The following is a 144179-nucleotide window of genomic DNA, read 5'->3' on the forward strand; positions in this document are numbered from 1 at the left end:
CGCACTTTCATGGGCTTTTAATTTTCGCCTAAAAATGTTGGCAGAATGTACCAACATGGTGGATGAAAAGGGAGCATAGTTTCTAGAGTTGAGACCATGCGATCCATCTTGTCTACCACAGTCTAGGGCATACACTGCCTTATTTTCTTCACAAGTCATGGTGAAAAGCGTCAGAGGTCACGGTGATTAAGACACAAGGAGTATACTTCTTGCTATGCATCACCCTGTTTCTGTCTCTGACAGTGACAGGTGGGGGCCGCATCAGCGTCACCACTTCAGTACTTCACAGCAAACAGTGCATGTGATCTTTAGCCTTTAGATCTTGTTTGTTTCATTGGCAATTTCGGTCTTTTTTTTCTTCCACTTTCAGTTTATTTGGCACTTTCACTCTTCGTTGCAAGTAACATTGGCAATGCAGAGTGGCTCAAGATTGGCACAAGCAAAAGATTCAAAGACCAAGTTCTTTGAATTTCTATGTTCCAAGGAAAGAATGGACATGGATCAAGACATTTAGCACCACCAGTTGTGATTCAAACATTCAGCATGGTAACATCAAAATTCTTGCATGACAATCTTCTGTACATCAAGTTCAAAGGTCCTGAATCGCTACCTTAATGTGACGAAGCCTTCTCGGAAGAGGATCAGTGAACTTGCTATCAAATAGATATGGAGAAAGAAATAGAATGTTGCTTTCTCAAAAGATTGATCCAAATACCCATTTTTCCAAACAGGACCTCGATGGAGAAAAAAAAAGGGTAAAGTGGTCAACATGCCATTATATCCATAAGAAATTTAAGTGCTCATTGGTTGCCAAATAGGTCTCATAAATTAGAATAGACGCAAGAGGTGTACGTATGTTCATCTAAAATTTCTAGAGAATGAACTAAATGGTTGAGCTTAAATTTTACAGCAGCAAGCTAACATGAACAAAACTGCAGGACAAATAAGAATCAAAGTTTATCGAACCACCTGATTTACAAACCAAACCATACATCACCCACCCAAACAAAACTTTTTCTCAGGCTTGGGATATGACCACCACTGTAAGGAACGGTGACGTCCTAAGAGGGGGTGAATTAGGACACTTAGACACTAATGGCTTCAAAAACTTTACAAGATAAACTTTTTTAATTTCTATCTAAATATGCTCTATATTTATCTAATATTTCTACTCTACTGCTCAAGAGGATTGCAACCTACTACAGTAGGGTAAATTACAAGAATGTAAATGTGGAAACGTAAATAAAGTAGAGTGATAAACTCGGCATAAGAAAATTTTATCCCGTGGTATCGGTGGCACACAAGCCATCATTAGTTCACGTTAGAGCTCTACTCCACAAAAGATATACTCCCGATCACCAAGTCTCTTTCGGTCACAGCTCTTGAGCTACTAAGTCATCAAGACAAGGTCTCAAACACGATGAGCCACCAAACCACCAAGGCGAGGTCTTACTGCTAATCTTTTTTTTTCTAGTCACTTGTACGCCGTTTTCACTTCGGAGCTCTAGTCATAAAGATAAGAACCTCAGCATCCCTACACAATTTTCTTGCCGTCGCTCCACACCAAGTTAGAGGGTCAACAAGTTACCAACGAGTCACAAAAACTCCAAGACACCGACGTACCTCTCGGTACATGGTTGGATTATTCCTTGATCCTCTCTCTAGGTTGCATCACCTAGCAATACTTCTCTCTAGGTCTAATAGCACTAATCACTCTCTAATGGTGTACTAAGTTGTCTAATAGCACTAATCACTTTAAGTACTTTGGCGGTTTGAATGTCTTCTGAAGTGTATATAAGATTCTCTAGGCTCTAGCACCTTCAAATGGCCGAGTGGATAAGTATTTATAGCCTTAAACTCGCCAACTAGCCGTTACTCCAACGGCTTAATTTTACTGTGAACACCGGATGATCCGGTGACAATAATAGTACAAGCACCGAATCACCCGGTGTGTACATCAGTGAATACTAGCCGTTGGAACTCCACTCACACTTCTTTTGAACACCGGACTGTTCGATGTATATTTTATTTCTATCACTGAACTATCCAGTGTGTATACTTAAGTCAAACCGAGCTAACTTCTTCACTGTTCAACTGTCAGGGCACCGGACCTTCCGATGTGTATAGCTTTATCTTCTCAGAATTTTTCACACACTCTGTTAAATACTCAGGTTTGAGCCTTTGGTGCACACAATATTGATCATCAGACCATCCAATGCCTTGATCTTCACTCTTCAACTCTCAAAACGCCTCTGCAATATATAGTTCAATGTATATTCTCCGATGTGTTCAACTCAAAAGCAAAACGCTGTCGAAACTCCAGGGTGTTAGCTCTTCTTCTACTCAAAAGCAAAACACTCTGGTGTTGCTCAATGCTTAGCAGCGAACCATCCAATGATGTCTTTCTCCTCCATTGAAGATACTCCGACGAGTATAGCCTTCAATACACCAAACTATCCGGTGAGAACAAATTTCCTAAAATTTCTCTAATTCAACCAAACCTTATCCCCGTTGCGGTAGCTTCTTCATGTATTACAATCATAAAACCTAATAACATATATTATTGATAAACATATTAGTCTTAATAATTATATTATCATTAATCACTAAAACTACAATCATAAGCTAATATGCTATTTTCGCTACACACCACATAGAGATTTATTCTTAGTTTCTTATTCACATATGCATATACATGGCTATAAAATGCATATACATGGCTATGCGGCATCTCAGATCAGGAGATAACCTGCGACATCACTACCAAAGTTGTGGTGACCAAGAAATAGCCGTAAAAGGAACATGTTACACAGAATTCGTGAAACTGCGAATTCCTGTGAAAAATAAACAGGAAAATTTGCATAGTTACAGCTAGGCTTCCTTCCCACCATAAGAACTGACTTCAGTTCATCGGAGAACTTGACAGTCAGCTGATTGCTTTTGGGCCACCAATGTACTCAGTGTATCGTCGACGGCCCTTTATTTCTTCATTCTTAGCCTTCTGATGAGCCAAGATGTGTGATCCTTCCGTGCATATTAGTTGTATATATAAGCATTGCAAAATTGTGTATTCCGCTGGAAATTCACGCTTTCGAGTGTTTCAAGTAAACCATCAAAGCAACGCCTGTTAGAGCAATCGCACAAGCCATCAGTCCATAATGAACATGCGTCAATTGACTTCCGTGGGACGATGCCAGCTCTGGCAATGGTTTTGTCACTTCATTGCTGGAACCTGAGTCATCGATATGCAACCTCAAGGCCTGAAATTGCAAATATTACTCCAGCAGTGAGGCAATGGGGGTAAGTAAATGCCAACTAGACTGTTTCATGGCAACCTGGCTCGACATTTCTATACTCAGACCAGGTTAAATAATAGTTAATCTGTTTATACATACATGGCATTTAAACATTCTATGCGGAAAATGAATAAAATATTACTACTCTATTCTGAAAATAAATGGTTAATATTTTCAGGCTCCGGCCTGGCATTTCAGACCTAGCTTTTTCCAGGCCCAGCACAGCAAGATCAATTTGCAAAAATGTAGAACCAACATACAGTACTGATCATAGCACATCCAAAACGGTATTTAAAGCAGACCAAAAAGCATCGAGAGAAAAGGAAGACCTTCAATCCAGATGTTTTGGCATAAAGCACAGCACCAGAAAGATCAGAATCCGTCATGAGCAGCACCCTGTCACCTTCATCATCTTCGTACTGAACAGTAACAACAGTATCTAGTTGGTAAAAGTGTTGTGCATATATAGCCTCACAGGTTCAATTCAACAGTGCTTGACAACAACAGGAATGCAGGATACTCGATAAAATACAGAAATGCTCCATAAATGATAGAGTACTGAATCTTAAATATCTCGAATTTGAAGATAAGATACATATCACCTAATTCTTCCCTTCAATATGCCTACTAAAGTCGAAAACAAAGAGATGTCAAAGTAGTCATGCTTACCAAAAGCTGAACTGTGCCCTTTTCACCACCAATGCCTAACCTTTGCATTACAGAAGACATCAACTCATCTAAACTTTCTGATCCTGTGGAAATGGAACAAAACAGACTGTTAATTGAAGCAGTGCAGCCACAACTACCTCCCAACCAACTTCCAAGTCAGTCAGTACCTACCACATGTAAATCTATGCATACGTCCCTTCTGGTCCTGGAGCTTGAAGGCACAAGAATTACCAACAGCAGGAGGATAAATACTACTACTGCCACCCCCAACCTCTGATGGCATCACTAAAGATAATTCACTGCACAATGCAATAATTCTGATAAGCGGTATTTGAGGGGAAAATTAAAAAAAAATCATGAAGGAAACATCAACTAAACCTGTGACTATCAAATTCCTCTTCTGGAGGTTCCAGAGCAAGAGCGGAGTCCCAGAACTTTTGCATTATTGTGCTCGCCACATCACTTGCAGTTCCAGGACCTCCTTCAACCTTCAGACACCAAAAATGTTAGATGGGCCAATATTACTACGAAAATTCACAGAGAGAGGGAAGGAGGGGAGAGGGCAAGACCATTGAAATGGTCGCATGGGTAAGTTGCAGAACATCCAAGCAAGCAGCTACTCGCCCATCTGTTCATGGAAAATTGAATAACTATACTCAATATAAGTACCAAAGCAGGCAACCTTAGGCTGAGAAGAATCAGGTTTACCTCCATCAAGAACAGGAATATGCAAGAATTTGCCATCATGCATAATATGTAGTGCGTCAAGGATTGTCGTGTCTAATGTAGCACAATCGGGGTGTGCAGTCATTACCTTGAGCAAAATGAAAACTGACGCTGTGAGTCTAGACTCTAGAGTGAAATACAATAAACCTCAGCTCCTACGAAATAAAGAATCAGAAATCTGGAGAACAAACCTTTTCAACTGGAGTTAACTCAGGAGAAAGATTTTGTGCGACAACACGCATAAGCACATCTTTTGAGCTGAGATTTACAATCATATATCAATTAAAAACTTAAAAGTAAACTAAAAAAATGGTAACATCGAACTAAAGTTCCATACAAGAATTGGAATGCTTACGTAAAGATCCCTTGCAGTGAATTTCCAGCAGTTATAATCACTGAGTTGACTCGTAATTCACGCATTTTTTGGGTTGCTACATAAACAGGATCTGAAGGTGTAACAGTTGCTACTCTGCAAGTAAACTTTGATGTAAGTCCCCCTTATCCAGATCAGTTGTGCTAAAAATTAACAAAAATTAACAGAAAAGTGATCATGTACTTTGTATTCTCTGTGATAATGGTTGACAAAGAAGGTTTAAACATCCGTTCTCTTAGAGTCTCTATAAGAGTGTGAGGAGCTGCATCCAAAAACAGTTAATTTGTCAACTTGAACTGCTAGACAAGTCCACAAAAAAGCTAGTTTAGAACAACAAATTAGAAGAAAACATAAATATACAATGAAACATCTTCATGACAAAAGTCTTGGTTTCAGGTTGCTACAAAGAGACAAACATTTTCCTTTGGATAAACCAGATACTATTAACTATTGATGAAATGTAGTGAACATAGCTATATAGTATAAACGTTCTCATGTTCTGTTAATTCTTACTTGTGCAGTTATGAAACAAGAAAATCGAAATAAAGTGATAACTGAGACGACAATACATATACCTGAGAAGTTTCCTCCTACTTGTCGCTCAACCCCTTCCACAGCAGCTGCTAGTGCAACTCCTTGTTCTGCTGCCTTTTCCAGTCTTGAAATTGCATCATAGAGGCATTTTGCAATGTCCAGCATAGCAATAACCTCTCCATTTTCCACAACTGGAAGGTGTCTAAATTTGCCTAAAACAAGAAAAGGCCATTAACTTCAATAAGAGGAAGCAACATCTCTCAACGTAGTTTATATTAAGAATATGCATCATTTAAAAGTCAGGATGCCGTCACCACACCAAAGAAATTTAGATATTGAGCCATACTGAAAACACTGATTTTCCTTTCCATCAGAAAAAAAAACAAGAGCAAAGAAAGTTCTATCATTATCCACCCTTTTCAGACTAATATGGTAACTAAACTATCGAAAGATATGTTAAAGCGAGTCGCAAGTTGTTCCAATAAGTAGGCACCAATATCTACTCTCCAAGAAAATACTACCCCCACCCCCACACACACACGCGCGCGCACGAGCGTGCGGGGGCGTACACATGCACAATAAAACATGGGAACATGTAAATTATTTCTGTTTTCACTTGTGAAGCAATATTCCTGGTAGTTGTTATATACAGATAAGATCGTTTGGGTTCTTTATTGTCCATACTTATTCTTAATTTCTTTTAAGTATCAATCCAAACAGACATATCACCGGCAGCCATTACTGTGACTCAAAAAGCAAGGGGACATATACCTTGGACCATTTTCTGCAATGCCTCGATAGCAAGTGTGTCAGCCATGACATATACAGGGTTCCTTGTCATGATCTTGGAGATGATTGTTTGCTCAACCCGCAGCCCCTCAGCGATCACCCTCGTAGCTATGTCCTATATCCCAATTCACAAGAAAAGAATGAAAAGAGAACGTGTATCCCTCTAGCAGCAGTTACAGATACTGCTGAAAAAGGGTCGGATTTGTCCAAAAGAAACACAGATGAACACATAGAAAGCCAAAAAAGGCAATGATATTCGAAGTATACACGAGATTACGACATTTATCACAACTATTCAAAGCTTCATCTCCAAAACAATAAGAACAAGCATACTGGCATCAGTGTCAAATTTCAAGCATCATAATTTATACATGATAAATGGAACAAAAATGAGTAGCCTCATAAGCTTAAAGTTACAATGGCACATAGCGTCCAACCTAAAGAAATGCATTCTCTCCAGGCACTTGATTGAGACACAAGCAAGCTTTACGGAACCAAGTGGAGTACAATTCAAAAGCAGCTACTACTATACTGTGCCATTTTTACCTAAAAAGTTCCAACCTTTTAAGCTCCAACCCGCTTACCAGCCAATCATAACCCCTCAAGCACCAGAAATTCAAAACTGAAGGAACACCCTACCTTGTCGGTGACGATGCCGGAGAGCAGGCCGTTGGCGTCAGTGAGCAGCACGGCGTCGACCCGCCTCGCCACCATCCTCCGGCACGCCTCCGAGACCGCTGTCCCCTCCGGGATCGTCAGCGCCTTCGACAGCCGCAGCTTCTGGACCGTCCTCTCCCCTCTGACGCAAGAGAACCCAATATCTTAGCGACAGCTGAGGCGGAGACCGGAGAGAGGAGAAAGAAGAAAGCTTTGGGAGAGCTGCAGTAGCTTACGCGGCGTGGTTGGGGGAGGCGGGCTTGGAGGAGACCCCGCCGTTTCCGTTGGCGGCGGCGGCGGCGGCGGCGGCGGAGGGGTCATCGGACCTGCGGGAGGACGCGGCCGATGGCGGCCGGCTCCGCGTGCGGCGGTTCGGAGCCACAGCAGCGGTGACGCTCATGACCGGCGGCGGCGCAGGTGGCTGTGGAAGCTCGACCGGGTCAGTAGGCGGCGGCGTCGGCGCCGGCCGGGAATGTTGGAGGGGAGCCGATCGCTTGTTCTTTTGGGCTTCCTTGCTCGCGGGGTCCCTTTTGCATTTCGGTCCCTTTCATACTAATAAATGCAAATGACTCCCCACCTCCCGTTGCGAAATTTGGTTTGTCTCGAATGCAGTTTCGTTTATCGGAAACTGTTCGAATTCCAACCTGTTAGCAGACGAGATTCCTTTCTCTTTTGAGAGAAAGGAAATGATCTTTTCTTCGGTACTGACGATTCTGCTCGTCTATCTAAGAGTGAGATTAGGCAGGAGGCCATTGAACATGCTTGAAGCTTAACGAAGAACAGTTGGTGATAACACTATGATCTGTGAGCCTGACGGTAGATTGATTGATATGTTTTTTTCATGATACTGCAAATCAATCTCACCACGGGATGAGAGGGTGGAATAATCATAACTTTTAGATGATTTAGATGAAGATCGGATAGACGATATTTGTTATTTACACATCTACACAAATTTATTTGTTTGTATTACAGATTTTCCCGAGAAGATATTACAACCAGAGATTTTCTCGTGACCATGAAAGAGGGACTTCCTCGGAATAACTCACATGCCAATGGTTCCAGCGAAATGTTCTACGTGCGTTCTCCTTGTTTCCTCACCGTGTGGATCGTGTGGAGTTCACGCCACTGGCAGGTGGACCGGCCTCTGCTAACTTTTTGACGAGCCTGTGGCCTGTGGGGGCCTCTGGTTGGCTGGAGGCGCCTGACCATTTGTGCGCTCTTCTCCAAGAGACGCGGATTCTGTTTTACCGCCGCGGAAATGTTCAGCCAACCCCTCCACATGTGCAGCTTAGTCCTTTGTAAGTTATTCGCGTTGAGTGGGTTTGGTTGGACGAAACATATTACTCTGATGGATTCAGCGTAAAAATTATAGGAATGATTTTTTTTCCTTTTTCTTCTCCTCTTTTTCTTTTCTTTTTCCACTTACATATCCAAAAAATGTAGAGGAGTTTAAAGGCTGTCAAGTGTGCCGAGGATTGTAGAGGGTTTAGTGGATCTCTCGTGATGTTGAATGATGTAGAATTTATGGAATGGAATAGGATGGAACCATTTAAGGTTAAATGTTTAGTTTGATGGGTGAGATTTTGTGCGATTTTGTTTGAATGGTTGTATGAGATTATGTGAAACATTTAATCTAAGGGGCAATTTGCTGGTTATCAACGTAAAAGTTGTAAAAGTTGAAAAATACTATCGGTGTGAGAATGATATGTTGATCCTGAGCCCATATGTCATCTCACACCTGATGATATTTTCCAATATAAACACTATTGTATCTACCTAATTTTGCATTAATTTAATGTTTGGTTAATATGCTCCCAAGATACGGTGATAATATATTTTTTTCTATTTCTATATAATTCATTTATTTCATTTTCACTTCTTACCTTAATTTTTTTTTCTTCTTGCTCTATTTAATTGTTATTTCCTTCCCTTCTCTCTCTTCCTAATTTGCGGTTGCCTTCCACGCGTGCAAGTCTGCAACCACATAGCTCACATGGAGAAGACGAGGTCCATGCACGAGGAGCCAGGAGCTTTGCTTGTGCACATTACCCCCAGTTGGAATGCAGGAGAGCACAAGTATTAGACCATCTCAACTATTTCTCTTTCTTGTTCCTATTCTTTTTATTTCTTTCATTTCTAACAGTTTTCTTTTGAAGAGATTCGTAAAGGGAAAAAAAGAATCTCGTCGTAAAGAGAATAATATTAAGAATACCTTCGTAAAGAGAACCGTGAAGAGAAACCGTTGAACCACTGACTGGAACGAGAATCCCTCCGTGAAGGGATTTTGGATCGCGAAGGGAATCCGTTCGACATGATCTTACCTTGAGTTGTGAGACGAATTCATAAACCAGGTCTGGCCATTGCTTTGGCACTGTGGCATAGAGAAGAGTAGCATGTGGCATGAGCAGAGTTCCAAAATTCGATGGTTATCGTTCGAAATTCATGATAACTGATCTTATCACTCCAAACTGATTTTGAAATGAGAACGGTTATCGAATTTGAATTCAAAAAATTCAAATTGGATTTGAAAAAAATATAAAAATTCTAGAAAAAATTCCATAAAAAACTAGATGCAATTCTAAGACTATCTGTGGAAACAAATTTTTTAAAAAATAACATTTGCATCAAGAAATATGTGCGCAAGTATTGTAACATTGGAAAAAGGCTGAAAAAACAAAAAGGCCGAAATGGGCCGAATGCACAGTGCAAACGGCCCGTTTCGACCCTACTCAATGGGATAAGACTTCCTGGCTTATCCCCTTCGGCCACAGCAAAAAACCTTTGTTCATCGCTTTGGCCATAGCAAAAACATCACCTCTGCCACGAGCTCCGCCAGATCCGCCGCGAGCCGAGGCAATCCAGAGGAGAAAGATCAGAAATCGATCAGGAGAAGGCGGTAACCGAGCGCATCGTGGGGAAGTTCGCGCGGCTGGCGACCGAGCACATCGCTACGGTAACCGAGGCTGTGCGGGCGGTAAGTTGCTACATCCGAGTGATTTTTTGCTTAAATAGGTCGGTTACCACTAGTAGGAGCTCGCCAGTGCGGTTCGGCATCGATACGGTCAATTTATTGTGCGATTCGCTCGGTTATCGGTTAGATGCAGTTGGTTTTAAACGATGTGCGCTCGGTTGCTATGTGTTATGCTTGGTTAGGGTTAGTTCAAAGTGGTTAGTGTCGATTAGGGTTCATTTTTAGGTTGTTAGGGTTGGTTAGTGTCCGATACATTGGTAGCGCCTAGTACTTAATTTGGTTTAATGTTTACTCGCTGTTGAAATTTGTGGAGTGCTAATAGGATGATATATGTTGTTATGCAGTAATCGATGGAGGATACAGATGTGGTGTGGCAGCACAGGGACAATTTGGTCATGGGGTTTAGGTGCAATAAATAAAAGAAAGGTGATGGTGCCACAAGGTTAAAAGAACATTTGGCAGGGCTCGGATCGAATGTTATGCATTGTGATAGGGTGCCTCCAGATATGAGTGATTACTTTAGGCATGAGCTGTACAGGGCAAGTGATAAGAGAAAGGAAATGTCTGAGGAGAGGCTTCGGAGGCAAGAGTCAACAAGAGTTCAGGTAGATTTAACAAGCGATAATGAGTAGATGAAAGAGCAACAGATGCAGCGTGCCATAGCTTAGTCTAGAGAGGAGGAAGAGTTCAGGATGAGGACAAATGAGTCATACGAGCATGGAGGTGGTAGTGGAAGTGACAGAGAAAGCAATGTGTTAAAGATGATGCTTAGGAGGGCATCTTCAACCAGGGAGCCATCACCAAGTGTTAGAGATTACAATGTTGTTGTAGCAAAAGCTCCTGTGCAGCAGAGGATTGACACCGGATCATGGAGTGCGAAGGGAAAGAATGTAAAGGCAGCTATTGGTTTGGTATGGTCCAAATTTTTTCACACTTCAGATATTCCTAGTAGAAGGGCGGACAACGTATTCTTTGTGGCTGCAATGAAAGAAACACAGAAATAGGGTGAGTGATAAAGTTTGTAATGAAATTTATTGTTGCATATTTCTTTCTTTTTGAATTATGACCATATGTTGTATAACAGGAGAGGGTGTCCCATCTCTAACTGGTCAGGATATAGATGGTAAGTACCTAGATGAGAACAAGAGTGCATTGAAGAAGATATTTGACAAGTGGAAGCTATAATGGCCAGAGTATTGTGTGACCATTATGTGTGATTCTTGGACTGGACCGGCGCACATGAGTATTATTAATTTCCTTTTATATTGCAATGCTCGTATGTTTTTTCACAAGTCCGTAGACGCGACTGGCTACAGCCAAGATGCTAAGTATTTGGACAACATACATTGTTGTGCTACGTTGTTAACTTAGTATTGCAATTGTTGCATATTTATTTGGTTGATTTGTTTATGCAGGAGATAAGATCAGTGGTAAATGATGTGGGGCCATAAAATATTGTGCAGATCGTGATTGATAACGGGTTCAACTATAAGAAGACATGCCAGGTTCTCAGAAGGGAGTATCCTGCTATCGCGTGGTAGCCTTGTGTGGCGCATACGATAAATTGTTGAAATCAATTGGTGAATTTAGAGATCACAGCATTATCATTCAAAGTGCAAGGTCCATATCACTATGGATGTATAATCATTCAAAGATCCATGAAATGATGATGGCCACAATTGGTGGAGAGTTGGTGAGATGGAATGCCACACGATTTGGCACAAACTATCTATTTCTTGAAATATTTCTACGCCAAAAGGATAGGTTCATACAATGAATGGCATCTAGTGACCTGTAACAGTCTCGCTATATGGGTTCTGACATTGAGAGATACACACATGGTTTCCTATCTAGTTTAACATGGTGGGACAACCTTAAAATAGTTGTCGATTCCGTTCAGTTGTTGTATGCCTTCCTGCGATCTGCTGATCAAGATAAGGTGCCGACATTGAGTGAGGTGCTCCTGAGATATAACATTGTCAAGCAGGAGTACGATTCATTGTATCACAATGATAGGGATACCTTTGAAAAGTTTATGGCAGTTATCGATCGTAGAATATATGATCTAATGAATGGGGCCTACTTGAATGCCAATGATACACTCTTACCAATTGCATTCTTATCGTATTAATGCTTATGGTACTAATGCTTTAATTATCAATTTGCAGCGGACGCATTGAATCTTCGGACGCACTACACGTATGACATGGGTCCAACCTTGTTAGAAGATCTCTGGGAGGCATTCGAGAGGATGACCGATGTTAGTACTACTACGGAAGCACTTAATGAGGTTGAAATATATCGGACAAAGTCTTAGTCATTCGCTGGTCCGCTCGCTTCACGGTGGCATGTGATGGTAGGACTCCACCTGATACAAATTGCGTTGACATATCTAACTGTTACATCTATTTATCTACTTTTCTAAATATTAGATCACTTTAACTACTTGCAGCACAATGGTGGTCTATGTTCGGTTCATCTGCACCTACACTAACGATACTTGTCAGACGTCTAGTGTCTCAGTGCGCTTTATCTAGTGGGTGTGAGAGGAACTGGAGTACATTTGCATTTATCCACATGAAAATTCGCAACCGGTTAAGCTACAAGAAGCTTCATAAGTTGGTATATATAAACTACAACTTAAAAATACAGAATAATTTAGATGCAGGCATCAGGCAACTGTTGATGATGATCCATTTCAGCGGCTTATGGAGTTCACATTGAATAAGGAGAACAATCCGATCTAGGACTGGATGGAGATCGATAGATCAAATGTTGTTCCAGAGCTTAATGAGAAGGACACAGACAGTGACATACTTTTGCTAACTCACATGGTGACAAATATAGTGAACCCACATGATTTGCAACATATATTATCACAATGGGTTGCTAAAGTGGTAGGTGACACACGTAGATGTTCAGCATCCATGATCACATTGTGTCCAATTTTGGTAAGTTGTCCAAGGCTGATGATGTTGCTGCACAATCTTGGAATATAGTAGACTTCCTGTAACAGCCACTGGTCACCGTTCTTGCAGCTGAACACAACATACCCTAAGTCCATGATCTATACCATGGAGCCATCCCCAAACTTCACCTTGCCAGTGACACCTTCGTTCAGCTCTCTGAACTTCTCTTTGTCACCGGTCATGTGATTACTGGCCTCATTGTCCAGACCTCAGAGTTGGAGCCTCCCTCCGTTGTGTCGCGCAGTTCCGGCTTCACTTTCTCCTCATTCAACAGCACGGTTCCCCACTGGTGCTACTGTTCTTGTGCTGGCTCTTCTGACGCCACGAGTAGCAGGGTCGGGTCGGTGTCGTCAACACAAGTGAGATGAGTCTCCTCTTCCTTCTTCTTTGGTGCCTTACACTCTTTTGCGTAGTGCCCCATCTTGTGGGAGTTGAAACACTTGATTTGGCTCTTGTTGCGGCGACCACCGCCCAAGCCGCTCTCCTCGTCATTGCGCGACATCCCGCCGCGACCACTTTTGCCACGGCCTCTGTCGCGTCCATGACCACCCCGGTCGCGGTTGCTGCTTTCTACAGCAAGGTGGGATTTGCCCTTGTTGCTTGATGAAGAGTTACCACCATCCTTCTTCTGTCGCGCCTGCCACTCGGCCTGAGTGAACAGAAGTTGGCTGCCATCGATGCTATTGCCACCGGATGCACGCGAGCGATTACGTTCTTCAAACGCCTTAAGCCGCCCCACGGCTTCCTCGAATGTCATCTTGTCGAGGTCGTAAAACTGCTCGATCTCGGCGATCACACTCAAGAATCGATCTGGCACGGTGTCGAATAGCTTTTTGACTAATGCAGCATCGTTGAGCATCTCCCCTAGGCTTGCGTACCTGACGGACATGCTGTTGAGCCTTCCGGCATACTGGTCTAGGCTCTCTCCCTCCTGCATGCGCATGGCATTGAAGTCGCTCTTCAACGGTAGAAGCCCCACGTTCTTGACGCAATCCGCGCCGACGAACCTTGTCTTGAGACAATCCCAGACCTTCTTCACAGTTTTCTTCCTTGCTACCTGCATCAGGAGATCATCCGGGAGCTTTTGGAAGAGATGCGACCTCGCCTTCTTGTCCTTCTTCTCGTCGATGACCTCACCAACCGCTGGCTCGACTGCCTCCCAGATGCCTTGATCTTTCATCATCGCCTGCACGCGAATCAACCAGCTCGTGTAGTTTGTCGTCGTCAACTGAGGGTACAGGAACAGCCCACCGCCGCTCTCCCGCGCCACCTCGCCCTGAGGTACGATCGACATCTTCACGAGTTAGTGCTACGCACTACGAGCTCTAATACCAGATGTTGGGTCCGACCACTGGATCACGTGCACGACCACTCCGGATTCGCGACAACGCAAGTGACCAGACTTCTCGACCACCAGAGCGACCAAAGTATGGAGCACGCCAACTCACGATCAGCTTGAGCGACCAATCGTACGTGCTTGACCATGTCTAGTTTGGCTATCCGCCGTGTACATGTTGCTCTCGATCATGCCGATCGACCAGCAACGTCCAGCTACTCCTGAGTCATGTACTACTCGGTGAGAACGAAGTCACGTATCTCGACGAGAACAATAGAACAAGGCAAAAACTCTCTGAAGAAAATTTTAGACTCTATTCAACTCGTGACTTGCACGACTCTGTGTCTTGCTTACAAATTAGATATTACAACTCATATTTATAGCGACCTGCTAACTCTGAATCTTAACACGAATCGTGTCATCCCACGATCCGATTCTGACTCGAACTCTGTACACATACAAACGACGCTATAGTCGTATATGAACCCCTTCCTTCCGGACTATCATGAAACGAGTCTCTAAGACCTACAATAAAAAACTAAGTCCAACAGGATCCACTGAAGATAGTAGCCCAGAAACACCTTCAGCCGCTGCAATCGATGAAGACAATGACTTGGAAACAAAATTCTCAAAGGGGAACAATAAAAACTCTCTCCTATTCGCAAACAAGAAAAGAAAAACTAAAGATCTTAGCCCAATGACAAATGAGCCAATAAACGACATATCTCGTCCTTCTTTTACGTGTCCTCTCTTGTATCACTACTGCGTAACCCCCAAATAGTATCGGATCTAAAGACCTCGTCAATATCGGTTTTTGGAACCCAGAATGATAATGGAGAGTATCAATAGTAGTTATTGCCTGGTGATCCCGCGGCTAGACCAATGCACGGCAACCTTGTGATCTCTGCCACTGGAGCCATCAACAGGAGGAAGGAGATGCTGCTCAGCAGAGCGGCCATCTGTCTGATCGAGGACAGGCGTCTTCATGGGAGAATTCGGCGTGAGAGAATCTGAATGTCAGATTGTGAAGCACAGTCCTGAAGATTTCCTCGCGATTTTTTCTGACCAAGCCAAAGGGACACGGTGACCGGCTGCCGCTGGGTGCCGTACCGGTGAAGGACATTCGTCTTCAAGAACTGGGATGAAAGGCGCTATGCTGATTATGTGCCGTTTGAGTTTAGGATTCGGATCTGCATTGAAGGCTTGCCGGCGCATGTGTGGTTTGAGGAGGTGGCCGCGCAGGTGATTGGGAGGTCTTGCGCTGTGCACTACGTGGAGGAGTACACCAGACACGGAGAACGTACTCGCACATATGACCTCTGGGCGTGGACAAACGCGCCAAATGATCTCCCGAAGGTGCTCTGGCTCTCCATTGTTGAACCTGATGCTGAACAACACCCATCTCCATCCCCCTGCATCAGGTCATCCTGCATCACGAAGAGCCGAGGGACGTCAAGCATGGTCTAGTCTACTGCCTGCTGGTTCATTTGGATGAGGTCAGGGACCTCATCTTCCTCACGAGGAACCTGGCAAGCAACCGGGACCCCAACCAGCGTTGGTGTCGGGAGTTTGCCTGGCACAGTCCGCCATAGGTTCAAATCATCTCGTACTTTGTCACGGACCTCACCGTCGCTCACACTCAATTGTCACCGGAGAAGAGAAGAGAGGTTTCGGTCCGGTGAAGCCAACGTGGCTGTCACCTTGTTCCTTCAGTTCATTCTCGTGTTCTGTTCAGAATACAACTCGAACTCACCTTCTCCTTTTAACAGCCGTTGCCCGCTGTACCCGGGCCCACACACCCAAGACTCACGCCTATAGCTCCTCAACGATATCCGTCAGTGGCTCTCACGCCGTTGCTCCCAATTCCCGCGCCCATACGCGCCAGACCGCCTCCAGGCTTCAGGCCGTCTCCGGGTTGTGCTGCCGGCGCCCTTCAGTCGTGACAATCTCCTCCCCTTGAAAACCGGCTTGCCCCCAAGCCGGTGAGTCTGGAAAACGATGGCGGAGCTGCTGAAGGTCCTCCCAGGTGGCCAAGTTGTCGTCCAAGCCAAGCCATTTGACCAGCACTCGGGCGACAGTGGATTTGCCGCGCTTGACGAGCTTCCTGTCGATGAAATATTCAGGCTCCTTTGGTTCCTGCAAAACTGAAGGTACTGGCGGCAGATTGGGACTGACCACCGTATTAGCATTGACAGCCTTTTTCAGTTGGGAAACATGAATCACAGGATGGATTTGGCTGGAGCTCGGCAGACGAAGTTTGTAAGCAACAGACCCCACTTTAGCTTCAATTGGGAACGGACCATAGTATCGAAAGGATAATTTCTGATTTGGGCGGTGTGCAACAGATGACTGAATATGAGGCTGCAGTTTGAGATATACCTGATCTCCAACGTCAAAATGGCGGTCAGTGCGATGTTTATCAGCATGGTGTTTCATCCTGTGCTGAGCACGCTCCAAGTGTTGGTGAAGAAGCTGTGTCATTATTGCACGCTCCTTCATCCAGGTTGCCAAATCAGAGACAGTGCATTCATCCAAATTAGGAGTACCGAAATCCCTTGGTTTGTGCCCATATAGAACTTCAAAAGGAGTGAGACCAAGTGATGTATGGTAAGATGTATTGTACCAATACTCGGCAAGAGCAAGCCAATGGTACCAATTCTTGGGGCAAGCATGAACAGCACAGCGCAAATAGGTCTCAAGGCACTGATTGACACGCTCGGTTTGTCCATCCGTTTGTGGATGATATGAGGAACTCAAGCGAAGAGTAGTCTGAGAGAGCTTGAACAATTCTTGCCACAGGGAGCTTGTGAAAATTCGGTCCCGATCAGAAATAATGGCTTGTGGCAAGCCATGTAATTTGAACACGTGAGACATATAGAGCTTGGCCACTTGGAGAGCTGTAAAAGGATGTTTGAGTGGCAAGAAGTGTGCATACTTACTAAATTTATCCACTACCACCAATATAGTGTCATAAGTTGCTGATTTTGGCAAGCCTTCAATGAAGTCCATAGTCACTATGGTCCATGCTTGGTCAGGAACACTCAAGGGCTGCAGCAAGCCAGGTGGGGGTACCCTTTCAGACTTGGCTTGTTGACAGATTGTGCAAGCTTGCACATAGGCTTTGACCATGCTCTTCTGATTACTCCAAGCAAAGAGCCGTTTGATTCGGTGATATGTAGCAAAAAATCCAGAGTGACCACCCAATGCACTATCATGAAGTGCTGAAATGATGTGCTGCTGGATTGTCGGATTATTACCTATCCATATACGACCTTTGAAACGCAAGATTCCATCTTTCAACGTATAGTTGGAGTGGCTATGTCCAGGTAAAGAGAGCTCCGTAAGGAGTTGCTTAGTGAAAGGATCATCACTGTAAGTCTGCACTATACTCTCCATCCATGCTGGTCGGCAGACCGTGATGGCTGCAAGTTCATCAGTGAATTGTTGAGGACGCCGAGATAGTGCATCTGCCACCTTGTTGTAAGAGCCTTGTTTATACTGTATGCGAAAATCCAAACCCATGAGTTTGGTAAGCGCCCTTTGTTGGATAGGTGTATGAATCCGCTGCTCTATTAAGTGAGTTAAACTGCGGTGATCAGTGCGAATTGTGAAGGCAGCATGTTGAAGGTATGCTCTCCAATGGTCTATAGCTAAAATCATTGCCAAACACTCCTTCTCATAAGTGGCCAGTCCTTGATTCCTTGGGCATAATGCTTTGCTCAAAAAGGCAATAGGATGTTCATCTTGCATAAGGACCGCCCCAATTCCTCGATCACTAGCATCAGTTTCGACGACAAAACATTTGCTGAAATCTGGCAAGGCTAAAACCGGAGTATTGGTTAATCGTACCTTCAGTTCATGAAAAGCCTGCTCTGCAGTAGGGGTCCAGATAAAGACTGAGTGTTTCTTGAGCATATCTGTCAACGGTTTGCTAATGAGACCAAAATCTTTGACAAATTTTCTATAGTACCCGGCCAAACCTAAAAAGCTGCGCAATTCTTTGACATTGGCTGGCAGTGGCCAGGTCTGAATGTCCTGAATTTTATCCCCAGGAGCTACTCCTTGAGCAGAAATGGTATGACCAAGATATGAGATGGTTTGTTGAGCGAAGGTGCACTTTGATAGTTTGACCTTGAGCCCATGAGCCCTCAGGATATGGAAGACTTGCTGCAAGTGTTGCTGATGATCGTCCAAGCTACGGCTGTAAATGAGTATATCATCAATGAACACAAGAACGCACCTTCTCAGCAATGGAGCAAGTATTTCATTCATCGCGTTTTGGAAGGTTGCAGGAGCGTTACAGAGGCCATAAGGCATAACCCGAAACTCAAAATGCCCATGATGAGTTTGGAAAGCCGTTTTTGCTTCATCATCTTCACAGAGCCGGAACTGATGATACCCTGCACGTAAATCCAGCTTTGAAAACCAGGCTGCTCCCGACAATTCGTCCAATAGTTCATCAATAACTGGCAAGGGATATTTGTTCTTCACAGTTATAGCATTCAGGTGCCTGAAATCAATGCAGAATCGCCAAGAGCCTTCCTTCTTTCGAACCAACAGAACCGGAGAAGAGAAGGGACTGGTGCTTGGTTTGATCAGACCTGATCTTAACATTTCTTGAACTTGACTCTCAATCTCGGCCTTCTGCTCAGGAGTGTATCTGTAAGGTCTAATGCTCACAGGCTTGGTACCAGGAATGAGAGGAATGTGGTGGTCCCAAGACCTGTGAGGTGGTAAAGCCTTTGGTTCCTCAAAAATATCCACAAAACTATCCACCAATTGCCGCACTGTATCAGGAACGACAATTTCAACCGATGGTGTGGCATCCTCAGTCAGGTACACAATATGCTCTACTGAATTGCTCTTCAGGAGTTGGTTTAACTGAAATGCTGAGAGAGATGGGCAAGTATCCAGTTTAGGAACCACTCCTTGCAAGGTAATCATCTTGCCCTTGTGCTGGAATGATAGGCGTTTCAGGTCCCACTGGCTAACCATAGGACTGCTAGCCTCCAACCAATCCATCCCCAATATAATGTCATAGCAGCCTAAAGGCAAAATGCGCAAATCAGTATGGAACGAGTAACCCTGGGTCCACCACTCACATCTGGGTATCATGCGATTGAAATGCATATATCCTCCATCAGCAATTTTCACCTTTTTCTCAGGGACCATTAGCTGCTTCCTAGAGAGTTTAGCTGCAGTATGGGAATTGAGGAAGCTGTGTGAACTACCTGAGTCTACCAAGATCAAGACCTCCTGGGTGTCGATCATGCCCAGTAACCTGACAGTGTGAGCACTCCTTTCCCCCGAGACAGCAACTCTGGAAATAGCCATCAGACTATCCCCTTCTAACTCCTCCTCTTGAGTGGGCTGCTCGGGCTCATCCTTCCTTGCCTCTACTGCATTACTCTGATCTTGTAAGAGCTCCAATAATTCTTCAACAACATGAATCTGTACTGTTGATGCACACCGATGCTGTGGTCCCCATTTCTCTCCACACTTGAAACATAATCCCCGAGCTCTGCGATATGATCGCAGTGCTAGCAATTTGTCCTCCGGTTGGTGCCGATCAATGGCACGGGCGTTCTCAACTCCACGCCGATCCATTGCGGGTCCTTCTGGGGCTGCTCGAGGTATGGGAATGGCACGGGCAATTCCTCGAACACCCAGCGTGGTGTCGGCCACCCGGTCACTCCGAGATCGTTGCGGTGTGCAAATGCTCTCCTGCAAGGAAGCCAAAGAATAGGCAGTATCCAAATCCTTTGGCCGATGCAACACGATCATGGTGCGGATATCAGCACGTAAGCCATCAACAAACCTGGTTGTGAAGAACACGGGATCGAAGGCTGGGTTGTGCGCCAAAATGGAATGCATAATGGGCTCAAATTTCACCATGTATTCTTCCACGGAACCTGTCTGCCTCGCGTCAAACAGCTGACGTATCAGCTCTTGGTATTGCTCTCGACCGAATCGATTGCACAACTTCGAACAGAATTCCTCCCAATTTGCACTGTTCTTCTGCGCTTGCAACCAGATAGCAGCGTTGCCCGTGAAGTGGTAGGAGGCCACTCTCACCCAAATTTCTGGAGGCACAGCATAGACTTCAAAATAATCTTCGCATCTCCTTCGCCAGAATTGAGGATTCTCGCCATCAAAACACGGAAAATCCATTTTAAAATGGGTGCTGAGATGGGACATGGAACTGAAGTGCGATTCGGATCGATGAAATCGCTCCGAAGGAAGGTTAGGTGTGGAGAACAAAGCACTCGGAAGATTTTGCGCACCTGTGACCGGGGTTGGCGCGAGAGTGGTGACACTCCCAAACGCCGATCCCCGGTGCTCGTGTGACTCGCCGTGGCCATACGGCCCGGGACGCGGATCCATGGCAATCGCTCCCAATAACTCTTCCTGGTGCGCGTTCTCCGCGGAATGGATGTCGATGTTCCTCGCCGGTGAGAGAATCGAGGGATGATTCTCGATCTTCTGCACATGTTGTCGAAGATCGTCGACGGCGTGGTGCAGATCGGTCACTCGGGCCTCCAACCCTGGCCTCCAATCCTCGAGCGATTTCTGCCACGCTTCCAGCCGCTCTTGCAGGATCCGGTTGTCCTGCCGCTGCTGAAGACGATCTTCGTTGTAGGACTTGAGAAACGCCGCGAATTGCTCCTCCATCGCTTGTGCCTTCTGCTGCTGCCGAGATTGGTACCGCGGTCGCTGGTAGGGGTCCTCCACGGTGTCGCCGCCGAGAAGCTTCCGTCGTCGGGGTGATTGGCTCTGATACCAAATGTCACGGACCTCACCGTCGCTCACACTCAATCGTCACCGGAGAAGAGAAGAGAGGTTTCGGTCCGGTGAAGCCAACGTGGCTGTCACCTTGTTCCTTCAGTTCATTCTCGTGTTCTGTTCAGAATACAACTCGAACTCACCTTCTCCTTTTAACAGCCGTTGCCCGCTGTACCCGGGCCCACACACCCAAGACTCACGCCTATAGCTCCTCAACGATATCCGTCAGTGGCTCTCACGCCGTTGCTCCCAATTCCCGCGCCCATACGCGCCAGACCGCCTCCAGGCTTCAGGCCGTCTCCGGGTTGTGCTGCCGGCGCCCTTCAGTCGTGACATACTTTAGCTTTTTTACCTGTAACTTTGCCAATGGAGTCATATGTACTAACAGATACTCCATTTGTCATAGAGTTTGGGGTCAAAACGGAAACTTATTGAATCTTGTAGATAGTGCTTCATGTTCACTTTATGAGAGTCATGACATGAGACGATACGAGTATATTTCTTGAGTGATAATGCCACATCACTTTCATTTGAATAATTCCGTTCTTCCTTTTTTTTCCCGATGTTATTTGAACGGATGTAAACAATACGGAATACTAACTATATATATGTGTTGTCAGCTTTGTATTAGTTGATTTGCTAGACGTGGGAAAGGATTTTTGATGTCTTTTGAGATGCGCCGGCATACGTGAAAAACCGACAAAAAAAATACGAAATTAGTGACGGGTCGTAATATGATCCGTCACATATATTAAAAGTGACGGGTCATCCTAATTCAGTTATAAGTGACGGGTCAAATTGTGACCTAACACTTTTTTAATTCTTCATTAGTGATGGGTCATCCTAGATCAAATTATAAGTGACGAGTCATCAGTAACGGGTCATCTAAGAGAGTCATTAGTGACAGGCCAAATTTTGACCTGTCACGAATGACAAGTTTTGACCTATAAGAACAGATAAAGGAATCTTAATTAATCAATCATTAGATGTATTAGCCAATTAGTTTGATGAAATATTAGATGTATTAGCGCATCAATTCTTCAACTTTTTTCAAAAAGTTGTGACATATCTTATATATCCTTCGTAATGTATCAATTATAAATCTAGCTAGTATTAATTAAAAATAATAACTATATAATTTCCTGTATCCAATAATAAAATTTGGATTAGTTGGTAAACCATAAAATATGTAGTAAAATGGTAAAAGCAAATATCATTTTTCTAAAGCAATTTAATTTATAGTAGTGTATTCACAAATATTTTTATTTTTATTTTATTTTTCTCTTATTTTTTCTCACCTCACAAACACTAGAATAGAAACCATTATATATTTTTGCTCAAATTTGATGGAAGGGATGGCGGCTACGGACATAAACGTGTGTTCCGAAAATGGTGGAGAAACATTCAGAGGTGAGAATTCAATCTTTCAAGGTGTTTTTAGCATCGAAAAAAATCACCAAACCCAACAAAGTTAGGGAGAAACAGATGCAATTTTTTCTGTAGATGTCTGTAGAATCAAAAAAACGTCGAAATTGGAGTTCGTATACAAAAGTTATGCTCGTTTAATCGAAGACACTCTGAATCAGTTAGTTTGTGTGTCTAGTGTACAAAGTTTAAAAATAACGGGTCATAACTATGACCTGTCACTTATTACACCCGTCACTTATGACTTTGGATAAAAAGATTAAAATAATAAAATATCATGCTCCCTTTAGAACGCAAGTGAGGGTGAAGTGATAAGATGTAGACACGCATGAGGATAGGTCGTGAGTTCGATTCCCGCGGTACGTACATTATGAAAACAGCTTGAAAATAGCAATGGACACGTGGCGAGTGGTGATAACTCTGAGTTAGGTTGGCTCGGGTGAATTTTTGTTTTACTTTTCTCGTATTCAAAAAGCATAAAAACCGTTTATCAGTTATAAGTGACAAGTCATAATTATGATGCGTCACTCATGACTTATAATAAATGATAGATCACAGTTATGACATGTCACTTATAAAGGTTATAAGTGACATATTAAGTTTTGATCCATCATTAATAATTTTATTAGTGATAGGTCATTATCCGTTACTTATAACGGGTTATCAGTAACGTGTTCGGATGACAGATACAGGACTTGTCACCCATATCAATTATAATTCGACACTTTTGAGTTTTTTTTGACGTAGTGTGCCACTCTACGAGTTTAATTATGACCTCAACCTCCGACATACAGATACGGTGGATTCCATCATTACATTGCTCAGAAGCTCTGATCAAACACGCATCACGAATGTCCAAATTGCGTACATATTAATATTCAAAACTTTGCAGTAAACAAATCCACAGGCCACATAAACATTCGTCTACTCAAGTTCGTCGGTAAAATACAGAGGTGAACCAGGTCACAGTGCTCTAGAAATCATGTGAATACAGTAACCATTTCAAGTTTTCACTTAAGGTAGTAAGAACGCAGTGTATGCATTTTTGTTTTCCATCTTCTGAACCTGTAATGGCACACTGCCTACGGTGCCCTCCTCAAGGTTGCTAGCAGCGAGTATCTTAGTAACTGTAGTTCTTGACGAACATGCCCTCCTTGGCCTCGGCGGCCTCGCCGTCGCTGGTGTACTTGCCGAGCTGCGCCAGGGAGTTGGCCTTGGCGCGCAGCAGCAGCGCGTCCTGCGCCGCCTTCACGTTCTCGGGCCGGCCGCCCCACGTCTTGAGGCAGGTGTTCTGCAGCGCCCTGGCGTAGGAGAAAGACACATGCCACGGGTTGGCGCCCTGGTTCATGGCGTTCAGGTTCTGGGTCGCCTCCACCTCAGACTGCCCACCAGACAGGAACTGCAAAAAAAATTTAAAAAAATCACCACAGGAAGACGATCTCAGGTCAGAACATGGTTTGCATTTCTTGGCCAACATGTACAAGAAGAGAGAGAAATTTTAGGAATAAGAGAGAGAGAGCTGACCATGATGCCAGGGACAGCAGGAGGGATCCTTCTGTGAAGGAGCTTGAGGGTGTAGTCAGCCACTTGATCAGGGGTGGCCCTGTCCTTGCACTCAGCACCAGGGGTAACCATGCTGGGCTTGAGGAGGATGCCCTCAAACAGGACATTGTTCTGGGCCATGTAGTAGAACGTCTCCGCCCACACTTTCTGCGCGACCTCGAAGGTCCTGTCGATGCCGTGCTCACCATCAAGAAGGATCTCAGGCTCAACAATTGGCACCAGACCGTTGTCCTATCATAAGAACAAACCAGAGGTTTATATACATATTGCATGTTGGAAGGGCTTCAATGGTCCTTTCTACTCTTGAGAGTTTGTCCGTTGAAAATGGTGGAGTACCTGAGAAATGGCGGCATAACGAGCAAGACCCCAGGCAGCTTCCTTCACGGCAAGTTCAGATGGGCCGTTGGGGATGCTGACAACAGTGCGCCTGCAACAGAACTTCATGTCAGACATGAGAGTATAGGTCTATGCGGCATAACGAAAATGAACTGTGATTGTAGGAGTAAATGTCTCACCACTTGGCAAAGCGGGCGCCTTGCTGGTAGTAGGCTGCTTCACGTGAGGCGAGGCCATCAAGACCTTGGCACCATGACTCGTTGTTGGAGCCAGTAAGTGGCACAAGACCCTGTGATTGAGCACAAATTTAGAGCTTTATACGTTTGGAATTCAGTTTTGTAAAATCTTTATCAGCCCACAATGATTTGCTTAAAGTTTATCATGTCTTCAAAATATTCAGTTTTAACTTCTAAGAGCTTTATCAGTTTGGATGTCATGAGTCAGTTTGGAGTGGACCGCATACCTTGTCGACCTTGATCCCTGGCACGATTCCCTGCTCAACAAGGATGTCAACAATCTTCTTGCCATCTACAGTTGACTGGTAAAGAGTCTCCTCAAAGAGGATAGCACCAGAGATGTACTGTCCCAGGCCTGGGGCAGTGACAAGGAGGGTCCTGTAAGCCTGGCGGTTGGCCTCGGTGTTCTCAAGGCCAATTGAGGCGAGCCTCTTGCCGCAGGTAGCATTTGACTCATCCATGGCAAGGATACCCCTTCCTGGTGACGCAACGGTTTTCTACAGCAAGAACAATAAAGCTTGTCACCTTCTGAACTGAACCATGGTTGAATGGCTCATCTTAACTTTCCTTTCTCATTGGAAAAATAATATTTACTTTTCTAAGTTTATGAAATATGCTTTTAAAAGTTTGATACCGTAACAAGTTGTGGTTTTCTTATAAATTACGCCCCTTCAGACCGATCATTGAACTTAAGCAGGGCACCTGGGTTCAAATAATCTAAAATGCCATTGACATGCTTTGAGTCGCACAAATTCGATGTACCATAGTACTTCTTGGCCTACAATTACAGCTACTGGTGTTGACATGTGTCATGTCTTGATGCAGATGTCTAATTTATAAATTCGGTATGTTGTGAGTTTCCCAAGTTCTTTCTGGTAAGGCAATCATATCTTTTGTTTTTGGCAGATGTGGAAAAAGATAAAAAAGTTGCTATAACAATACAATATAGAATTGCACAATGTGAAAATGTAGATTTGAGCTAGCGTGTCAGTATAATCAAGAAGACATGTGTCATGTCTTGATGCAGATGTCTAATTTATAAATTCCGTATGTAGTGAGTTTCCCAATTTCTTTCTGGTAAGGCAATCATATCTTTTGTTTTTGGCAGATGTGGAAAAAGATAGAAAAGTTGCTATAACAATGCAATATAGAATTGCACAAAGTGAAACTGTAGATTTGAGCTAGCGTGTCAGTATAATCAAGAAATATTGGGATCAACCGATCAAAACAGCCAAACGAGTTACCTTTCAATGAATCCTAAACTTGCGTTCACTGAATTATGATAAACAAAACTTTAGGATGCTTTCTCATCCTGATAAGGATCTACATGCGTTATTTTCAGTGCTTATATCTACCTTGACACTACAGCTGCTTCTTCATTTTCCACTGATGCCAACAAGATTCTAGAAATTTATGATCATAAAACTAACACACGCACCTGCGTGCATGGTAAAAAGTGCAGAATTATACAGCAGGTGTCCAGAAATCATACCGCGGTTTGGACAAGCTCATCGGCGTACGCGCTGGCGCGGACAACCATGGAGACGGTCACCGGCTTGGGAGCGGCAGCCTGGCGCGTGGCGCCCCATTCGGCCTTCTTGGGAAGGAAAGATGACTTGAGGAGAGTAGCAGACGCCATTGCTTCTGGTTCTGAAGCTGAAGGCCAACAAGGAGATCAAGTGCTACCCTCTCTTTGACACACAGCGCTTTCCTTAGGGGGCTGAGAAGTGCAGCAGCAGCTGACATATAAGGGTGTGCACCTGGGGCACACAAGGGAGGGATATGAGTTGTGAGGTGGAGACTGCCTTTCTGATATGAATGGCTGTGCTTTGGTTGCTCCAATCCTCTTGCCACCCTCTCCTTTGTCCTGGCTCTAGCACATATTTTCTTTTCTCTTTTCTGTGTACCATGTAAAACCGGCAAAAGAAAAGGTTTCTTCTTTGCGTTTCCCGGTCCATAAATATTGTCTGCCTCACATTCTTGGCCTTAAGATGGATCCTGGCTGATGAGGAGCTCTGCGTGTTCTGTGGGTGGATTTCACTAAGAACTGTTGCCCATAGGTGTCTGCCAACGGTAGAGATGTCCTGATATATTATATCCATGATCTTGCCCAGTTGTCATTTATTCCACGAAATACACCAGATTTTCCAGTGAGTCTTTTGGGATGACAACTCTAGCTGTGAGTTGTTTGTTGCATGCAGGGTAGGGTAGGGTCCCTTCTTGGACACACATCCTTCTGGTTCTAGTTCCTGAGGCAGAATGCTGCTGCTGCTGCTGCTTGTGCCTAGCTGCTGAAGGCCCATTCACCAAAAATCTGAACAACTCCCTGCCATAGACACCATCGAGAGGATCCCAACCATGTAGCATTATAGCATTCTCGAGGATCATCTCTGATGACACCTGATATATTAGATGATGACACCTGATATATTATGATTTCTAGGGAAAAGCTGTCCTTTTCTCCTGGCCTTACAAAGAAATCTGACATTACCTAACTCCATACCGCAAGAATTAACAATACATTAAGTCGGAGGTGTCACAAACCAGCTGGGTGAAAATAGAGAAAGAGGGTAAAAATATGAAACTTTGCATAGTGAAATGCGTTTAAAAAATACTGAAGAGTAAAAGGAAAATACAATTAGGAAGTATTGTTCTACCACTTGCGAAAAACATTGGTACCAGAGAGCAAATTGGACGTATGGCACCTACTGCTCCCAATGAAAAGGAAAGAAACAAAGTACAGTGAAAGGGATTTTACTATTCAATCACAAAAGCTGGATAGCTACGAAATGTTTACAAGCACATAATTTTGTCTGAAAGGGATTTTAGAGTACAATCGGATGGACTGCTATAATTCCGGAGTTCCGGCGAAATACATCCATACAAACGCCTGGTGTGTATAGAACATTTTTGTAAAAATGAAGATAATATACAAAAAATTCCACTATCACAAAGATGCTGTGTGTGTTTTCTAACACATGCAAACGTTGGATCTTGAAACATCTCTGTAAGCATCTGTTATATTGGCCATCTTGGACTTGTAGCATCCAAAAGCTCATCACGGTTCTTTAACCAATCCGACAGATAATAACTTTGTATAAAGACCTATTTCTCTGTTGTACTTTGAATCACAACATTTGGAACTATTGTGAATCGAATCACAAGAAGCACAAAATTTGAACCTTGAAATAATGTAATATTTCCTTCAGTTGAACATAGAACCAGTGAACTGATCCCACGGTGCTGCACCCAATATGTATATCTTCGGCAATTCAGTCGCACATCAGTTGAAGATACCACAGCTTGAGGAAAGTAAACTCTTCATAATTTTGAACCAGCAGAAATAAAAAGATCAAGCAGCAAGTTCATGATCTCCAAATATTGTGACTATATCGCCATTAGTTGAATGTGAACAAGGTTGGCTTCTGATTAGTTGAACTGGTAGTATCAGGCTTAGTTGGAACTCCTCTGCAGATGCCAGTGGGGAAATGGCATGCTGGTTATAGGGCCAGCTTTTGATGAGCAACACTCCGTAATCCGTAATCCCTTTGCTCCTGATTCCAAAGATTTATTCGCCTCTCTCCTCTCCTTGTTAAACCCAAACCTTCCGAGCCCTCTTTCCAGGTCATCTCAAAGCTTCCAAAAGGAGCAATTGCTGGTGAACCAGTGCTAAATTCATTCCTGAGACAGAGGGTCGTGACACAGCCATAAAGAGGTTTAGTTTGAGCAAACTCTCTTCTTCAATTCTGTTTCTTTAGAAACCTCGTCTATTGGTTTCCCGCAAGCTTCTTCAGCTGCTCCAGGACTGGTATTTGATAAAAAAGCCACAAGCTTCTGCCTCAGCAACGGTGATAGCTTCTCACAACATGTCAATGGCTCCAATGACAGGACCACTCCTTTTTTCACCAATACCCCAAACCCCTTCCTCACACACTGAGCTATTACCTCCTTCCTCCTCACATCATAGTTGTCAATCAGAAGAAACAAGAACTCAAGCAGCATGTTTGTGATATCTGTATACTGAGATACCGAGTTCACCATCAGGAGCATTGCAGGCTCAATATTCATGACACTATCCCTACCCTCCTCAAAGAACAACCAGTCATAGAACAGTGCCAGTTTTGCGTTCGCCTGGATGTAGCCCTTGCTGCAACTCGTCAGCAGCCATCCTATGACCGCCCAGCGGGCAATGACACCGGACTGCATGATCTCATTGGTCGGGTGGTATCCGCAACATATGAACCGAACAATGTCAGGGATCCTCTCCTCCCCTCCGGGCACCACCAGGTGCTTTCTGGCGAACCACAGCTGGTACCTCTTCTGATCCCCCCACTTCACGTTGTTCATCATGAACAAGAGCTGCGTCTCTATCTCAGGTGAGATAGCAACGGTGGTGCACCAACCGGGTGTGCCGATCCGGCAGATGTCAGTGGCACGGTCCAGCATCGAGTCTCTCCACAGAGCCTGAAACTCCGGTACGAGGACCAGCTCGTGGAGCGACCTCACGAGGTCCCTTCCGATCAGTGCACACACTTGGAAGTGATCCTGCAACGTGGAGACGCAGAAAGACACCAGCTTTTCCCTGCATTCTGCGAGATTCTTTGCGCTCTTGCACTCCACGCAATCCTTGCACTCAACACTGCTCGGGGCCGGAGAGAGGCGGTTCTTAGCGAGGAGACGGAGGAAGGTGAAGACGGCGGAGGCCAGAAGCTGCGGCTCCTCGTCAGCGAGAAACGAGGCGTGCTCGGCTAGGATATCAAGCAGGCGGGCGTCGCCGTGGAAGGGCACGCGGCGGAGGAGGGAGCGGAGGAGCGGCGCGAACCCCGGCGCGGCCGCGCGGGCGAGCTCGGAAGCGGCGAGGAGGAGGCGGGAGCGGGGGTGGGGGAGGAGGAGGGGGAAGGGGAGGGAGAGGAGGGCGGAGGTGAAGGCCGGGTAGAAGGCGGAGAAGCGGGCGCCGGCGGCGTGGAGGAGGATGAGGAGATGGCGAGGGAGAGGGGAAGGGTGGGCGAGGAAGGAGAAGGCGAGGGAGAGGGGGAGGTGCGGGGAGGAAAGGTCGGTCGGGGACAGGGACGGCGAGGGGAGGAGGAGGTGGGCGGAGAGGAAGGGGTGCTCCGGCGAGGAGGCGGATGTGGGGGGCGGGTGGTGATCGCCGCTGGCGAGGAGTCGCGGCGGCGGCATTGGGGAGGGAGAAGATTGCCAGGAGGAGGTTTAGATTTTTATTTTTATTTAGAGGAGAAAATTTCATAATGGGCTTTTAGGAAGGCCCATAATGGCATGACAATTGATAAACCACATATCCCGTTCGTCTTCTATTACCAACTGTTTTTTTTTTTTTTACTTTTTAGGCTCTCAGGAAAAACAAATGCTCATCTCTTTTTTTCAATAAAGAGGGTGATTTATTAATTACTCAAAGTTGGATTATAATTATGAGCAACTAGTTGCTCAACGCACGTCGGCGATCGGTCACGCCATACTGCACTATGATATAGACATTTCGCTAGCTAGGCGAGCTCGTACGCTATCAAATTTTGCTCTCTCTTTATATGCTTCACAATGATCTTAGGAAGTCGTCTTGTTGCTTTCAATGCCTATTGGACGATAAAGAAGAAAGATTGTCTCATCTCAAAAAAAGGAAAAACAAAAACTCTAATCTTGCTCAGACTAAAAGTAATACCTCTAGGGTAAATGATGCACATGGAAATAAAGATGTGAGCACATGTGAATGCATAAGATGACGATGATCTCGAAAAAAGCTTCCAAAGAGATGATTGTAAAATATTTGAACATACCATTACCATATGCTCTTTGTCGAACGAACTGAACTCGTTATGGAACTGGCCAAATCAGAATTTAAAAGATGGTATATTTATAAGAATATATTTTCAGTTATATTTAAATTATCTGAAAAGAGTTTAGTTAATTTTATGATAAGTAGTCAACATGTAAATAACATCAGAAACAATGTTTATATTATGTACACTCATGCATGATATTATAAACTGTAGTAAATTATAAAGCTCGGGGTGGAAGTGACACATAAACACATCTTGACCTAAATGTTTTACAAACACTCATGTTGAGCCTCCGTTGACTAGTTTGAGTCCAAAATCTATCACTGATGTACTTTGTACAACTAGTAAGATGGATCATGCAATTGTGCGCTATATTTCATTATATGATTGTTGCGTTATACAATTCTAATATAATTAAAATTGTAAGTATATTATTTTTAAGTCAAGTGTAGTTATATTTGCTATAACATTTAACTGAAAGTATGATTGTATGCCCATGTTTTGAAGAAAATTGGAGAGTAAAAGTAAACACTAACCATGTGTGGCACCCAATCATTAGTAGTCATAGTCATGGTGTATCGGCAACAACTTTGATACGACTTATGTTGCTTCCAATGATCTTAGCCCTCACATTGAGTTTGTATACACACGATTGAGGCGTGGAGAAGCGACACGGGGATGATTGCGGAGACACGATTGCAACATGGTACGATCCACACACATCCCATGGGACACACATGGGAGTTCACCGCTGGGAGAGCCCCTCAAAATGTGGTGGCGTGGGAGGCTGGCGGCAACACAAATGTGAGGAGATGCGATGCAGGAGTTAATATGTCTTCAGGAGCCTCCTTGGAACCGAAGTGATGGGGATGCCGACAGTGGTCATGAGGAGGCGATGGAGAATGGTGGCAGCATGGATGCGGCAGTGCGCAGGAGTTCGCCTCGTGTCGAACAGGAGTTTGCCTCGTGTCGAACAGGAGTTTGCTGCTTTTGGAAGTCCCTCGGAATTGTTGTAGCGCGTAAGTGAGAATGCAACGGAGGTTGATACGAGGTGCGTGAAGCTGGCGTAGGCACGTACATGTGGAGGCGAGGTAGGAGAATCAAGGTGTGTGGGAAATAATCATGGGAGGATGGGTTTTAAGTTTTTGATAGTGACTAATTGATTGGAGTGGCATTTTAGGAGTTAGTGATGCATGACTAATTAATTGGAGGTTTCCAAACCGATCGGGACTATTGATTGAGGCGGTATTTTAAAAGGAGATGGTGCAGGACTAATTGATCGGAGGTTTTCAAATTGATATGAGATGATAGTTTGGAAGGAAGAGAGATAACATTGGAGCAATGTAAACCTTTGGATCAAGTGTTGGGTTGTACCGTAGATATCCTGAGGATCACCCCTAACTTGTGTTTTTTATATTAGTACAGATGTGTACACCATAACACAATATATAATGAACTAAAGAATTGTAACTTGCAAGTAAAAATAAAGAATAACAATATCACAAACGGTTGATTATTCTTTCAAGGCAACTTAATACCCTCCAAACTCTGTACTATCCGTTATTAACATTTGAAAAACAAATGGAGATCTCAGTTTCTACATTCCTTCCACTTATTTCCTGACGACGATAGATGGCTATTTATCGCATTCTAAAAATAAGTGTATCAAGCAGTTAGTTGTAAGGAATTCAGGACTATAAAGTGCCATTTAACATCAACCTACACTGACAATTGACAAGCAACAGAAGCAGCGTACGTACTTTCCAACAATATTCAACCTACATCGATGACATCGACAGGAATACAAAGCTGTTGATCATATTATCATCCCCAGCATCTCAAATTGGCTACAAGATGGTATTGCCATTTCTCTATGCACTAGCTGAAAGCACAGTATACCACAGCACTACGAAAATTCTCCAGCATCTCAGTAACAGTCACTCGACAATGTGCCCTTTTAGATCAGTCCAGCAGATGAGGTACGCAAAACTTCAGTCGATGACAATCTACCAGGGAAGGCCTCTCGATACACATTAGCTTTTGTTAGGATTCAAGAGTTCACCAAGATTCAGATGCAAGCTGTTCCTCATGGTTCTCCTTCCTGCTGCACCAGCATTGCCCTTCCTCATCATTGCCGTAAACTCGCTGTAATCAATTTGCCCATCCTGAAAACCATATAGAAATAAATTGGTGAACAGCATGACCAAGGTTGAAGAATGCAACTAAAATACGGAGATGGAGAGAGAAGATAAAAAAAAATAAAGTAGCCCTAGACCGACATTGTTTTGATCAATATCTTTAATCATATCCTCAAGGTGAACATCCTCAAGACCAAATTCACTGCATGCTTGTGACAGCTCATCAATGGTTATGAAACCACTCCCATCTTTGTCAAAAAATGAGAATGCTGACACCAGGTTTTCCTCCCTCTCCAGTTTATTCATGTGCAATGTAGCTGCAATGAATTCACCATAGTCGATGGTTCCACTGTTGTCAATATCAGCCTGAAACAAATGGACACAAGACAAAATAATATGGCAAAAGTATATACACGGAATGTAATATTAATTACATTTTCAACGAGGGAAATATGATTCAACTAGTAAATAAACACTTACTGCATCCATTAAAGCCTGGATTTCATTCTCTGTCAATTCTGAGCCTACTCTTTTCAAGCCATCTTTCAGCTCATCAAATGTTATAGTTCCACTGTTGTCAGTATCAATCATTTTGAACAGCTCCTTCAGGCCCCCAATCTCTTCCTCAGACAAGCTTTCAGCAATAACCTGCAAATTGAAAAGATGCATACAGTGTGTCAAATGTTTAAGATGGCCTTTGCAAGTTGCATGGTATGTATTGACCATTAGAGACATTCTGCAATCTCCATGATGCATCAAGGTTCCAAATTAACAAGTTTCCTGTTGTTAGTTCACAATGGTTCTGATTTGATAAAAAGCACAAGACAATCCACAACATCATATCTGATATCTAATGTTCTGATTTGATTACAGGGATCCGAACAAAACCATTACTGACTGGAAAAAAAACCTGGATGAAACTCAATGAACATTCTGGCAAATGAGAGAGAAGAAAGCATGGGTGTCATGGGGTTAGAGCTATAAATATTCCCTCTACTTGAATTGCATATGATTACAGAATAAAGCACCAACATAATACTCATCGTAATTGAGGAACTACTGCAGTTAACAGTAAGATTCCTTCAGACAGCGAGAAATAGGCATGTGGACTGTGGAGTTGGCTTTGGTATATAAAGCAATTAAGTCAATGTTAGCAGTAATTTATATGAAGCATTAACCATTAAGGTATTAATGTAGCAATGAACAAACCATGAAACCTAAGAGTGCAGGATCAGCTATTGCATCATAACGGGATAAGTAAAGATCCATACCCTCAATGCCATCTTCTTTAGCTTGTTCATTGCTGAGAAATGCTTCAGCCTTGACAAAACAGCAGAATCAATAGGCTTATCAGGTGCCACAGCATCATCAACAATCCATGGGTGACCTGACAAAGACAATGCCATTAAGGGGGAATCACACATATCCTATGCGGCCTGCAGGCAGACATACCTACACAGCTACACCCAAGTACACGAGAGGGATGAGGGGAGGGAGTTTGGACTTACAGAGAACCTCATGAGCACTGAATCTCTTTGTAGGATCCCGAGTAAGCATATTAAGGACCAGATCCTTAGCACTATCAGAGATACTAGGCCAGGGTTCAGATTCAAAATCAAGTTTGCCTCGTAGAATCTGCCTGAAGATTCCTGCTTCAGTCTCTGAGAGGAGAAAAGCATATGCGGAAATGGAAAACATGTGAATTTGCAGAGACGTTTTACTTTGATGGTTTGAATGACGAATACTTTACCTGCCCAAAATGGGGGGACGCCACAAAGCAAAATGTACAGAATCACCCCTGCGCTCCACACATCAGCTTCGGGACCATAGCATTTCTGAAGCACTTCTGGTGCAACATAATACGGGCTCCCAACGACATCAGAGAATTTATCACCTGAGGAAATAGAAAGGAACGGCTTGCATCATTAATAAATTTAGTGCAAGATTCACTGAGAACATCCTAGCAAATTAAGAGTCAAACTGAGTACAATTTAGCATGCAAGTACCATTGTACCAAACACCACATCAAAATAAGAGCTTAAATAACTACACACTACATTAGGAAGAATACAGCAACCAGATCAGTTATAGTGGTGGTAGTATATAGTATACAGTATGACACGTTTTACGTTATCTATGAACCAAAATTGGCATCTTGTAACCTTTTGTTAACAATTTCAGTAACTCACTCCCATTCCGAAATGAAATTAGGAGCTTCAATATGGTTCTGATCTATTCTCCTACCATTCTCGTCAAACAATCATAGCAATGCATTATCATGAACATGGTATGTAGCATTCTCGTCCTGTCAAAAAAGAACAATGTGCGGAAAGTACCACTACCAAGTCCAACGAACTTGATCATGGCATGATATCAAGTATCATTGTATCAACGATTGATAGTTTTCAATTTAATGTAAAATTTTGGCTAATAATGTGCATCAGAACTGCAAGCAGCAGCAATTAATGGAAGCAGTTTACCTACCAAGTTGAGCAATGTAAAGCAAAGAAACGCACATACCAGGCTTATAGAACATGGACAGTCCAAAGTCAGTGGCCTTGAGCGGGGCATCCTCGGCGGTGCTGGCAAAGAGGAAGTTCTCCGGCTTGAGGTCCCGGTGCATGACGCCGAGCGAGTGGCACCCCTCCACGACCCCGACGATCGTCTTGATGAGCTTCGCGGCCGCGCGCTCGCTGTAGTGGCCCTTGGCCACGATGCGGTCGAAGAGCTCCCCGCCGGCGCAGAGCTCCATGACGATGTGCACGAAGAGCGCGTCCTCGTAGGCGCCGCGGATGCGGACGACGTTGGGGTGCTCGGAGAGGTGGTGCATGATCTGGATCTCGCGGTAGACGTCCTCGTAGTCCTCGCGGCACAGCAGCTTGCGCTTGGGGATGGACTTGCACGCGTACTCGGCGCCGTCGGCCTTGCCCACGCACTGGTACGTGGTGCCGAACTGCCCCTGCCCCAGTTTCTTGCCGATGCGGTAGTGGTCGCGCACGTTCGCCGTCTTGTACGGCAGCACGGACGCCGGCCGTCCCGACGACGGCGCCGGCGCCGTCACCGGCTGCGGCAGCTTCGCCTTCGCATTGGCGTTCCCGCTCGGGTCCGGCTGCATTGGCGCGCCCCCGGCGTGCTCCCCGGATCAAGAACCGTACGGACGCCCGCTGCACCAGGGAAGGGAGCTTGTCCTGTACCAAGAAACCGAAAAAGATGAGAAATTTGGGGCCACGGCGATCAAGAACCGGTCAAAAACGGAAGGAAACTCACCTCAGAAAATCTCTCGCTACAATGTTCTGCGCCTCCTCCAGGAATTTCAGCGGATTGGCGATGGAAGAACACGGGAAGCTAGGGATCTTGGAGCAGGAAAACGAATGAGGCCTGCGGACGAGATCAAGAGCCAAGACACGAAGCTTTATGAGAGGTTTATGACGGAACCACGAACAGGAAGAAACCAAAATGAAACAACAACGAGAAAAAGAGGAAGAAATCTGTGCTCTCACTTTCTCTGGTGTCACATGGGGGAGAAACAATCTTGCCAAAAGAAAATGGGGGCGAGCAAAGGAAAAGACTGGCCTCTTTATCTCGCGTGGAGCTACGAGCTGGCCGCGCAAGAGGACAGGATCTTGGCGGCGTGGGTGATGGCTCCAGCCAGGATTTTCGTGGAGGCGGCTTCCAATGGGGTGAGGAGATGATGATGATGCGAGCTGAAATATCTGCTCTTCGATATGTAATTCCGGGGGGGGGGGGGGGGGGGAGGAGAAGACTGGGGGAAGGGGAGTGCCGGGGTGGGAAGCTAGGTCGTACCTAGGGAATTGTCCATGGTGACCAGGAAGGAGGGAGACCAGGAAGGAGGGAGGAAGGAGACGACGACGATGTGGGGTAGTTTCTGTTTCTCCATTTTATTCCTTTTACTTTTATCCTTCCCTCCACGGTAAATTGGCAAATTTCAGACAGGTACACATCCAATAAAAGTATACAAACTATTGAAAATATACTAGGATAAGTTTCCAAATACTTTTCATAATATTTATCCGCCACAGGTTCCTATTGAAAGGGAAATAGTACAATATTACCTCCGCTTCTAAATAAATGAAATTTCTATTTCTTTTTCTAAATAGTAACTACTACCACCATTTCAAAATGATTGACACTTATAACTTTGAATTTCAAATTCTAGGCAATAGTTAAATTTCAAATTCCCGTGTATTTTCTATACAGGTATGGGGATCCGTTGGATGTTTGATTGAGTAATATTATTTTTTTATTGACCTCGTCGATGAGAGAGGAGGTTAAATTGAAGTTGCAATTTGACTTTGTTTTTCTGAATGGCCCTCAAGAAATGTCCCTCTCTTACTTGTTTTTTTACCGTATGGCACTCCACCACTAATACGTCCTATGGCAGTCTATAGCATATTTCAAGTATTTTAATGTACTACCCTAGTGAGAGAAAAAAAGGCATTGGATTCACGAGAATATGTTGCTTCGTAAGTACCAGGGGATGACAAGAACATCACTGGGAATCACTGAAAGATGCATCCAAACGTCTCGTTGAAACAATCAAATACTTTGTTTTCTGCAACTCCCCACGTGACATTGTTTATTCCTAACATCCCATTGCATCTTGACTCATTCCTTTGGACAGAGTGGAACGCATCTTCCTTGGAATTTGCGTCTTTTGGATATTTTTTTCCTCCCATTTTTGTATTAGTTAGTGGGCCATGAGCATTTATCTGCATGACTAGGATTTTAGTCTCCTTTTTTAAAGTACTAGAATTACCTGTTGATAGTTATGGAGAGATTAAGCAATGTAATATAGATCAAAATATGTTAGCACAAGAGCTTGTAGGCTTTTTTTTTTATGACGCTGGTAAGCTTTGTTAAACCTTATCCGTATCAATGGAAAACCGGATTCATCTATTTTTTTTTTCCAAAAGACGTCACTAGCTTTGCGATTTTATCGTAGAAGAATAGAGTTGGTCCAGCTTATAAGCAAAGTCAGATTCAAAAACCTTACTAAATCGTACGGTTTATTAGAAGTATAAGTGGGAAACCAAGTTGAAATATATCTTGGTTTATATATGATAAGTGATTGACAAGGTTGTCGATTTGGTTTATCAAGTTTTGGATTACTTAAGCTTAGTTTAAGTATTTTGATTATAGACTAATTGGAGTTGGAGTTGCATAAATGTGTTTGCATATCTTATAGTGTGCAAGTGGCGGATGCAACTTGGCGATTGACGACAGGTGATCGGGACTAAGTAGGTGCTTGGTACCGGACGATCAAGGAGGCCGGACAGAGTCAAGGGTGATCCTAGTTGCACACGTGGAGGTCAAGCAGAGCATAAAACGAATGATAAAGACGGCGTGTTGATAAAGTCAAGAGAAAGATATGTCGGTGCAAGTGACAAGGCGGCTCGAGGGATTAGCAACGGGAGAGACTTGTCGGCGGTCAGGATCGTAAGACGTAGTACACATGTCAACATCAGAGCGCTTGCTTAAGGTGTAAGCAAGCTGCGAGTCACGCTTTGAGAAGCGTGCAGAGAGTTTCACGGTTGGGCCTCAAAACCGTGGGAGGACTGGAGGAGTATGTGGCGTCATCGCGAAGCTTGTGTTGAGGCGAAGCTAAGTCATAAAGGCGTCGCGGCCGTTCGATGGATGGAGCAAAAAATGGATTAAAATACCCTCGATGGTAGGTAGAAGTGTACTACAAGAGAAAGATATTTTGGTAACATGCTATGAAACTTAGGGATTAAGTTTTTTAGCCTATAAATAGAGGGATATGGCTATGAGAGAGTTTAAATCAGCCACTTGAGCCCCTTGTGCCACCCATTTGAGAGCCTAGTGCTAGAGTTTTAGAGGAGAGTAAGATGAGTGTTTGGCCTATGTAATATGTGAGAGTTTTTTAGAGAAAAATTCTTACAATCCGTCTAAAATAGGGCCGACATATTTGAGTAATGAAGTTTATATTTTTACATATGCTTGAATTCCCTTCCTTCTAATCTCTCTCTATTGGTTCCCTTGCAAGTTTTCCTTTTTCAGTTGTGATTTTCTTGTTGATTTTTATTCTTGCTTTTGAGCCACAATTTTTCAACATTGAGAAGTTGTTCTTCTTGTTTCTAGAGGCATAAACCTTCATATACTCATGTATTTGAGAGGGTCTTGAATCTCCTTGTCTCTAGACTATCAACTTGGAGAGTTGTTTCTTTCGGTAACTGTCTTTTTTCTTTGTTCTTCGTTCAAGTTTCAAACTTTTATACTCAAAGATATATAGAATGGTCTTGAATTGAGCATATGATTCATATTCCATCTGTGAAGTCATGTTGCATTGGAACTTTCTTTCTCGCTTTGTCTCTCTAAAGTTTATGCTTCTGTTTGTGCGTTTTTGAGGAGCGTTGGGTGAACAAGGAGTAGGCTATCTATTTTATAAGAAATTTATAAGGCACCTATTCACTCCCCTTTAGTCACCGTTTTCGGTCCTACAATTAGTATCAGAGCCGATTTGATCACTTATTGATCTTAACCGGCTTTTTGATCCATAGACAATATGGAGAGAAGTGAGAAAGATCATGTTGTTTGATGGAAGAGACTTTTCGTAATGGAAGGTGCATATGGAGGCTTATCTTCTAAGCCAAGGAAGTGCAATATAGGAAGTAGTTAATTCCAACTACGAGATTCCTGCTGCTCGCACGACTCAAGTTCAAATCGGACAGTATGAGGCCAACAACAAGGCCAAAAATATTTTGTTCACTAGCCTGAGTCGAAATGAGCTTGACAGGGTTCAACATCTCCGTACTGCTTAGGAGATCTAGACTGCTCTGAGTGTCTTTCATGAAGGCACTAATCAGATTAAGGCTAGACGCCAAAACACTTACAACTAAGAATACCAAATATTTGTGCAAGGGCCCGATGAATATTTGGATGCTATGTTTGCTCGCTTTGATGGAATTATGAGAAACCTTAGATCCATTAGTGTTTTGCCCTACTCTAATCATGAGGGGGTGATTAAGCTTCTCTATCCTCTTGACCGTAGCATATGAGAAGTGAAGATCTCGAGTATTGAAGAGTCACCAAGTTACGACATGTTAATTTCTGATCGAGGCACTCAGTTCACTTCTCATTTATGGAGGAGCCTTCATGAAGCTATGGAGACCGAGTTCTTCCATAGCACCGCGTATCATCCTCAAACCGACAGTCAAACTGAGAGGGTGAATTAGATTCTGGAGGACATGCTCCAGGCTTGTGTTCTCACTTATGGGAAAAGGTGGGACATTTGCTTGCCATTTTCCGAGTTCTCTTATAACAATAGCTTCCAAACGAGCATTGAAATGTTGCCATTTGAAGCTCTATATGGCCGACGATGCCGAACGCCGTTGAATTGGTCTGAATCCGGCGAAAGGGCTTTTCTAGGTCCGGATTTGGTCAAATAGGCCGAAGAGCATGTTCTAACTATTCGAAAGTGTATTCTCATAGCACAATCATGGCAGAAGAGCTATGCGGATCGCCGCCGTCGAGACCTCGAGTTCGCAATTGGAGATTATGTGTATCTCAAGGTTTCACCTCTCAAAGGCGTCTGACGTTTCCAAGTTTGAGGCAAGCTAGCGCCTCACTATGTAGGGCCTTTTCAAATTGTTGGCCGGTGTGGAGAGGTAGCCTATCAATTGGACTTGCCGCCATCTCTTTCTGCCGTGCACGACATGTTTCACGCCTCGCAGTTGAAGAAGTGCCTCCGAGTCCCAACCGAGGTAATCGAAGTTGCAAACCAAGAGTTGCAGCTGGATCTTACATATTGTGAGTGACCGATCCGGATATTGGATGTAGCGGAACGCAAAACTCGGCGTCATTCCATAAAGTTCGTCAAAGTCCAATGGAGCAACCATTCGGAAGCTGAAGCGACGTGGGAGCGTGAGGATAAAATCCACTCTGAGTATCCCGAACTCTTTGAGGATTTGTAAATACCATTGTAACATGTGTACATTTGGAACCTCTCGCATGTATATATTCATCGCCATGTTGAATGGAAATCACATCTCAAAGGAGTTATGTTTGGAAGAATCCTTCCTGCATTGTTGCCGTCAACTTCACCTTAACTTTACTGAATCTCGGGACGAGATTCTTTTTAAGGGGGCAGGTTTGTCACGTCCCAAATCTTTAATCACATAATTAAGCATAATTATGCTTCTTAAGCATTATGTTTAATTTTGTGTGATTTTATTTTGTAACTCTAGAGCAATTCGTTTAAAGTCATTCGGATGAGAGAAACTAATCTGAGAGAGAAAAGAATAGAAATCGCATTGGAAATACCTCCTTTCTCTAGCACGTGGGGCCCACATGTGGGCCAACCACCCTCACTCACTCCCTTGGAACAGTCCCCACCTGCTCTCTCTCTCTCCTCCTCCTCACTCCTCCCGTGCCCCACCCGAGCAGCACAGTAGGGAGCTCCCTCTCCCTCTCTCTCTCAAGCTCTCTCCATTCCTCCCTCAAATCCGCCCACAAGAGAAGGCTTTAAGGTATGCATGTGACACCATTGCATTCTCTAGCTCATGAGCTTCTCATCTATCCAATTCATTTTCTTTTTCGTGGAAGAATCAAGTAGTTCTTGAAGTTCTTGGTGTTCTTGAGCTTTCTGGAGCAAAAATGGAGTTTTGGGCGAAAATGAGTTCTAGAGTCGTGTTGCTAGTTGATGAGTAAGTTTTAGGACCCTTGGACTATCCCTAACATGTTGCCTTTAGGCTTGGAAAAGATCGCAACTCAAATCGCCCCAAAAATCCACTCGAGAGCAGTTTTCTGGGCTGACCCGGATATTTCGGCCTCATCAGGATACTCCAGGTTCAGCAGAAATCGTCCGTCGAATTGTGTTCAAAATTGGTTGGGGTTTAGAGTGCAAGATGGGTTTAGAATCCTTTGGATAGGGCATATACACGTTTGTGTGGCACAGATTTGTAAAGTGAGTCGAATCACTAGGGGGAAAAGTTGTGGAAGAACCCAAGTCTGTATCACCCAGATAATCCGGGTAAGCCCGGAGACTCCAGGTAGCTGCGTTAACGAATAACCGAGAGCCTCTCCCGGAGCCTCACCCGGAGTGTCCGGCACAACCCGGATAGTCCGGACCAACCCGGAGGTTTCGGGTTAAGTTAGAATGGTGGCTAACCGAGAGCCTTCACCGGAGGATGGCCCCGAGACTCCGGAACCCAGATATTCCGGATTCACCCAGATACTTCGGGTCAGAAAAGCAAAAGGCTGTAACAGAGCGCCTCTTCCGAAGGTTCACCCGGAGGGTCCGAACTCCTACTCCGAACCAATCCGGATACTACAGTTAGCTGTTATTTTTCAGGTTTCATTTAGATCATTTAGTATTGCATTGATTCGCATGTCTTATACTTCCAGCATGTTATTAAGCGTTGTGGCATACCTTGTTGCATTCATTCATACTCATCATTGCACGCGTTCTTGTTTAGCGAACAAGGAGCAGAAGCGGGAGACGACCGTGGTCGAAGACGACTCCAATCTTCTGGATTTCTGCGAGTGTTGCGTGGGTAACTATAGGCAGCTACCTGAGTAGCGAGGCAAGCAACTAAGCATATTGCACCCTTGTTCAATTGAATGAAGTTTAAAATTGATAAATTATGCTTATGTATGTTTGCATGTATCGAGTCAAGATCGGGTATAAGTGGGTAGATCCTATGTTGAATGCATTACTTATACCTTGAATTGTTGTTCATCCTTTCCTTGTCGCCTTGAGTATGTTGTTGGTGTCTAGATCACAAGTTAAATTGAAATGCTTAGCAATGCATAGGTCATTCGGTAGAAGTCGAGCGGTGAATTGTTTCATCATTCGCGAGCATAGGCGTTATTTACTTTTATAATGATCACAATGTTGGATATGGGATGGTGTTATCTACTCCGGAGGAAAGTCCTGGGGCAGGCCGAGAGAGGATCCTAGATACCATAGATCGCTTGCATCGTTTAAGCACCGATCATCAGTGTAGTCGACTTTAGCACTTACCTTACTCACCACATACCGATCTAATGGTAAGGCGAGCCGAATACCTCTGTAGCTATGATCATTTGGGCATGAACATCAACGGTGTGAGCGGACGGACTTGTAAGAGGTGCTAGTTTGCTTCGGGAGTAGTTCTAGTACCTTCGCGCCGAGAGATGCATGATCCAAATGGTTGGGGTTTATTGGGAAAGGTTGACATGAGTACCCCTTGTATGAATCTGTATGGTCATGCAAGCCATATGGTCCTAAGTCGTGTGGGTCCAGGAGTATGCCCCTGCAGGGTGTAAAAATATTTCAAAATGCCGCGCTCTCGGTCATGAGCATGCTTCTATCCATCTGCATGTGGGAGATGTATGAGTTGATCTTTGTTACTCATATGTTCTTATGGTTCCAGATATTTATGTTTAGTTGGTTATGGCAGGGTAGAATTATGTTTTGTTGGTTAAGTTAGTTGCTCACACACAAATGTCTAGATTGCTTACCGCTTATGTTTAACTTAACCATGTGGTTTTTCTTTGCTAATGGCTCAATGCATAATTCTTGGAGTCGAGCTATGTATATATGCTCTATATGGTTTAAGTCTTGCGAGTACCTTCGTACTCATGCCTGCGTTTCTGATGCTGCTGGTGAGGAGGAGCCGATGTTTGGCTACTTCGTGCTTGCCGATCAGGGTGGCGGGCAAGTGTTGTGCATCCTACTCTCGGAGGTCGTACTTTTGGGTGGAGCCTAAGGGCATTTTGCTCCATTCTCTTTTGTTGTATAGGTTTATGTTTCCTCTGCGTAGTTGTTGTTATCTTTTAATATAAATTGTTGGAAATGGTTGCATGCTAAAAATTTATAATATAAATGTTAATTAATTGCTCTTTCTTAAGCTATGTTGTGATGCTAATTGTTGGAAGGCATGTGTTCCGATCTTGGGCACAAAACACGTACTAGGACTATCGGGATGACATTCTGTTTAATCATCGAGATTGTGATTATGAATAATGATCCTCCTGGTGATTAATTAGAATATTATTTAGACGGTTCTCCACACCAGGATAAGTTACTTTGATGGTATTTTCTTTGGTTATTCTCTTTATAGTCATATTTATAGGGTTTATAATCTTGACACTAACACCATCATGGAATCCCGTGACGTGACTTTTGATGAAACAACTCTCTGTGCTAGTTCTGCCTTTGAGTGTGCAGGAGATCAGGAGATGAGAGAGAGCATCTTTGTAGATAGTGACCTTTCAGCTCTCGGTGATAACAAGGATGATCCACTACTTCTCTCGACCACACCTGCTGCAGAGTTGATTCCTACTTCTTCTACTCTAGCAGAGGGACTGCAGCTTCTACTCTAGCAGAGGGTCCTTCAGTCTCTACTTTTACTTCAGCTGCTCTCGAGCCTGCACGAGCTGTGTTTGAGGGGGAGGTTCTCTCAAGGCGTGAGGCCCCTCAACACATTCAGCGGTGACACCCTCCATAGACGATGATCAGTGACATTAATGAGAGGGTAACGAGATCTAAATCTGCTTCTCATGCTTATTTTACTGATTTTGCATTTATTACTTCCTTTGAGCCTTATGATGTTGGACATGTTTTATCTGATTTAAATTGGGTTAATACCATACATGAAGAGCTTAAATTTTTTGAGAGAAACCAAACTTGGATCCTTGTAGAGCCACCCCTAATGTTCACACCATACGCACAAAATGAGTTTTCAAAAACAAATAGGGGAGGATGGGTCTGTAGTGAGAAACAAGGCTAGACTAGTGGCTCAGGGTTTCACTCAAATTGAGGGGATATACTTTGGAGAGACCTTTGCACCAGTACCTAGGTTAGAAGCCATTAGGATCCTCTTAGCATTTGCAGCATCTCAGGGTTTCAAGTTGTATGAAATGAAAGTCAAGAGTGCTTTCCTAAATGGTTTCATACATGAAGAGGTCTATATCAAGTAAGCCATAGGCTTTGAGCACCCGAAGTACCCTCACAGAGTATACAAGCTTCAGAAAGTTTTGTATGGGCTTAATCAAGCACCTAGAGCTTGGTATGATAGATTTAGGTCTTTCTTGTTAGAGCATAGGTATATCATGGGGTCGATTGATAAAACTTTATTCATTCTCAGGTATTGCAAAGATTTCCTATTTGTTCAGATTTACGTGGGTGATATTATTTTTGGTGGCTCTTCTCATGCATTTGTCGCTAAGTTTGAAGAAACTATGAGTAGGGAGTTTGAGATGTCGATGATGGGCGAGCTCAACTTCTTCCTTAGATTTCAAATCAAACAATGCAAGCAGGATACATTCGTCCACCAGACGAAGTACACCAAGAAGCTGCTGAAGAAGTTCGACATGAGCGACGGGAAGCCTTTGGCAACACTGATGGCTACGTCGACTGTGCTTGATCCGGATGAAGATGGTGAAGCGGTGGACCAGCGGGAGTTTAGGAGCATGATTGGCTCCCTCCTATACCTGATGGTGACAAGACTGAAAATCCACTTTGCTGTCTGCCTCTGCGCATGCTTTCAAGCTTCACCAAGGACGTCTCACCGCCAAGCGGTGAAACACATTCTGAGGTACCTCAAGCACACTCTTGAATATGGACTTTGGTTTTATGCCGCCTCTTCGCTTTCTCTTCGAGGTTTTTCCGATGCGGATTTTACTGGTTGTAGAATTGACAGGAAGAGTACCTCTGGTACTTGTATTTTTTTGGGTATTTCTCTTGTATGTTGGTCTTCTCACAAACAATCTAGTATTGCGCGATCTACTGTTGAAGCTGAATATGTAGCTGTTGCTAGCTGTTGCTCACAAATTTTATGAATGGTTGCTACCTTGAGGGACTTTGGGTTAGATTTTAAGAGTGTGTCACTTTTGTGTGACAACACTAGTGTCATAAGCCTAGCCAATAATCTAGTCCAGCACTCAAAAACCAATCACATAGATGTGAAATTCTACTTTCTGAGAGACCACAATGAGAATGAGAATATAGACTTGAAATACATTGATACCTAACACCAGCTAGCCGATATCTTCACCAAGCCTCTAGATGCTACTAGATTTGCCTATTTGAGGGGAGAGCTTGGTATGTGCCATACCTATGGTATTGTGTGAGGGGAAGTTGTCCTTTGTACATACTCTATCTTACTTATGTTGCATTTGCATTACATCGCATCATGTAAGATAATCATAATAGTTGAGCTTTGCCTTGTATATCTTTAGCATTTTTGTTTGTTAGAATTGAATTTGGACTAAGTTGAGTAGTTATGTGGAGCAAACTTTTAATCTTAGACTTCTCTTCATGTTTTGACATGAAATATTTCAAGCAAGCTAGTTTTCCTTAAGATAAAATTTAGCAATTTTATGAATCATGTAGACTATGAAATGCTACATTCTTGATCACTATATTCGTAATTACTTTGGCTTAGTCAATGCTTGTGTTAAGACTAGTTTGATGAATATCTTGCTCTAAAATTTTTGGTTCAAGTCAGTGGATTGGGGAACATTACACTACATTTTCTACCATTGTCAAATGTTTAGCTCATGATAGAATCTCAGGTGAACATGTGTTTCTTGTGTCGTAAAGACACTACTTAACTTGATCTTGTGAATTTTGAATAATCTTGTGAAAATCAAGTTTCTTGGGGAAAAATATGATCCAATACGGTTATCTTGAAGCCTCGAGGTGTTTGTCATACCCAATCGTGTGACACTTCGCTCGGATAAAAGGCAACTTGAGGATAAAAATGAAAGAAATGTGCCTAAAAGATCAATTTTATTTTAATCACTTGATCTAACTAAGTCTTTGTTTCATACGTGAGCGTTTGCAAAGCCTACTGTCATGAATGCTTGTTTGCCTAGTTTGAGATTGAAGTTGGCTAGTTTATAATGCTTGTATTGCCTCGGCACAAGTGGATGCTTATGTGGTGGTCCCTTTGAACATGATTCGGCTATGTGAAATTAAGTGCGCCAACCAATTCTTCAGGTTGAGCTTGTAAAGCTTCATGTTTTTATATCATTGTCTCTTTTTGAGCCTTTGTGCAATTGTGAGTTCCATCTTCTACTTTTCGTAGCCCTTTGACGTTTCTAGCATTTGTAAATTCTTTGTGGTATACTTATGAAAGCTTATTGGGTTTGCTTGTTCATGCATTGCATAATGTTTTGTTCTTGATGTTTGCATTACCAAAGATGAGAAATGAATGAAAAATAGGAGCAATGAAAAATATGTACTAAATCATAAAAAAGAATCTTGCATAAATGAAAAATGTACATTCATCAAGGGGAAGCATTCGATTTTGTGTTTTTGAGCTTTTATTGTTCTTTTGAGATTTTTGGATTGTCTTTGCCTTTATGCAATCTTTCTTATGTCAAGTGACATGTTTTTGCTCTTTCTTGAGTTTTTGGTCACTTGGATGAGTCTATCTTCTTCAAACCAAATTTTTTGTGCTTTGAGGTATTGTCAATGCACTCATCAAAGGGGGAGATTAAAAAACCAAGTTGAAATGTACTTTGGTTTATATGTGATGAGTGATTGACAAGATTGTTGATTTGGTTTGTCAAGTTTTGGATTGTTTGAGCTTAGTTTGAGCATTTTGATTATGGACTAACTCGAGTTGGAGTTGGAGAAATATGTTTGCTTGTCTCATGGTGTGTAAGTGATGGATGCAACTTGGCGGTTGACGACAGGTGATTAGGGCTAAGCGGGTGCTTGGTGTCGGACCATCAAGGAAACCGAGCGGACTCAAGGGTGGTACTAGTTGTACACGTGGAGGTCAAGCAAATCATGAAACGGAGGATGAAGATAATTGCTAGTGGTAGGGTTTTAGAGGAGAGCAAGATGAGTGCTTAGCCAATGTAATAGGTGAGAGTTTTTGAGTGAAAAATCCTTATAATCCACCTAAAATAGGGCTGATCTGTTTGACTAATGAAGTTTATATTTTTGCATATGTTTGAATTCCTCTCCTTCTAGTTTTTCTCTGTTGGTTCCCTTGCAAGTTTGCAAGTTTTTCTTTTTCGGTTATGATTTTCTAGTTAATTTTCGTTTTGCCTTTGAGCTGCGATTTTTTAACCTTGGAAAGTTAATTTTTTTGTTGCTAGAGGCATAAATATTCATATACTCATATATTTGAGAGGGTCTTAACTATCAACTTAGAGAGTTGATTCTTTCAGTAACTGTCTTTTTGCTTTGTTCTTCGTTCAAGTTTCAAGCTTTTGTGCTCAAAGATGCATGAAATAGTCTTGAATAGAGCACATAGTTTATATTTCATCTGTGGAGTCATGTTACCTTGAAACTTTCTTTTTCACTTTATCTCTTTAAAGTTTATATTTCTGTTTGTGCGTTTTTAGGAGCATTGGGTGAACAAGGAGTAAGTCATCTATTTTGCAAGAAATTTATAAGGCGCTTATCCACCCCCTCTAGTCGTTGTTCTCAGTCCTATAATTGGTATCAGAGCTGGTTTAATCACTTGTTGATTTTAACCGTCTTTGTGATCCGTAGACGATATAGAGAGAAGTAAAAATATTCCGTTGTTTAATGGAAGAGAATTTTGTACTGAAGGGTGCGTATAAAGGCTTATCTTCTAAATCAAAGAAGTGCAATATGAGAAGTAGTTGATTCTAACTACGAGGTCCCTGCTACTCGCATGATTCAGCTTCAAATTGAACAGTATGAGGCCAACAACAAGACTAGAAATATTTTGTTCACTAGTATGAGTCAGAATGAGTTTGACTGGATTCAGCACCTCCGTACTGCCCGAGAAATTCGGACTACTCTGAGTGTCTTCCATGAAAACATTAATCAGATTAAGGCCAGATGCCAAAGCACTTACAATCAAGAATACAAAATATTTGTGCAAGGACCCGGTGAATATTTGGATGCTATGTTTGCTCATTTTGATGGTATTGTGAGGAACCTTAAATCCACTGATGTTTTGCTCTACTCTGATCATGAGAGGGCGATCAAGCTTATCTATGCTTTTGACCATAGCATATGGGAAGTGAAGATCTCGAGCATTTAAGAGTCACCAAGTTACAACACGTTAGTTTGTGATGAACTCTTTAATAAGCTTAAGTCCATCGAGATAGCCAAGGCGGCTCGGATTGGCCTCGAAAACCCCCTGTCTCAGAATATGGTGTTGGTTTTTGTACCAAATGGTGCCAATCAGGCTAGAGCTAGCTTTTCTTGTGCTAACACTTCACCGAGTGATTTCACTTTGTCTTCCTTGGTTCTATCACAGAGGAGCAGGTGGATGCACTAGATGATGAGGACCTTGCTCTCATCGTGAAGAAGTTCACCCGATTCTATAACAACAGGAGAGACCGGAGGAGAGAGGACTTCCGTGCTTGTTTTGAGTGTGGTGATACTACTCACTTTAAGGCGGACTGCCCTAAGCTCAAGAAGAGGGGGGACAACGACCGCAACTACAACAAGCACAAGAAGAAGAAGAAGCCTTCTTCAAGAAGAACCTTGATAAGAAGACGTCCACTGCGAAGCATGAGGCGGATCTGAGGGGGTAGAAGCCTTGCTGAATGTCCCAGCCCTGTGACTGATCGGGCACCACAAGCAGTGCGGGACCTCCAAGGCGACACCTTCAAGAAGGAAGCAACGCCAGGGACGCCATTGTCGCCTATCCAGGAATTGGATAGGGTTTTCACTTAGAGAGTCCTGTAGGGTGAGCGGGGAAGGCACCACGATTGCGCCCCCATGGGGGAGAACGGCACCCAATAGCGTCGCTTTTGTCGGCACTGGCGAACTGTCGGGCGATGCTTTCACTCAGAGCCTCCCCACCCTTTATACTAGGAAGATCCGTGGCCTGCCGCTGCTGGCACGTCGTCCACCATAGCCTCCATCTCGAATGCAAGAGGCCACCACTATCACCGTCGTTCTCACACGTGGCCTCGCTGCCGTTGGCACTGGGTGCCTACAGCCGCTCGCCGACGCTGCGCCCAGATGTGACCTCCGCCGTCGCCTCTCAAGCCACCATGCGCGGCCTCTGCCGGTGCCATCGTCGCTTGGCCACCACACGTGGCCACCATAGCCGAGACCTCCCCGTCGTCGACCTGGTGTCCCCTGCTGCCTCATCACGGGTGCCTCGCCGTCGTCCCACTGCCATAGCCTGGTACAACCACGTCCTGGGAGCAGGCGCCTGACATCACGCCGCCACGCGTGCAGTCATCTATTTGAAATACACTTTTGAACTGTTCCTTAGTTTTCGAGTAACCCTTTGATTTTGATATGGATATTTTGGGCCCGAATGGAGGACCAACCAGTGGTCCTAGCAATTATCTTATTATAGCACTCGTCCCTCTCAATACCTCCCACTTTGTAGCTACTACTGTACTAATCAGGACTAATTAATCACAAGATTTGCTGGGTTGGTAGGTAGTAACACCGGCCATGACCTACAAGATAAGTAGATGATTACACCTATGCAACACCGATACAGATACGAGTATCGGTATCGGCTCAATACAAATATAGGGATACACCGTTTTTTGAAAAAACCCCGATACACAGATACGTTTACATTAAAACAAAACATAAATAAATTACTCACATATTATACTTAAATTCTATTACATAACACACTTGAAAGTCTCAATTTAGAACATATTAAAGGGCATAAAAAATTAACAAGAAGACGGTTGCATATACAAATAAGTGAATATATCATAATATTACAATATGCACTGGCGTACTGCTCAACAAACAAAAATCATTTTTCTACCTGCTCACTCAACTGAACTGAATGACAGAATGAGCTAAAGAACAAAAAGAACACATGACAAGCATCGTTTTATATTGTGAGAAGAAGTGAAGAACCAGTTCTACATAGGTGTTCACATGTGGCTTACTGACAAATAAGAAAATAACAACACATAACACAAGTATGTAGATTACTACAGGTAGCAAAAAAGAAAATAACGAGTTCTCACATAGCCCACAACTGCTGCTAGCCTGCTACTTTGCTCAAAAACACAATGCTAATGAGGTCCAAATTCAGCATGTAGATAAGTAGATTAATTGATTAAGTAGCAAAAATCGACTAAAGAAACAAACACTACTGTGTACTGTCACATGACCCTTTCATTAGTAGTGCACATAGCAGATAAAAAATCGCACATCTTTGGTCTTTTCATTATGTCTGATGTGAGTCACACTTTGGCATTATTGGTTAGAGAGTGGAGGCGCATGGCTACTCACTAGAACACCTTGTGCACTACTAGCTGGAGAGTGGAGGACTATGGAGGCACAGGCGGGCGGTGATCTGCTGGTTGGAGGTGGCGTCGATGTGAGGTGTAGCTGAGCGAGCTGGTGGAGAAGCTTCCGTGCAGCCGAGCGGTCTTAGTGGCTTCCATGCGGTGGCTACGGCCGGGCGGGTGGGCTTCTGGGCGGAGTGTTTGCCGACTAGAGTCACGCCCTCAGATGGTCGCCGGCAGTCGAGAGTAGCGAGACGGCTTGCGTTTTCATGGCGGGCGAGACACGAAACACGAGAGGGAGAGTGCAGATTAGGGATTTGAGTGGGCCAAGTCGTATTCGCGAGTATCCAATTTTCTCCTAATTATTTTCGGCCAGATAATCCTCAGATACGTATCGAACCGTATCCGAGATGGATACGGTGTCCAACTCAGATACTCGAATATGGTGTCTGACTCGGATACGCACCCGCTTGGGAGTATCCGTGTTTCATAAGATGATACCATCCAAATCCAAAAATCTATTTCTACAAGATAAGTAGATAACACCATCCAAATCCAAAACTCTACTCTTAAAAGGAGATTAAAATCTATCAAGGTTCTCACAAAGCCCAGACTCATTTGATGTGGACATGTATATATTGATCCGAATCTGTACAAAAACATTTATTTAGCTCAATGACTCAAGACAAATTTTAGTTGTGATTTTACTAAATAATTTGATTGGCAAGCTACCAACTTTACATGTCATGTGAGAGCAATCGCTGCTAAATCCTGATACTTGGTGGGATTCAGAGACCGAACTGTTCAAGGATGTATCTATGATGCATCTTTACCGTCCTTTTTTGCTGAAAAGAAAGAACCTAATTATAGCTGTGAAGAAAGTGGCAGCTGATGAATCATGACACCCATAAATGGGTGTGGTGTAAGGGTGTTAATAGATCGGATACAAATTGAATAGTCTATTTTTTATATTGCTATTTTTATTTTTAATACGAATATGAATATGAGTATTCTCAAATACAAGTACATACTATATTCAGTTGTTTACGAATATCGTACAGCTTTAACAATAAATTATGAAATAATAAATTTATTTGACACAAGTATGATGACAATTCAACATAATGAACTTCATTTTTAGTAGATTGATCCTCTACTTTAAGGCAAAGTGCCCCTTTTAATACAATATAATGGCTTTAAATAATTTTGAACCGTTGGATGGGAGATGAAAATGTCAGATTTATCACCACAATATACGTTGTATAATACTAAATAATAAAATAATACGTAGGATCAAAAAATTAAGTAAGATAACAAGATAAAAAAATATAACTTTATGTTACTTATATTTATATTCCACATAAGTATTTCTACGTATTCGGATATTATCCATATCCATATTTATTTATGGGAAAACGGATACGGATATACCCATATTCATATATTAGAAACGAATTCGAATATATCCATATTCGTATTCGTCTGTCAATCGAATATAGATTTTTCTTACCATATTTATATTTGACCGAATACGAATATCGGATAATACGAATATCTGCTATACATTTTCTACTTCTAGTGTGCTGTTTGCACAGACACGGTGGAGATATGGATTGTGTGGGGAAGAGTAAAGTGCTGGATGCACTATCACCTTTGTGAGTTGTGACAATCAACAGCCACCTAACCTTCCAAGGATAAGAATTAGAAGCATGTGTTAGTCATGTCATCTTTGTTAGTAATCTGAGAAGTTGCAGGATGTGTGCTCATGTGAAAATAAGATCTAAATTCTTAAATTCCCTAAGAAACCGACAACAAGCAGCAAAAATAAACAGGTTCATTTTAGAACTGAAGAAAAATTGGCGACAATAATCTATGCGTTGTGGTACATAGTGATCTATGTGTTTGGGGCTTAGTTTTTATAGTTCCGACGAGGTTCTTGCCGTCTTTGGCGTTGTAATAATTTCTTTTTTTCTCTTGCTTTATTAACATAATAAGTAGTTCTGCTAAGAAAAAATGACGATAAAAGAGATCCTATGCAGAAAAAAAAAAGAGAGAGAGAAGGCTCGAATTATTGCAGTTATTACCTTTCGGGTCTGATACGTTGTTTGACCCTGTGATTTCAGCCACGCAGAATGGGGCACTTCCATGATGATTTGAGCGTTACGGCTTTGAAGTGGCCATATCAAACAGTTGGGAATAGGAACAGAAAACCTTTGAAGTCAGAAGTCGTCTGTCGACGAGAAAGTCTCCGTTCTTGATGACAGTAAAACCGTGTCTGCACAACAGTCAAGTGGCCACACTGGAAACTTTCGCCTGCAGCAGCACCACAGTTTGCGTGAAAACTTGCGTGGTGAGCAAAAATGATAGCGCAAGATGATGCATGTAATGGACATGCAGTAGAAAAAATGCAACACAAGTGACAAACGCAAAGCATAAACCAGATTTGAACAGACAAGAGGTGATGGGCCAAGACCACACTATACGTGAGTAACTTGTTATCATCTGCCTAAAACTGAAATGTGTGGCGTGCCGTAACCACGTCAAGGACCAGGACAAAAATGCCGACTCAGCAGCCGTTCGTCAGTTTCTTGACGAGAGGAGAGGGATGGCACAGCAAAGGCTTCGTAGTTCGTTCTGTCGGGATACTAGAATATGCCGGCCAGCACATAGCCGGCGGTCTGCTCCTCTCTTTAATCCGATAGAATTTGTTATATAGATTGATTTGACTTAGAGACAGAAATCAATTTGACTTAGAGATTAAACAATATTTGCACATTGCACTATATATATATAGCCCTCTAGGGCTCCTTAAATAATCCAAGCTTGAGACTATTCTTTCACTTCCAGTCTTTCATGGTATTAGAGTGTCAACACACAGTGTCTCGGTCCAATACTGAGGCTAAGTATCGGGCTATCGCTAACGTCATTGTCGAAGCTAGCTGGTTGCGCCAGCTCCTTGTCGAGCTCCGACGCCTCCTGATCAAGGCCACCGTCGTCTACTGCGACAATATCAGCGCAATCTACCTCTCCACCAACTTAGTTCAGCATCAACAAACCAAACATATGGAGATGGACTTGTATTTCTTTTGCGAATGGGTGGCACTAGGAGACGTCCGGGTTCACCATGTTCCAACGACACTTCAGTACACAGACATTTTCACCAAAGGTCTACCGACTACGATGTTTTAAGATTTTCGCTTCAGTTTCAACATCCACAAGGCTCCTAATTGACATTGCGGGAGGGTATTAGGATACTAGAATATGCTGGCCAGCATGGTCGCCCAACCCTACTGCAGCTGTGCGGCACATAGCTAGCGGCCTGCCCCTCTCTCTTATCTGATAGAGTTTGTTATATAGATTGACTTGACTTAGAAATTAATCAATATACATTGTACTATATAGAGTTCCCAAAACTCCCTGAATAATTCAAGCCTGAGATTATTCCCTCGCTTCTAGTCTTCCACGTTCTCCCCAAAACTCAAAAGCATGCTCAGAAACTTGCAAGGGATTCGAAGAGTACCCCAGATTCTCTACAAAACTTCTTTTGCAAGGGCTCATCACGGCCATCCATCAATTCTTGCTTATTCCTATGTGCACATGGCAGAACAGTCTGATGAACATTTTTAAAAGTAACAAGAATAGTATAATAGAAGCAAGCTTTTGTGCCCAAGAAAAGGTGAGCACGACGGAGCAAACTAGGAAAAGACAACTCCGTATCGATGTGTACCTATAGGTCATGTCTTCTATCTAGTCCTTCTATCTAATATCCATCTATTTATTGATTCTCTTATCTATATTTTGATTTTTTAAACTTCTCTCTATAATATGAATTTTAATATAAATGGATAGTCTTAATAGTCTATATATCCGTAAAGGCTACTGGAATTTTCGCTTCCAGCAAACTGGAGAACCAGGGAGAACAGAAGGGTCAAGCAAGCCGACCGGGTCCGCATCACGTTTACACTCGCGTGGTGGGGTTCGCTAATCGACCTGCATTGCATTGCACCTTGTGTTGTGACCCATTCAACACGGCCACTTCGCTAGTGATGAAAGGTACTGCTGCGCCCTGGACGCTGGAGCTTCCTGGTTCGTGGTCGTCCAACACCATCTCCTTTTTTTTAGATGCTGCTCCTTGTTCTCTTTATTTTTCATTCTTTGGAAGAATTTCGGGCAGATTTGCTTTAAGCTCGCCGTGCTAATCATGTGGATGTGAAGAGTGCTTCATGGAAGAAAAAATTATCACATGCTAAACAATCCTAAAGTGATGGTATTATGATATTCAAACACATTCCTGAGCAGTAAGATTTTGGCAAAAGGATATCCTGACAACCATTCTACTGCTGTCCTAGCAAAAGAATTCATGGCAGCCCACAATCACGTGCGCTGCTGCAGGCTTTAGCTGTTTAACACCAGTTACCAATTCATTCACGGGATGGATGACCATTTCTTGCTCAACGTTTTCAGCCCACAATTTTACACTTTTACTCGGCATGGAAATCATACCAACAAAGAAATTCACCTGAAAAATCCAGCAGCCATATGCTATACACCCACAGTAAGAAACCCATATCTGCAACGCTGTAAACCACCTTTACCTTCTTACCATCTTCACGAGGTTCCAACCATGAAACTACTCGAGGTCACACCGACGCCAACGGCGTCGTCTTCCTGTCGGGGTTCGTCGCCTGCGCGTACAGAGAGTTGTGCCGCAGGATCAGCTTCAGACCCTTGGCAGCCTCGACGGGCCTTGGAATCCTCTTCCTTGCATGGTAATGGTGGTGGCTGTTGTAGTAGTTCTCAGCCAGGGCAGCCTCGTCCAGGCACGACCACGCCGATCCTCTCGGCACGCTGGCTGCCCACATGAACCTGCTGGAGCACGGGTTCATCAGGCTTTCGCGGAACTCCTTTGCTCCCTCGCAAAGCAAGCCCTGCAAGGAAATAGAAATCGAAAATGCCACCAGTTCAATTCGAATGCGACAAAATGGTTACATTGAATAATCTTCGGCACAGCTGCAAACAAGAAAAATATGTTACCTCTGCCATAGCTTTGATCTTGAGTGTTATGCTGTTGGACAGAATGATGATGTTTTCGTTGCTTCTTAGTTTGTTGAAGAGGAGTGCGCATTCAAGGACGCGATCTTCAGGTTTTGGAGAGATGATATCGGCGAAACTTCTTGGTGAGAAGAAGGCCATTGGGTTGAAGGAGCCGGAGCCGATCTCTATTTCTTCGTCGATGCATTGCGTCGAAGGAGTTGCAGGCGGAGTTGGTGCTACTGGGAACATATCAGATGAACTCTGGACATGAATCCACCAGCTCTCGTTTTCCATGCACTCTTCGATCCACTGGAGTATGGAGGTAGCCTTTGAGGACATTCTGAACAAACCCTCCCGCTGCTTCATGGAATCTAACTCCCTGATCACTGTGAAGAGAATAAAACAAGCTTAGCACCTTACCAGGGCAGATTCAAGCGATTCATTCAGTTAACAGCAACATGTAGGATGACAAATACACCAGTACATACTTGCACAGTGAGTACAAGCAAATGGGGGTACATTGCACACAGCACAAGCAAATATGGATTAATTCACTTATTAGAATGCAAAAATTAGCATTCAAGTCTACAGGCATGAAGCATCAATTAACAACCAAACCAGACAGTTAAAATGTAACAGTTATCACAGAAGCAAGCAGTCCTTCAGTTCATAACATTATAACATAGGACGACTGCTCTGTTGGATTGTACGGAGTAAAGAAAGGTACTCCTTAGGGTTATAGCAGCACAAGTGCACAGCATAATGGCATATGCAAGAATCATCTATTTAGATACTAACGGCACGGCACATCAGGATGATGCGATTGAGTATATAGTAGGCAACAGTAGGCAAGCGAATAACAACATCACAGGATCATACACTAACGATGTATACAAGCAAACATTTGTTTAAACATTCGGTGAAAGACAACATAATAGAATGACAGTTCAAACATTTACTACCGATATATTTGCTCTTAACTTACCAATCCTTGGTATGATCAAATGAGTTCCTTTTATGCCTTTTAACAGCATAATAGACTTCCTAGATTCCTCATCAAGAAGACAGTTGGTATCAGTCACCATGGTCCAGGCTTTCATCCCTTGTCCAGCCCTACCTGAATCTTGGTTATTTCGCTGTTCAGCATAAAGAATGGCTCATGTCAGATTCTATATTTGAAGATATAAAAATAGAGAATATAAATATATTTGTTGCAAAAACTTACTGGAAGATTGTTCAGCTCATCTTCCAACCTGATCCCCAAGTTCCCAGCAGCAAAGTCAGCTGCCCTAGCAACAGCACAGTTACAATCAAGCGAGCTAGTGGGTCTCAAAGGAGAATTCGACATAAGAGTCTGAAAGGGGAGCCTATCAACAACCCTTTTCTTTGTGATCACACTTTCAATTCGTGCACGGTTTTCAGACATATCCCTTGTTTTCCGAGCTGCAGAAGATAGTGGTGTCAAATTCTCCTTGTCAGAGCAGAATGTTTCCTGATCTTGATCTGCATCAACTGTGAGGTTCTTTGGAAGACACTTCCTTGCTTTCATGCCTCCTGAAGATATAGGTGTCAAATTCTCCTTATCTGAATAGAAAACATCATCATCTACTGTGTGGAAATCTTTGGACTTTGTTGATAACTCATTGCATTCCCACTTATGGATTCCCTTATTTGAAGTGTTCTTTACTGACACTGAATTATTCATCCTTGACCCAAGAACTCTCCTAACAATAGGCTTTAGACCCCTAGAGGTAGGTGTCACATTCTCCTTGTCTGAGAACAGATCTTCCTGCCTCACAGGGGAGATAGCATCATACTTTCTGGGAGCCAGCACTGAGTTTTCCCTGTCCGGAAGGAGGTCATCTTTGAATTCCAGATGTGAAATGGGCATAAACTCCGTTTGGCTCTTCTGCGACTTCGTGCCGGCTGAAATTAGAGGGCCAAGATTCTCGGAGATAGGTTCATTTGATTTCATCTCATTTCCAATGTTCAGCATGGAGTTTTCATTTTCTGAAAAGCTATCATCTTCTAAATGGAGAGGGGAAATGGAATCCATCAACTCTTGGGAAATGGTAGGCTTCAGACCTCTATGGCTCCTCTCCATTATTATGTTGCCTGAGACAATGGGGGTGATATTCTCCTTGTCCAGTGGACTGATCTCTTCATTTTCTTCAAATCCTTCAGTATCCAAATTGCCAAATAGATTCCTACAAAATGTTCCTTCAAGCTGACAGTCTTCAGGACCCTCAGCAATCTTACTTGGGGCCATGGTCTCGTTGTTTGAGAGACTTCCCTCCAAGTTAAGAGTAGTCAAACCATTGCACCTCACTTCTGGCACTGAAGGATTTTCTGAAACAGGCTTAGATGATTCCATATTAAGAGTAGCAGCACTCCACTGTGGGATTTCATTGTATGTGAAGGGGTCATCTTTGAAATGCAAAGGGGGAACAGAATCCAACAAGCCTAGTCTCTTCTGTGACTTTGCATCAACTGAATCTTGTGCGACATAATTCTCAGGGTTTGGTTCTTTCTTATTTCCCTCCATGGTAATGCTGGCTGGGGGATTCATGTGGCCCTTATATTCTGCAATCATCTCTTCCTTTTCTTCAGCTCCTTCAAATTCAGAAATACCAAATACAGCTATGCAGGCTGCACATTCTGTCCCGCAGTTCTCAGCACATACAAGAGTCTCACTTTGGTCTCCTTTCTGAAAGCTATAGCTCAGAGCGCTGCTTATATCCCTGCTCCTGCCTGTGTCAATACGAAGGGATTTGACTGACTTTAACTTGGCCCTCTTGGGCACTTGGTTTGAGGCATCACACTTGACTGACTGCACTGGTCTTCCACTATTTGTCACTGAGGCTGGCATTTCCTGTACGATCAAAGAGCCAAAAGATTCTGAAACTGGATTCCTGTCGACCAAATGTTCTTCTGTCACTCCCTCTCTGTTCTCATGAAACTGAGAAAGTGGAGATTCTTCCAGAGAAAAGGAATGAGCAAACTCAGGCAATGGTGGTGCTGAGGGGATCACTTTAGCTGGAAAAGCAATTTCTTCTGACACAATTTGTTGGCTTGTGTCCTGTATATTAGATCAGGGTGTTAGCAAGCAGTCCAGAAAATGGTCTCAAAGTTGGAAATCCCTACAATCAATCAAAAAAGGAAAAAAATCGAACAATAGAACTCAAGTAAACAGTTAAAGACCTTAAAACAAAAGAATTAGTTACACCCAAAGAGATTAAAAACCAGAGAATTGACGTATAAGTAATTTGAGAATAAAAATGAGTTTGAAATTTATAGTAGTTTGATTTATTGAGAGTGTCATTGCTGTTAACAACTAAGGAAGATAATGTTAATTGATAATAAATAGAACAGAGCGTAATTCAAGTGGTAAGTAGGAAAACCTGTATCGCAGATTGGGATCTGAACATAGGACACTGCGCGATCATAGAACAATAAGCATACAGGAATTGCTATAATGGAAGAAGTAGTCATCACATCAAATATTGGAAATAATGAAAGTAACCGACATTAACCAAATATATCACATTTTTTAACATAATGAATGTTATGGCTTTGTCAAACAGAGGCAGCTGACCAAACCAACTTAGCATCTCTTGCTTCATATGAATTTCTACTCCAGGTTTATTACTTTGATGCAAAAAAACTCCTACAAAACATACTAACCAAAAAATGCATCAGTTGGCACTAGGCGGTGAAAGGCTACCAAACAAATCAACATGAAATGCAGCTCTAAAGATACCAATAAGCATATCATCAAATGTTTTCGGTATTCAGTAATACTAATTTGCTGGGAACAAACCTGGCATATGTCCACTGGATCCCCCTGCCCAGGCACCAACTGGCGGCTTGCCTCCTGCTCATTTCATCAAACACTTAGACCACAACAAACAGTACCAACACAATGATAAGCTTTTCCTACGAGCATAAAGGAGAATTTGCCAGTTGCTACCTGATAAGCACGGGACTCCTCTTTGTCCTCTTCAGGTAGCGATGGCATATGCCGCGGATCCTCCATCTGAAATGCCTCATGCAGCGATAGCCAGAGCAGACTATACTCCCTCTTTGAGACCCCGAGCCGCAGCGTGTCACCGGCAGCCAGATCCACCGGTGTGTGTGGTGGGATCCGTCGCCCGGACACCCATGTCCCGTGCACTGCATCGAATCACACCACAGTCATGGGGCAATGTCGTCTTAACCTCCACACCATTTCAATCGAAATTAGAAGACTAAACACGAGTATCGCTGGAGCTAGTGACATGAGGAAATTTCAATGGGGAAATCTCCGTCCAAACCTTAAACTAACTAGGTAGAGTTTTTTTTTTTTTGAAGGAACTTATTGGGTATAGTTAATCCCATGCCGAGATAATCCAAGCGAAATGAGGTGGTCAAATCCTAACAAAAAAATCCCCAATACCCCACGATACATGAACACGAATCGATCGACCAAAACACACACAGATGAAAACGCAAGGCCAGGGTAAATCCAGCCACGCGCGGCGATCAAGAGTACAGCACGCTCACGCAGGGAGGGGGATCCAGCGCGGCGTCTAACCTGAGCAGAGGTCTGTGACGGTGATCCGTCGCTGCCGGCGTCGGGACCGGAGCTCGAGGTGGAAGCGGCTGACGCTGGGGTGGTCGACGAGCACGTGGCAGTCGGGGTGCCGCCCCATCATCACCGGAGGGTCCTCCTCCTCCTCGTCGCCTTTTGCCCCCTCCCCGCGCATCCCCGGCGGCGGCGCGTTGAGGAAGATGTGCTTGAGTACGATCCCGCCCTTGGCCACCGCGAACGCCGCGATCGGGGCGTCCCCGTCGCCCTCCGCCGCTGCCATCTACGGTCGCTGTGCGTGCGCGCGCGCTGGTGAGGGCGAGGATTCGAGCGGGATCTGCGTTTGAAGCCCCGGAGCGGGGGGATTCGATTCGAAATGTGGAGAGGAGGAGCAGAGGCGGCGGGCGGGGGTTTGGATTTTGGAAGCTCCGGGGTCGCAACGGCTAGAATCGGAAGGTTCAGGAATTTTTTAATTTCTATATTTTTTATTTTCGATGCAAATCGGAAGGGACAGGTTTAAAACTCCAAAAATATTTCATTCCAATACCCTCAAAATTTAAAATACTATTAAAATAGTTATGATTTTTTTAAAAATGTGCAAGATATTATCATCTAACTTTTAAATTTTTTTAATAAAAATATGATTTGTAAGATGAGAAAAAAGGATAAGTAATTGTTTGAGTTGAATTTTTTTAACGCTAGGTTATCCTAATAAAAAGAGCTATGATCTTTATGACCTGGTCAACGTGGGCTGTGAGCTTTGGGCTGACGTGTCTCCTCAATTAAGCCACCAGTCGAATCACATTTATAAGGGCGACATGTGAATGGTATCTGATGTATAGAAATTACAAGATTTGAAAACAAACATATATATTTATAATTTTCGGATTTGAAAAATATAAAAAATAAAAAATCCATGGGCTGTGAGCTTTGGCTGACGTGTCTCCCTCAACTGGGCCACCAGTCGCGAATTGGGCCAACCATGGCCTGCCACGAGTCGAGTGCCTTCCTGTTTCGGAATGGATGAAGCTTACATGCGACTGGTTGCTTTCCTTGCTGGACAACACGTGTCACGGGACGATGCTTGTAGTCGCACGCTCAGTCGCTCACCGCGCATGCATGCAATCTGTGTTACTGGCCAATTCCGGCAAGCAACGAGCGACACCTCTCCTCTCTCCTGAAGCGACCATGTCCGATCCTCACGCCAATGCAACCTGTGCTAGCTGCTGTTCTACAGATCACTGCACTATAACATGAGCTTCGAACGCCATGGACGTCGCCATGACCCGACCTTGAATTACCTCACTCTACGACGCCGAAGGGAGATGGACCTCATCAGGAGATCCAAGTCGTTTCCTGCCGCGTACATCCTCTGCGTTACTCTCCACGTCATCCTCCCACGCGCCGTCCCCGCCGTCGACCTCGGCTCAGACGCCCGGCAGAGGTGGTGCGACGACGCCACGCCGTACCCGAGCACGTGCGCCCACTACATGGGCTCCGACGCTCTCGGCGACGCCGAGGCCGAGCGCTTGCACGCAACGTCGCTTCGTGTGGCCGCGGACCAGGCCGCGCTCGCGCTGGCCGATGTCCAGACGCGCCGGTTGGAGAGGAGCGGCCGTGCCGGGCAGGCCTGGTCCGACTGCCGGCAGCTCGTGGCCTCCGCCGTGGGACACCTCAACCGGACGGCGGCCATCGCGTCGGGCTCGGACATGCTTGCGTGGCTCAGCGCGGCGCGCACCTGCCTCGACACGTGCCTGACGGGCTTTGCCGAGCTCGGCGCGTCGCCCGGGCCGGACTTCCAAGGTGTGCTGGCGAACACGTCGAGGCTCGTCACCAACGCGCTCGCGGTCACCGCGCTCCGGGACGAGACGACGTTGAAAGACAAAGAGCATGCCGGAGCAGACGTGGCCTCAGGTCAGGGCTGGCTCCGACCTGACAACGACGACGGCCGCGTCTTCCTGCAAGGTCGTCTTGTCAGTCCGGGTGACGCCGACTTGGTCGTGGCGAAGGACGGGACGGGCCATTTCTGTACTGTCGGGGAGGCTGTCGAGGCGGCGGCGAAGCGGGGCAATGGTGGAAAGGTTGTGGTTTATGTCAAGGCCGGGGTTTACAACGAGTACATTGAGGTGTGGACGAGCAACTTGGTGCTTGTCGGCGATGGCATCGGCAGGACGGTGATCACCGGAAACAGGAGCGTCCGGGACGGATACACCACCTTCAGCTCCGCCACATTTGGTATACGTAGCTGCTCAGCTAATATATATGTGAATGACATACATGTAAACATGCAACGCTGACATGTATGCGTTTGAATGGACAAGCTGTGAACGCGGACGGCTTCGTCGCACGCGGCGTCACGTTCCGGAACACGGCGGGCTGCGGCGCGCAGCAGGCGGTGGCGCTGCGCGCAAGCGCCGACCGGCTCGCCTTCTACCGGTGCAGCTTCGAGGGCCACCAGGACACGCTCTACGCGCACACGCTTCGCCAGTTCTACCGGGAGTGCGTGGTGGCCGGCACCGTGGACTTCGTCTTCGGCAACGCGGCGGCCGTGCTCCAGCACTGCAGCCTCCGCGTGCGCCGCCCGCTCCCCGGCCAGCCGGCCGTGGTCACGGCGCAGGGCCGCGTGGACCAGTACGAGCGCACGGGGTTCGGCGTCCACGGCGGGGTGGTGAGCGCAGCCGCCAAGTTCGGCCCCGGCGGTGCGCACGCCCCGTTCAGGGCGTACCTCGGCCGGCCGTGGAAGGAGTTCTCTCGCGTTGTGTACATGGAGGCGTACATGGACAGCACGGTGGACGCGGCGGGGTGGCTGCAGTGGGGTGGCACGGAGTTCGCGCAGGGCACGGCGTTCTACGGGGAGTACAGGAACACCGGACCCGGGTCCAACACGTCGGGGAGGGTGAGGTGGGGAGGCTACCACGTGATCACCGACCCCGGCGAGGCGTCGGAGTTCACAGCCGCTGGATTGCTTGACGCCGGCTCATGGTTGGGTTCTACCGGCGTCCCTTGTACTCCTGGACTTTAACTCTTTATCAAGTCCCGTTTGGTTGCTGACCATGGGAGCTTATGTGGAACTGTTACCTAGGCCCTGTTTAGAACAAATTTTACTTCTGTACAATTCAGCTATGGGAGAAGCTGGTGGTAGAAACTTATGCTTCCAAGTTCCATTTCTCCTACTACTGACACCTCAACATTTGACATCTCTTAGTTCTTTTTTTACGGAGAAACTAAAGTAGAAAGCTATGCCAAAGGTGCGCGAGAAGGCAGTTCGAATGGGCGCCGGCGATCCGGGCTCCTTGCCGGCGGCCTGTATATACGGATGCCATGGGAGGGTGACGCAAGAGAGAGAGGTGGAAAGAAATGCGAACGCGCGCGCCGCCATGTCTTTGATCATTGATGAGGTGGTGGTGGTGATGAGGGTGCAAAAGGTTCCGAGGGCGGCAATGGCCTGGCCGGTGGTCTACACTTCCAATTCCATAGCCTTTCGACCAGGGGGGGGGGGGGGCGATTTTTGGTTTCTAGTGATGATTCCGATGAGGAAGACAAGTCGTCTGCATCGCAACTCATCGGAGATGCGATCATGGCAGGATACTTGGGCAAGGACCTGACGGGAGCTGCCGGTGCGTTGGTGCCGATGAATGACATGGCACCAACCGAGGTAAGGCCACCTCGAACGGAGGAGGTATCGGCCGGCTGCATTCCTGTGGCAGTACTTTTTGCCGATCGTTTGCCCGCACGAGCGCTCCAACAGCGTCTACAGGACGTGTATAGGGATATGGACGGCAGCAGCCGGCTTCAAATTTGTGGATGGAAACCAGGAGCTGCATCACTGTTTATATAGTATGTATGTGGGTCTGAGGAGAGGAGGAGAGTAATGAAAGGTAGAAAATAGGGTAGCTTCTGAAGATGGAAAAAAATAGGGGATACTGTAATAGTATTAGGGGATACTATAATAGTGTTATAAGGGACGAAATTTTAGAGTATCTGCTGGAGATGGCCTAAGGCTATTGTTGATTTGTGCTGGTTCATTGGTGACCTCGTCGGCAGAGCGAATCATTTGAAAGGGGGTGGCATGCCGGGATAATGATCGAGCCTGGAGTTTGTCGAATCAACCATGGAGGGGTGCGCTCCAAAAAGCATGGGTGTCACTCTGGGTGACACAGTGGAGCAGGCAGCCAGACAGAGATGGCTCATGATCGTCTCAAGCGGGGATCGGCCGGCTCCGGGCAACGGCATACGACGATGCAGCTTTCGGGAGCCGACGAGGGACCGACAATCAATCATGGTTTGCTGCATGAAAAAGATATATAATTATATATTTTATAAATACTATATATCTATAAGAAGTAAATGGTAGTTCTGCCTATCTTACTCGAATCGGTGTATAACATGACAATCATAAAAAAAGTATATAGATAAAATACAAGGAAGTCAATCGTAACGAATAGGAAAGCTATCCCCTATTCGGGAGAGATTTCCTAGATATTTGGAAAACCACAGTTCAGAAAGATTATGCTCGGAAGAGTCACGATATGATACACTCGAGTTCCCTAACTATAAAAAAGGGGAGGGGTTACATCCAAAACAAGATGAGAAGTCAAGTCAAGTTATAGAAGAAGAAACCTTTCTACAAGCACAAACCTCTTTATAATTTGCACCTTCAGATCTATAAAGTCATGATACCTTCATAGCAAGTTTAGTTAGGTAGAACACCAACACCCATCGAAGATCCATGGCAGAAACTATTCTCATCCGACTTAGACTTTAGCAGTAGTAACACGGAAAAATGTGACTAATTTCTTAAGATTAGATCCATATACACCCCTTTGAACTTTATGATCCTGAGATTAATTAAGATAAGACCAGATGTAGGGCTATTATCCACTCTGAGGCCTAAATCTGTATAAATTCATGTCCCCCTTTGTGATACTCTTCGACGACCAAGCATGTGATGATGACTAGTGGGTAACTACCATATCCGGATACCCTAGGGTTTCTCGTTATTCTTGAGGCATATCTCTATCTCTGGGAAGAAAATTCTTGGATGAATGGAAACTACCCGTAAGCACCCAGGATATCTTGTAAATAGAGAAATTTATCTCTAACAATAGAAAGGAAGGCTCCAGAGGACATACGACATCCTCCTATATATATGAAGCTTAGGGATCCTGCAGAGGACAAATCTCTACAAGTCATTAGAAGCCAACACACGTCTGTGAAAGCTTTGAATCCATCAAGCCTTTCACAGCTACATCTTCTTCGACTACACGTAAGGAAGCCACCCAACTAGGTTAGATCTATCTAGACTAGCCATGAACCCCCTTGTAATAGTCCTAGAGATCAATACAAGACAAACGAGACATAAGGTTATTATCCTAAGGAAGACCCAAACCTGTATAAAAATCCCTCTATGTCTTCCTTTGATTTGTCTACCCGAAGCATCCTCATCTTTTCTACAAGTTCATAAGATCGGCAGTTTACCAATCGTCGATAGCTAGCATCGTCCGTCAGGATCATGACAATAGGTGTTGAAGATTCTACACACAACATGCCGTCGACTTCGCCCAAGCCCGCAACAAGGACCGGTTTCTCAGATGAGGGGTTCTACAACAACTTCACCCATCCCACCGACGAACCAACGATCGATCGGGTGAACTTCAAGAAAGAACTTTTCAACAATGATTCTAGCGATGAGATAAGTCGCTTCATGGATCAATGCCCCAAGGACTACGGCATCGAGTTCGAACCGCTCAGCTACCAAGACAACCGTGAATACCCTATTCACCACAAGTCGGGATCTTTCCCCGTAGCTTCCGACAACATGGATTGTCAGGATACCTATCCAAAGCAATCCGATAAAAAAATCAAAGATGGATCTGGACTCCTCCTCTAATGGAGGTTACCCCCGAAAAGTCTTCTCCATCGAAGATGGGGGTCATGATCTAAGGAATCGTGGTGACAATTCTGCAAACTCTCAGATCCCTCCCACTCCGGGTTCGGGTGACGGCCAGCCTCTGTTGGCCACACCTCCCTGGGACCAAAACCTTAACGGAGCGCAGTGTTTACTGTCTCCTGACCATAATAGGGGGCTTGACGCTATAGATCCGCAATGGCGCATAGGCTCCTCCTTCAACAAGAGGCTCTTATATGCCCCCAGACTACAGATCTGACAACCCCCACCGGTAAGGGCTGGATGAACTCGATGACTAACAACGAAGGAAGCGGATCGAGAATTCCCATCTGGCCCTTGCCGAGAATAGCTCTAATTGAGGGAAGTCACACAATGCCCCTTCTCGAGATGGATCAGACTTAAAGAGGCGTTAGCCCCGGAACAAGGCATCCCGAGATAACAATCAAGCAGCTAATTGCCGCAAGACCTCACCAGTCAAAGGTCATCCGATCAAAGACTTAAGCAAGGTTATCGATCGACGGAGACGCCTGAGGACTCCCGAGGTGTCTTCATTCACCCCTCAGCAATCAGATCGGGAGACATCCTGGCAAGTTCAAGCCAGGGCCGATCCCTGACCCCCATGGGTAAAATACCTAAGGCCAAGAAGGGTGCCATCAGAGGGTGCTTGGTTTTCTCTCTGAAACTACGGAACTTAAGCTGGCTGGCAAGGTTCCGCCTTGGGTCGATTGAGAAGTACAACGGGAGCACGAATCCCGTTGAGTTTCTCTAGATCTACACCATGACCATCTAAGCAGCCGGTGGAGACGAGAAGGTAATGGTAAATTACCGCCCCACATCCCTTGAAGGGGCAGCCAAAAAACTTGCAACATATTCCAAGCTAACTTCTAGAGTACGTACGTTCGCCTTGGTAAAAAAAATGATCTCTACCATTGTGAGCAGATGGATAAAGAAAATTTACGCGAGTTCGCGCACTGCTTCAGTTAAATCCTAAATACCATCCCCAAGATCAGCGACTATGATATCATCCAAGTGTTCACTAAGGGTGTAAAGAGTCGATGATGCATTGAAGATGTCGCCTGAGACGGTCAAAGAACTCATGAAGATCGTTGATATGTCCACCAAAGCCGAGGATGCTTTCCTCAACCTGGGCTCGACGGTGACAAGGCTAAGAGCAAGCGCAAGAACACCAAGAGAGGTAAGGGCAAGAAAACCAAGGCTGACAAAGTTTTTGCAAATGTTTCCAACACTCATTCCAACAAGTGCTCCGATTCATCCTGGGGCAAGAGCTTTATACCAGGCTCCGACGAACGCAATGGTAAACCTTGGTGTGATCTCCACCAGACTGACAACCATAGTTTAGAAGCAACCCAGAGTGGGGACCAAAGGAAAGAAGACCCAAGTCACATCCTAGAGCAGGGACTCTAGCTCTAGAAGCAGTGAGAGCAACAAATATATGTTGTCTTTCCAGCTGGATGAGAGGACTGTTAACGACATGTTCAGCAGCACAAGACGGTGCCCCGAGAAGTCTTCACTGTCGTCCCCAAGGATTGCCAGGCCATTAAGTGGTCGGACATTGAAATCTCCTTCGACCAGAATGACTACCCAAAGAATTTCGTACGGCTAGGCCGCTTCCTGATAGTGGTCGAACCTACAATCAACATCGCGCTGGGCCATGCCATGCCAGCCCTATTCACACGTTTCATGGTCGTCCCCAAGCTCGTGCTCTGCTGCACGCGGGGATCCAGCATGGACAGCCTCAGCGATGACGGTGCCACGGTGGTGGCCACCGCGCTGCCCTCCGACCGCCTTGCTAGGCTCAAGCTCTGAGGGCTTTGACAGCTGTCCGATGCGTGGCTCACCTTGCCCTGCTACTTCGCCGCCGCTGGTCGCACCCTCATTCCCACTCCTCATCCATGAGCAATGCGGCAAGGACGGAGGCGACAGGGCACCCGGTGATGAGGTGGTTAGTGGAGGGAGGCAATAGCACCAATGCACGAACATGAATCCACCTAAGAGAATCTTGGCCGATGGGCCCAACCGGAGCCTAGCCGGGGACTAGCGACTCGACACGACAGAGCTCAGCACGCAAGGACGAGCGCGCGCTTGAGAATTCATGAGGTATGTCAAAGCTCAATGTGGGTTCAGTTTGTATATGAATGCTTTGATGTGACGGCTAGACGGTGAGGCGACAGAGGGGCTGCCAGAGCCGGGGAAGACGACCGTCGCCAAGCTCAATTCATGGGGAAGATGATGGGATTTGGTCAGAGAAGTGTCATGAGACCTCCCCTTGACTTCACGCAGCTCGGGCTGGGCGAAGGAGGTATGTCAAAGCTCACTGTGGGTTCAGTTTGTATATGAATGCTTTGATGTGATGGCTAGACGGTGAGGCGACAGAGGGGCTGCCAGAGCCGGGGAAGACGACCGTCGTCGAGCTCAATTCGTGGGGAAGATGATGGGATTTGGTCAGAGAAGTGTCATGAGACCTCCCCCTTGACTTCACGCAGCTCGGGCTGGGCGGAGTTATGGCAACACAACGAAATCAGCTCGGTGGCATGCTGATCTGCTTGGTTTTGCCTGTGCACGGGGTGGTGCTTGGTGGTGGCGCTTTGCGCATCTTATCTCCTCCCCTTCCTTAGCTCCTTGCTCTCCATCCCACTCCACTCCCCTCCTCTGCGCAGAGCTCGACCAGCGGGAGGCTCACGTCGCTGTTGCTCATCGACGTCTCGAGGGGGAGGTCAAACCGAGAGTCGGTATAGACGGCGTGGGACATTATGGAGTATATGCAAATACTGGCACCTGACAGTGGGTCCAAACCCATCGGAGGCGTACATAATGGAGTGGTTCGGATAGACGCAAATCGCGATGGCAGCCACCAGATTTCATGAATTATAATAGCATTTTTCGAATCAGGCAAAGGTATAATGGAACCTATCTAATTAACACCTAATACTTTGGTTGCATTTAGGTATAAGATGTGCTTGATTGGGACTGATGGAACAGATGAAGTGGAGTTTGTATTCTTTAGAGCTATGGGACATCATCTTGTCCATAAAGACTTCAAGTTATTGATGCGCTCATGTCGCACGGTAGATGACGTTCCAAGCGAAATAGCATCCTTGGTATCCCAGAAATATTTATTAATAATTAATGTGACTAGCAATGCAAGTGCTTTGAGAAAGCCCAACAATTGTATCAAGTGAACGCCATCAACTATGCGTACGGCAGACAACCTACAATCCCAATAGTTAGGAAGCCTACTGCTAGATTTGCTGGTGCGAATCGCAAAGCTGCTTCATCCGATGGTGCATCATCCACTGAAGCATCATTACAGGAAGCCCACCACTTTGAGTTGCCTACTCTTCCTCATGTATATATTTTGATATTTTTTTGTGCTCTATTTACCAGTGAGTTTTTTCAGATCGAACCCTATTGGATTTTCCTATATGGTAGAACATAAAAGATACTCCACCACCAAAGGAGTCTCCAGGGTTTATGCTGTCTAAGAAAAAGGGGTCTTCCTCGTAAGTCAATTATGTTTTCTTCTTTTTGTTTATTATAGCTGTTATCCTACATTTCTATTACCACAATTAGCAACATGTCACACTTGAACGCTGAAGTCTTTGGCCTTGTAAAATGTAGTGCTCAACCAGAGGTTGATACAAGGGAGCAAAATGTGCATAGGAATTTGTTTAAAAATGAAGGCCCAAATGAGTAGGTCCCTTATATCCTTACAACAGTGTTTATCTATATCTACTGTTCACATGTTGGCATTTTTGTGATCAAATATGTTGTAGGTGCATCTGTTCTTCCTGTGTGTTTGTTATATGCCTTTCTCTCTTGTTTTTTTTTACAGGATTTAGATAAAATTGATGATTCCCTCGATGATGAGCTGGAAGATGACGTGGATAACACTGCTGCTGGGTTAGTATATCATATGTGTCTTTCATATTATGTTCCTTCTAGCGGTGGCTTACTTCAGCATATTCTGTGTACTATCTTTGCAATATGCAGAGATAACTCTTCGGCTATTTCCGGCGGCGACGATGATGATAGCTCCACCAAACCTTACTAGCCTCGTAGTGTTAGCAACCATAGCATGTTAGGTTTTTATATTTTGATCATTTTACTTGGTACTTCTCCTAGATTTCCTTTGCTTTCCCTGGATCCAACCTTTTCTTTACTATTTCTATGCCTTTTTTGCAGCTTGCTAACAGGAAGCTGTGTTCCTTTTGTTGTTAATATAACTTCATCCTAGACCATGCACACCAACAGTGTTACATGTTGCCCATCTGGTTGTGAATATGAACTTAGTGGTGGGACCTACCAGAGGCTATGTTCCTTTTGTTCTTAATATAGCTTCGTGCTAAAGCATGTACACCAGCGGTTTTAAACTTAATGCTAGGACCTTATTTTTGATATCTATATTACCTCAGCTCGGAAGATAGGGCCTGTCAACATATCTGTCACCCCATATTTATGTGCATATACTACCTTAGTATTTAGATCTCTAGCTGTTAGCGTTGCTCTTTGTCCGCTAGAAATTCCTATAGCTACTATAACGGCCACGTTATTTGCTTGGTGGTTGTACATACTCATGCTACTTCTAAAGACTTGTAGTGTGAATTGATCAACTATTTTAATGGTCCTCTTTAGCTGTATGATAAACCGATGTGTTCTAAGCCCTGCCACGATACATTCCTTTTGTTTTATTGTCTCTGGTGCTAAGGTCACATATCCACCTTATTACATTACTTTTCTTCATGTTTCCTTATCACTCTGGATAATTATTTTCTCTATCCTTTGCTCCAATCAACCATGGTTTTATAGACGTCTCATGTTCTACGATATTCATAAAAATCTTTGTTCATACATTTGAAATGTGTGTGATTAGGTTTTTTATATATAGTATCCATTAGCATTTCTACTTTAAAACGATGATGCTTCCGTCAAATGCTGTGTTTATACTTGCTTCATCTTCAATCTATGCATGGAAGAACTTTGTATTTGGACTAAATATTAGCCTTGCTTAGCCTACCATGAGCTGTGATGTACCCCATTGTTCAAGTTGTACCTTTATGCACCGGTAACATCCTTCCATCGGTAACCCAACAGCGTGGCGCACGCGTCGTGGGAGAGGAGGTGGCACGTGGAGGCATTGACCTCCTTCCACCGCACACAGGTGAGGGAGTAGGCGTTGCGGTCCCACGCAGGTGGAGCGACGATGAAGGAGGAGTTGGAGCTGCTCCCCATAGTGACCTGCACCATTGGCACGGGAGGCGGCGGCGGCGCCATGGAGGAGAGCGGTCTGTGGTGGCGCAGCAGGGAGGAGGAGCCCGGCTTGGGTGCTCAATTTGTAGGGAGGAGGGGGGTTATTATGGGAAATATGCAAATACTAGAGCCTGGCAGTAGGTCCAAACCCGTCAAAGGCGTACATAATGGCGTGATTTGGATAGACGTAAAATCGCGATTGCAGCCACTAGATTTTGTGAATTATAATTGCATTTTTCAAATCGGGCAAAAATATAATGTCACCAATCTAATTAACCCAAGCATTAGGTAATTGTAATAACAACTTGGTCATCTAAGTTTGAACAAAAGAATTATAAGGTGTTCTCTTGCACGAACAAATCAATTATTACTTGAATGTAGAGCCAGTACAACCACAGTGCGCACACTTATAGTCATTTCCATCTGGAAGCGCGGTTTTGATGCATCGGTTGCATGAAGGAAACCACAAGGATATCAATGGATCAATCCTCGAGACAATGACAACACAGTGGAAACCTTCAAGATACAGATAAGAGAAGATCAGTCAGCAATCACACGAGCAATGCACAATGTAAGCACAACTAAGGAAACAATGGCAAATATAACTGTGAGATGCACTTAATTGGAAAGTCATATGAGCTAATTTGAAAAGCTCATGGATAGTCTTCTGCTGTGGTTCCACATTGACAGGGTGAGAAACGTATGGATGTTCATCTAGTGGGACACGTTGTATAGGCTGGAAATCACAACTGAGGCTATAGAGAAGGGGGAAAACCAACAGTGGAGTTACTGGATAGGTAGATAAAAGAAACAATAAGAAGGTATCACAAAGTACAAGAGCAATGAAGGACCAGTGAAAGAGCATAGGAAAATACCAACACAACTTCACATAGAACTATCTGGCATCGTACCTTTGTAAGACTTCATAAGCATACCAACAAAGATAACAATGATTGGACGGTCCTGGCCAAGTGCACACACCTCATTAGCATCAAACTCAGAAGCTCTCTGACCCCATAAAAACAAATTCATCTCATAGTTGCTGCAAACAAATGGAAAAGATCATCTTTAAATTTATGTGTATTTGAGGTAGAGGTATATCAACTTTTATCCAAAAATTGGAGCAAAACCAAACAAGAAACAGATGGTGCGACACACCTTGGATCTCTCAATGTAATTGTCCTTCGAATTGTAGGCCTCGTCTGACTATGAAGCTAAACGGTGGTTAGCTTAGAGATTTCTATGATTATCCCAATAACATCTAGCACATGGGTGGGATCAGGTAAGTATGCAGTGGTATAACTACACATCACAGACCTATCAACTCTATCATATTTAGAGACTTCAAAGGATTGGAAGGCACAAACCAATGAAACGCCTAGTTTCACCAACAAGCATGGGCAAATCAGCAAACTTCGTCACTATAAGTATACAACATAAAATCAGCCAAAAACTCATTCTTTTCCTCTATCAAGGTATGATAGGTGATGTCAATCATGAACTCTGATTCAATAGGCCTGTAGGTAGGCTTAGATTTCAGAACTCTAAACCTCTTAAGCGTGTACACCATTCCCTCTACAAGCAAAGGCTTTTTAGATTCAATATTGTCTGGTCCAATTTCATCCTACATTGGAGTTCCCTGCAGCACACAGACAGCAAGGAAACAAAGGGAACTTATGTTGGAAACAACACATGATGAAATATTTGTCGTTCAATATACGATAGCTAAAATTTTTGTTACCTCAGCATCAAGCAACACAAGATCAACATGATGTATTTGACCATCGTCTGTGCCTCCACGGTAATCCCACATCCTTGACACCCTTGTGCAAATGACCCAATTAATGCCTACCCTATGGGTTTATATCTTTTAGCATGAAGGTTGAAATCCTCTGGTACAAACAAAATAAGGGAACCAGATGTAGACAAATAATGTAACAAGCATGATAGATATACAACACTGATAAACCATCACTTATTACAGGGTCAAACAGTTATCCAAAGCAGAGAACTACTCATACATAGGATAACATAGATCACCACAAATAAACTATATTTTACAGTCAAAGTTGTAGATGTACAAACTACATAAAGAAGCGATGCAAAAATTCAGTATGGACTCTGTTTTTTTGTTTTGGAACCACACGTGCCATCCTCATTTTCAATCAAAATGGTAAGTCCTTTTTTGGATGTAACACGGGATGCGGCCACATATAATTGACCATGAATGAAAATAGGACTTTTCAAGTAAACACCGACATTGGCAAGAGTTTGTCCCTATCTTTTATTTATAGTCATAGCATAGCATACTTTAATAGGGAATTGATGATGCTGTAGACTAAATGGCATCTGTTTTTGTGAAGACAAAACTATCCTGGGTATATAAATAGTTTGCCCAATATTTTTCCCAGTTATAATAATCGCTTCAATCACTAGGTCAGCAAGATTTTTGACGATAAGCCACGTTCTATTGCACAACCTTTCTGTCTGGCTAAGGTTACGTAACAATATGATAGGAGCACATTTTTTAACACAAGACGATGCTGGGGGAAATTTTTAAATTTAAGTGAGTTAAGAAACTCGATAGGATAGAGTCTGCATCCCCAACTGTATTTGTTGATTTACAAATTGTGTCACATCTTAGGTATTCTTTTTCCTCACCTGGAACAAGAGATAAAATATATGAATTAACTTCATTAGCAGTCTCGTTTGTTGGTGTTAATATAGCGCACTCACACAAAGGTGATGCATCAAAAAAATTTGCTTGAAAATCTGGGTAAACAGAAGAAACAATAAAAACAATTTTGTTATCATCTGTATGAAGCAAAAAATCAGAAGGTATCTCTACCCATGTCAGCTCAGTCTCATTATCACATTTTTCGGTAGGCAACTTTGCTTCGCCAATATCAAGCACCCACTTGCTAAATTCAGCAATTTCAAATTGCACAATAGGATCATGATCAGATGTGAAGAGCCTCATATTAGTTGTTACTTTTAAGACATTCATACGATGCCACAACAGAGAATTAGTAATTGAAGCATTCACTACCTCAGATCTAGTACCACACTCTATAAAAGGAAGAATTTGTCTTAGATCACCACCAAGCACAATCACTTTGCCACCAAACACAAGTTCTTTCGCCCCGGGATCATGCCCACCTATGATATCACGTAGAGTTCTATGTAGTGCTTCAAAACATTTCCTGTGGGTCATAAGAGCTTCATCCTAGATAACCAACGATGTCCTAAGGATCAACTCAGTTAGCATGGTGCCCCTCTTAACATCACAAATAGTACAATTGTCAATATTGAGGGGTATCTTAAACCGAGAATGAGTAGTTCTTCCACAAGGCAAAAGCAAAGCTGCTACACTAGAAGACACCACAGTGAGGATGCTTTTTCCTTTTGCTCTTAAAAATGACACAATTGCATTCCAAAGAAAAGTTTTCCCGGTACCACCAAATCCCAAAAAGAAAAACCCAGGAGTTTATTCTGAAGCACAACTAACTATTCACTGAAAAAGCCTCCATCTGTTCTGTGTTCAAACGACTACACAAGAATGCAGACTCTGTCTCTAATTCAGATAGGTTGTGATACATCTCATCATCTATAAGCCTATTTGTGAGAAATGGCGAAGCTTTTTCGTTCTTGCTAGGAAAATTATAGTCTTTTATATTGGCACCATGTTTATTAAGTAAATAGAGATCTCATCAAGTATCATGTCCTTTAGGTCAGGCAAAGGAAGGACAAAATTTGGGTTCCACAAAGTTTCTTTCAGGCGGCACTGAATATCAACTCCCAAATAAAACCAAACTTACTCAAAAAGTGAAAATTCATCCTTGACATCACAAAACAGCAGCATAGTAATAAAAAGCTATCTAAGCTGAGATGATGAACCCCACGTAACTGCCTCATTAAAAGCACTAAGCCACTCACTATCATCCCCTAAATGACCCCGGGCTGCACATGCTTCTTTGAACGTACTATACACTATTCCCTCATAGGCCCTAACATCTTCTTAGCTCTTTGAACCTCTCACAATCATTAATAACATTCTTAAAAAGTATTGTTATCCCACGCTAGGATGCACAAAATATAGACGTCATATCTTAAAACCATGCTGCCTTTTATTCCATACTCTATCTATTTCATCCCATGCAAACAAGGTAGGGTACTCAGAATAAGTTATTGTTATTTCCCTATGGGTATCTCTAGTTAGCTAAAGAAACACTCGGTTAGCATAGTTTGTTTCATATGCTCGTTCGCTGCAATTGCAAACAAATTATATGTCTCTCTGTAAGTAGCGTGATTCTCATTAGGTAAGTGAAAAGGCAATTGCTCGACAGGCGGGACATGGGCATGTATATTATAGTCAAATACCCACCAACATGCATCTTGCTTACAAATGTATCGACAACCTAGGTATTCTTTGACCTCATTAACAGTCTCAATTGTAGCATCCATTGGTGCATCTTCTCCCTTCCTTATTCGCTCAAGGTAGACTTTTGCATAGTAAGGACCCTTTGTCACATACTTAAACAAATATTTCAAAACATGCGTCCTGTTACATAACTGAACATTGATGTGAGCCTGGAACTTTTTAAGAAGGGCCATGTTATAAGGCACTACCCATTGGTTATCTAAATTGACGTTTCCTTTCCTAACATATCATCCATTTTGAGGATGTTTATACACAGCGAAGCCTTGATCATTGATGCTAGTTTCATCGGAGAATGGTTTTGGATAACCTTTAGAGCAAACACCATTTTTCATGTAAGAACAATTTGGGTTATTTGCACCACATGGGCCATGTATCATATGCTCCGCAACGAGAGCATAGCCAAGAGGGTCAACCTCTGGATCTAGAATTTGAGCATTGATGAAGGAATCTATAAGCTCAGGCATAGGACTAGATACTGTGAGGTGGAGCCATATGAGCATATGCGCATGCGGCAAGCCATGCTTTTGGAACTCCACAGTGTGAAGCACTGGTAAACGAAAATAGGTTCAAGGAAAGGTAAGACAAGGGAAATGAAAGAAACCTACATAAGAACAATCGAAGGAAGGCAAATAGACATGTGGGGAAAAAGAGCAGAAATGTATGGAATGTAGAGACAACACACCTGCATTAATAGGCCCAAAGGTCGTACCATCCTTGATATTTCCTAGCATCTCCTCTAATTTCATGTAGTACACCCTAACAACAATATCAGCCCTATCGGTGTGTTTTTGACCAGATTCGAATCTAAGAGCTTCAGTAATTTTAGGCCACTATGGATTAGACGTAAAAGTTAAAAATATATAAGTAAGACCATAGACTCTAGTTATCCCAACCGCATGATGAAATTTCTGAATCATGTGCCTTCTATCCCCAGTATGGCTCGCAGGTAGGTACACACGTTTACCAATAGCATCGCCATCTATACAACCACTCGCCACATCATCGACTATTCCTTGGAATTGCTCTACTCTAAGCTTAGCCTGATTGTCAATAATCCATTGCAACCTATTCTCATCAAAGCAAGCTTATGCATCAACTTTAGCATGCGAAGACAACCTACCATAACACATATAGGGATTTGGCTGGTTTCTTCTATAGTGAAACCAGTAACGATAGTAATCTTACATTGTCATTTTATTTTGAGCATTTGGCCTTGCCAGATTAGCACCAACATAAAGGACACCAACTTGGAAACAATGTTCACCGTATGGGAACAACAGTGCATATTGTAAGGCCATAAGAGCAGGATGAAGTGTTGATATCTGATGAAGGTTGCCATCAAAATAGTGAACAACTATATCATGCTTAAAAGTATCAAGTGAGAAATCACCAACCACTAATAGAGCGAGCTCATCACACATCGGGAGGTTATATTGGATAGGGTCACCTTCACGAGCGCCAATAATTCTAATGCCCATATCCTCATCACACTCTTTTAACCGATCCCTTGCCATTCTAAATTTTTTGACTAAAGGATTATTCTCATCCGACATCTGTAACAAGGCTTCGATAATCTCTCTATCTAATTCACCTTCTAGCCTTTCAGACAAATACATGAATTCTATTTGCCACCTCATTTTCAGTATCGTAAATATAAAGCTCAACAAATGATGGGGCCTCACCGTCTACTGGAACTAAACATCCAATACAATGATGGATATGTCCATTAATATGGAACACATATGGACCTCGAGCTCTGTTTATAGCATTATCTATTCTAGCACCCATGGAGATAAACACAAATAAACAATTGTATTATCGAATCTGTCTTAGGAATTTTTTACATCGAGAATCATCATTGAATTTTAAGGGGTCTCAAAGAAACAGGGGAGGTTCTTTAAATGGTGGAATCCGAACTTTCCCACCCTTACAACATAGGTTATAAACTGGGCCCTGTCCCCAAGCAGTAGAGGATCCCCGCATAGTTTCTGGATACCAGAACAATGCATGTCAATGTTCACACTCAAAATTAGGAGATCCAAAATACAATCCTCCACGATAAGATTCTGCATAGCGGAAGCGGCAAGGAAGCAAACAGATTAAGACGCAATCACACATGGTGAGACAAACAAAGGCTCAGGGCAATCCTATATGTGTACCTATACCTTTTAAGTAATCTATATACTCCTGTGTGAACTGCGCATACATATTAGTCACAACACAACCCTCGCTTGGACCTATGGGAAAAACAAGGGAACACATCACATTAAGTATCCCTAGCAGGTAATCATACCAACCACAATGCCAGCAAATCTACACCAGGGCTACCTGGCAGTTTCAATCGATGGTGAATATCCAACCTTCGACGCTTATGATGATTCTCCGTCGTCACATCAGAAGGGAAAGACTGGTAGACATTACTACAGAACTGGGCTTATATGTCGGCCCATCACTGCTAGTTCGTAGGACGCACGGGAAGAACCATCCATCATGGCTTATAAACCGGCAGTGATAAGGGGAATCATTGCCAACTGATAGCTTGAGCCGACAGTGATGCCCAGCTGCCTCATCACTGCTGGCTTAAGCCACCGACCAGTAGTGATAGCTGGACATCACTGCCGGCTAGTGGGATGAGTTGGCAGTGATGTGTACAGTATAAAACAGTAGCCCTCCCCCAAGCCCGAGCATAGCACCGTTCCCGATGACCTTCATCGCCCTCATGGATGCATCACCGTTTCTGAGCCCTCTCCGTCCAATTCCATTGCTCGGTGAGCTTCATAGTGCCATATCCAATCTTTTGTGTATGCTAGTTCGATCGTAGCTCGTTGTTGGCCCAGTGCTCCACCAGCCGCCACCGCAAGCTCACCCACCTCACTTACAAACTTCGGGCCATCAGTCGCCTCTGCCCGAGCCAAACGCATGGTGAGCTTCACCAGTTCAGGGAACCTCACCGCTCTCTTGCCTTCCACTCTCTCCCTCTGCAGCACGCCACCATCGTCGGCCTAGCTCTATCGCCCACCATGGTCACTGCCGGTTGTGCTTGTCGCCGTACATGCCGTCGTCGACCCCTCAAACGAGTTCGTCACAGTGCGTTGAGCATTTTGAAACCCCTCCCTGGCCAAGCTCCACCGCCGTTCACCGCCGATAACCGGTCAAAGTCAGAAAATCCAGAAAATGTTGAAAGGAATATTAGTTGTATTGATAAATCGGCTGAAATAATCTATAATTTGTAGAAAAATATCTATAGCTCAGAAAAATATGAAACCAAGTTTGTTAGTTTTGTTTTGTCATGATCTACATGATAAAAATACATACATGCATGAAATGTCCACTGAAATACCTTTATTTCATTAAATATGTTGTAACTTGTTAATCCATAATTAAATCTTGAAATATCCAAAATTGGTCAATCCAACTTTGTTAATCTTATTTTGTCATGCTCTATATAGGAAAAAATATATTTCAAGCATTAAATGCTTGTTTAGCACTAATTCTTTGTTAATCTTGATTAAGCCTTTTAAACTTGATTAATTTCTACATAAATTAATAAAAATCATAAAATGTGAAACTAATTTTTTTAGGTCTTCTATATGTATACCTTACATAGTAAAAATACCTTTTGCCATGTTGAGTACTTCCCTCATGTGAGTTTGTTTGAACTACCTCATATAATTTTGGATTTAAAAACAACAAGCATATAATTTGGTTAATTACGTGAGCAAATGAACTCCAATTCTTGTTATTCTTCCTCTACTGCATTCATAATCTCATGCACTACATCTCTACCATATTTCATGTCATTTGTATCACATCTCATGACATTTCATTCATTCTCATTTCGATGCACTTTATCGCTCTTTAGAGAACGATGTCGCGGAGTGTCATGAGGTTGATCCCGAGGGTGAATATGCTGTTTAATTTTGATAAGTTATCGCTATATGTATATCATGCATGTTAGGGTTGAATAATAAAGAAAATTTCTAGGGATATGGTACCAACAAAAACTCATCGGACCCAGCTAACAAGGAGGAACACCACGTGGTTCTTCAAGGAAAAAGAAGAATTATCGGAGTGGAGAATGTCATTGACGAGGAAGATTACAATCAATTCAATGCTCTACCTCCTTTCAAAGAAGGCGTCGACCTAGGTCCCATGGAAGATACCGACAAACCTCTATATGTACGCTGTGATCATAATGAAGGGCGAATCGTTAAGTCAAAGTAGTTAAATTGTATTAATTACTATATATGAATTTATTTTAGATGCAATTATACCTCACTTATATTATGGAAGCTTCAATTTGTAGTTTATGGTGGAAGATGTCCTTATTATTGAGCATATTGATTTTTGATTTTTAATGAATTAGCAATAGCACAAGCATTATTGCTATGCATTACTATTTTGATTTTTAATGAATTAGCAATAGCACTAGCATGTTGCTATTTGCATATTACATGATTTACATTAGCTATAGTTATGATTGTATTTATTTTTAATTTTTAATAATTTAAAATATTTATTGATGAAATTAAGATATATAGCAAGTCCCAATATAGAAACTTAGGTATGAACATATTTATTTTAATTTTTTATTGATTTAGAAAATTGAATATTTTTTTTTGCATTAGGATTTTAGGTCAACGGAATATTAATAAACATAGATAGTACAAACTAATTCGAAAATACTTGAGTAGTGCAGCGGTTTAATTGTTCGGTCTTACTTGGGCAGGTCGTGGGTTCGAGTCTCGGTAGGTGCGCGCGCGTAGCTAAAACAAATTTTTTGCACCCTGGACCTGCAGTGAAAGAGGTTTCACTGCCGGTGAACATATTCGACTGACAGTGAAAGTTGTTTCACTACCGGTGGACTTCTTGGGCCGGCAGTGAAATATGTTTCACTGCCGATTGTTCTATTGAGCCAATAGTGAAGATCCCCTTTCACTGCCTGTCTTCATCTTGAGCTGGCAGTAAAAGTCCTCCCCTATAAAAGTGCTCGACGCATGCATCCTCTAACACTTAGAAACTTTTTCCCCTTCCTAGCTTGTGCCCTCCGCCGATTCGTCTCTCGACACTGAGGAGCCCGCGCAGCCATGCCCTGCACTGTCATCCACCACCGCTGTCACCGAGGACCACCACCCCAACGCCGAGGAGCTCGCCTCCTCCTCCCTGACTCTAAGGAGCCAGTGCTGTCATGCACTGCACCCTCATCCATCACCGTTGTCGCCGAGGACCACCACCCTGACACTGAGGACCCCATCGCCTCCACCCAAACAAGCACCTCGACACCGAGGAACCCATGCTACCGTGCCCTGTGCTCTCATCCACCGCCGCCATCGCTGTGGACAACCACCCCGATGTCGAGGTAGACCTCCTGGCTCCCCCTCCGTCTCCTTCTCCCCTCTGATTCCTAGGGTTTCAGCGCAAGTTCATACTGATTCATGGCCGGCTGCTTGTGTGTTTAAATGATAAGAACAAATGCTTGTGTGATGGTCCTTTTGTGTGTTAAAATGATGTGGTCCTTTTGTGTGTTCAAATGATAATAACAGATATGCTGTCTTGGTCCTTTCGTGCGTTCAAATGATAAGAACAGATGCTGCTTGTGGTCCTCATGTGTGTTCAAATTATAAGAACAGATGTTGCTTGTGGTCCTTTTGTGTGTTCAAATGATAAGAACAGATATGTTGCCTCGGTCCTTTTGTGTGTTCAAATGATAAGAACAAATGCTGCCTCGGTCCTTTTGTGTGTTCAAATGATGCTTGTGAGTATTTCCTCTATTCTGTCCTGGACAGTACTGGTACATATTCCATTTGCTCGATGATGAATTGATACATTGAGACTGGGCAATTTACTGAGTACAATAGTTTAGGCATGTGATTCTCTAGTTGTCTGATATTTATTGTAGCCCCTGGTGAGACTTGTTGACGTTTCTTACTGGTTTGTACTTATATACCGAGACATATTTCTTGTGTTGTCTCTGAAGTGGGCTACCTATTATAATTTGACCTGGATGGCGTGCTACTGTAAATTCAGAGATTGATTAGCATATCAGATTCAGGATAAGAAAGTTGATTCATCCTTTTTGTTCTGTCATTACTTGTTTGAATCCTGATGTTCAGTCTCTATTTCTGTCTTGGCAGAAAATTGCTTGTCCTTTTCAGAATCTGTGCTCTCTGATTTGGTATAGCAACACTGTCCATGATGATATTGTGTGATTTTTGAAAATTCTGTCTAGGTTCTAATAACTAGATGAGAACTTAGTAAATTGTCCAGTCGTTGATGTATTCGATAGAACAATTAGGGGACAGGACCTTGATTGTCTTGGGGCCAATTGTTATCCATTTTCTAACAATACTTTTATACACCCACTATCAAATTCTTGCTGTACACTGAGGTCGTATTTGTTTTTTACTCCTGTTATATGAAAATTGAATTGTTTTCATACTTATTTTTCTTTTTTCAAATGATGAAATTGGAGACCATACATATGAATGCAAAGATCGAGTGGGATGGTTATTACACAAGTCCAAATAGGAAGCTGTTGCGGCATACAACAGTCAAGACATCCAAGCTGAGCTAAAATTGGCTACTTTTGAAAATAAGGAGAAATTTGATTTCACGTGTAAAGATGTTGTAATCATAGTTCTTGTTGTAATCATTATTTTGCTATGTAAAATGATGTGACTTGTAAGATCAATGTATCACTTGTCAGTACCTTTGTGCATATTTGTGCCTATTTTGCTACGTAAGATGTGACTTCTTTTTGTTAAATGTGGTTATAATGTACTCAATTACAATATTGTATGTGTATGCATTCTATCTATTGACTCCTTCATGATTATCTCTCTTTCGACAACCTCTCTCCCTCCCTTGTCAGCTTTATTTCTATCTCCCTCCTTCCTCAGCTCTCTATATGTAGAATACTCAACCGCTCATCATCATCGTATGCAGAACTTCCAGAAAGGGATGACACCACCAACCAACGATCTGGCCTAGGTACCAGAAGGAGTTGTAGTGGCACCGTCAAACATTGAAGAAGGTAGCCCAAGCCACTACCTGAATCTGGACCAAACAGACACATGTGGAGACGATGAGGTAATTCATAAGTAGAAGAATGCATCTGTTCGTCAAATTATTGTATAGCTTCTTAATACTTTTTCGCTTATGCGCAAATGCCTGATGCTCCTGAGGGTCACGACAATGAACAATCCTAGGAGCGGCATCGTGCCCGAGGTCCTTCGAAGATGCCTACGTGATGATTTGTGATCACGAAGGTCTCACCAGCAGGGGAGTCAACTGCACCAGAGAAAGTTTTGGGACCATACAAGTCAGTCTGTGGGATAGCTATTAAGGATCACGTGCCCATCAGCTACAGATTTTGGACTGACGAACGAGGTGATTCACACGTGGTTCCTGATTCAATCAAGAATGACATCCTGTGGCCCAAGATATTAGAGAGGTTTGAGTTCCCTTCAGAGATAGATATGGACGTAGTTAAGCGTAAGGCGCTAATGGTTATGTGCCTCTTTCATTTAAGAATTAGAAGGGCACACTGAACAGAACCTATGTGCAGAAAGGTACAACGCCAGATTTCAGCAAATGGCTGCAACTGGAAGATCATTGGCAAGTCTTTGTGGAGTACAAGTTGTCGGAAGAAGCACAGAGGTTGAGTGAGGTGAACAAAGCAAACTCGAAGAAGAATCTCTACCCTCACAAAGTTGGTAGTCGTGGGTATGTAAGGAAAGAATGGCAGTGGCAACAACAGCTAGATGAACTATGAGAGAGAGGTGTCACGCCTAAGACAGAGGGCTAGAGCGAACGATCGACGCGCTTCCTTCTTGGGAGGGGTGCTTCTTACTCGTCGGATAGAAGCTTATACTTTACGAACTCCAAAGACTAGGAAGTGATGCAAACTCTTACAAAAAAAAGCTTACGAAAGCCCACGAACAGTCTGCACACGACTCTTTCAAGCCAGACAGGGATATGGATGAGCTCACCTTGGTACTGGGAAACAAGGAGCACGGTGGTCGCACACAAGGCGTTAGGGTGATGAGTTGGAAATATGGATTCCCAGGCGACATCGACAGTTACAAGAGTCAAAAGAGATCCTTAGCAGAGCGAGATGCAGAATGAGAGGCACAACAAGCTAGGATGATGGAAATGTTTGAACAAGTGCTACAAAAGGAGAGGGAATATACAGAGGAAAAGACAGCACAAGCAGTACAGCAAGCCCTCATGCATCAATGGGACGCCATTGTGAGCGAACAAAAACTACCGCCCATGTCTCCTAATGTTGCGCGCTCTAGCCCTGATGGTCATCGAAGTAGTTGTGTGTCCATGGGAGTTCCAGGAGCTAACCCTATCACTTATCCATGAACCTCATCACAGCATGAACACCGTGTGAACTACACATTGGTGCTAGAAATATTACCATCAAGGTGGCTTCTGGCGTGGCTTATCCTCGCAGCTCCCATGAACATTTTCACGGACGTCCGATACCGGTGGGCTACACCATGGTCGAAGTAAATGAAGCAGTTGACCAATACCGTCATGTTGAGGTGAACTACCCTGCAGAGGAGGGGGTGAACACTATAGGAGAGAATGAGCACACATTCATCATGTGGGAGAAGACCTACATAGTGTTTCCACCAGGGACAGATATTGAGAACCTTTACTCTCCACGATACCCCAGGCCGTAGTCGCCTCGAAGATCTCCCTCTCCTCAGCCATCTCATAGAAGAAGTACACCTCCCCAGCCATCGCCTCGAAGAAGCTATGGTAGAAGTGTACCCGCTGTCAGTGCACCTGTTCCAGAGGATCCTGTTGGGCCTTCGACCAGCTTTCGGAGTTGGTACATCGGACGAATCTTCGACAGAATGGCCTTCCAATGATGATGCGAAGGAGGAGTAAGAAGCAGCAGCCCGTAAGCGTGCCCAGGAGGAGGAGGATGAGAGGTTGGCTCGTCAGCTGTGCGCTGCGGAGGAGCAAGAAGCATCGTCTCGTAAGCGTGCCCAGGAGGAGGAGGACGAGAGGCTGACCCGTTAGTATGCTGTGGATGAGCATGAGAGGGTGGCCCGTCAGTGCGTTGTGGAGGAGGCCAAAGGCTCAAACCATAGTGGCGTTTAGGCATCCGACTTTGACGTCATTGACACGCTAGCAAGCCTGGAGCATAGGTGACGTTGTTGTCGATTAGGTATGGCCGGGTCCTCCGCTCCACCACCATCGGTCCCCCGACGTCCCCAGATGTACACACTCCATCAGCCATCCATGAGGAGACGCGGTCCTCATCACGGGAGAGGTAGAGGGAAACTAGACTAGCTCAAGTCGACCGACTTTTTGGGGGTGACATGTGAGAACTATTATATATGTGTGTGTGTTTGTCGATGCCCTGCACCTTCATTGTATGACATGAATTACTATGTATTAATGAATGTGCCTTTATTATTGATTCATATTAAAATATATGTCTCATTGCATGCATGTATTGAGAGGGAGAGAGATGGAGAGATCAAGGAGAGGGAGGGAGGACATAGAGGACAGAGAGAGGGGGGACTGGGAGGAGAGGGGAGGGAGGCCGGAGAGGCAAAATACTGTTGGCTAAAGGCTCCAGCTGGCAGTGATGCCTTGGGAATCACCGCCGGCTAAAACCACCAGCCAACAGTGATTCCCAGGCATCACTGCCGGCTGGAGCCTTCAGCCAGCAGTGAAAACATCTTTCACTACTGGTCCTCCATGTCGGTAGTGATAGTCCCCAATTATCGTTGCCCGTTACGCACTGCCGGCTCCAAAACTGGCAGTGAAGGGGGTTTTGGAGCCGGTAGTGATAGAGGGTTCTGCAGTAGTGCATTCGTACCCCCAACCCACAAAAGAGATGTAAATAGAAGTTCAGGGAGCAAAAAAGAGGAGACACAAAACATAGACAACCAAAATATGAGGCAGCACGCATACTTGGCCTCCTACGTGAAACTCGAGGCATCGTGGCAACCACTATCAACTTTAAGACACCAAAAAACACCAAACAGACAACAATAAAGCAGATGCACAAGCAAATGACATATTTGCAACAACCAAAGGAACCTAAGAATGAACAAATTGTAACAACAATCAGAAAAAACAAATTAAACCACGCACCACATACCATGCATACATAGCTATAGTACTTACCTCAACGCATCGTAACAAATGAAAGGAAATGGCAGCAAATAGAACAATAATATTATTAATAACCATGCAAACAAGCAGAACAAAGATTACATGACGAATAACTCTTCCACACTGACATAAACAAACATAAATAGAAGACATATCTCTAAAACCATAAAATACCGAAAGAAACCTCACCAAGGGAAAACCAGAAAGACTCATTGATGTCCTCCGGAAACATGTCCTGAAAATGGACAGACCGATCAACACTGCTGACCAAACACACGGCACTCGCTGCAAGCCGAATAGCTGATTGTGCCACTCTCCTATGGTACAATAAGCCCTGGTAGATGTAATCAAGTACTAAAAAACCATAGAGACTTGGAGAAAACTAACAGCCTGAAACGTTGCCTGCTCATAAGGAGCCATATAAGTAATATGACGACAACTCCAAAAAACACATGGCGAGGAGTGACCTATGCATGCAAAGGGGGCAACTCTATCTCTACACCACCTAGGACAACTCCATCATCAACAACCTCACATAAATAATAAGCAGACATCGACTGGCATCGACTGACCATAGCCTGTAACAAAGAAACATAGGAACATCCTAACCATCATCAACAACCTCACATAAATAATAAGTAGACACTGACTGACCACAGAATGTAAAAAAGAAACATAGGACACACCCGCTACAAACATCCTATAAGAAATATTAAAAAAAGCTGGTGCACCAACGCCTCTAGAATAAACAAAAAAGGAAATAAAAAAAGAGAAAAGATAAATCAAAGCATTAGTAACAATGAACCACACAAAAGAAATTGGACACAACATATAGCAACACAAAAATGTAATTAATAAATAAGTAACCATATTCATATAAAGCCTCATCTTCAACATAGTAAGATAAGTTGGAGAGCTAACGTACCAAGTTCAACAAGGAACTAAGAAACAAGAGAACCAAAATCCCAGACAGTTTATAGACAAATGAAACTGATCACAAAGTAGAATGTCGCATGCTTGCAATACATATGAGCTCAAAAATAAGCAATCATACATATATCAAGGATAAAAATATAATAACAAACAAAAAAAAACACTGCAGGTGGCTAAATAAAATAACCACCAACTCATAGGTGGTAGCATCAACATAATGGCCTCCATTAAAGTAACTAAACCCCAAATCCCAGCGCATTAACCATGAGGGCAAAAAAGGAACTCCGCTAACAAACCTCAACAACCTATTTGATCTGACTTTGCTCACGTGCAAGGAATCAATAAGGGCACACATATCCTATAGGGCCTAACATTCTATCATCTCATAATTCCAATAGGAATACAAACAACACAAACCATTTATCAATAAATCTATCTGTAAACTATTGACAATCAACAATTAATCCCTGATACATGGTTGTAGCATTCATCTAACAACTCTCCTCCAACAACCCTCATGGTTTCCCAAACACACAACAAACAAAACACCCCTTACCCGACGAACAAAACTAAAACATTCAACCAAAAATAACTACAATCAGATCATAGAGGAAACATTACCTTTGGAAGAGATTACCGCTACGAACGAAGCCAAAGGAGCCCTACATCATAGACCTAGAGCACACAAAAAAGCACAAAAGTAAGACAGTTAGACAACAAACCTTTTAAAAAAAGGAAACAGATGGACGAAAAAAGGAAAAAGACTAACTAACACTAACCTCACCTACACCAGCCATCTGGCACCCTTCCAAAAAAAAAAGTCTACAAAGTAAGGCCAAGAGCACAAACCTACCACAGCAAAAGCTACAGCCAATACCACCGCACGTCAACACCAGCTTTTCCAGCGAAACCTAGGACCCAAAACAAGAAAACAACGAAGCTTGAAACGAATTATCCATAGAGCCAATCCAACAACAAAAACCGAAAAAGACAAACACAAAAAGGATTTGAACAGGAGTTTTCAAACCCTAGCCCACACCAAAATCAACAAGGTTGGCCCCCTCCCCCGCCGAAAAAAACCCCAAAAGAGGCAACCAAGTCGTCACACAAAGGAAAAACGTAACAAGAAAGAAATGGTTGGACACACCAAATCCCCACCTGCACGAACTCGAAGACCAGCCACATCGCGAAAGGAACCGGACCACACAAACAAAAACAAAAACCAAAACAAGTGGCTCCACCACAGAACCATCCCCAGGTTAAAACCCCAAAATCTTTACAACCAAAAAACCCATATTGACTTGTAGCCCCAAATCCTAAGCAAAGAAACCACACATAAGAACCAAATCGGAGCAAAACGATCTAACAAACCCCCAACCAAGCGATTAAAAAAGCAAGCAAAATAAAAAAAAACGAGGACACCAGATCTCACCAAACAAAAGAAGAGCACCAGGAGCAACTCACGAGAGGAACACGAAAAGCAATGGGCAAAGTACTAAAGACCGACGACCGAAGCCTCTAATAACCCATCGACTCTAACCCACGGCGGGCCCAACCAGCACAAGAACAAGCACATCGATGTGTGCCCCGCACTAAAGGTGTGGTCATAAATATCAGTCTCGCCCACCTAACCGCTCCCCCCGAAGCAACGAGAGCCGCTGGATGCATCAATCCAACAAAAAAAAAACACCGATGTGGACCTACTGGGAGTGCGTCTATTCGACGCCAAATAAAGATTATGATAGATTTGGATTTCAACTGGTTGGGTATGTTTTCCCTGTGCATTAGTGTGTGTAGGGTGAAATCGAATCAGATTATTGCCAATTGACCGACCGTTCGAGCAAGTCCAGATATAATTCTGCTAGAAATTTCAGATATTTGCTGATTTTGGTGTCAGCTTTGGATAGTTTGTATTAGATTCGGCTATGAATTTGGTAGATCACTATTCATTGGATTAGGATATACCAGAGCATTTCTCTGATAGTTTCAGATAGCATCTTTTCGAATGTATCGGATACCAACTCTAGGATATCCGGCTTTCGTGAGGTCAGCCCAACACACATACTTGGTGTGTCTGAGCAGTGGGGTTCGTGTTCTTTTTGGCCCATCTCTCAATGACTTAATATTTGGCACCAATACTTCTAGTTAATTTATATGATTTGTTTTTGTAATGTCAGTGTATCAAGTACTCTAGTATCACTAGGGCACTAATCATACGACTATGCGCTAGTTAGACTCCTTGTAAGATGGCATATATTGCTATTTTGCCTATTGGATTGCTAAGATTAAATTTTTGACAGGTGGAATAGCTGAATGATTATAGTATATGCGATAGTTGTTTTCACGTGCTATCCTATAAAAAATAATTTTTTACCACACTATTTTCGATATGTATTTAATTCGTACTCGTGACCAATACTATTCACGATATATTCATATATGATATTATTCATGTCCGGCTCTAATTCTAAGAAAAAAATTAAAATAATATATGGATATAGTGATATCTGTCCGATTCCAAGCCCATTTCACCTTTAAGTGCATGTGTGGGTCTGCCTGCCTCGTACTCGAGAAGAAAACACGACATGTTGATGAAAGGGGTTACAATAGTTGAGGCCCAAACGAGGGCATCCAGCAACATGCATGAAGCTGCTCAGTTTGCCTTGACGGTCCATCCAGTGACCCAAAAGCGGCAGACAATGTTAGGCCGAATATTTTGTCTTCCTGATGCAAGTTGCCATGTTGGAATCGAAGCAGGAAGCCGCCTTGATTTGAGCAGCCAAAAGCGCGTCAATTATCGATCGATAAAAGAAAAGCATCGTTCAGGAGTCCAAACCCGAGTCCACAATCCACAAAACACTCAAAAAAGACATGCGGTTCAGAGGCGCAAGGATTTGACTGGCGAAAAGCATCAGAAACAAATAAGCAGACGACGGAAGCTGGTTGCCGCGCGGCGCCTACTGAATCGAAGGGAAGGCTCATAGCCGTCCATCCATCCATCCATCCATCCATCTCTGTATATAAGTAGCAGCCTCATCAGCTCCGTCCGAGTGTCCCGTGGCGGTGATCTCATAGCCGGTGATCCCTCCGACGTCCGGCCGGTGCGCTACGCGGGTTGATCGGGCTCCACCGCCACTGGACGGCCGGCTAGCTTCGCTTCGGGTGCCGGTCTCGACTCGTGCGAGCTGTAACTGTAAGCACTTCTTTCTTTTGTTTTTCAGTTTTTGTCCCCCACCATTTTAATTTGTAGTGGAGATTGAGGCAAGCCCAGCTCTGGGCTAAGGCTAAAAGTGCGACGGCCTAAGCCCTAGTTAAGGAAGGTGCTTAGACCTAATATCTTTAACTTTCAGTCCAGTTCAAAGTCTTTCTCAACCTAAACACTATCTTTCTTATAGGCCCAAGCATTCGAAGCTAGCAGCCTAGCAGCCCACGGATGCTTTGCTAATTTTCTTCTATATTCTTCTACTGATTCCTAGTCCTGATATGTTGATTCTCATTTGAAAGAAGTTTCTCAAAGTTGAAGTTACTGAAAATTTATTTAAGCTCAATTATGTTTACCAAAAATAAGGGAACATGTTAGTTGTAAGATTAGCATCTATAGTGGTGAGTGGCTTAATAAGATATTGTTGACCTGGTCAAATGCATGGGGTGGTCGAACCAAGCCGGTGATCTCCAGGATCTTCGAGCAGGTGGTTTCTGGCTAAGATTGTTTCTGACCAGGTGATCTTCAGGCAGGTGTCTCTAATCAGCTGATCGCTTCAATCAGTTGGTCTCCGAGCAGTGACGGGTCGAAATTCGAGCAACGTTGATCTTCGAGTAGGCTGGTCGAATTTCGAGCACGGTGGTCTTCAAGTAGGTTGGTTAAATTTCAAGCACAATAGTCTTCGAGCAGGTGGTTGAACCGAGCGATGACTGATCAAATTCTAGCATGTGAGTAGGTGGGGGACTGGTCAAGGTGGTAGGACTGAGCAGTGACTGGTCGGATTTTGAGCGCATGGTCAGACCGAGCAAGCGGTACACGAGCAGATATTAAGATCGAACAGGTAATCGAATCTAAGAAGGTTGAGCTGCAAATAAAGGATACTCGGGTAGATTTATAGGAGTTTACGTGGTCGAATAGGAAAGATATATTAGTTATAAAAAGTTTGGAGATCAAATGGTATTGTCGAATTATATCTGTAAGTCTTGTTTAATTTGAGTTAAGAGTTGTAATTTGTTACGGCTAAGATCTGTCACCCTTTAAATATGAGAGGGTTATGGAGATTGAGAATAATCAACCAATCGATCAAACACAATTTACAATACTTTTTATTTTTTATTCTTTTTACCTAGTTCCTATAATCTCGTACTCTTTTCCAATCTACATTGCTACCAGTTCTGAATCTTAACGACCAAGGATAAGCTGTCAGCCATCCATGCTCCGACAAAGTCTCTCTCGAGCGTGGATGGTGACGAAGATCCGACGACATAGCACTACGATCAGGGTATCCTAAACACTGCTCACCAGATATTGCATACGAGATGCTCAGTGTTTAGCATAACATTTTCTCACATCAACACACCATGTTGATGAAAGCTATTTAGAAGGGGTTCCGATACTTAAGGCATCCAGCAACATGCATGAAACTGCTCCAAGTCTACCTCAACGACTCATTGAGTGACCCACAAGCAGCAGACAAATGCATGTTAGGCTGAATTTTTTGTCGTCTGATGCAAGTTGCCATGTTGGGGCTCTCAGTTCGAGTCGAAATTGAAGCAGGAAGCTGCTTGATTTGAGCAGCCAAAAGCATCATTATCGATAAAAGAAAAGCATCATGGAGCGGAGGAGAAAATGCTACTCCGCAGTCCAAACCCGAGTCCACAATGCACAAACCACTCAAACAAAGCAGGTTGCCCACAGAATCAAAGGGAAGGCGCATGCTGTGCCTATCCATCCATCCATCTCTCTATATAAGTAGCAGCCTCATCAGCTCGATCCGTGTGTCTCGTGGCGGTGACCTCATAGCCGTGATCTCATCGACGCCCGGTCCGTGCGCTGGCGCGGGTTGATCGGGCTCCACAGCCACTGGACGGCCGGCTATCTTCGCTTCGCGTGCCGGTCTCGACTCGTGCGAGCTGTAACAGTAAGCACTTTGGATTTTGTTTTTGTCCCCGACCATTTTAATTTGTAGTGGAGATCAGGGGCCGGCACTAGGATTTCAACATAGGTCGGATGTGCACATTACTCCCCCTAGACATAAAATGGTATCGTTGAGATCGCGTCTATTCACCGACTACTTTCCATCTTTGCATTTTATTCCTTTAATCATAGAGTAAATATTTGTTTCCTTTGGTAGGAGCGTGCTTATTATGACAGATGAGCACTCACTCCTTCTCGTCCTTTAGGTGATAGACAAATATTTCTCTTTCACTCAGAGAGCGGCAAATATTTTTACACATGACAGGTAAATGTCATAAGCGCTATTTTTGCAATTTTTTAAAAATAAATCTATATTTTTACTACTTTTGAAAATCTCTACTATATAAAATATGAGTTAGTTCTTGTGTCACATCTTCCCCTACTTTCATCTTATCTAATAAAATCTCTAAAATTTAAATAATTTACACACTTTTATCACTCATTCTCGTTTTCTAGCTTCCTCACATTGTTACTGGCTATAAATGTAGGATTTGTTTTATTAATAAAAATAAATAAAAAATTAGCGAATATTTTCATTTTTAAATCTCATATGAAATCAAATCATCTCTCATCACTTATTGTTCGGTTGCGCTCCATGATGTTGGCGGCAGAGATCGATGGTGGCGGTCAGTGATTGGGGAAAACAGAGGAGGCGCTCGGATGGGGAATTGGGTGTGGCTAGCTGAAAGAGGAGAGAGAGAGAGAGCTGTGGTGGTGCAGTGAGTCGGCGGAGGGGATCGCTGGCCTTAAATAGCCGGCGATGGACAGTGAAAATATCTGCCCATCAACGAGATTTTTCTTGCTGGTGACGAGACCGAACGGTGGGGAAGCGGGAAGCAGTGATGCGAGCTTAGTGTAGTCACGGTGTGGTTATGGCAGTGGAAAAGTTACGAGAGCTGGAGAGATGAAGTGGGATGAGTAGAATTACCAGCCATGGCACCATCAAGTTCCGAAGTCTTCGTCGACAGCGGGTTATCGAGTCAAAGGTTGCGAGCTGGCCGACGAGATAGGACAGCGGGTTCCTCGTGCGCACGTGCTGCTTGTGGGGCTCACGTCGGCTTTGATGCGACAGAGGACAGCGAGAGACCAAGAGAAGAAAGACAGGGAGGTGTGGGCGAGTGCAAGGATGTGGGAGACGAGAGGTTGACGAAGGTTGGATGTGTTTTGGGCCGAACTGGGTTGCGGTGCGTGGGAGGGAGAGATGACAGAGTTGGGCTCCAGTCGGGCTGGGTTTCGTCTCGATTGAAAAATGAGAAAGAGGAAAAGAAAAGAAAAGAAGTGGGGGTTAGGCCGAGCTAAAAGAGAGGGTGATCTGGGTTTTGGCCCAGAGAGGTTTTTGGATTTAGAATAGGTTTGATGATTTCCAGACATAGAGAAATTCAAATTTGAATAGAATTCAATTTTGAACTCGCAATAAAATGTAATATGATGAGCTTGCGTATGTTTTAAAATTTGAAAATTCAAATTTGGTATCTATTTGGGATACTTTCAACCATATTTGATCGATTTTTTTTTAATTTCAAAAAGATCAAATATTTATTGATTTTTAAACAATGGCAAAACAAAAGGGTTACAACTAGTGCATAGATCCTTGGTTTACACGGCGTCTCTACTGTTTACATTGCTACTGGTTTTAATGTGTGGATATAGTATAATTGCTGCATTTTCCTGATAATTGGTTTAGGAATTAAAAAGTCACTACAGTGCGAGTATTTCCAACAGAAACTAGTTTGTGTTCTGGAATTGAGTAGATCGGCCGCAGCTAGATGTCCCCTTTCTTTTGATTTGTGATAGCTTAGGCATTTGTTTTCAATAACTTGTGTGATGGGATTACACCAGGATCAACAATCACAAATCACGTTGAAGTATATAGAAAACACACACGCTATCAAATGCACACAAGAACTTCACGAGGAAAACCCAAGATTTTCCAGTACACTACTTCAGAATACCTCATCAGTGTCGGTTCAAAATCACTATCAGTGGCAGGTTTGAAACCGACATTGATTACTCGGCACTGATAGTCAGTGACTATTAGTATCGGATATGGAACCGACACTAAAAATCACTATCAATACCGATTCCATCCACGAACCGGCACTAATAATGAATTATCAGTGCCGATTTCCAACAGAGAACTGGCACTAATATTGATTATCAGTGCTAGTTCTAAAATAGAACCGATACCGATAGATATTTGGCAGCAAAAAAAAATTGCACAATCCTAATGCATCACATGCACATGCATCCATTCTTCTAATGTTTAAGTCACGATAAATATTTAATACATTAATTAAAACTACATGCATTTCTAAAATTACATCAAATACCATTACATGCATAGTTTTTAATCTAAAATTTCAACTCCAAATATTAAATCAAAATGATTCAGTGCATAAATGAGCGCACTAGCTGTTGCTTCAAACAGAAGTTTCATTGAACTTCCATAAATAACGAAATTATTACTATCATACTAAAACTTAAGGTGTGACTGATACTTTCCTTTCCTGACCTTCCTGCATTGAGAACCAAGTAATGTGTACCCCTACCGCTGGGCAAGAAGACATAAGATTGAAGTCAAGTTACGATTCATCCGCATCTGAGTATTCCAATAAAAATTCTATAGACAAAGAGCAACAATATAAAGGAAAATTTTAATATTATTGAAATAATCCTAGCTACAAACTACAGGTTCATGTCACCAACGGTTTAGCTGTATGTAACCGTGAGAGCTTAAGAGTCATTGCAAGTACACCCTCGTTCTGTTCAAGCGCTTTCAATTTGAAATAGCTGTAGTCCAGAAACATGGATCAAAGTTATAGGTTAACCGATTGTGGAAGCGCATGAACACCAGATCTTTCAGCCATAAGTCTTTGGTCTGTTTCGGAGCTTGATATTGTTAAAGTGATATATCTTTCTTTAGGAAAAGCAATGCTAAAAGAGATAGTAATCTTTATTTTATTGTTATCAACCAATGTGGTCGTTACCACAGATGGTGTGTCACCAAGGTTCGCCATAATGTCATATAACCATCGTAGATAAGGAAGCATCTACATCAATCGGTATGTTAATTTCTAAATTTGTTAACTGCAAACTAAAATATTAACTGTCCTTCTTATAATTTATAGCAAAGGAATTTTCATTTCTGAGCATGCAAATGTACCTAAAAGAAGTCATAGGTATGTTTACATGCCTAGAGAAAAAAACGACAATGCCGTATCAATCGGTATATGTAGATAATCTCACAATTATGTTAAGTTATCAATTATAGAACAAGAAAGTACCAAACTAGTTACTTACTGGGAAGTGATGATAACATCTAAAACATCGATATAGCCATACATATCTAATATCATGACATACACATCTAATAATAAGCCAATATATTTTGAACTAAAATACATATCTAATTTCAGAACCTAAATTGGCTAACTAAAATTGCTAACTACAATTTGCTAACTATAATTTGCTAACTTGAATTTGAGAACTAACCCAGATATTTTGTGGCCCTTCCGAGTAGAAAGGGGATACGTTGTTGAGGATCTGGAGGCCAGAAGTACGAGGGTGGTCATTCGGACCCTGGCGGCAGGATAGGATAGAGCGGCCGCCTCCACGTTGCCTAGATCTACGCCCTTCACCTTCACTACCGCTGCTACTCGCCATGGGGACATCAATGAGGCGACGAGGAGGCAACGGTGGGCCGATGCACAATGAGGATGAGGAGGTGGCAGTCGGCGCACGACGAGGGCGAGGAGGTGACGATTGGCACGTGACGAGGACGAGGAGGAGGCGGCGGACCGACGCACGATGAGGATGAGGAGGTGGCGGTCGGCACACGACGAGGAGGAGGAGGCGGTGGTCGGCGCGCGACGAGGAGGAGGAGGTGGCGGGCCGACACATGATAAGGATGAGGACGAGGAGGCGACGAGCTGACGTGCGACGAGGAGGCTGCGGACGGGAGGAGGCGGCGGTCAAGGAGGACGAGTGGTGCCAGGCTGAATGGAGCAACTAAGGAGAGCGGCTAAGTGCTGAATATAAATATAACACAGATATAATGTCGGTTCTAGTTTCAACCGACACTAATAGTGATTATGAGTACCGATTCTTAAACTCTCACACGCGAACAATAATTAAAGCCGCTATTAGGCGACGGCTTCGACCGAGTGCCGCCAAGGGTCGCCGGTAAGCATCATCTCTTGTTTTAGCTCTCGCTCGTTTCATTCGTCTGCTGGTCTTGTCGATCAGCTTGTTGTCCACGAACTGCAAGCATGCAACTTATCCGAAATTGTTTGCATGTACGTACGTGTTAGCTCGAATTAAGCTTTCTTTCATTATTTGCCCTAATTGTAGTCATCCTGCAAAGCTCTCTTTCGTTATTTTCCCTAAGACATTTGTTGACTATTTTCTGAACTTTCTCCTTTTTTTTTATCAATGCAGTAATCAAGATCTAAGTTCGGCCAAGCTAGCAAGCCTAGCCATGAAGCTTACTGCAATCCGACAGTTTCTCTTGGTGCTCATGGCGTGCTGTGCACATGTTGTCATATGTTCCCGCAACGGAAACAACACAGATAGACTGTCACTACTTGATTTCAAGAAAGCAATCAGTCTTGATCCATATCAAGCATTGATGTCCTGGAATGAAAGCAGCCACTTCTGCAGCTGGGAAGGTGTCCTGTGTAGTCTCAAGCACCCAGATCGTGTTGCTTCCCTAAATCTCACAAGTCGAGGTTTGGTAGGGCAAATCTCTCATTCACTCGGAAACCTGACATTCCTAAAAGTTCTAACCTTGCCAGGTAATTCATTCACTGGAGAGATCCCTCAATCCCTTGGTCACCTGCATCGCCTCCAATTCCTCAACTTGAGTAATAACACGCTTCAAGGAACGATACCCAGTCTTGCAAACTGTTCAAAGCTCGAGGGTCTATGGCTGATGAATAATCAACTAGCTGGACAGATTCCTGCAGATTTGCCTCGCCGGCTTCAAAAGTTGGTACTTGATGGTAATAACCTTAGCGGCACCATCCCTACTTCTCTTGCCAATATCACAACGCTAAATGTGTTTTATTGTGTGTCAAATAATATCGAGGGCCACATCCCAAGTCAGTTTGCAACGTTGTCCGGGATGCAATACCTGTACATGGGTTTAAATAAGTTGTCAGGTCCATTTCCACAGCCTATCCTAAATCTTTCTAATCTAGTTCAATTTAACATTGCATTCAATGGTCTGAGTGGAGAACTACCATCCAATATCGGCAACTCTCTACCCAATCTCCAATTGCTCGTATTAGCTGGCAACTTCTTTCATGGGCATATCCCATCTGGATTAACAAATGCTTCCAGGCTGTACGAGTTAGATATATCCAGGAATAAATTCACTGGGGTGGTGCCTAGCTCCATCGGTAAACTTTCTAAACTATCTTGGTTAAATCTCGAGTTAAATAAACTCCAAGCAAGCAACAAGCAAGACTGGAACTTTATGGACAGCTTAGCCAACTGCACTGAGCTGCAGCGTTTCGTGGTAGGTGGGAATTGTCTAGAAGGCTCTGTTCCAAATTCATTAGGTAACCTTTCCAATCAACTCCAATATCTATACCTTGCAGAAAATCAGCTGTCAGGAGATTTTCCTTCTGGTATAGCAAACCTTCGCAACCTGATCATTGTGTCATTGGGTGGGAATCAATTTACTGGTGTGGTTCCAGAATGGTTTGGAACCCTAAAAAATATGCAAACAATATCACTAGACAGCAATTTCTTTACAGGGGTCATTCCATCAACCTTTTCAAATATGACTCAATTGGAAGGTCTCTTTCTAGAATCGAACAAATTTGATGGACACATACCCCCAACCCTAGGAAGCCTCCAAATGCTTGAAGTACTGAACATTTCCAACAACAATCTTCATGGGAGCATACCAAAGGAGCTCTTCAGAATTCCAACATTAGGACAGGTTGACTTATCTTTCAACAACATAGATGGACCAATTCATCCCGATGTTAGCAATGCCGAACAACTCACAAATTTGTATCTTCAATATAATAATTTATCTGGAGATATTCCAAGCACTTTGGGTGACTGTGAAAGTTTACAAGTTATCGAGCTGGGCCATAACGTTTTCAGTGGAAGCATCCCCACATCATTAGGCAATATAACTAGCCTACAAGTTCTCAATTTGTCTCACAATAACTTGACCGGATCAATACCAGTTTCTCTTGGCAGCCTACAACATCTTGAGCAACTAGATGTGTCATTCAACAACCTAAATGGTGAGGTCCCAACAAAAGGAATTTTTGGGAATGCAACTGCCGTGAGGATTGACGGAAACCAGGGGCTTTGTGGTGGGGCTCGGGAGTTACACTTACTCTCTTGTTCTGTCACGCCTTTGAATTCCAGAAGGCACAAGCATTCCACCGTGAAAAAAGTGGTGATCCCGTTAGCCAGTATTGTGGCACTAGCTATAGTCATATCTGTAATGTTGCTCTGGAGGGGCAAACAGAAGAGAAAACTTATATTTCGGCCCTCATTTGGTAGCAACTTTCCGAAAGTTTCTTACCATGATCTTGCTAGAGCAACAGAGGGGTTTGCCACATCCAATTTAATTGGTAGAGGAAGATATTCTTCCGTATATCAAGGAAAAATGTTCCAAGACAGAATTGTGGTTGCTATCAAAGTTTTCAGCCTGGAGACAGAGGGAGCACATAAGAGCTTCATCGCAGAATGTAATGCTCTAAGAAATGTGCGGCATCGCAATCTAGTTCCTATCCTAACTGCGTGCTCAAGTATTGATTATAAAGGGAATGATTTCAAAGCCTTAGTCTATGAGTTCATGCCGCGAGGTGACCTGCATGCACTACTGTACTCAGCTCAAGATGATGAGAGCACTTCAACGCCGAGCCGCATTACACTGGCACAAAGGTTAAGCATTGTGGTGGATGTTGCAGATGCATTGGAATACCTCCACCATAACAACCAAGGAACTATTGTTCACTGCGATCTGAAGCCAGGCAACATTCTTTTGGATGACAACATGACGGCACATGTTGGAGACTTTGGTCTTGCAAGGTTCAAAGTTGATTCTACAGCAGCATCTTCCAGTGATTCGATCTCAACTTCTTCAGTTGCTATAAAGGGAACAATTGGATATGTTGCCCCAGGTATTCTAATTTTCGTAATGCGTTGTGGTTCCTCTACTAAACTTTGGACTAAAACTTTCTTGTATATGTTATCCACAGAATGTGCAGCAGGTGGTGGAGTTTCAAGTGCTGGGGATGTTTACAGCTTTGGGATTTGTCTACTTGAAGTATTTTTGCGGAAGAGGCCAACTGACGATATGTTCAAGGACGGGCTGAACATTGCAAGATTCGTTGAGATGAACTTCCCGGACAGGATATCACAGATTGTAGATCCTGAAATACTAGAAGAGGAGCATGCATTATTGCAACAAACACCTGCAGCCATGAAGGAGAAAAGCTTGGAGTGTTTACTTTCAGTGCTAAATATTGGACTTCGCTGTGCTAAGGCGTCCCCGAATGAGCGCATGGGCATGCGAGAAGTGGCTGCAAGGCTGCACGGAATCAAGGAGGCATATCTGAGGGGAAATATAGTGGATATTTCATTTATAATTTGATATAGCCCGGTTGTAGTTTACATAAGTTATATAACGAAAGTGCTGAGAAATGATGGTAAGGCTTGCTCCTCTGCAGACTCCTCCCGTCAGTAGGGCCAGCAAACTGAGGCTGGCAACCTGAAGCTGCAACATAATGGCTGTGTTTTTTTTCTGTTTTCTTTATGTTTGGAGTTTTTTACGATACCCAATTATTGCTTTTGGTTACGATTAATAATGAGTTGTTTGCAAGATTTGAGAAGTAAAGAACTTGTTGCGGTGAAGTCGGAGGTGCTATCGCGAGGGTGGCCTAGTATTGTTTGATTGTCCTTAGTAAGTCTGTTGTTGTTGTGGGAGCTTAGGGGCTTGGTTTCTGCTTTGAGGTGCCGTTCCGGTTTGCGAACGGTCTTTCAATTATATTTTGCATGGTTTCTTCCTCTCAGGAGGCCCGGTGTTGTAATTCTATTCTTCTTAAATGATGACACAGCTCCAAGGCTATGTTTTTTTTCTCTCTTTTCTTTATGTTTGGAGTTTTTTTCAATACTAAATTGTTGCTTTTGGTTATGATTAATGTTGGGGAAGAAAATATCTTCCACTAACAAAGTGCGACGAGAGCTCACTCACAAGAGTGGCTCAAGCTTGGAAAAAAATAAGGAGGAAGAAATACCAATAATGTGGATAGTAAAAAAGATCTGTTCCTTGGCTTGATAGATATGGATCTGTATTCATCCGGGGTGTAAGTATTCAAATATGTCTTTACAGATATAGCGATTAGTTATCACCATACCACAGGGACATAGAGCTGGTTGAATTACACAGCCCGGGTCCAGGTAGAATACTTTTACCCTTACTTTCAGAAGATATTATCTACTATGGCAAATACAGTGGTGCAAGTGGCTCTAAGAGCATGGTACTCAGCCGGTCACATATTGCGGTGCCGCACTATCCCAGATGTCAGGATAGCCTCCATCTTCCCTAGCATTAACTATCGGTAAATTTGTATCAGGCCAATTTGCAGTTGGTGTTCTCCCCTTGTTGATATTCCCTCTGGAGGTCAGCTACTTCTCCTGTCTCGAGAGGCATTGGCTGGTGAGGTTCATGGCCTCCAGATGCTGGACTTCCTACTGAGAATCCGGAGCCCAGAGAAGCTCTTGATTTCGACCCTTTAGTAATGTCTATGGGCTAGGATATTTCCCCCAATAATTAATAACGAGTTGTTTGCAAGATTTGAGAAGTAAAGAGCTTGTTGCGGTGAAATCTAGTATTGTTTGATCGTCCTTGGCAAGTCTGTTGTTGTGGGAGCTTAGGGTCAGCAAACAGAGGCTACAACACCAAGGTTGTGTTTTTTTTTTCTGTTTTCTTTATGTTTGGAGTTTTTTGTTATAGCCAATTGTTGCTTTTGGTTATGATTAATAACGAGTTGTTTGCATGATGAAGCGTCGGAACCGCGACTAGAGGGGTTGAATAGGAGTCCTTAAAATTCTTCAAAAAGAACGAGGCATATATCCAATTCGTACCCAACACATCTCAACAACGAATCACAACAAAGCACAACACAAAACACAACGGAAATGTCACAAAACTGCGCTCATAGCGAACACCAAAAGTTCCAATATGTAGAAGGAATTAGGTTCTGAAAACACTGTTTATCGAAAGTTCTGATACTATTCATCGGAAGTTCTGATGACACTGTGTCGGGAACGGTCCGAATTGTATTCTAATTAATGAACATGATGATCATTTTACAATCACAACCCAATGATTAACTAGAATCCAATCCCGGTAGTCTCAGCATGTGTTTTACGTCCAAGATCGGAACACGCGCCTTTACAAATGTTTCATCACATCAAGGCCAAATAAAGAGCGAGTAATGTAAATATATTACAAGTCTTTAAATGATTACAACTTCATATTAATTTACAAGGTATGAGCACTAGGAGGACAAATGACAGTTTAACTCATAGCTACCTAGAGTTACTACGTAGCGGAAAAGAAACTATAAACATCAAAAGATGAGCAGTGCCATATTCCCTTAGGCACCACCCCAAAACGTCAACTTACGAGTAGATAGCACTACTCTTGCCTGTCGCCAGCATCGACGGGCGTGAAGTAGCCGAACACTACCTCTTCCTCAATGGTAGCACCTGAAAAAGCAGCGTTAATACAAAGGTACTTGCAAGACTTAATCCATAATGGGTACATATAAATAACCTGACTCCAAGGATTATAAATTTGGATGAAATAGCAAGGAATCAGTTATAAAGGTTAAGTGAGTTTATATGCAAAAGCATTCTTAGACTCTAGCATGCGAGCTTCTACAACACTACACTTGTACCCTCCTATCCAAATATTATCAACATGGCCATAATTGTAACATGAACCATCTCAACTCATCATCTATGACACCAACACTTCCTAACATGTCACAACAACATCCCAATATTGAAACTCTACGACTGATGCAAATGGACAAAAGCATGCTCATAAACAAGAGCGCGACAATTTGAATTGATCTGACATCCTGCAGGGGGTACTTTTTTACCCACACGACTCAACTACCTTTCGACTTGCATGACCACACAGGTCGACACAAAGGGTACTCATGTCAACCTTTCTCAATAAGCTCCGACTGATTGGGACATGCGTCTCTAGGTGCGGGGGTCATCTAGAACTACTCCCAGAGCAAACTAGATACCCCTACAAACCTATTATGCCCACGCCACCTGAGACGTTCAAGCCAAAGGATCACAACTACAAAGGTATTCGGCTTATCCGTCCCACATTAGGATATGTAGTAAGTACGAAAAAGTGTTAAAGTCAACTGCACCAATAATCAGTGCTTAACCGATGCAAGCGATCGATGGCATTTGGGTTCCTCTCCCAACCTACCCCTATTACCGCCCACATCTCACCTCATCCTCACAACTCATACATCCCAACATCATAATTATCCTTGTGAACAAGTGAATAAGCCCTAAGCTCACGAATGATGGTTGAACAACTGATCGACTTCTACTGAGGACCTATGCATTGCTAAACATTTTGGAAATCTTTTAGTTTAAACATCATGTTAAAACCAAGTTACAAGGATACATGTCATCAATAATTCAAGGCAGGAGAATTAATGCATCAACATAGGTGCTACCCACAAAGCCCAACATCGACTCACTAACATGCACAACATACATATAGCATAATTTATCGAATTAGACATCATGTGATCCAAAGTATAAGGTGCAGTATGCTTAGATGCTTACCTTGCTGCTTCGGCGCTTGCCTGACACTTCCTGCACAACACTCATAAAACTCCGGTGGTTCGGTATCGCCTTCGATCACTTGAACCGTTGGCGTGTTGCTCTCTAAATAAGTTGATAATGTATCAAACAAGAAAATGGCGATGAACATGTATGCTTATGATGTATGAATCACAAATGGTATGAAAAGCGCCGTATTTCAAAAACATTTGCAAAAGATCGCCAAATGATTTGGGTTAGAAAAGGTTTGAACCTCGTATAAGATGATCAAAACCTACTGTGTACTGTGCAGCTGGCGGCCAGACCGGAAGAATTGGCTGTCAGACCGTCGGGTTGCAGAGAGATTTGTGCTCTGGTGGTTAGACCGTGGGGTCTGGCGGTCAGACTAGCCCTAGTGGCGGTCTGACTCCTGACTATGGAGTCTGAAATGGTACTAATTGGCTAAGTGTCATTCCGGCAGTCGGACCAACCATAATGGCAGTCAGACAACTGGGCCCTATCGGCGCCACCTCGGCGAGGTCACCGACAAAGACTTCGACGTTTCCTTTGACCGCAAAGAGTACCAAAACACTCTCAGAGACTAGTGGAGTGCTTCTAGGGTAATTTAGACAACATTCACCGAGCCAAACATGGAGAACTCCATGGATGGGATCTAGGCTAGGGTGGAGTTCGTGTCTAAACGGAATGGGGACCGATTATAGCTCGGGAACGATAGGGAAATGGTAGGGGGTGTCTCACCTCAGCGTAGGGAAGCTTCCTATTGGAGGGGATCACTTTGGGGAAGCTCCAATTTGGAGATTAGGCTCTAGGGTGGTGTATGGGCTTGAGGTGGATGAACCTGTATGGAATCTTCTTCGGTGAAGAGGACGAAGGGGATGAGCTCGGGGAAGTCTTCTCCATCGACATCGGGTCGTCGTGGAGGTCCTTTCCCTTCTCTCCCTCGGTTTGCGTGAATATAGTGAGTGAGAGTGCTAAGTGAGAGAGAGGGAGTGAGAGAGAGAGTTGGTTGATTCCTTAAGTGAAGCCTCTGCACTGTGGCGGTCAGACCACCGGAGGTCCCGGTCGACCACGGAAAGCCCACGTGGCTACCTCTGGCGGTCAGATTACGGATAATCCCGGTTTGACCGTGGGAATGGTCTTGTACTAGAAGTTACGTTCTTTCTCCTTTCTCCTTTCTTTTTCTTTTCTAAAGTCTTTAGGGGTTTTCCTAAATAGCTCTAGACCAGATCCACTCGCTAATATAAATATACATACATATACATGTATCTACATATGGTGGAAACATGCATAAATTTAAAACAGATTATTTTCAAAATGCGTAAAACACATGATGACATGGTGATTATGCATGCTTAATGACTGAATTATGGTTTTGGGACGTGACACACTGTGAGCGCAGTTTTGTGATCAGCCATCACCTTTTTAAGAGGTGGGTGAGAAGCAACAATCATCTTCCCATGACGACAAGGGGCACAAACAAAATCCTTTTCAAACTTGAGCTTGGGAATTCTTGGATAAGGTCAAGAGTGCTAAAACGAGAGAGTAAATCAAAGCTCATGTGACCAAGTCTCCTATGCCACTTTCAAAGATCAGAGATCGAGCTGGCCATTAAGTAGTTAGAAGAACCAAAAGACCTAGAAAAAATCCATTTTGAAAACTCGACCAGCTGGAGATATATTACACACAAGATTGCCAAAAGAATGAATAACACAGGAAGCATATCTCTTAAAGCGCACTTCAAAGCCATCCTCAAGAAGCTGCGAAACTGAAAGTAAATTGTACTTCAAGTTGTCGACCAAAGCGACCTCCTTGAGTACAAAGTTCCAGCCATGTGGCGCGAACAGCCAAAATCCATGAGCCATATGATCTCCAGGCCTTTGTCCTCATGCTAGACATGGGAACAATTATGAGCGAATGACTCAACACTAGGGTTAGTGAAATATGGAGAATACCAGTGTTGAGCCACTTGTCCAACAGCAGGATTAGTACAATGATACTTATCCTTTCTCACAGGCAGGGAGCAAGCACCACGATGGGGAAAACGTGATCCGCCAAAGCCTTGAGACTCAAAACCACGGGCACATGAGCCATAGCCATATAGAGCATGACTAGATCCACGCTGGGAAAAAACACCACCTGCAAACATGTGACCATTACTACCATGACGAGACCGAGTAGTTTGCTTATGGCTAACCTGGTGAAAAGGCTCATGTATACCATGGGCAGGGTAGTACATGTTCCGGTTGTTCCACTCAAGCTCGCGTCTCTTGTCTCTCTTACGTTTGAAACAAAACTCAATTAGGTGACCCTCACAGTGGTAGTACTCACAATGATATCTAACTCCTCTCTTAGGTTTGGGGTTCATTCTAGGAAGCTCTCTTCACTGTTTAGGCTTGCCTTTCTTAGGAATTGGTGGAACGGTGTCGAGCTAGTTTCGGTACTCATTGGGATTGGGTATCCATATCTATTTGTTGGGAGGAATTTTGGGTGGCTCAAATGGGACAAACTCACACTTGTTTTGGGTGTTGCTGATAGTGGATTTCTCATAAGCACTCACTCTAGAGGAACTGTACTCCCCAATCTTCCCATACTCATAAGGCACCTTAGTGTAGTCACGCCCAACGTAGCCTTATCCTCTCTCTTGAACTGCTCCACAATCATATCCAATTGTGGTTCCCTGGTAGACATCCAACTCAACACAAACCTATGATGTTTGTTCTCATCCTCCAATCTAAACATTTCAACTTGACAAGTATGCAATTCATCCAACAAAGAAGCACATGTATCACAAGCAGGAATAATAACCTTAGAGCTAGTAGCATTAGCTAGTTTCTTTTCGAGATCCTTAAGTCTGGCACAGTTCTCAGAAAGCTCAGATTTTAAGATTGGGCAATTTTTACAAGCTCCTATCAAAACGGGCCTAGATTTGACCTCTTCTAGATTAAGCTTAGCTTTCTCAAGCTCATCTACTAAAGAAGCATGCCTAGTTTGTAGATCAGACATTTGAATCATGTAAACACCACAAGCATCACACTCTGTCTCATCTACAACTGTGGGAGGAGATTATAACAATTCAAGTTCCATGGTAGCATTCTCAAATTTCTTTTTGTATTCTCTAAGCTCGCACACAGCTAACTTGAGATTGTGATCTTGAGCTACTAAAGCATCTTCTAGTTCATCCATTTTCACAGAGAGCTCATCAGTAGAAAGCTATACCTCCGAGTCAAGCTCGGCGTCACTGTTGTCATCGGCCATGAAAAAAAGCTCTCCCTTGGACTTGATGGTGTCGGTGACGAAGCACAAGCCATTGAGGTTTTTGGTGATCTTCTTCTTCTTGTTGTTCTCATCCTCACTTGAGCTTGAATAGTCATCATTGCTGGAGTCGATGTCAAAGTCGATGAGTGAGGTGAGGAAGGCGCGTTCCTTCACCTTGAACTTCGGCAAATCCTTCTTCAAAGCCTCACGATCAAAGTGCTTCTTCTTCTTGTGCTTGGGCTTATCAGCATCGACCTTCTTCTTCTTCTTAGGGCAGTCGGCGATGAAGTGGTTCGAATCGTCACACTCGAAACAACCCTTGGTGTATTCTCTCCTTCGGTTCCTTCTGTTGTCGTAGAAGCGATTGAACTTCTTCGTGATCAGCGCTAGCTCCTCATCTCCAAGACCGTCCACCTGTTCTTCTATGATAGAAACTAGAGATGACAAAGCGAAACAAAGCTATGAGATGTTAGCAAAATCAGAACCGTCACTTGACTTGCCTCCTCCTAAAACCAAGGCTATACTCTGGGGGTTTGAAGGATTCTCATATTTGGCTCTGGTCTCATTGTCAATCTCGGTAGATCTAACCTTGCTATATATACAACTCATCCATAGTGTGAGTCTCATAGTTTGGGGGACAGAATGATAGCAGTGACTTTGACCTCCCAAACCTTGCGATCTAGACTGTAAAGCAGATTTATGCCTCTCTCATGATCATCATAGGGAAGTCTACCGTTCGCTCTCATCTTGTTCACTATCCCTTGAAACCTACTGAACATGGACTTTACACTCAACATGATATTTTCAAAAGTTCTCATACTCTCTTCGGTATGTATCAAACAACGTAGCCTTGACATGTGTAGTTCCCTCATGAAAGTTTTGCAATCTTGTCCAAATAGCATGAGCAGTAGTAAGATTAGAAACGCGATCAAACTCAGAGCGGCTCAAGCTAGAAAAGAGAATGTTTCTCGCCTGCTATTAGCTTCAAACTCATCAACTTGTGCTTGGCTAATGCAATTATCGAGAATCACAAATTGGGCATTCTGAACTATGTTCCACACTGCAGACCCTTGGCTTTCAAGGTACAATTTCATACGAGTCTTCCAGTAGGCATAGTCAGAACCATCGAAACATGGAACTTTGCTTCCTTGTTCCATTATCACCTTCTTGGATCACAAAGCTTGTAAAGGTGTGGTGATCCTTGACCAATCTCTAATACCAATTGAAAGACTAAAATAGCGACTGGAGCGGGAGTGAATAGGAGCCCTTAAAATTCTTCAAAAAGAACAAGGCCTATGTCCAATTCGTAGCCAACACACCTCAAGAACGAAACACAACAAAGCACAACACAAAGCATAGCGAAAACATCACAAAACTACGTTCACAGCGAATACCAAAAGTTCCAATGTGTAGAAGAAATTAGGTGCTGAAAACACTATTCATGAGAAGTTCTGATACTATTCATCGAAAGTTCTGATGACTTTGTTCATCAGAAGTTCTGATGTTAACACCGGAAGTTCTGATCTATCGGAATATCCAAAAATCTCAAAACTTAAAGTCTCGGGTTGCTAAAAACACTATTCATTAGATGTTCTGATGTAGGCACCAGAAGTTCCGATCAATCGGAATATCCGAAAATCATGAAACTTGAAGCCTCGGGTTGAAAACACTATTCACATTGGAAGTTTTGATTTTCAGATCGAAAGTTCCGATGAGTACAAAGTTCCAGTAACGAAAGAACAATGCTGGAAAAAAGCGTACACCGAAAGTTCCGATTCAGGCACCGGAAGTTCCGATCAGATGAAAATTGTAGCTGAAGAACCCAAAATCCAAACTTGAAATACAATCAAATGTGGTCCAAATCCAACGAAATTTTTGCCATAGCTTTGCATGTACACGGTGAATCTGTGCCCAAAAAGATCTCACCAAAAAAGATCAAGATTTCACCCTCAATTTCGTAGATGCGACCAAGAACACCAAAAGGGGGAATTTTTGGGAAAAACAAAATTCTAGGCGCTCATGTGAGGGGATTGATTTGGAATCACCCTACATGTTCTCACACATGTCCTATCAACCTTTTGTCCCAACAAAGTCACCCGAAATTGCTGCCAAAAGCAAAAAATGACGAATCCACCAAAACTTCAAGAACAAGAGACTAGAAGAGGGAGAACAAAAACACCACGAATTTGCTAAACAACTGAGGAATAGAATTAAGATCTAGCATGATTCATGGATACATAGCTTAGAAGCCGTCCATCATCCTCCCACTCTTGATGAGATCAAGTCTAGAGCAATTAACCCTAATCTCTTTCTTTCTTGAAGCCCTAACTGAGCCTAGCAATTAGCAAAATGGAAAAAGGTCTTGGAGAGGTGGTTTGCAATCAGCCATGTCCCTTATTTATAGGCAAGTGGACATTTCCCAAACTGCACTTTAAGTCTAATACAGGATACTCACCCCTGAGGGGCAAAATACACGTCATCTGACTCCGCCCCTAGTTTTAAGGAGAAACCGGAAAATCGCCTTGCACGCTTCTCAAAGCATGACTCCTCTCCGCTCATGTAGTCTCTACGCAAGCTCCTCGATGTCTACGCATGTCCGACCTCCGCCATGGCCTTTGACACCTTTAAGCCTCTGTGCTCCTGCCACCAAGCCGCTTCTTGACTTGCAATCGTCTTCCTACCTTTAACTTGGTCAACACTGTCTTCATCACCTTCTCTTCACACCATGTCTTGTTGCACCCTCCATGTGAGCAATGCAGATCGCCCATGGCTCCACCCAGCCTCGCATGGTCCGTCGGCGCTAAGCCTCCACTTGCCCTTCACCGCCTTGCCGTTTGACCATCATGTCACATCCATACACCTTCACATCATGAGCCAAGAAACAAGTTTCTCCACCATCCTCAATTCCCACTCCATCACCACCTCTGGTTAGCCATAAACATAATTAAGCACAATTGAAACATGCTATGCAAACCGAAAACTCCAATCACTCATCATCATCAACACAAGGGCACTTCTCACCTTGTGTTCTTACAAGATTTGAGAAGTAAAGAGCTTGTTGTGGTGAAGTCTAGTATTGTTTGATCGTCCTTGGCAAGTCTGTTGTTGTGGGAGCTTAGGGGCTTGGTTTCTGCTTTGAGGTGCTGTTCCGGTTTGTGAATGGTGTTTCAATTATATTTTACAAGGTTTCTTCCTCTCAGGAGACCCGATGTTGTAATTCTATTCTTCTTAAATGATGACACAACTCCAGCCCTTGTTTTCTTTAGAAAAAAGAACACTTGCTACATAATATATTTCTCAGACATATGCACAAGAGATCTCGAAAGATATGTGAATATCCGCCATAATTTTTGTGTTTCTCACGGCAGTTGTGCTGGAATATACTATACGTACTTTATCCTCGCTAATAATCTAAGTTAGGTAGGAGGTCCGAACTAAACAAATTGAAGGTGTCGTAAGTTGACTGATCGATGGAGATAAAGGAAGCAGTCTATTGAAGAGCACGAGAAGTCGACACTGATTGAGTAGTGTAGCATTTTTTGAACATGAACAAGCAAGCCTGTGTCGACAAGTCACATAAGCATGTCATCATCGGTTACATAAGCATGTCCTGAACTCCTGATGCGGATGTGGTCCCCATAGGGACTTCTTGCCTCCGATCCTTTTCTTTTGGTGAGCCGAATGCTTTGACCGGCCTTTTCTTTTCATATACACATATAATTCTATCAAGAGGGAAAAAATGCTTAACATTTTCACAGCACAGACCTCATCAAAAGAATTTACAGGCATAGCTGATCACTATTTTGGTTCCCACAATATCGCACAATTGTGTGGCCGTATACGAAGGTCTTGTGGCCACCGCCGATCCAATCATGACCTCAGCTGTGGCTGGCGCTAGGGGGCCTGACGTCTCTATGGCCCATCAGTAGCAGCATAGCGAGACCCCCGCTGCGTCCCTAGGGGCTGCAACCGAAATTGCCGCTACGAACGCCGCCATGGCTGACCAGTGATTGCACGAGGCGGCCCTGCGGGCCACACAGCAACCCACAGGCATAACTGTTGCTGCTCCTATGACGGCCAGCGCTGTACTATTCGGGGCTCCGGGGGCTGGTGAGGACTTCGGCATCACGGCTCCTAGTCACCACCTGCAGTCGGTGTGCAGGCTCTGGAGCCTCGGGACTATCAGCGTGAGGCTCCGTTACTAGACCACGACTCTCCCTTGCAAGTAGACCTGCAGATCGTACCCTTCCTGGAAGGATTCCGGACCCCGAAGCTATGCAAGTCTAGGGGCGATTCGGACCTAGACGTGTTTGTTCACTCGTACGCACTCGCTATAGGCTAGCAAAGGCGGACATGCCACCATGGCCAAATGCTACCCTCCCTCCCAGGAAGGGGTAGCCCTCCAATGGTTCTGGGCGCTGGAGCCTAGGAGCATTTACGCCTGGGCCCAGCTCCAAAGATGCCTTCTACCACAATTTCCAATTTCCATAGCCAAGAAAACTTTGGGCAAAAAGCATGCCTGCCAGGCCACCGCCTCCAGACGCGCCTCCACTTCCTCCAGAGGACTCCGAGCCATAGATAGCTCGATCTCTCCACTCCTAAGGAAAGATGAGGTAGAGGTGAAAGCTTTCAGCGCCTCCAAGCAAAGCACGAAGTCTTCTAGAGTCAGGACCTCGAAACCAAGGCCCCCCTCTACCGGTGCGGTGGAAGCCACCACAGAGGGACCGGCTCTCCCAGCACTGGCCACGAGGGTCGGATCAAGAACTGACGTGACGTCCCAAGGTGGCGAAGCCATCGCCTCCAAAGTCGCCATCGTGGACACCTCCGGAGGGGTCAACAGGTTCTGCACGGGCTCCAGAACCTTTGGAGCAAGGACCAATGATGGGTCTATCACGGTGACCACTAAAACAATCCAAAAACAAATGTCAGGATCCTAGTACATCGCTGTGCCAGGATACACACTGACGGAGTAACAATGTCTCACCAGGGCCCCTGGTCCCTTCAGTAGAGGGCCCGTGACATCCTCGTCGTTAGAGGAGTCATCAAACCCCCACTCCACATCAAAATCCAGGGAGGCCTTGCCCCCTCTTCGGCTCTAGCCGTGGGCAGACAGGTCCAGAGAGGCTGGTTCCTTCCCACAATCGCCTCCTCCAAACCGAGTCTCGTATCCGACCAAACCACCTGTGATGTCAACGTCTGCGCCCTGCCTCTGGTGCTTCATTCCTCCCGACACTGCCTTGGATGACTCAGCCGCCGAGCTAGCATACGAGCCTTTGGTGACAGGCAGGGCTCGAACCCAGAGCGAGCTCACGGGGATTGAGGAGGCCACGGAACCAGGAGTCCTGCGCCCTTGTTTCCCAGCCACTCGAAGCTCCGCCAGATCCAACCACTCCAGAGCCGCCACCCCGAGGTGGAAGCAGATGTGATTATACCGCTCCTAGCTCCTGACCAACTCCATGCGTTGGTCCCACTCCGCGATAGTAGATGGTCCAAAGAACTCCACGATATCGGCAGCTTTCTCCAGCGGAAGGCAATTCTCTGAAAGGAAAAGGGGTTTTCACATCCACGAAGTCGAAACTAGACAATGAAAAGGACTCACCAGAACTAATGGTGGGCCCGGAGTACACGTTTGGCTCATCTTGCCCACCTTGTTTGAAGACATGATCCCAATCTTCCTGAAGGGGCTAGATACGTAGCATCGTGAACTCCTCCGTGAGATCACACATGCTCATCCTCTGGGCCACCCTTTGGAGAAGCGCCAACCACGAAGCGAGCTGGGCATTGAAGATCTCCGCCACCAGGGTCCGAACGTACTCGATGTCCCGGTTGGTAGAACAGGGGGGGGGGGGGCCCAAAGCCAACATCGTAGTAGAACCACTGCTCTAACCACCCAGTGTACAACCGGTTGTTGATGGCCTTCACCAGAAATGCATCCTAGTCCTCCGACCGCAGCTGAAAGTTCACGCTGCAGAAGTTGAGGGTCTTCATATCTCTATCCTCCGACCGTATCTTCATTTGGCAGCTCGCTTCGTGGATGGAGGCGAAGAGGTTTCCCTCCCTTCACATCCCTCCGCTCGCATGGCCCACTCGAAGATGGCCAGGCGAGCAACAACATTGGCTGAAAGTTGTGAGAGCTCCACGCAAAAGTGGTGAAGCACCCCTTCGAGGAGCGAACTGTTGGAAAGCTGAGGCCCGTGTCGAAAAGGACCTCGAACACCACAATCTCGAGGCCCCGAGGCTCCGGAACCATTTCACCCCGCGGGGCCCAGGTGGTGGATTTGGAAGGGATCTTCTCCTCCTCAACCATCCGGTCGAGGTCGACCTCGATGATGGCGGATTCCCCCAGCACGCATGTCCGTCGGGGATATTTCTTGCTGGCACTGTAGAGATCCACGCCCGGTGACGGCCCGGGGAGTGGTGACGGAGCCGACACCATCTGAATGTTTGTTGCCCCGTGCACGTCAGCGGCCCCACCCATCAGCGACACATCGTCCTCGCCTTGAGCACTAGAACTAGCCATGAGGGACCCTGGGACATGGCAAGAGGCGCTGGACGACAATGGAAGATTGGAGTACTGTGACTGGTAGCGTGCGCGTGCTAAAGCAGATGCAGATGGGAACAGAGGTGCTAGATAGGGCCCCCAGTTGGTTGGGACCTCGCCCTTATAAAGCTAAGGGGGGAGTTATTTCCTCCTAGGGGAACGCGTGCATGCCTCGTCTCTTCGCCTATGAGGCCACAATCATGAGGGAGCAAAACTGCCTCCCACGACCCTCCAACAACAAGACGTCACGTGTCCCACTACCGCTTGACGGAACATGACTGCGCCACTGACCATAGGTTGCATTTAACGCCCCTCTCATTGGTGTAGTCAAGTGGTTAGTTCAAACCAATTGGACTGGACCTTCTAAAAAACAATTCAAGCTAGACGAAGGACCACATACCATCAACTGCAAAGCCAAGGACTGCTGGGGGCCCTGCTCCGAAAATCGTGGGGTCAGCAGCTCCGCTGGCTACCCTCGCGAGGGGCTACTGTTGGGGGTCATCATTAAGAACCACCGACGCCCTGGCCCCGCCAACCTCTGTCTGCGGACCACGGGTCCCCAGATGCCCTTCGGAGATCTCCGGAGCCCAATCCTTTGGAGCCTAGGCAAGCTCCCTAGAGCTCAGGGGGTGAGTGATTATGCCTTGGAGAAAGATCAGCCAGAGAGGACTCGCCAGCCGTCCTCCACCTTCAGAAAAGTGACCGGCATTAAATACCGATGCAAGTGGAAGCCGTCTTGACTTCCCAGCACAAGTGGTGGTTGGATTGACATCTTAGACAATGCGGCACCGCAATAGGCGACCGGCCAGGTACCACACTCTTAGGGCCGGTTGCACCACTTTATTTGCTATAGTAGATAATATCTTCTATAGTAAGGACATATTTGTATACTTACACCCTGAATAGTACTATAAATACAAACACGTGGCCATCTGGTCAGGGGGAGATCTTTTGACGATCAATACATTAAGCATTCCTTCATCTCTACTTCTTCTCCAAACTTAAGCCATTCGTGTGAGTGAGCTCTTGCCGCACTTTGTTCGTGAAGATAGCTTCTTTCACCAACACATCCTATTCTGAATACTTTCAACCCTCAAAGGTGCAGCATATCCTGATTCAACATGTATGCTATTTCTGCTACCAAACATGACTAGCTTCAAAAGCTTAGGGAACAATAGCAATCCTATGCTGAAAATCAACGATATCGGACAAAGCAACGCCATCAAAGTACTCAGCCATGGCAACCTGCACTTCAGATGTGTCTGCACCAACTCACATCTGATCATAGTGTTGCTTGTGCAAATACATTGAAAGAATCAACTTGCTGCAATGCAAACAAGATCATGACACCGCCCTGGTTGATATCTACTCGCCAGTGACCTGGGCCTTGCCGTCAAACCTGAGCTCCTCCCCAAAGCACCTGCAGCTCTATCCTTCTCATCCCTGCTACTCGCCAGCAGGCAGCGAACATTTCTGACTTGTTCACAGCATCACCAGGCGGCAACGACGATGAACCCATTCGAGGATTTCAACGACGGTGGCAGTTGTCAATTTTGGGGAATTGAGGTTCTGGTGATGGCCTTGGTGGCCTCACTGGACGTGACGAGGTTTTTGAGCAAGGCCGATGTTCTCTGTGCCGCGGATACAGTGGAGCATGGCGCAGGCCCAACGAAGATGGCACCAACACACACGCGGCGGCGCTCAACAAACCACGGCGGCACGTCAGCCGGCCGCGAAATCATCATAAACAGCCGGAGAAAATGGCGGCGGCCTGCTCAACGCACACAAAACACGGCCGCCAAAACTCGCGCCAGAGACGACAGAGGCGGACACACCATGCCGGCAGAACACAGTCAAGCCTCCAGCCCTCCACAACACGTGACGGCGGCACGCCAGCACACGGCGGCGACACCCAGCGGATCAACTCACAGACTCACGTGACACCCAATCAATGCGCGGAGCCGCGGACACACGCACGCCGGCCGGGCTACAGATCATGATCATAGGCAAGCACATCAGCCGGCGGCGAAACAAACACGCACGCATACCCACGGCCGGGCTACGCCATGCTCCGGATCATAGGCAAGCACATCGGTCGGCGACGCATCAATTATGCAGGCACATAGCCGTGCTCCGGATCACGGTGAAGCTCTACTCCGGCACATACAGCGGAGCAGAACACGGTGGGCATCTACGGCGGCACGCTGTACACGAGCACGCGCACAATGGAGCAGAACAAGACGAAAGATGGCCGGGGATCAGCACGGCAAACACAGCGCACCGGCAGCGACTTCAACAGCCCCGACACAGCAATGGCGACGCAAGCATACCGGCCGGAGCAACTCGACGGCACGCGGTATCAACCAATCACGCGCGGCCGGAGACCAAGCTGGGCTCAACGCGCACGCGCGGCAACAGAGGCACGCGCGGCCGGAGCACTCACTAAGTACCTCAACGGCGACGGCACGGAGGCTGGCCGGAGTAACACAATACAGACTCACCAGATCACGGCGGTCAGCAACGGGACGGGTAGGCGGTAGCGCTACAGGGAGACGTGAGGTGGGCTGGCGCTGCTTGGAGATAGGCCTAGATGAGATGGGCACATGGGCTAGAATGAAGCCCAGGTCAGGAGGCAGATGTTTTTTTCTTTTCCTTTTTCTTATTTGTCACTGGTATACAGATATATTTGTTACAAAATATCGTCATACACCTATATATAATACCAATAGAGACAACTAAAATCCTTTTGGGATGATAGTCTTTGTCTATTTTATTTTTTCTTTATTTTTGGGTAATTTGTTTTTCTACTGCAACTATGGATTTCTAATCTTCGTTTGAACAGAATCCTCTCGGTATTAACACTGGTCATCATCTAAATAGTGGAACTAAAATAGGCCCGTGAAGTTTACGTTTTCATCTTTGGCAATAGTCTCATGGATGGCGCTTTCTCTCTTTTCTTCGTGGAAATTCGGGTCACCACGGCAAGCGTCTTTGACGAGTTCGACTGAATTAAAGTCAAGGAACACCTGCTGCATCTATCTATCCACACATATGTAGCTTGCGCCACGCGGCCATTCGGGGCTATTGGATCGCTAGCTTCTCGGAGCAATCGCTAGTTTTTTCATCTGTGCATGTAGTCATGATCTGAATTCCACCAAGGCAGCTAAACTAGCCAAAGGTCACTGCAATTTGAACAGAACTCTTGGTGCTCACAGCTTGCAATGCACTAGTGCAGAGGCTGTCAGTTGATCAGAAAACTAGTTTGTGTCCTGGAACTGATTTGATCAGCTGCCGCTAGATGTCCCCTTTCTCTGATTCTTTGATCGTTGAGCCTCTTTTTTTTTTTTTTTTTTGGTTCTTCCAGCAATGTGATCCTTGTGCTACAATTGTAAGGTTCTGAAGCACATTCTCATGTCAACTCTGAATGGCAGTTTATACATGATATTCAGATCCTGTTTTGTTCAGCTCTGTTGACTTCTGCTACTCAGAAGTAGAAAGCTCAACCAAACAGTTCGCTTCTGCAAATGGCTTCTGAGAAGCAATATAAGATTATTTCATAAAATATGGCACATATGACTAATTGATTCTAATATAAAAGGTTGTAGTATAATGGTTGCTAGACTCAAAGAATTAGAATCTATGATTGAAATACCCTCTCATCTCCCTTCAAAATAACAAGATTATTGTGTGGATTATAGTTTAATCAAAGATCAAAGTAATGTTGATGATGGTGTACACATGGAAGCATTAAGCAGGTGGCATGGTGAGCTAAATGCATGCATGCATGCACTAGAGATAATTAGCTTGCACGCATTAGGCGTTTGCATTAAAAGAACGTGTATATGTGGCTGCTAACCGCGATACGTCACTGCTAAGCATAAATGCAAAGGCTAATGGTCTTATGTGTTGTATCGGTTTTCATCTATGCTACTATTTACATATGGGTGTCTTTGTAGTTATTTGGGAATAAACATCACAAAAAAGTGCAAGAGAAATAAAAAGCAAAGAAGTATATGCATATGTATAGTTGTGGTTCTATTATCTCTATTATAGAAATGAGAGGGAATTAGCAACCACAAAATAAGAAGTACATATGTGATTAAGAAATATTCACACACATGTATAGTTCTCTTCTCTCATCATCAAGAGAACATTGTAAGTAGGAAGGAAGAGAGGGAAGAAATATTCTCAGAAGATGGTCTACAAGACGAAGTGTACCTCTACGTTAGATCGTGGAATATTATGGAACATTATGAATTGCTTCCAAGATGCAAAGAGCTAAGATGTCGGTAGATAAGTTTGTTCGATATAGTACATGAATGGTTGAGTTGTGCGATGCACACATAAAAGAGTTGTTGCTTTATTTTGTTCGGTTGAATCAATTTTGTGCTAATATGATCTTGTATAGTTTCCGTGAATTTTACTTATAAGAAAAACCTAATAAAAGTATCATTATTACTTAGAAGTAAGAAGCTAGCTTTGAAGAGCTTTTGTAGTTTCCGATAGATGATGTTCTGAGGAGTATCAACATCAAAGCCGATTTAAAAGTTGTTTTTTAATAAGTAGCTTTTCAACAGCAGTTTTTAAAAACAGTTTTTGGAAAAGTCTTAGCCCAACCATACATGCTCTCATTCTGTAGTGTAGACTTCCTAAGATTTGGCCTCTATGAACCCTTAGACATTTACTAAAGCAGCATTGTGCAGACTCGAGAAAAACTGCAACTTAATCGTCACGGCAGCAACTCGAAAGCATACTCTTCCTCTCCCTCTCCCTCCTCTCTGCCTTGCCGTGTACCAGGTGCTTGTCTCCTGCCCATCCCTTAATGCAGCAGCGAGCAACAGCAACCACAGAGAAAAGGGAGTTACGGATAGCTCTAGCGGAGGCTCATTTTTCTAATCTGTGGTCTTGATCTACAGGAGCCATGCACAACAGCACCCGCCGCTCGAGTTGTGATGAGGGCGACCAGTAAGGCCTCTCCCAATATTCTAACATGGCTAGTTTTTTAACATTAATTAGGTATTCACGTAAAAAAAAACTGATGTGGTAAGCTATTTAAAGATACAGGGAGGTGGATACAGGGAGTTTGTTATGAAGTATTTGTCACAGAAAAATCTTAATTCTCAGAGAAAGTTTACAAGGCTGGAGGGTCATTGCCACCTTGTAAAACACCCCTTCAAAGGTGAGAAATTTGTACAGAGAATCAGTTGTAAACTTCCTTGACTTATCCAGAGCCCAGGTAATTATATCATCATTATCATTAAACTGGGCCTGCTGAAGCATATGCAGGAGTTCCTCCCATTGGAGCAAGTTACTAGTGGTTAGACTCCTTTTGAATTGCCCCTCCCACTCATTATGATCCCAACAGTCAGAGACCACATCATCAGGCTCAGCACAAAGATTGAACAAGTCAGAGAAATGTGTTCTTAGAGGAGTTTCTCCAAGCCACACATCTTTCCAGAAGAAAGCTTTATTACCATTATTCACTACAAACACAGCTCCCCAATGGAAAAGATGCTTGATCTTATGCAGGCCCTTCCAAAACTGGGAAGTTCCTTTCTACCTGGATGAGAAGAAGTTGCCATCTGGCATGTATTTGGCCTTCAGTAGCTTATACTAGATGTCCTCAGAGCCAGCAGAGATCTTCCAAATCCATTTGACAAGCAAACATTCATTCATAATCAAAGTATTTAGGATACCAAGACCCCCATAATCCTTGGGTCTGGATATGGCAGCCCATTTAGCCATATGATATCTGTTCACATCTTCAGTCCCTCCCCAAAAAAATCTAGAACTGACAGTGTCCATCTTCCTATGAGTCCCTTTAGGAAGGAGGTAAAAACCTATGATATACATAGGAAGGCTGGTAAGACAGGAGTTTGTCAGAGTCAATCTGCCTCCACAGGTCAAATATTTACCTTTCCATGGATTAAGCCTTTTAATCATTTTTTAGAGGATTTCAGCTGAGGCAGCAGTGCCTAAGTGATGGTCAGAAACAGGGATGCCTAAGTATTTCAAGGGTAGCTGGCCCAGGCTACAGTGAAGCATATTTACCACCCTTTCATGTTATGTTTGCTCCATGCCAAACCCAAAAACCTCACTTTTTGTGAAAATTGATCTTAAGATCAAAGAGACACTCAAAGTAGTATAAGATGATTTTAATGTTGAGGATAGACTTGTCAGAGCCATCAATCATTAAGATAGTGTCATCAGCATACTGAATGTGGGTAATCTCTCTTGGGATTAGATGGTCAACAATTCCTCTCAGCAAGCCCTTATTAGATGCTTTGTCCATCAAAACATCTAGAACATCAGCACCAATATTAAACAGCAAAGGGGACAGGGGTCCCCTTGTCTTAACCCTTTGTAGGTTATGAAGTAGGGGCTTCTTTGCCCATTGATATTTATGCAAACTCTACCCCCTTGACAAATTGCATCACCCAATCAATCCAGCTGGGGAGGAACCCTTTCCCTTTCATGACTTCCTCTAGATAGTTCCATTTAACTTTGTCATATGACTTTTCAAAGTCTATTTTCACTTCCTCTAGACGGAACTTGTTTCTTATAGAAAAAACTAGATCTTTAAGCAATTTTAGATGATTATGAGGCAATAAATTGCTTTGGGAGATCTAAAGAAATAAGCAATACACATACATGCATTGGAAGCTTATTTTTTAACCCCAATTTCTTAATCTCTCTCTCCTCTAAAATATCACTTAAGAAACAAAGTATTAGGAGTGGCCTAAAGGTCTCAACAGGTCAGGTCAGGACCGGATGGAACAAGAACGCACCCGACCCAAACCTAAGATAGCAAATCCGACTTGACCCCAAAGTACTTACCGGGTGCAAAACCAACCCTGGCCCCGGCCCAGATAGGAACCCGAGACCAGACAGGGAACCCGAGACCCAGGAAGGAGATGCTAGATCCAGATCTGTCTTCCTCTTCCCGAGTGGCACCCACAAAACTTTGGGTTTTGGGTGGCACCCACTGGTGCAAACATAGCCCCGCACCAGAACCTGATTCGAGTCGGGGCCCTGACCCTGATAGCCTCATGGGGCCATTTTCTCACTTGAATTAGCCCCCACCGGATCTAAAACCTATAGGAACCTAATCCAATAAGACAAACTGCCATCCCTAACGACCAGATTGCACAGTGCCGCTTCCTTCCTCTTTCTCTAGATAGCCCTCAAGATAGGAGGCACCAAAACCGTAAGACAATGATTTGGGTTAGGGTTATGACTCCTCCCTCCATCTTACAAAACAAGCCTTGATTTACTTCCACATATAGCCTATTAATTAGACCCAATTAACAATAAAATTTCATCTTTCCTTCTAAAACTCCACAATCACATTGGCACGCGTGCTTTCATTGGCAAGTCACGCATGACTTACCCCACCGAAGGACAGCCCACGTTACTGTCCTCATTCAATGTATCGGACTCACTGTTCTCTTCATGTTGGTCCTGAGCCCTTCCTCGTTCCTTTTGGGCCACGCTAATCAGCGCACGCACAACCTTCCGCGCGAGTCAGCCCGAGTCAGGGTTCAATTTATCGTTCGGAGCTTGAAAACCGGCCGCCAGCAGTTACTGAAAAATTGCGATAACCGTGAAAACCGCTCAAAATTTGGCGAGAATTCGCTCAAAATTCACTCGTCAAATTTGAAATTCGGAGAAAAAATCGACCGAATCGACATTTAGTAACCGGTCAAATTGCACCAGTTACCAAGCAGTTATAGCGATTTATCGAGCGGTTTCCTTAAATTTTTTACAGTGTCGGTAACCACTCGGTTTTAACGATTTATCAAGCGGTTTTCTTGAATTTCAGTGAAGTTCAACAAAAAAAATAGCTCAATCTTGTCAAATCAATAACTAATTCATCTGAGCTTCAAATCAAGTGAAACAAATTTTTTTGGTTTCCTTGTAACATTATCTTCATGATAAAAGTATTTATACTTATAAAAAAGTTGAATATTTTCTATAAGAAAATGTATTTGCTAAACCAAGTTAAATGCATAGTTTACTCTTTGCTAATCCAAAAATCATGAAACCAATTTTGTTAGTCTTCTTACATGATCCTATGTCTTTTAAAAATACATGAACTCATGAATTAGTTATTGTAATATGCAGGATTATGTAAATGTGTTGCAAGTAGATTAATTCATAACTAACCCATCACACCTCCAAAATTAGTGAAACTACTTTTATTAGTTTACTTATACTATGTTTTATGTAGGAAAAATAATGATAGACATGAAAAAGTTAATTGCAGTACTGTTTCTTAACATATTCACTTTATTCTTGTGAACTTTGTAAAAATTATGGAGAAATTAATAAAACTCTAAATGAGGTGAAACCAATTTTAAAGATCCTCTTAAGATATGCTCTACACAAATAAAATATGTGTTTGCATGTTAAGCTTTTCCTTAACATGAGTTAATAACTAAGCGGCACGCTTCAACTTTTTTTTTTTCAAACTTCCCCCCTATAGAATATGATGCAAACGACATTATTTTTGAATTTTTTTTCACAAAAGGTCTTTTTCCCTATATTTTTTTTGAATTTTTTATTTGTTTAGAATTTTTTGAATTCAAATTCGAAAACCACTCATATTATGAATTCGGACCGGACCGGTAAGCTCGGTAATCACGATTTTCGACCGATTACCGTCAATAAATTGAACCCTGCCCCCGACAAGCCTCTCCCTTCCATTTTTGGAAAAAAGTTTCTCCACGACTTTCCTTTTTGGAAAGTTTTAAAAAAGACTTTTCTAGCTCAAAAGTTGTGACTTGGGCTGTTACATGGGCCACACGTGGTGCGCGAGTTGGGCCGCTCATGGACACGCGTCAATCAGGATTTTCGGTTCCTTTTCCTGTCCCTCTGTTTCCCTCTACTATAGAATGCCACATATTTAATGGTGGGATATCACAATTGGTTTAAAAAATTCGCCTGTGATAGAGATACGGCACCATCTACACTTGGTGGAGCTCGAGGGTCAAAAATCATCTGAGATAGAGGAACATCACATATGGCTCCCAACAATAACTACCTGGAATATCATCCGAGACAATTTCATTTAATAATTGTCTGTGATATCGTCAACCATGGCAAATACTTTTGTACATGAGGTTGTCTATGATATAATTCAAGATTGTAGTTCTAATGAGCTGTCTGCAATATGGTAGTTATCGCAGTCGGTAGCCGTCTTGAACTATCTAGAATAGGAAGGGTAGGGTAGCCGAGCGGACGATGTGAACCCTTTATATTCATGGGAGAGATCCAGTTGTTAGGGTTTTCACTCTCACTTTTGCCTCTTGCTCTAACTTCGCTCTCCAAAGATCCATGCCATGGCCGCCTCCACCTCCTCCTCGTCGCCTTGGCCGCTCAGGTTGTCATCGCCCACGCTATCCTCCGATTGTGATGAGGAGGTCAACAATAGGGCGCGGGCTGTTTTTGGCCGAGCTTGGCTATAGTGAGGAAGAGTCATCATTAACTGACACCGAGGAGGACTCGGACCCAGAGGAGGAGCCAAAGCCCAAGGTAGATGAGGAGTCAGAAACCAAGTTTGTGGAAGACGAGGAGTCAAAGCCCAAGCCCATGAAAGAGGAGTTAGAGCCCGAGCCCCGGGATGAGGGCTACAACAACGAGGAGGAGGTAGATTTTAGCGACACTGAGGAGTGCGACGACAAGGAGGAGGAGACCGATGAGGAGGCCTCCAACGATGAGGAGTGTGATGGAGAGGAGGGCTCCATCAACAATGAAGAGCTCCTTGTCCTTGATTTTTACCCCTCAGCATCTATCAAATCTCTTGATTAATGTTAGACTTGTTGAGTACCTTTCGTATCAAGCTTGCTTGTTGGAGGCAGATGAGAAACTAGGATGTGACTTTGGGTATGATGGTGAAGCATAAAAGGCTAAGACTATTGATGAGGATATATAATTAATATTATATATTCCGTATATCTGTAAAAGGCATATGAGGATTGTCTACACCTTACTCGATACGGGGCTAGTCATGGCCACCACAAAGTAAGGTATGGAGATAAAGTACAAGGAAACTAATCACACCAAATAGGGATGTTATCCCCTATTCGGGAATGATTCCTTGATATTCGAGAGCCTAGCGATCCGGATAGATTACGCCCGAAGGAGTCTGGGTAGGTTATGTCCAAGTTCCCCTGACTATATAAAGTGGGGAGAGGGGTACATCCAAGACGAGCCAATTGAGATCAAACGATCCTAGAGCCAATACAAGCAACTCGCGCCTTTAGATCTCCAAAGTCGTGGAAGCCTTCAAGACTAGTCTAGTAGAAGACCAACACCTATTAATGATCCACAGCAAAAGCAATCCCCTAGTCGGCTAGATCTTAAGCCTTAGACACAGAAATTCACCTAGTTTTAGGGATAGATTCATCTTGTACTCTGTGATCTCAAAGATAATCAAGACAAGACAGGACGTAGAGTTGTTACCCAACTTGGGGGCTTGGACCTATATAAACTCTATGTCTCTAAATGATACTCTTCAACGACTATGCATGTATATATCCCTATTTTCCATATCATAAAATAATAAACAGTCATGTACAAATCTTAGATAGCTACGTCAACACCCAAGTTGCATATAGGCATTGAGCTTATCATGTTTTATGCTTGTGCTTTCTCCTTCGTTTGGTTGGTCGGCTGTGGATCCAAATACGTGAGACCAATTTATGGCTTTATATATGCAAGTATTATAATTTATTTAAAGTATAATTATGGTATTATTCTGTTGTAGTTTGTGTGTATCAGCTACTGATCCCCAAGGACTCGGGCACAAGGGACCCAAAAGGATGACTCTGACAAACTGAAAGTGCATCTAGGCCCCCTATGTAGGTTTTGGATAATTGATGACAAACGATTAAGGGACTAATGAGTTTATTAAAGTTATGTATGTTGTATGTAGTCACTCAATAGATTTAAATTCATTTTATTTTTGAATTTGAGTATAGGTATGTTGTACTATCAAGAGAGATGCATATAGATAGTCTTGAAGATATCTCAATGCTCAAAGTACCATTTAGACCAAATAAGAGAGACACAAATCACTCCACGAACACCAAAAAGTTCTAAGTCTTAGTTTGAACCCGAAGTCTCCGGTCTGATTCTGGTGTGTTAGCCGGAGTCTCCGAGTTCAGCTCTGACAAGGGGTGCTCAGTTAGGACTTTTGTGTTTTACCCTAAGTCTCTGAGTTCAGTTGGGTTCCAAACATGGCTCTCAGTTATACGTTAAAGTGCCAACCTAGAGTCTCCGGGTTGAACCCGGATACTCCGGGTCAGTACAAAAAATATTGTAACGGCTAGTTTTTTAGGAAAATGGTATAAATACCCCTTCACCCTCTCCATTAATGTGATGCTGTTGCTGAACCAACTCGAGAGAAACACATTCATAGTTATTCAATAGCCCTCCTAACTCCTCTAGTGCATCAAATCTTGCAAGATTTTGAGAGTTGGGTTGGGAAAGTGAGATTGAGTGCTAGTGTGCAAAAATCCATCTTTTGAGCACTTGAGTTTGTCATCAAGCCGTCGATTCGCGTTCGTTACTCTTGGAGCTTGGAGCTCCTAGACGGCTACGCGTCATCCGGAGAGCACCTAAGCTTGTGAAGTGCCCCGGAAAGTTTGTGAAGGCCATCCTTGCTTCATCAAGGGGAGATGAAGCTTTAAGTAAGCTCAAGCTCGATCTTCGTGGTCGCTTGGTGAGGATAAGGGTTGAAAAAGACTTGGCTCTTTATGAGCACCTCAACAAAGATGTAGGATCGTTTGATCTGAACTTCGAGAAATAAATTCTTGTCTCCTTTACTTTCTTGCATACTTTCTCATTCTAGTTGATCTTTAGGGCAATTTGTTCGATCTGTTTGTGAGTTTGTAGCTACAAGTAGTCGGTGAAAATATCCTTAAGCTTCTTTTGAAACCTGTGGTAACCCTTAGATTCAACTAGATTTGCTTAGGTATTCTTAGTTTTCGATTTTCTGTTCCATCCGAACTATTCAGGTTAAGCTCGGAACCTCCGGACCCCGAGTCTTCATATTGACATGGAGTATCCGGAGCACATTGTCTTTCATTGAATCTAAAGCAAAGGATCGAAGGGATGCTCAAACAAGGAGGAAGCATCCGATTGAAAGCACAAGTAAAAACAAAGGTAAAAGAGAACCTTCGGAGGAACAAATTCATAAAAGACATCAGAATTATAAAGAAAATAAGGGAAAAGAGTATTATCGGTGCTCCCAGCTCTACAAAAGAAAAGGAAAAATAAAGAGCAAAGAACAAAAGACTTCTCAAAAGAAAAGTTGTGGGAGCGGTGAGAGGGAGACGTGGAGCAAAGCAAAGTTAGAGGGGAAAAAAGGAAATGCTAGATGGACTAATATTTTAAATCGGAGGGAGTAGTTAATAAATGTGGTTTGCTTTAAGTCTACAATCAACATGATGAGGAGTGTTAAAATATGTTGCTCGCTTTTCCTTGCATGAAATAAGCTTATAGATTCTTGAGCTCGAAAATAGACTAACGTAATTAACAGGTGCAGCCCATTTCGAGCTTACATAGTAGGCTTAAGCTAATCTCGATCGTATATATATTTGCCTAAAAATTCAGAATAATTACATAAAACCTCAATTTCAAAAATTTTGATCTTGAAATTTTAAATTTTGATTTCCATACTTTCGTATTCAATTTTGAATTCGGAAACTATAGTTTTCAAATTAATTCAGGATTTTGGTATATGAAATTAAATTGTGAATATAAACTATTGAGAAAATTTCTTGTATGCCATTAGAACTTAAACTTTCGTCTTATGTGACATCTAATATTTATGATTTCCTTCTCTACCACTAGATCAAATGTCATCCCTTCTATGTCACTCTAGTGGGAGAGAAGGGATGACATATTTAATCCATTAATTGGCAGAGAAGGAAAGCATAAATTTTAGATAGCATATAAGATAAAATTTTAAGTTCCAATAGCATATAAGGAATTTTCTCTATGGATTTGTATACTGTATCAATATTTCATCCAAACAAAGTAACAAACCAATTGTGGCCGGAGTACATTTCTTATAACGTGCTTTCTGGTATTCAGGACAGTTCATATCAGATTAAGGGGAATGAAGAATTATTGAAAAGAACGCTCGATCCTTGTGGGAAGTATCAAAGAAAAAAAATCTTAAATCAAGTCGCAAGCACCACTTTGCCGGGGTGGTGGAGGTAGGCGATCTGTCACTGAAGTTTAAATCCTAGTACACCCACCTATTCACACCTGCGTGAGCACATTCAGTGTGTCCATGGTGGTATGTTCACATTCAGTCTTAGACATGTGATAGGAGGTACACTTGCGTGTGGTGTCCTCTTGTGCGTCTTGTTGTAATTGGGAAAAGAATACAGAGAAGACTTAAAAAAGCGCCGCGCAATTCCTCGTTCAGTCTCCCTATTGTTCAGAAGCGGGCACCCAGGGAGCCGTCGCGCGTCATGCTCACCTGTTCCCTGTTCACACGGCTGCTGCTTGCTAAGTTTCTATCAATAAAGCAACCTGTGATGTGTTGACTGCCCCTTCGCCATTATCTCCTCCCATTCATCTCCATCTTTTCTACTTCTAGATTCTTCTCGTCCCCATCTCCAAGCAAGATGTTCGCCTAACCCGACCTAAGCGACAATGTGTCGGAGAAGAAGAGATAGAAGGGATAGATGCAGAGGAGCAGCCTCAGCGTATATGAAATCAGATGGAAAGTTTCAGATTGTTCTATTTGATTGAATTGAATATTGAGTTAAAGCTAGTTTGGGTACTTAATGAGTTGAAATTTTGCTATCTTTCAATCTTAGTGGACAGGTCTTGAAACTAGTAGGTCTCAATTGAAAGGCCCCAAATCCGAATCCAATGTCTTCAGCTATCTCAATTAAAAAGTCCCCCGAAATTGAAAGCTTCTTCAGAATGTCCAAACTCGAGCTTCTGAACTGAAAGTTGTTTCAAATTTCGATTTAAAGCTGTTTTCAAATAGCAATGATTAAATTCTAGAGAACTACACTTGCATAGTCTAAATTATCGTAAAAATAAACTTTTTCTGGAACATATTTAAAAAAAGTACACAAACTTCACTCATATTATCACGTAAGTGCACACAAGTATATTTGTTAGTTAATATAGTAAGTTTGGATGTCAACGGAGATATATAGGGATAGCGCATCAATGCGGGCTGTGGTCTACAACCGGCACTGCTACAAGCATCAGTGTTGGTTGTAGAGCACAGCTGGGACTGATGTTAGGACTATTAGTGTCAGTTTTTTTTTCCTAGAACTAGTACTGATATTGTTTTTCTTTTTTTTTTGACAAAACTTTCCGGCACTTGGCCCGGGTTTTGAAGGATCCACCTTCTAAATACTGCCACGTCCACTTGCGATTAGCAGGTGCCATCCCTACATCACAATATTCATATTCATTTTAATCTTTTTTCCTAATTCACTACTAGAAAATTGGAGCAAGGTTTTAATCTATTTAGAGGTGATTTTAACCTTTTATTTCTTAAATCACTACTAGAAAATTGGATATCTAGGTCACCATGGCATAATCACGTACTTTCAAATCTAGAGCAATCGAGCAAATAATTCAACCACAAATCAAAAGTAGATCATCTCTATGTGCCCAACAATGAGAAAATTGTAATTTATACTCAATTAGAGCTCAATTGGAGCTCTAACTCCTTCCAAAATTTATCACCATGGAGCAATCACATACTTTCAAACCTAGACCAATCTAGCAAGTAAATCTAAGTAAAAATAAAATGTAGATCATGTTACTAACCTTGGAGCACGTGGATTCTTCCAAATTTTGAAGTCTCCAAGTGCATGGTTGGGCACAAATGGCAGGAGCCGAGCAAAACAGAGCTGTTCTCTATACATTTATTAGTGCTGGCCTGTAACATGAATCGGCACTGATAAAAAGTATCAGTGCCAGCTCATGGTTACCAGTCAGCACTGAAGGGATCGGTGACATCCTAAGAGGGGGAGAGGTGAATTAGGACACTTAAAAAACTAACCTAAACTAATTGGCTCCAAAAAACATTACAAAATAAATCTATATCAATTTCTATCTAAGTGTGCTCTAGGTTTATTTAGTGTATCTACTCTACTGAACAAAGAGTTTTGCAACCTATAGCTAATCCTAGCAAACTACTCTAGGAATGTAAATATGCAAAGGTAAATTGCAAGTATGTAAATGCGGAAGCGTAAAGACGGTAGAAAGAGTAAACTCGACTAAAGGGATTTTTATCCCGTGGTATCGATGGCATGAATGCCACCCCTACTCCACGTTGGAGCTCCACCAAGGATATGCTCCCGGTCGGCACCCGGTCACGGCTCTTGAGCCACCAAGGCAAGGTCTCACCTCTAGCCTCTCTTCTGGTCTCTTGCCGCTGTGATCACTTCGGAGCTTGAGCCACTAAGGTAAGGGTCTTCGCGTTCCTGTACACGTGTCTTACTGCCGCTCCACACCAAGTCGGAGGGTCAACAAGCTTGAGCAACTCCAGCTCAAGTTGTTGGCGAGTCACCAAGACTCCAAGGCACCGGCGTACCTCTTGGTACAAGCTAGGATCACTCCTCGATCCCCTCTCAAAGCCGCAGCACCTAGCTACAACTCTCTCTAGGCCTATAAACACTTATCACTCTCTAATCTTGTACTTAATTGCCTTGGATGATCACTTTAAGCACTTTGATGGTTTGGATGTCTTCTCAGGTGTACATGAACTTCTCAGGACTCCAACACACTCAAATGACCTAGTGGAGGAGTATTTATAGCCTCAAACCCGCTAACTAGCTGTTGCTCCAACGGCTCAAATTTTCTGTATACGCCGGATGATCTGGTGTAAATAGATTGTACTCACCGGAACATCTGGTGTGTACATCATCCACGAACTAGCCGTTGGAAAACCACTTAAACTCATTGTGAACACCGAAAGGTCCGGTGTGATGTCCTCATATGAACGCCAGAACATCCGGCGTGCATACGATGCCAACCGAGCCATCTGCAAACTCTCTACATAAAATAGTCTAACGTGTTCATTTTGTGAACGTTGGAACATCTGGCGCGTATTAGACCTCATTTGGAAGCTCTCTGGAAAAAACAAACCGCCGAAAACTTCTTGTGAATGCCAGAACATCCGGCGTGTTCATTTTTGTGAACGCCGAAGTATTTTTGTGAACACCGAAGTATTTTAATTGTGAACGCTGGAAGGTCCGGCGTGTACAATTTTCAGCCAATAAGCGATTCGTATTTCGGGCATAACTTTTCACTCCGAACTCCAATTTTGATGATCTTGCTCTCTTTGGAAAGCTTGTGAAGTGCTCTACATGATTGTATAGAAATTCATCCTATTTGATCATGTCAAAAATCCTAAGACAAATTCAATTCATTCCTCTCTTTGTCTCGGCTTCGGTAACTTCTCTTTTATTGCATCCATGAGACATACTAAAACAAATACTTGACAAACATATTAGTCCCATTGACTATACTGTCATTAATCATCAAAATCACATACGTACCTTAACGATATTTCGCTATAATCTTTCTAAGGTCATGTTCGCTACAGGCACTGACGTATCAGTGCCGGTTTGTGCTAAGAGCCGGCATTGATACTCAATATCAGTGCCGGTTCAACCCGGTTCAATCATTGATCGAGCGTAGGATGTTAGAAACCGATACTGATACTTCATCAGTGCCGGTTCTGACCCAGCGTGGATGATCAATTATGTTGTAGTGTGTGAGAATTGTGTTTAGACTCTTGGAGAAATTGGTTCGACTTGTTGGATACGGTGTACAGGTATTCAGTCGCATGGGTTCCTTTCATGTGTCCTTCAAGTTGAAAATTCTTTTGGATCTGAGTTCAGAGTCCTGAGTTTAACGTGTTTGAGAATTGTGTTTAGACTCTGGGGAAGTTGGTTCGACTTGGTGGATACAGTGTATAGGTATTCAGTCGCATGGACTCCTTTCATGTGTCCTTCAAGTTGAAAATTCTTTTGGATCTCAGTTCAGAGTCCTGAGTTTAACGTGTTTGAGAATTGTGTTTAGACTCTGGGGGAAATTGGTTCGACTTGGTGGACACGGTGTATAGGTATTCAGTCGCATGGGTTCCTCTGTCGTGCGTTTACGCCGATGGGGACTCTGGTATCCCTCGTAGGGCACGCACAGTCTAGAATAGAGCCGAGCTGGTTTGAACAAGGAATGGAAGAAAAAAACAGCGAGTGATTTATATAGAAATCAAAGGACAAGATGGCATACTACAGCCCTGGCAGTTAGGGGGTTCCCTCATCTACCCTGTACCCATCAGGGAATTCAGCATTGCCATCCCTGCCTGGATAGAAAGGTACTGGTTTCAAGTCGAGACAAAGGCAATAGCCTGGCAGTGATGGTTGATGGAACTATAAAATTAATATATAGCACATCATAGGAACAAACTGGCATCTACGAAAAAATTAAGAACACGTGTGAGATAGAGATAAATGGGGGCACCCTGACAATGATAACAGTCGTCTTCTTCTTCTTCCTTCTTATGTTCAGTCACACTTAACAGAGATGAACTGTAGGATCTGGTTCTTTCTAGATGAAACAAATAGTTGCTACAGAAGACGTATTAACTAAAATATACGAAATAAAGGAGGGCAAATTTAACATCAATAGCAATAGGCAAAATTTTAAGCAAAATAGGCAAAATTTATTGTGGAAATTAGACAGGTCAAGTCTCCTCATGGGTCATGGCTGGGGTTTTTTCATCTTTAATGATAATGTGACAAGACTGTCGCTTTCTCCCGTAATTGCTTAGTTGGAAATTTGGGCCACTAGGGAAAGAGTCTGACAGAACTGAAGTTAACATGGCAACTGAGTGGATTTGACTCACTAATTGAAGCCGGTGCTTGTAACAATCAAGACTCACTGTTACAGAACCGATTATAAATAGCGATTTATCACTACTAATTGTACAAGAACCGGCTCGGCTACCGCGACCATGGCACACTCAGTCGCCGCTGCCGTGCCACAGCTCAAGCTCGTTTCTTTTTTTTTTTTTCTCTCGAGAACGTTTATCACTTGGTAGTTTAAGAGCCGTGACCGGAAGAGACTTGACGATCAGGAGTATATCCTTTGTAAAGCTCCAACGTGGACCAAGGGTGGCTTGTGTGCCATCGATACCACAGGATAAAAATCTCTTATGCTAAGTTTATCTCTCTACCTTATTTACTTTTCCGCATTAAATACTTACAATTTGTCTTGCTATAGTAGATTGTAATCCTCTTTAGTGGTAGAGTTGACACACTAGATAAATCTAGAATACATTTAGATAGAAATTAAGATAGATTTATCTTGTGAAGTTTTTGAAGCCAGTTAGGTTTTTAAATGTTCTAATTCATCGCTTCTTAGGATGTCACCGATCCCTTCAACCGGGTGATAGACGAGTTGATCTACATTTCTGGCGAAGATGTGTGTGTTGGAGGGATTCAAGAATACTAGGAGTTATCCAGGTTCAGACCTTCAGTGAGATAATAACTCTACGTCATGTGTATTTTCTTATGGAGTGTGTCAAATGTTTATAGAGTGTTCCTCCCGTTTTCCTCATCCGAGTCTCCTCCCCTTTATATACTAGAGGAGAAGATGTTGATATAAATGGACTATACCAAACCAGGGGACAGACCTATAACCGATGCAACCTAGCTATCCCTAGCTCATCATGACGGTGGGTATGCACGTCACCCTACTCTAGTTGCCCTGTATCATCATCGAACGCCGTCACGCTCACTAGTCAGGCCATTCCATAGCATTAAATGATACGGGACCGGTCACTACTATGCCATGTCGTCCCACGACCATGCCCGCCGAAATAGAGTGACTGAGGAACAAAAACACTTAAATAGGCTGCATTAAATAAGACTTTACTGGTTTTTACTGGTCGCAGGGTCTCCTATCACGACCAGGGGGCTGGTCGTCTGAGCTCCGCCCTAGTCGTACAGTAAGGTCTTGAAAATATTTGCATCCGGCTGCCACCTGACGAAGTGGGGCTGTCCTAAGAGGCACCCCTTATCTACAACACCGACACCCACCTATTCACATGTGTGAGCGCATTCGCTGTGTCTGTTGTGGTATGTTTACCTCTAGATATGTGATAGGAGGCACACTTCATGTGGTGTCCCCTTGTGCGTCTTGTTGTAATTGGGAAAAAATACAGAGAAGACTCGCTGTGTCTTGTAGTGCCGCGCAATTCCTCGTTCAGTCTCCCTATTGTTCAACAGCGGGCACCCAGGAAGCCATCACGCGTCATGCTCACCTGTTCCCTGTTCACGTGGCTGCTGCTTGCTAAGTTGGTGTCAATAAAGCAACCTGTGATGTGTTGACTGCCCCGTCGCTATTAACTTCTCATATTCATCTCCATCTTTTCTACTTCTAGATTCTTCTCGTCCCCATCTCCAAGAAGGTGTTCGCCTAACCCGACCTAAGCGACAATGCGTCCGAGAAGAAGAGATGGAAGGGATAGATGCAGCGGCACAGCCTCAGCGTGCATGACATCAGAAGGAAAGTTTCAGATTGTTCTAGTTGATTGAACTGAATTTTGAGTTAAAGCTAGTTTGGGTACTTAATGATAGTCTGGGTACTTAATGAGTTAAAATTTTGCGATCTTTCAATCTTAGTTGATAGGTCTTGAAACTGGTAGGTCTCAATTGAAAGGCCCGAATCTGAATCCAATGTCTTCAGCTATCTCAATTAAAAAGTCCCCCAAAATTGAACGCTTCTTCAGAATGTCCAAACTCGAGCTTCTGAACTGAAAGTTGTTTCCAATCTCGATTTAAAGCTGTTTTCAAATAGCAGTGATTAAATTCTAGAGAACTACACTAACATAGTCTAAATTATCGTAAAAATAAACTTTTCTGGAACATATTTAAAGAAGTACACAAACTTCACTCATATTATCACGTACATGCACACAAGTATATTTGTTAGTTAACATAGTAAGTTTGGATGTCAACTGACATGCCAGGCCCACATGTAAGACAAAGCTGGAGCTCAATTCACGTCCAAACTAACGTCTTATGTGTGGGCTCGTGATGTAAATTGACGTAAAAAATAACAACGTTTGCTAAAAAAAATGTATTTTTATAATATAGGCAAATTATTATGTTTTATGAAATGGGTTGATAAAATGTAGTTCTCTGAAATTTACTCAGCTGCAGTTCAAAATCCCAAGTCTGAATTGGAAGTCTATTTGACTCTTTAATTAATCGAATGTCCTTCAAGTTGAAAATTCTGTTGGATCTCAGTTCAGAGTCCTGAGCTTAACGTGTTTGAGAATTGTGTTTAGACTCTGGGGGGAATTGGTTCGACTTGGTGGATACGGTGTACAGGTATTCAGTCGCATGGATTCCTTTCAAGTCTAGTATCCCCCCGTAGGGCACGCAGTCTAGAATAGAGCCGAGCTACTTTGAACAACGAATTGAAGAAAAAAAAAGCGAGTGATTTATATAGAAATCAAAGGACAAGATGACATATTACAACCCTGGCAGTGAGGGGGTTCCCTCATCTACCCTGTACCCATCAGGGAATTCAGCATTGCCATCCCTGCCTGGATAGAATGTGTCAAGTCGAGAAAAAGGCAATAGCCTGCCTGGATAACTGTCTTCTTCTTCTGTTCAGTCACACTTAATCGAGATGAACTGCAGGATTGCAGGATCTGGTTCTTTCTTGATGAAACAAATAGTTGCTACAGAAGACGTATTAACTAAAATATAGGAAATAAAGGAGGGCAAATTTAGCATCAATAGCAATAGGCCAAATATTAAGCAACCTGAAGGTATTAATCAATAGGCAAAATTTCTTGTGGAAATTAGACAGGTCAAGTCTCCTCATGGGCCAGGGCTGGGGGGTCATCTTTATTCTTTCATGATAATGTGACAAGACTATCGCTTTCTCCGCTAATTGCCTAGTTGGAAATTTGAACCACTAGGGAAAGAGTCTGACAGGACTGAAGTTGGAGAAAGGGGAAAACGACGGCGTCGCTGTCCCATGTAGAAGAAAGAAGCAAATTCCAACAAATCAGAATAGCTCGTCGAATTAAAGTTGACCAGTCAAAAAATACATATTGTATTGTTTCCTCTTTGCTATAATAGCAACACTTAGTACTAAATTATCTTTGGTTAAAATCTTTCTATTAAAAAAAACCACATGAAAACCTCGATCTTTAAAGGTAGCTTCAACTTCCAAAAGTAACTATTAGCGGCGATAACATGTTCTTTAATCAATGCTCTATATTGTGCAACTTAATGCATGGTTGATGGCATTATAAAATCTTACCATTAATATATAGCACATCATAGGAACAAATTCACATATACCAAAAAATTAAGAACACAATGTAGAGAGTGTGCATGAGATGAGATAAATGGGGCACCCTGACAATGATTACCATCTTCTTTTTTCTTCTTCTTTTGTCCAGTCACACTTAACAGAGATGAGCTGCAGGATCTGGTTCTTTCTAGATGAAACAAATAGTTGCTACAGAAGACGTATTAACTAAAATATAGGACATAAAGGAGGAAAATTGAGCATCAATAGCAATAGGCAAAATTTCAAGCAACCTGAAGGTATTCATCAATAGGCAAAATTTATTGTGGAAATTAGACAGGTCAAGTCTCATCGTAGTCTTTCCGTCTGGTTGTAGCCATTTTTCTTTTGCCCCTTCCTTGTGGCTTGCCGTAGCTTCACTGGAGTTTAGGTGAACTCCAGTGCGGTTTTTAGTCTGGCCGCTCTGTTGTTTTTTTGTCGTTGTGGACCTTTTTCGTTTTTTCCGTTTCCTCTTTTTTCGTTTCTGTATTCCTTTTGCTCCTGGTCTAATAAAACGGCAGCCCTCCTGCCGACTTTCTAAAAAAAAAGTCTCATCATAGGTCATGCGCTCATGGCTGGGGGGAGGGTTCATCTTTATTCTTTAATGATAATGTAACAGGACTGTCGCTTTCTCCATTATTTGCTTAGTTAGAAATTTGGGCCACTAGGGAGAGAGTCTGACAGAACTGAAGTTACTATGGCAACCGAGTGGAGACTAAATATTGATATTTTTTTTATGAAACATTATATTATTACGGCAAAGCTAAATAGTAAAAAAAATGACTCTATCCCAACTAAAAAAGGTACTGGTGTCTAAGTCAAGAGAAAAAGGCGACAGCCTAGGACCAATGCAACCGGATGCGACGGGTGTCATCATCTTCTTCGAATGATAGTAATAAATTTTCAGTGAGCAGCCTCAACTCGGCAAGCAGTATAAATTCAGGAACGGTGCTCTGATCCACCACATTGCTCGATCGGTGTTTGCAGGTCTTCGACCGAGTGCCGCCAAGGATCGCCGGTAAGCATCATCTCTTATTTTAGCTCTCGTGTTCGTCTCATTCGTCTTGTCGATCAGCTTTTTGATCACGAACTGCAAGCATGCAGCTTATCGGAAACTGTTTGCATGTACGTACGTGCTAGCTCGAATTAAGTAGAACTGATGTCACTGGACATCAGCATGCATCGCCAGTTGCATAGAACTTGCTCTCGCGCTAACTTGGGGCATTATGACCTATTTTTCCTTGATGAGACTATGTAATAATGAACATTTGGCTATATGCATTGAAGGATGCAAAAAGCCAGAACTGTATTCCTTTTTCTAAAAAATGACCTATTTCCCTAAGACATTTGTTGACTATTTTCTGAAGTTTCTCCTTTTTTTTATCAATGCATGTAATCAAGATCTATATTCGGCCATGAAGCTTACTGCAATCAGACAGTTTCTGTTGGTGCTCATGGCGTTCTGTGCACATGCTGTCATCTGTTCTTGCAACGGAAACTACATAGATAGGCTGTCACTACTTCATTTCAAGAAGGCAATCAGTCTTGATCCATATCAAGCCTTGATGTCGTGGAATGAAAGCAGCCACTTCTGCAGCTGGGAAGGTGTTCTGTGTAGTCTCAAGCACCCAAATCGTATTAATTCTCTTAATCTCACAAGTCGAGGTTTGGTAGGGCAAATCTCTGATTCACTCGGAAACCTGACATTCCTGAAAGTTCTAATCTTGCCAGGTAATTCATTCACTGGACCGATCCCTCAATCCCTTGGTCACTTGCATCGCCTCCAAATCCTCACCTTGAGTAATAACACGCTTCAAGGAAGGATACCCAGTCTTGCAAACTGTTCAAAGCTCATGGAGCTACGGCTAAGGAATAATCAACTAGCTGGACCGATTCCTGCATATTTGCCTCGCTGGCTTCAAACGTTGGAACTTTCTTATAATAATCTTAGCGGCACCATCCCTACTTCTCTTGCCAATATCACAACGCTAAATATGTTTGCTTGTGCGTCAAATAATATCGAGGGCCACATCCCAAGTCAGTTTGCAACGTTGTCCAGGATGCAATACCTGTATGTGGGTGGCAATAAGTTGTCTGGTCGTTTTCCACAGCCTGTCCTAAATCTTTCTAATCTAGTTAGATTTAGCGTTGCTGCAAATGGTCTAAGTGGAGAAGTACCATCCAATATCGGAACCTCTCTACCCAATCTCCAAGCGCTCCAATTACCTGCCAACTTCTTTCATGGGCATATCCCATCTGGATTAACAAATGCTTCCAGGCTGTCCTATATCGATATATCCAGGAATAAATTCACTGGGGTGGTGCCTAGCTCCATCGGCAAACTTTCTAAACTATCTTGGCTAAATCTCGAGTTAAATAAACTCCGAGCAAGCAATATGCAAGACTGGAACTTTATGGACAGCTTAGCCAACTGCACTGAGCTGCAGCGTTTGGCGGTAGATGGGAATTGTCTAGAAGGCCATGTTCCAAATTCATTAGGTAACATTTCCAATCAACTCAAATATCTATACCTGGGAGAAAATCAGTTGTCAGGAGATTTTCCTTCTGGTATAGCAAACCTTCGCAACCTGATCATTGTGTCATTGGGTAAGAATCAATTTACTGGCGTGGTTCCAGAATGGCTTGGAACTCTAAAAAATCTGCAAATAGTATCACTACACAGCAATTTCTTTACAGGGGTCATTCCATCAACCTTTTCAAATATGACTCAATTGGAACGTCTCCGTCTACAGTCAAACAAATTTGATGGATACATACCCCCAATCCTAGGAAACCTCCAAATGCTTGAAGAACTGAGCATTTCCAACAACAATCTTCATGGCAGCATACCAAAGGAGCTCTTCAAAATTCCAACAGTGATACAGATTGACTTATCTTTCAACAACATAGATGGACCACTTCATCCCGATGTTAGCAATGCCGAACAACTCACAAATTTATATCTTCAATATAATAATTTATCTGGAGATATTCCAATCACTTTGGGTGACTGTGAAAGTTTACAAGTTATCGAGCTGGGCCATAACGTTTTCAGCGGAAGCATCCCCACATCATTAGGCAATATAACTAGCCTACAAGTTCTCAATTTGTCTCACAATAACTTGACCGGATCAATACCAGTGTCTCTTGGCAGACTACAACTTCTTGAGCAACTAGATTTGTCATTCAACCACCTAAATGGTGAGGTTCCAACAAAAGGAATTTTTGGGAATGCGACTGCCGTGAGGATTGATGGAAACCAGGGGCTTTGTGGTGGGGCTCTGGAGTTACACTTACTCTCTTGTTCTGTCACGCCTTTGAATTCCAGAAGGCACAAGCATTCCACCGTGCAAAAAGTGGTGATCCCGTTAGCCAGTATTGTGGCACTTGCTATAGTCATATCTGTAATGTTGCTCTGGAGGGGCAAACAGAAGAGAAAACCTATATTTCAGCCCTCATTTGGTAGCAACTTTCCGAAAGTTTCTTACCATGATCTTGCTAGAGCAACAGAGGGGTTTGCCACATCCAATTTAATTGGTAGAGGAAGATATTCTTCCGTATATCAAGGAAAAATGTTCCAAGACAGAATTGTGGTTGCAATCAAAGTTTTCAGCTTAGAAACAACGGGAGCACAAAAGAGCTTCATCGCAGAATGTAATGCTCTGAGAAATATGCGACATCGAAACCTAGTTCCGATCCTAACTTCATGCTCAAGTATTGATTCTAAGGGAAATGATTTCAAAGCCTTAGTATATGAGTTCATGCCACAAGGTGACTTGCATGTGTTATTGTACTCAAGTCGAGATGATGGAGACACTTCAATTCATAAGAGCATTACACTGGCTCAAAGGTTAAGCATTGTTGTTGATGTCGCAGATGCATTGGAATACCTCCACCATAACAACCAAGGAACTATTGTTCATTGTGATCTGAAGCCCAGCAATATTCTTTTAGATGAAACTATGACAGCTCATGTTGGTGATTTTGGCCTTGCAAGGTTCAGACTTGACTCCGCAACATCATCTGTCAGCAACTCCATCTCAACTTCTTCAATTGCTATAAAGGGAACAATTGGATATGTTGCTCCAGGTAATGCTAGTTTTACTGTGCCTTTTTTCCTGTAGTATTAACTTCAGACTAAACCATTCTTCTATGCAATCCATAGAGTGTGCAACAGGCAATGAAATTTCAAGGGCTGGGGATGTTTACAGTTTTGGAATTGTTCTACTTGAAATATTTTTGCGAAAAAGGCCAACTGACGATATGTTCAAGGACGGGCTGAACATTGCAAGATTCGTTGAGATGAACTTCCCAGACAGGATATCACAGATTGTAGATCCTGAACTACTAGAAGAGGAGAATGATTTATCGCAACAAACATCAGCAGCCATGAAGGAGAAGAGCTTGGAATGTTTACTTTCAGTGCTAAATATTGGACTTCGCTGTGCTAATCCATCCCCGAATGAGCGCATGGACATGCGGGAAGTGGCTGCAAGGCTGCACGGAATCAAGGACGCTTATCTTAGAGGAAACTAAGGTAACACTAGCTAGTACATTGATGATTTGGTATGATCTACTGTATATTTTGTCCCAGTTATACCTTTTTTTTCATTGTTTTGTAGACTGAACTTTTGTTCCTACCGTAAAGTCTGCTGCTATTTCTTCTACCTGTAGCTGACGTAAGGTTTACTGCATAAATTAATCTTAGATGGGATGGTCCATCATGAGTTTATCTCATGAATTTTGGTGGGATGACACCATCCCTCATGTTTGCACTATTCATATGCTTGTGAGGAATGAGGTGGTGATAGATCAACCCATTCTATTCTTCAAACCAAACATGTGGGCTAGGAATGAGATAGTGATGCATCACCTTGTTCCTCAGACCAAACACCCTATAAATAATCTGAGAAGTGATGGTGTGTCTTTCTCCACTGCAGATTCCCGGTGTTCCGCGAGAGAGCCTGGTATACACTAGGCCTTTGTTAACAAAGAAGTAGAGCTGGCAAACTGAAGCTAGCTTGACTACTTGAACCCCGCAACACAGAGAGTTTTGAAATTCTCAATTCTTGCTTTTGGTTTAAATTAAAAGTTGTTTGCATGGAGATTTAATATGTTTGTATTTCTGTCCTCTAACTCACTCAACTCTGTTCAATATTCTCTATCCATGGAAAGGGGAAGAAGTGTCGTTGTTCATCTTATATGCTTTTACTATGCGGGCTAGACATTATGTAGTGCTTCAATGCACTTTCTCCATTCGTAAATGTATAACATTTTAGATATTGACTTGGTCTAATATGCAATATGTTTGATAGAGGTCATACATTTACAACAGAGTAATAAGAAAAGTTCTTGGTTTCTTTTAGTGTGAACAATTATTTTATTTAGATTACAGAATTGGTTTTATACTCAAATATCGAAAGATTTTTTTATTAAAAATTTATAACCAAAAGTTCTCAGTTCATTTAAATACCATCGAGAGGTTTGATCCTTTAGAAAAATAGCATTTGGTCACTTACCGAGGGAACAACCCTTTGGTCTGATCCTCGTACTTCAGAGCAAAGACTCCTGCAAAAAAAATATTTCTTCCGAATATTTCTTCTCCCAACTTCCTATTTGGAATGCAGTAATCCAAAACGTAGGCATAGAGAGAAACATAGAAATAGAAAAGGAACATAGCCCCGTAACAGAGGATTGGAAGACACAGAAATTTTGTAGCAAATGATGTTTGATGCTGAGGAACAAGCAAGCTCACATGTATTTTTCTTAGAACATTAACGTCATAGCTTAGACCGATTGAGCGAATTCTCACTCCTAAGCACCGGTAGATGGGCCCATTAAATTAGTAGCCCTACGTTTCATTGGAGCGCTGGATGTTAATCTCTTCGACTCCATTGCTTCCACTATATCTGTCAATGGCGCGGTGGCAGTGCACGCCCACGTAAGCAGCGTTTTCTCTCTGTCCCTTTGCAAAAAATTGAGCTCAGACTGGATGTTTCAATTCCTGTGAAATCGATGGTTTTGGGAGCCTTTCCTCTGTTTTACTGGTCATGAATCCTTTGACCCAAACAGCCTTTCCTCTGTTCAATTCCTTTGGAATTCCCTTGAATTTTCTTTGATCCAAATGGCCCCTTCGAATTCCTCCAATCCAAACGGTCTCCTCTCCCTTGTCAGCTCCTCATATCTTCTGCATCTTCATCTTCTGCACACCAATTTCTTCACCCCCTTGTCAGTTCACAGTCTTGAGTTTATCGTGTTTGAGAATTGTGTTTAAACTCAGGGGGAAATTTCTAGTTGTTTTCAGGAATATAATTCCCTTCTGTTACTGCGCTAGTTGGAGGTCCTTATCAGGCCAAATGTGACCATAAGTGTATAATGTACTAGTTTTCGCTTGTGAGAGCTAAAACACATAGAAAATTTCGGCAGCACATCCTCACTATTCTTCAAATACACGTCTCAACAACGAGCCGAGAAGGTGTGTATTCGGAGAACAACAGTGAGACATCACCAAAATTCTCTCTAGAACCATACAAGAGCACAAAAACCTACTACTCGAGCCACATATCCTCGAACTGTTCAAAGTACGTGGTCAATTTAGGAGCATCTTCTTATAAATATGACGAGTTACCAAGTCATATTTAGAATCAAACACTCCTGAACGGGAGACGACGTAATAGGTTACGCAACCTAAATTCATTTTTGGGATTTACAAATTTAGTTTTAATTTCCTAAATGTCATCATCAAAGCAAAAATGGAAAACAACATGTGTATTGAAGCAAAAGCATTCTAATAACATGATCTTGCCAGCAACCAATATCACATAGACTAACATGAGCATTTCAATAGATAGATATGACAATACATCTTCTACTCATGTTCACAAGAATATCATATAAGACAATCGACATAAAGAGGTGTATTAACACATGATCAAACACAACAAGTGTTAAAAGGATAGATTTGCTCTCAATGCGGGTTACCGGCTTAATGGCCATCCAACGCTTACTAAGTTCACTAACTAATTAGTGTGACAGCTTCCACTACAAATTGCTAGACTGAGCTACCCAAGTCACTGTTTAGTGTATCATGCAAACAACCTAGCACCAAACTCACCTGAACAGATCAAAACAGCTGAATAGAGAGCTGAACGGAAACAAAAGCTCACAAATAAAGACAATAAACAGATATACTAGTGACTGCAGCCCAGAATTTGTGCAAAACTATCACACTAATTACACTTAGCCCGCTATAATCACAGAGCATCACACCCACCTCAACTAGCATGCACTTTTTATCAATACTGACAGAGACATCAAGCAGCCAACAGCCATAGTCAAAACATCAGCCAGATGTCTGAGGAACTGACAGTGAGATCTAGACGGATCCGATGAGGGGGACGGCTCCCCAGAGCAGGCCACATAGTAGTGCTAGGAAGAAGGAGAAGCACACACTTCTATACCTTGTCGAGGTTAGCGTGGAGGAGGGGTCATCGGCGAGGAGGGGCGTCATCGGTGAGGAAGGGGCGTCGTTAGTGAGGAGGGGTCGAGCATCAATGAGGAGGAGGCGGAGGCGTCGTCGGTGAGGAGGAGGGGGAGGGCGAGGAGGAGGCGTGGGCGAGAAGGAGGGCGAGGGCAAGGTGGAGGCATCGACGAGGAGGATGGGGAGGGCGAATAGGCGGCGTCGGTGAGGAGGAGGGGGAGCGCGAGGAGGTGGCGTCAGCAAGGAGGTGGGAAGGAGGGCGAGGTTGAGGCGTCGGCGAGGAGGAGGGGGAGGGGGAGGGCGAGGACTTAGGAAAATTTGTGCTAGGGTTCCGGTAACCATTTATATAGGCAGGTCATTAGTGACGGGTTATATCTGTGACCCGTAACTAATGACTAAGTTATTAGTGACGGGTGTGGGGATCGGTGACGTCCTAAGAGGGGGGTGAATTAGGACACTTAGAATCTAATCGGCTTCAAACACTTTACAAGATAAACCTATATCAATTTCTATCTAAATATGATCTAAGCTTATCTAGTGTATCTAGTCTACCGATCAAAAGAGGGCAAACTCAGCATAAGAATTTTTATCCCGCGGTATCGGTGGCATGAATGCCACCATTAGTCCACATTGGAGCTCCACCAAGGATATGCTCCTGGTCGCCAAAACTCTTCTGGCCATGGCTCTTGAGCCACTAAGTCACAAAGACAAGGCCTCAACCTGGATGAGCCACCAAGGCAAGGTCTCACCACTAGCCTCTCTCCCGGTCACTTGTCGCCGTCTTCACTTTGGAGCTTGAGCCACCAATGGCAAGGGTCTCCACGTTCCCGTACAAGCTTCTTGCCGCCGCTCCACACCAAGTCAGAGGGTCAACAAGCTTGAGCAACTCCGACTTAAGGTGTCAGTGAGTCACCAAGACTCCAAGATTTCGGCGTACCACTAGGTAAAAGGTAGGATCACTCCTTAATCCACTCTCTAGGAAGCAACACCTAGCAACTCTTCTCTCTAGGCCTATTAGTACTAATCACTCCCTAATCTTGTGCTTAATTGCCTTAGATGATCACTTTAAGCACTTTGGTGGCTTGAATGTCTTCACTAGTGTATATGAGCTTCCTCTGGACTTCAGCACACTACCACACCTTCAAATGACCCTCGCACTAGCCGTTTCCCAACGGCTCAGAAAAACTGTTAACACCGGATGATCCAGCACTGACAGTAGTACAAGCACCGGAACATCCGGTGTGTACAACCTCAAAAGCTAGCCGTTGGAATCCCACTCAAAGCCATCTGTGAACACCGTATACTCCAGTGTATTCTGCAACTCCATCACCAGACTATCCGGTGAGTTGTCTTGAGCCAACCGAGTCATTGCAACCCTCTCTGGAGATAATGCTCTGGTGTGATCCTACAGTGTACACAACATACATCATCGAACCATCCGGTACGTTGATCTTCATTCTTCAACAGCTGCAACCTTATCTGCAAGAAATGCTCCGGCGTGTATATTCCGCTGAGCGTCGGACCATCCGGTGAGTTCAATTCGTTCTGTCCAGAAGCAAAATGCTTCGGTGTTTTTAGTGCTGAGCACCGGACCATCCGGTGAGGCATTCCTCACCCTCTGTCAAAAATGCTCCGGTGTATATACCCATAGCACCGAACCATCCAGTGTGATGATTCTTCTCTGAGCTCTTTTGACATAAATACTCCGGCGTGTACAACTCAGGTATCATCAGACCTTCTGGTGAGTATATTTTCCTTGTTACTTCTCTAATTCAATCAACCTTTATCCTGACTGCGGTGGCTTCATCATGTATTGCATCTGTGAGATCTACTAAAGTATATACTTGACAAACATGTTAGTTCCATTGACTAAGTTGTCATTAATCACCAAAATCATATTACATGGCCCTAAAGCACATTAGATGCCCTAAGAGGACCATGTTCGCTACAATCTCCCCCTTTTTGGAGATTGATGATAACATAACCATAGCAAGTGGCAAATAAATAAAAGTATGCTACAATCTCCACTTAAAAGCCTTACCATATTGCTTGGATATATGACAAGAACAACCAATGATATCAATTGTAAAGAATCTTGTTCTTACCTTCACTTTGTCTACACTTTGTCCCCCTTTTGTTGTGGCTCCCCCTTTCTCCATTTTCACTATCTCTCTTGATCGACCTATGCAAGAGCTTCTCCCCCTTTGTCAACCTTCATACATCTCGCACTTGCAGTTTCTTTGATCGTCAAACTTCTCCCTCTTTGTCAACAATCTCCCAAAAAGACTATACACACATGTTGAACTTAAGGGAAAAATATTAGAGCATACGGGAGAGAGCTTCATGAACCATGATCCAATAAAATGATACAAATTGTGAGAATTCACATTAAAAAGATATGTTGATACCAATTTGAAGTGAAGGCACA

General features: G+C 43.5%; 9 protein-coding genes and 2 long non-coding RNA genes across 11 annotated transcripts; 3 read left to right on the forward strand and 8 right to left on the reverse strand.

Moving 5' to 3' along the window:
* Positions 1-2654: 2654 nt before the first annotated feature.
* LOC133887157 (CBS domain-containing protein CBSCBSPB3-like) lies at positions 2655-7605 on the reverse strand. Its single transcript, XM_062327100.1, has 14 exons — positions 7281-7605; positions 7027-7186; positions 6370-6502; positions 5640-5810; positions 5248-5326; positions 5047-5160; positions 4883-4949; positions 4674-4779; positions 4535-4593; positions 4344-4453; positions 4137-4264; positions 3966-4048; positions 3626-3715; positions 2655-3260 (listed from the first exon to the last, which is right to left on the reverse strand). The coding sequence occupies exons 1-14, from the start codon at positions 7442-7444 to the stop codon at positions 3084-3086; spliced, it is 1641 nt and encodes a 546-aa protein (XP_062183084.1). The 5' UTR covers positions 7445-7605; the 3' UTR covers positions 2655-3083.
* Positions 7606-13279: 5674 nt separating this feature from the next.
* LOC133887300 (uncharacterized) lies at positions 13280-14281 on the reverse strand. Its single transcript, XM_062327235.1, has one exon. The coding sequence runs from the start codon at positions 14279-14281 to the stop codon at positions 13280-13282; it is 1002 nt and encodes a 333-aa protein (XP_062183219.1).
* A 9102-nt stretch (positions 14282-23383) lies between these two features.
* LOC133887375 (fructose-bisphosphate aldolase, chloroplastic) lies at positions 23384-26401 on the reverse strand. The gene is made up of 6 exons (XM_062327307.1): positions 26159-26401; positions 24894-25163; positions 24610-24719; positions 24431-24521; positions 24056-24325; positions 23384-23930 (listed from the first exon to the last, which is right to left on the reverse strand). Exons 1-6 carry the CDS (start codon positions 26303-26305, stop codon positions 23652-23654), a joined length of 1167 nt encoding a protein of 388 aa, XP_062183291.1. The 5' UTR covers positions 26306-26401; the 3' UTR covers positions 23384-23651.
* A 987-nt stretch (positions 26402-27388) lies between these two features.
* Positions 27389-29879, reverse strand: LOC133887374 (uncharacterized). The gene has a single exon (XM_062327305.1). It carries the CDS (start codon positions 29842-29844, stop codon positions 28384-28386), a length of 1461 nt encoding a protein of 486 aa, XP_062183289.1. The 5' UTR covers positions 29845-29879; the 3' UTR covers positions 27389-28383.
* A 2310-nt stretch (positions 29880-32189) lies between these two features.
* Positions 32190-36349, reverse strand: LOC133886618 (calcium-dependent protein kinase 24). Its single transcript, XM_062326345.1, has 9 exons — positions 36097-36349; positions 35864-35974; positions 35117-35784; positions 34347-34490; positions 34105-34257; positions 33868-33983; positions 33077-33244; positions 32738-32962; positions 32190-32623 (listed from the first exon to the last, which is right to left on the reverse strand). Exons 3-9 carry the CDS (start codon positions 35709-35711, stop codon positions 32492-32494), a joined length of 1533 nt encoding a protein of 510 aa, XP_062182329.1. The 5' UTR covers positions 35712-35784; positions 35864-35974; positions 36097-36349; the 3' UTR covers positions 32190-32491.
* Positions 36350-55033: 18684 nt separating this feature from the next.
* LOC133887509 (FHA domain-containing protein PS1-like) lies at positions 55034-60804 on the reverse strand. Its single transcript, XM_062327488.1, has 7 exons — positions 60384-60804; positions 59781-59983; positions 59631-59684; positions 57036-58889; positions 56796-56946; positions 55811-56196; positions 55034-55704 (listed from the first exon to the last, which is right to left on the reverse strand). The coding sequence occupies exons 1-7, from the start codon at positions 60658-60660 to the stop codon at positions 55417-55419; spliced, it is 3213 nt and encodes a 1070-aa protein (XP_062183472.1). The 5' UTR covers positions 60661-60804; the 3' UTR covers positions 55034-55416.
* A 737-nt stretch (positions 60805-61541) lies between these two features.
* Positions 61542-63513, forward strand: LOC133887096 (pectinesterase-like). The gene is made up of 2 exons (XM_062327013.1): positions 61542-62612; positions 62699-63513. The coding sequence occupies exons 1-2, from the start codon at positions 61631-61633 to the stop codon at positions 63397-63399; spliced, it is 1683 nt and encodes a 560-aa protein (XP_062182997.1). The 5' UTR covers positions 61542-61630; the 3' UTR covers positions 63400-63513.
* An 8318-nt stretch (positions 63514-71831) lies between these two features.
* Positions 71832-88543, reverse strand: LOC133886126 (uncharacterized). The gene is made up of 4 exons (XR_009903345.1): positions 88506-88543; positions 87853-87984; positions 87695-87748; positions 71832-72069 (listed from the first exon to the last, which is right to left on the reverse strand). It is a non-coding gene; the product is annotated as an uncharacterized LOC133886126 (long non-coding RNA).
* LOC133886186 (uncharacterized) lies at positions 72475-73533 on the reverse strand. Its single transcript, XR_009903362.1, has 3 exons — positions 73295-73533; positions 72712-73192; positions 72475-72595 (listed from the first exon to the last, which is right to left on the reverse strand). It is a non-coding gene; the product is annotated as an uncharacterized LOC133886186 (long non-coding RNA).
* Positions 88544-96278: 7735 nt separating the features above from the next.
* On the forward strand, positions 96279-99876 carry LOC133887301 (receptor kinase-like protein Xa21). The gene is made up of 3 exons (XM_062327236.1): positions 96279-96434; positions 96690-99403; positions 99482-99876. Exons 1-3 carry the CDS (start codon positions 96307-96309, stop codon positions 99874-99876), a joined length of 3237 nt encoding a protein of 1078 aa, XP_062183220.1. The 5' UTR covers positions 96279-96306.
* A 35338-nt stretch (positions 99877-135214) lies between these two features.
* Positions 135215-139480, forward strand: LOC133887048 (receptor kinase-like protein Xa21). The gene is made up of 4 exons (XM_062326953.1): positions 135215-135289; positions 135673-138360; positions 138437-138808; positions 139212-139480. The coding sequence occupies exons 2-3, from the start codon at positions 135687-135689 to the stop codon at positions 138805-138807; spliced, it is 3045 nt and encodes a 1014-aa protein (XP_062182937.1). The 5' UTR covers positions 135215-135289; positions 135673-135686; the 3' UTR covers position 138808; positions 139212-139480.
* Positions 139481-144179: the final 4699 nt, after the last annotated feature.

Source organism: Phragmites australis, chromosome 12 (assembly GCF_958298935.1).
Source record: "Phragmites australis chromosome 12, lpPhrAust1.1, whole genome shotgun sequence".
Taxonomy (NCBI): Eukaryota; Viridiplantae; Streptophyta; class Magnoliopsida; order Poales; family Poaceae; genus Phragmites; species Phragmites australis.

Excerpts from the sequence above, each read along its gene's own strand:
- LOC133887157 (XM_062327100.1), bottom strand. The coding sequence starts at position 7,444 with ATGAGCGTCACCGCTGCTGTGGCTCCGAACCGCCGCACGCGGAGCCGG. Across the intron at positions 6,503-7,026 it reads CCGGCATCGTCACCGACAAG|GACATAGCTACGAGGGTGAT; the intron begins GTAGGGTGTTCC and ends ATTGGGATATAG. Across the intron at positions 5,811-6,369 it reads ATTGCAGAAAATGGTCCAAG|GCAAATTTAGACACCTTCCA; the intron begins GTATATGTCCCC and ends TTCTTGTTTTAG.
- LOC133887300 (XM_062327235.1), bottom strand. The coding sequence starts at position 14,281 with ATGTCGATCGTACCTCAGGGCGAGGTGGCGCGGGAGAGCGGCGGTGGG.
- LOC133887375 (XM_062327307.1), bottom strand. The coding sequence starts at position 26,305 with ATGGCGTCTGCTACTCTCCTCAAGTCATCTTTCCTTCCCAAGAAGGCC. Across the intron at positions 24,720-24,893 it reads CAGGGATCAAGGTCGACAAG|GGTCTTGTGCCACTTACTGG; the intron begins GTATGCGGTCCA and ends GCTCAATCACAG. Across the intron at positions 23,931-24,055 it reads CTGCTGTCCCTGGCATCATG|TTCCTGTCTGGTGGGCAGTC; the intron begins GTCAGCTCTCTC and ends TTTTTTTTGCAG.
- LOC133887374 (XM_062327305.1), bottom strand. The coding sequence starts at position 29,844 with ATGCCGCCGCCGCGACTCCTCGCCAGCGGCGATCACCACCCGCCCCCC.
- LOC133886618 (XM_062326345.1), bottom strand. The coding sequence starts at position 35,711 with ATGCAGCCGGACCCGAGCGGGAACGCCAATGCGAAGGCGAAGCTGCCG. Across the intron at positions 34,258-34,346 it reads CGTCCCCCCATTTTGGGCAG|AGACTGAAGCAGGAATCTTC; the intron begins GTAAAGTATTCG and ends TTCTCCTCTCAG. Across the intron at positions 32,963-33,076 it reads TCCAGGCTTTAATGGATGCA|GCTGATATTGACAACAGTGG; the intron begins GTAAGTGTTTAT and ends CATTTGTTTCAG.
- LOC133887509 (XM_062327488.1), bottom strand. The coding sequence starts at position 60,660 with ATGGCAGCGGCGGAGGGCGACGGGGACGCCCCGATCGCGGCGTTCGCG. Across the intron at positions 58,890-59,630 it reads ATCCAGTGGACATATGCCAG|GACACAAGCCAACAAATTGT; the intron begins GTTTGTTCCCAG and ends TCTAATATACAG. Across the intron at positions 56,947-57,035 it reads ATGAGCTGAACAATCTTCCA|CGAAATAACCAAGATTCAGG; the intron begins GTAAGTTTTTGC and ends TATGCTGAACAG.
- LOC133887096 (XM_062327013.1), top strand. The coding sequence starts at position 61,631 with ATGAGCTTCGAACGCCATGGACGTCGCCATGACCCGACCTTGAATTAC. Across the intron at positions 62,613-62,698 it reads CTTCAGCTCCGCCACATTTG|CTGTGAACGCGGACGGCTTC; the intron begins GTATACGTAGCT and ends TGAATGGACAAG.
- LOC133887301 (XM_062327236.1), top strand. The coding sequence starts at position 96,307 with ATGTCGGTTCTAGTTTCAACCGACACTAATAGTGATTATGAGTACCGA. Across the intron at positions 96,435-96,689 it reads AGTGCCGCCAAGGGTCGCCG|TAATCAAGATCTAAGTTCGG; the intron begins GTAAGCATCATC and ends TTATCAATGCAG. Across the intron at positions 99,404-99,481 it reads AATTGGATATGTTGCCCCAG|AATGTGCAGCAGGTGGTGGA; the intron begins GTATTCTAATTT and ends TGTTATCCACAG.
- LOC133887048 (XM_062326953.1), top strand. The coding sequence starts at position 135,687 with ATGAAGCTTACTGCAATCAGACAGTTTCTGTTGGTGCTCATGGCGTTC. Across the intron at positions 138,361-138,436 it reads AATTGGATATGTTGCTCCAG|AGTGTGCAACAGGCAATGAA; the intron begins GTAATGCTAGTT and ends TGCAATCCATAG.